Raw genomic sequence first — 144,179 nt, forward strand, 5'->3', positions numbered from 1 at the left:
CAAATGACCTAAAGGATAGATAGATCTTTTAACAAAGAAAAGGAGGGTGGTTCAGAATGTACATAGAGAATACATATGTATGTACATACATATTATATACAATCGACTACAGAAAAATCTTTTAATTATATAAACCAAAATTATAGTTTAAATCAAAAGACAAATGACACATGGGGCAAATATCCATAATGCATATTATAAAGGGAATTATCTGTAGATAATGTAAATTATCCATAATATACACACTGATTTCACAAATTGTTAAAATAAAGAAAAAACATACAACGCAAACAAGGAAATAAGGCAGTTAGCAGCACATATCCAAATGACTACGCATGTATAAAAAGATGTTCACTCCAAGTGGTAGGAAAATGAAAGAAAGTAACAATAAAATAACATTTTCAGTAAGAAGTATTTTGAATATGGTAACATCCTACCAAAGGGGAAGTTGGCAAATAATACCCACACAGACTTCTGCTGAAAATGTACATGGTTGCAGACTTTCTGCAAAGCAGTCTGACAACAGCTATTAAATGAATGTAAAGTAATAAATGTTCTTTATCCCAGGAATCCTACTTCCAGGAATCTAGCTGACAAAAACATAAGCATCAGTAGATTAAAGATTTTTAAATCAATCAAGCAACATTCATTGTAGTCAAAAGAGAGGTAAAAGTATCTATTAAAAGAGAACAATTTGAATAAACTTTCATGAATATGTGCAATGAAAGAGGATAGTCCTTAGGAAGAACGAGTTGCATGACAGCTTTCTATAAAATAGTCCCAAACTGGAAACAGCCTATGTGTTGATCCACAAGAGAATGTATATTCATAAAATGGAACATTGCTCAGAAAAAATAGTCAGGAGGGTGGACATACTCCTGCTATTGTAACAACCTGGAAGGATTTCAGAAACATCACGCCTCGTGACAGAAGCATTACACAAGAGTACACGCTGTATGATTCCATATACATGAAGTTCTAGATGCAAAAAAATTATCTATGGCGCAGAAAAACCAGAACAGACTGGGAAAAGATTTGAGTAGATAGGTGTATGCTTTTGTCAAAACTCATCAAAGGTTAGTACTTTAGACTGTATATAAATTTTACTTCAAAAGAAAATAAATGTTGAACCGTAGGTAATGACATGCATGCAAAGTAATTAAGGGGAAATATACCAATGTCTGCAACTTGCTTTGAAATACATTTTTTAAAAATAAAATAAGATGGAATGATGCATGGCTAGAGGGATAGTAGACGGAAAATCAAGGTTAGCCATTAAAAGATTAGAGGGAGAATCTAGGGAGTGGGTATCAGGGTGTTTTCTAGAAAATTCTTGCCATTTTTCTGGGTGTTAAAAATGTTTCATGATACAATACTGAGTGGGTAGATGGGGAAGAATCAGACCTGTACCAAATAGCTGAAAGGATTTCTACAGGGCAGCAAGCAATTTGTGGCAAAAGTGTACATAATAAGACTCTATTTTAGTAAAACAATGACAAAAATACATTCAAGTATGTGTGTATGGACCCAAATAATCATATAGTTGTGTGAACATGAAGGTAATTGTACAAAGACACAGTCCCTGTGGTTGGAAGTGGAGGAGGGGAGAGGAGGGATGAGGGCAAATAAAAAGAGGACAATAACACTTCACTTTCCCACCGTGCAGACGTAACCACTATGATAAATTGGGCTCTGCGTTCCTATTACACGGCGAGATCAGGATGATCAGCAATGCCCCCTTGTTTGCTAAGGGCAGTAGAATTCCAGATGATTTTAATTCTCTTACTATTTTCTATACTGTTCAAAAATGTTTTTTCTATATTGATCATTTATTTTGTGTGTAATATAAAGGCGATGTTTATTTTTGGAAAATCATAAAACCGAATAAACAAAAAAAAATATTTTACCGTGATTCTTAAAGTGGCCCTGGAATCATTGTAGCCCCCAGTCCCCAGAGCTCCCGGACGCCCCTGCCTACAGGACAAATGCAGAGTCCGCTCTCAGCTTCGCCTGCCAACCTGCCCAATTCTGCCAGGAAACTCGACATCCACCAAGCTTTCCATAGCGCCCCACCAGCTAGGACAGGGCCAACCGGGAGGACCCTGCAGAGCCAGCTGTGCCCGCCTGGCAGAGGGCAGGCCTCTGGGACTCACGGAGGGTCACTGATCCCTCCCTCAGAGGCGCGCCCTGCAGGCCTGGAACCACCTCGGCCCTGCAGGCGTGTCCTACCGCATCCCCATCCCAGGGCCGCTGCAGGCCAGCGGGGCCCAGGGGAGGGCGGGCAGGCAGTCTTTGTCTGAAGGCTGGCCGTGTCTCGGCCGCGTGGAGCATGCTGCCCTCAGGCACAGGGCTCTACCGCCACCCGTGGGCCCAGGGGTAGGACACGCGTGCCTGGCACCTGGCGACCCAGAGTGGGGTCCTCCGAGGAGAGGTTTTCCAGACCCGCGCTCAGCGAAGCAGCCCCACCAGGATCCCTCCCTCACGGAGATCAGGGTCATCAACCTGCCCCCCTGCCTCTTTGCCAGCAGTGGCCCCCGGGCACCGAGCTCGCAAAGGAGGAGCGCCAGGCGGAGCAACGGCCGCGACCAGTATCCCGTCTCCGCCCAAGTTAGACTCCGACTGGCAGAAAGGTGGCCTGAGTCCAGAGTCAGAAGAACGCCCCTAAAGCCTAATACTAAAATTAAATCTATGAATTCGGTCCCCAAATTAAAAGTTTATACATGATTTGTAAATACTTATGTGCTTCTTCACTTTTCCACCATGCAGAAGTAACCACTATGATAAATTGTGCTCTGCATTCCTATTTTATTTAAATTCAAGTGATAAATCAGGGACTTTAGTTAATAACAATGTATTAATTCTTGTGCATCAGTTTTTACATGTACATACCTACCTATGTTGTTAATAATCAGGGAAAGGGAGTACAGGGTATGTGGAATTCTCTGTATTCTCTTTGTAATTTCTCTGTAAATCTAAAATCATTCTAAAAAGTAAATGTTTCTAAAAAGAGGTAGAAAAAAAGAAGTACACCCTTTGCTTGAAAATGTTCGGCCTCTTTGTGAATTCCTAGTTCTTTCACTGACAGGGTTCTGGTGGGGGAAGTGAGGCTCAGAGGAGCAAATTCAAGGAGGCGGGGATCTCAGGGTTGTGTACCTCCCAGACTCACTTTATTTCTGGCCACACATAACCACATCACTCTGGATCTAGGGAAGCATGTAACCTTAACTACATCTACAAGTACTGTTCTTTATGCCCAGGTGACACCCTAAAACACATGCCACTGTGCCAACTGGCCTTGAAATGGCTTTGCTTTGGCATTGCTCTAGAATAGCTATTTCTCCAGGGCAACCTGATCACCATTTTCCTTGGTTGAAGGAGCTCCACATTTAAGACAAGTAACTCAAATGGCACTTACAAAATAGAAGTGAAACATAACCTAATAATGGAATAATTAAGCCGTTCAGCTGCTGTGCTCTGTGGCATAGGTATTAAAGCCTGTTCAGGGGTCAGAGCCTGTTCAGGGGGTCAGGTGGCTAGATCTTGCTAGCTGTGTGGGCAGGTGACTTAACTAAGCTCATCCGCAAAGTAGAGATAAGGACAGAGTTGGCCTCACAGGTTAAGAGGTTTAAATAAGATAGTATAAACTCTGTCTGACACATGGTGAGGAATTAACCAATGTGAGCGATTTTATTGTTGTTATTTATCAGTGTACACATATTTTTTAAAACACTGTTGTCATTTTTCTAAAAAGTAAACTGGCTAACACCATTTCCACCGCTAATTAATTGCTGCCAGGAGAATGATAATGCTGTTTGAAGTACCTTTGGCCCATCAGATGGGTTGTTTTCAGGTATGATAGGAAATATATATAAAACAAACAATATACTCACCCCATTGTATTTTCTGTCTTAAAAAAACACAATTTTCGAATAAGCAAGTGATATTTGTGGCAACTTAGGTTTTTTTTAACTATATTAGTTAAGCAAGAATTAAACAAACATAAACTTCCTAAGCATGACTTTCATGGCCTTGTCCCTAATTAGCTGTTCTCTTGTCTAAACATGAGCTTGTCTTTGAACCTACCCCATGTGTCCCTCGCTATTGAAGGTCTGATCCAAACTGTCTCAGCCAGCTTCCGCTGCAGCTGTGTGCGAAGCTCCATCCCAGCAGGAGCTGGTTTTATTCCATTCTGCATCTCCAAAGCCAATAGGGTTCCTGACACAGTCAGTGCTTACAAATTTTAACTGAAACCCCTGTGTTATTCTCTTGATTTGTTCCCCCCAGCCATCTGGAACTCTAAGCCTCTGAAACCTCCCCCCATGTTTAAGATCCCTCTGTGGTTCCTCACATTTAAGGGGCTGACTTCACCATCTGTCTTCAAAAGGAGCTACCTTAGGGAGCTAAAACTTTTTTCTAATAACATTGACTAATATCTAAGCCACATAACATTCTCTGGTAGGATGTCTTAAGCAAGGATATTGTCATAGCCTACAAAGCAGGGTGGGGAAGGCTTGCAAGGGCCAGGACTTGAAGCAAGTAGGAGTTGGGGGAGGGGTGGCCAGGGAAAGGCACACACCTGTCCGATAGGTAGGTTAGAGGGCTGAACTTCAGGGCCACAATTCTCACATCTGCAAGGGCAACTAGTGAGAGTAAGCCTCAGTCCTGACACCACCTGGGTCCTAGGAAGACTCTAAAGATGGGCTCAGACACCAGGACTGAGACCCAATCTTGTCATAGGACTAGAGTAGAATGGGACCAATGAATAGAGCTGCTTATCAGAACTGGCATATAAGATCATATCTGCCACCTTAAGTATGATTTGACCACAAGGAACAGAGTGCTGACCTCAGCATATATTTTAAGTCAGAAATCCTAAACATACCCTTTATATTTGATGAAAATCTACCTAACCATTTGTGCATGATGCGGTAACAGAAAAAGTAGTAATTTTTATTGAAAAGATTTATGATATGCAAATATACATTGTATTGGACAATTTGTAATGTAGCTTTATTCAATCTTTGCAAACACTCAGAGAAACATTATCATCCCAATAAAGAACTAGAACAGGGTAAAGCTGAAATTCAAACTCAGCTTCTATCTGATTCCAATGTTCATGTTCTTTTTATTACATGACATGGACTCTCAATTCAACTGTTCCTGGGCATGGCACCCCTCTCTTTCTACTTATTTTGTAATCTCCAAAAGAGTAAGACTGTGTCTTTTAACTGATGAGTACTCCTTGAAGTAGTCAGCCTAGTTTTGACTATAAAGTAGATTTAATAAGCATATGTAATTAACTAATGAATGAATCTATGGCCATTAGTTTTCAGGAAAGCAATTACAATGGAAACCATGACTTCACAGAGTCTAGTCCTACTCCCATAAGTGTGAGCTCACAAGTGCAGGGGTGTTCTCCATCTAAGAAACATAATATTGCACGAGTATGGAAGCTGCCACGCAAACTACTTCACTGCTTCAGATACCGAGTGTATGCAATTTCATGCTCTCAAATGCCACTGTGTAGTGATACGTTCACTGGCCGACATCAGCACGGGGGCAGCCTAGGGTGACCACCCAGTGAGAAGCGCAGCTGGTAGCTGGTCAGACGCCAGAATGGGCCGTGTGCATTCCATGCCTCAGCACGAAGAGGGTCTTCGAAGTTGGGTCCAGACTTCCCACCCCACTTCAACCAGAGTAATCCCAGCTAAAAATTAACATGAATCATATTCCAGTGTGCCAGGCACTGAGTCCAGGGCTTCACAAGTGTTTCATTTACCACTTAGAACAATGCTGTGATAGATCCAATTACTCTCATTTCAAAAATGAGAAAATTGAAATGTGCTTTTCAGAACAAGTTATTTAGTAAAGACCTGGGCTTTGAGACCAAGAGAGCTATCTGCACTCTGTATAGCGTTTGTAAATAAAATGTCTTTCAATATCCACTGGGCAAAGCTCTTTCTTTGGTACCACTTAATTCTCTAACCAGAATCTCCAATGAGGGCCTGTCCAAACAATTTCTCCAACTGAGCCTTTTTTAAAAAGTAAATAAATACAGGTAGACAATGCATGCTGAATACTATAAAATTGCCAACAGGACACAATTATTTGGAAAGACATTAGTAACATACTTTAGAATTAAATAGTATGTATTTTCAATCCTTTTATGGAATTTATGGAACAATGTTGGAAACACGACATTTTTTATGGCACAGTGTGGAGGTAGGGAAGAGCAGCAACTATCACAGGTGAGAGGGAGGAAGATCTAGCTCAGGGGACATTTAGTGATGTCTTGAGACATTTTTGGTTGTCACAACTAAGGAGCAGGTATGCTACTGGCATCCAGTGGGTAAAAGCCAGGGATGCTGCTAAATGCTCTGCAGTGTACAGGACAGTTGGCTACAACAGAGGATTACCCAGTTCAAAATGTCAATAATGCCAAGGCTGAGGAATCCAGAGAGACAGAGAGGGAGGTGGGTCAGTTCATAGTCAAGAGTGCAGGTTGGTAAGTAGGTGGATAGATGGATGGATGCATGCATGGATGCATGCATGGATGCATGGATGGATAGGACTGAGCCCTAGAAGTTAATTTTGAGTGAAAACACTGACTCAAAATAACATGATTATCCTCTCAGTTTTGGTGTGTTCCTGTCCTGTGGCTACTGGTAAAATCATTCAAATTCAAATGCCTTTCTAGACAGCTAATAATGTTATCAGTCATATTTAGATATAACTTACTCAGATTAAGGAGTAATGTGGAATCTTATAGAAATCACAAGAACTTGTCATCATCCAGATGTAGTTATGTCAGAAGAGAGAGAAAAGGAAACATAAAAGATTATTTCAAGATTCTGAAACTACTTAATTAGAAATGGAAAGACACCATTCATGGAAATAAAGGAGTTAGAAAAGGAAACCAACTGTGTTATTATGGCTTTGGACATATTGAGTTTGAGACGTCCATGCAAAAAAGCTTGAAAAACACTCAAAAGCAGAGGGCTGGAAACAGAATAGATTTGGAGATGAGAGTGCTTTGAAATAATAGCTGAAGTCACAAGACAAAGATTGTTCATTAGTAGCAAGAAACTGGCTTTGGAGGGCACCCCAGGGCAGAGCCAAGAGAAAGCAGAGTCAGAGTAGAGATAGAGGACCAGGAAATCCTGATGTCCCTAAGGCTGATGAAGAAAGAGTTTAAAGTACAGGGTGTAGTATTCAGTATCACATGCTATGAGAAGATCAACAGAAAGAAGGTGGAGGAAAGATCAGATATTTTGAGAAGTGACTGATAGCCTTTAGAAGTACAACAGGTACAAATAATTAAGGTTTGTTCTAGGTAGACCAATTGTTTGAGAAGTAGAACATGAAGGGAAGCCAGTTTGAGTTATACCTAGGCATGGGCTGGTTGAGCAAAAACATTTTTCTCTAAAATGAGAGCTATTCAAAAATGTTCTAAAAGAGGGTGGCGGAGGGAGTAGTTGATAAAAAGTGATCTCAATTGAATCAATTGCTCCTCTTCTATGCGTAGAAGACAAAAAAAAAGGATAATTATAACTCTTTGAAATGTTAAAGTAACAAGGAACATTTTAACAATACACGCAAGTCAAGGAGGATCAAATACCTAAATGTATTTCCTAATCTGCCTGAAACAATCAGAATCTTTGGGGTCTATTTGCAATTACAACAAAAATCCTACAAAGATAACTGGCCAGCAGCAAAGAAAGCTATCTCCGTGCATATTATACTGACATCTGTAAAAGTTGTTCCTACTTTTCTATTCAGATTAGATTTTACAGCTTCCAGGAGAAACTTACGTAAGATGTTTGCCAATCAATGCTTATATTTTAAAAGCAAGAGTAATGTATTAGCTTAGTAAATTTGCTTTAATGCCAAGGAGGAAAATTGTAACACTGACATGAAATGGTTGCAGTGACTGATAATCTATATAAAAGAAAAGTGATGTAATTCAGAGTTGTAATGACTATTGGTGATAAGAGTAACAGAGTAACTTGTTTGCTGTTTTGGCAAGACTTGGCCTTGAATTGAATTACATAAACATTCTTTGTAAAACTTGTTACAGAGTCAGGAAACCCAAAGCCAACCACTGTAATTGCAAAAGTATTTTCCACATTCTTCACAAAATCCAGAAATCTGGGTTGAGAATAATCATTATCCAAATGTTTCTGTTTACTTGGAATACAACTTTGTGTCTACTCACTTTTTATATCCACCATGTTCCAAAGAGGACCTAATGTTAAATTAAATTTCTTCATAAATATATAGACTGTCCTAAAATTCATGATATAAAATACGACTAAAACATGGGTACACGTGGCATAAATAAAGAATGCTTAAATTTTCAAAGGCACAGTTGCTTTTAGAAAGAACATGCATAGAAGGGAGAATCCATGTTTGAAAGCAAGATGAGAATTTAGAAGTCATCTAACTCAGTCCCGCCTCCCCACAGTTTGTATGAAATTAGCAATCTTAGGCCAACGTCAGTGAGGTAAATTGCCTAAAACATTCTTTTAACTCTGATTTGAAAAAGAACCAGGACTAGAGTCATAGTTATTTTATCTTCATTCCCCTTCCTCAGAGTTATCCCTAAGTGTGCCATAGATTTTGTCAATAATAACAAAAAGTGAATAATAACAATAATAATAATAAATCTTAGGTCTGTTGTTTGCCTCAAATCATTTTTGGGAAAAGTAATAATAATTTTCAAAATTCTTGATTACTTTTGTGAGCTCTTCATCATAAGAATAAGCTCATGTCCCTTACTTGCTCCCACATTAATGGAGATAGGGCAAAGAGCGCTCTGGTGGAAATCAGGTAGAGAGGAAGGACAGAGGCAGTAAAGTTCCTTTGCAACCTCAGACCCCAAAGCATACTGAGCCAGCTGGAGGGAATACAGGGTGGTGGGGCTCAATTTGGTGAAATCCCAGCCCAACAGAAAGGCAGTCAGGCCAGCAGTGGCACCAACTGCAGCGTCCACACAGGCACAGCAAGGACATCTCTCTGTTTTCCTTGGTCCTTAAGCTGAACCTCAATATCCGGCAGTTCAGGGAAGATTTAGGGCAGAGGGAGTGGCACCATCTTGTTCACCTTCTCTTTAAAAAGGCCTGGTAGTTTTCCATTTTGCAGTGGAGGAGCCATCAGATAGCAAGTGCTTCATGCCAAGCAAAGCTACTAGAATTGGTTACATAACAAACCTCAACTTGAACCCCAACAAGACACCAAAATGACATCACCATGGAATAATCCTCTAAAGCCACAGACGTTTTATTTCCTTTCACCCAGGTGTCTCCTCTTTGGGGCTTGAATGCCAAATGGCAGTGACTTCTAACATATGGTATGACCTTCTCTCTTTTTTCAATCAAGTAATGAAAAAATAAATGGTATTCTCCAATGTATTCAAATGATCTTAACAGCTTAAAAAATTTTTTTTAATCTTTTGTTGAACTGAGTTATCCCTAAGTGTGGCATAGTGATTGCTCATAGTGAAGCACTAGTGATTGTTCTAAAACTGACCTTTATACAGGAATTATATGATGCTGGGTCTGCCATGCAGAAAATTGTTCTTGAACAGACAGACAAAAACAAAAGAAAATCTACAAAATATGCAAATCACACTGGATTTAACTTTTAAACTTCTGATGTTTATTAAACACAGAAATAAGTCTCATCTTTTCAATCTGACTCACCTCATCAATTGATTTGTTTTCCTTAACATAGATCTATTATCAATGAAGAAAGGGAACGTTGAGAGGAAAGAGGCAGGAATATGCTGAAATAGCAACTACACTTGATGGGACTTTTGCTACATTAGACATGGGTGGTGAGAAAAGAAAGGGGTCAAGGATCAATCATGTCAGGGGCAAGTGGTACTAATCCCTGAGCTAGAGAGGAACGGGGATGGAAGCTAGGCAGCAGGTGACAGCAGTGCAGAGTTCCACTTCAGGCACTTTAAAATTTGAGGTGTTTCATACAGCATGTAAGTAGAGAGATCATACAGTCAGTTTGATACACATGTCTGGGAATCAGGGGAGAGAAGCCAGTGTGGGCATTAGCAGAGGGCATTTAATTTAATAATAGCATTTAGGGCTCCAAGTTAGACTGGCCAGGAAAAAGAGGAAGGCAGAGAAGAGACCATGCCTCAGTCCTGCAGTACACTAAGATTAATAGATTGAGAGAAGAAGGGTCACCAGCCAAGGAGAGGGACAGAAAGCTATCTACAAGACAAAACAATACAATCAAAACACTTAAACAACAAACCACATTCATATGTTCCAGAAGCCAAGGAAGGAAGAGGGAGTGATTGATACCAATTACATCAACTTCTATTGAGTGACAGAATAAGATCAGGACTGGGAATCAACCATTGGGTCAGGCAATATGGAATTCACTGATTCACTGACCCAGCTGAAGATGTTAAGAGCGGAAGGCATGGAAGTGATCCAGACAACGGTTTGTAGAGTTCTGTTGCAAAAGGGAAGAGAGAAATAAGGTGGTATAGGCTGTGAGGTAGTGGGCCAAGGAAGGACTTTTTTAAGTGGAGAAGAGTCTGGAATGTTTGTGTGCTGTTTGGAATTATCCAACAGGGAGAGGGAATTAATGATGCAGAAGAAAGAGGGCTTAACTGTAGGCAACAACTCCTTTCAGTGGTGGGAGCAGAGGGGACCCAGCCCAAGAGGCAGGATCATTGGGAGGTAGGGGCAGAGACACTCACGCATCAGCTGAGGGAAGCATTGCACACAGACACAGTTGCAGGCATCCAGCTACTTTTAAATAAATTGCTTTTATTTTCTCAAACAAGAAGCCAGATCATTAGCTGGAGGAAGGATGAGGAGGGACACTGTAATTCAGAAGAGAGGGAAGGTGTGAAGCAGACACCTTTGGAAGCATGGACTCCAGCACTCACTTGAAAGCTTTGGACCAAAGGCAAGCAGAGCTGTTCTCCTGGGTGGACACAGGAGTAGAGCAGAGCAAGCTGGGGGTTAAGCAGAGCTGGGGCTTTGCCAGCAGCACTGAGAAGCACACAAAGAAGGAGAAACACGCCCCTGGGATCTAAGCCATGGTGGCAGTTTGGGGTCATGGACCTCAGAACCCAGGAGTCAGGAGAGGGACCTGACTGCAGTAGAATGACAGAGAGGTGGCAAGGCAGTGGGGTCGCAGGGCCAGGGAGCTGCAGTGACAGAGTGACTGGTGGTGACGAGTCTAAGGGGTTGCGTGCACATAGATGGCTGGAAGGCACTGGCTGGAAATGTCTCTGCAAATACCCAAGTATGGAGAGGCCAGCGTTAGAGTATCGCGCACGGACGTGAGGGAGCCACGTGAAGCAGGAGGAGAGGGGAGGTAGCTGCCACGCCAGTCACCTGCCAACGTGCAGGGGTTCAGCTAAATCCAGCTCGGAGAAGCACAGAGATCAGTGCTGTCTGACAGGCTTGCAATTCAAAAGAACTAGGAATTTTCAGGGTGAACAGGAAAAATAGTGGGGAAGCAGCAAGGAGCAAGGCTAGCCCTAAACTCCAGACCTACTATTCTATGAGATCTGGGAGAAAAAAACAGCTACTACTAGGGTGTTATAGGGTAAGTCATGTGCCTGTGGGCCTGCAGGCTTCAGGTACAGTGAAGAGTGAATTAAAAATAGAGCCTGTGGTTTTAGGAAGCAGAGGGAAATGTCTCAAAGTCAGTCATAGATCCCAGGGTTCCTAAACCAATTCCCCTGGGACCTTTTGGGCTGATTGTTCTATGCTATGGGGGCTGTTGTGTGTGTGGTAGGGTGTTTAGCAGCCTCACAAGTCCTCTGCCCACTGGAAGCCACACAGCACCCACTCCCCCACAATTCTGACAACAAAAAAATGTCTCCAGGTATTGCCAAATGCCCCCTGGAGGGAGGGGGTCACAGTTAACCAACTGGGGAACCTCTGACAAACAAAACCTAGCAGCTCTGTTGCCATTCCTCTTTGGTCCTAGGACACGCCTAAGCTGAGCCATGGAACATATGCCCACTTGCTCTGGGATCCAGTATTCTACCTATTTTAGAAACAACCTAACGAAGGTTGCCTAAACCCCTATTCGTCCCACATTTTCCATTGGCCCTAAGTCCAGGGGTCACATTGCAGATCTCATATTCTGTTATATTGCAACTAAAACTTCCAGGATGCAAAACAGAAGCCACAGAAGCTAACATACAGGTTTCAGCAAGGCCATATGGACTCCTGCCCCTGGATTTCCTAGAGAGGACTGGCCTTATCCCCCAAATCACCCTGCAGATTTGGCATGGAGCAGTGTGTGCCTCACCTCCACCCTCAGGAGACCTGGGTGAACAAACGACAATAGGAAAAACACACAGCCCTTTGCAAACAGTCTGCTCCCAGGCTGCAGGCTGGCAGGGCGCCCAGGGGTTGCTCCGCTGCTGCACCGGCATTGTGTAACTCGGCCCCTCCGTCAGCGCACTGGTCCAAACTGGAATCACCGATTTCCAAATAACAATGTAATCACCCTGTAATCTGTACATTTAAAAAAGGAGAAGCCACACATGTACAAACACAATCACACACCATTTCCTTGAAGTAACCAGAAGGGCAACACCTAAAACAAATAGGCTCCTCTGGGAAGCTCATTTCACCAAGGTTAAGCATTGATGGGCCGGGCCGACCCCTTCATACACTGGATTACTCACACTCAAAGCTGAGAATGGAAACCTAGCCAGAATTGTCTCAGTCAGTACTCCCTGGAACTGCTCAAAAAGAACAGCTCGGCTATAATGCCGCAGTCTAGAGATGGAATCTTAGCAGCAAGTGAAACCCACTTTCGGAAGCCATGCTTCCTCCCTTCTCATGCCCAGAGCTCATTGCACTCTGGGATTTTGTTTAAGCCCATTCTTCTGCTGCTGAGGAGCAAAGCCCACAAAGACGATTACCAAGTGGACTTACCTAGACTTACGTAATTCAGCAAACTGCATCCTTTCCCTGCCTCACACCTTTATCTGCTACTTAGTAGGATGGTCATTGGAAACCCAAGTCTTTCAAAGGTTGGGCAAGAGAAAAAGCCCACAGAGATCTCCCACACTGTTACTGAGCTGCTCTTCAAAGCTGTGCGTGGGGGCCCCCCTGCTGCCGATGCAATGCCAGAGGCCCTGTGGCTTTACATGGCTCCTGCCCTCCGTATTGCAGCTGGCTGATGGCTTCCACGATCTTTTCCCACCTGAAATCTTCAACTTTTTCAAGTAAGGCAGAACCCCATAGGCAACAGCTGGAGGGTACTGAGCAGGGTCTTTTGCATGTCTGCCTTTTCAAGAGGCACACTTTCCAGATGAGCTCCACTAGGATGCTTCTCCACACCCTTTCCACCCTTTGGAGAGGCCGAAGGGCAGGACCACGCCCAGGGGATGTTTCTCCTTACTGAGCAGCCCAGCATACCCTGCCCTTTCTTCCTTCCCTTCCCTGTGTGGGAACTGGGAGGGGAGAAAGGAGAAAATGTTTTCTATGCAAAACAATTCTGAGCAGAAGAGGAACTTTTTAATCTGAAACTGGGATTGGCCTGAAGGGAGCTAATTTGCTCAGAGTGTACTAGTGCAGAATTTCCAACAGGGCACTTGACAAGATAACCAGGTTTCCTGAGGGAGGTTTGTCACCAGATTAAGAGCAAGGGCATTTCTTCACCCACTCATTCTTCAGTTAAACACTGTATCGAGTGTTTATTGACACCTGCTATGAATCTGCCTCTGTGCTGTGGTCTTCTGAGAGGAGACAAAATAAATGGAAAACACTCATTCTTTTAATAAAACTTGAGTGCCTACTGTGCATCAACCCTAAATATAGGGCTGATGAGGAACTCAGCTTAGAGGACAGGCATATGTGGAGGTCAGAGTTTCTCAACCTCAACTCTACTGGCTTTTGGGGCCAAATCCTCCTTTGCACTGGGACTGTGCATGTGTTGTAAGACGACTGCAGGACCCCTGACCTCCACCCAAAGAGCTGTATCACTTCCCTACAAAGTTGTGACAACCAAAAATGCCTCCAGATATTGCTAAATGTTTTCTGGAGAACAAAATCGCTGCCCCTGCCCACCCCACCTCCGTTGAGAACCACTGGCATAGACAAATATTTGTAGTATAGTATAATAAATTTAGTAGTAGACTTACATACAAACTGTGGCTGTCACACAAAAGAGAGTCAAAACATTGTTACCCACAAAGGAACTCAGAGGAGCTAATGCTGGAACAGAGCCTTGAGAAGAAAGTAGACAAGAAAGACAAGAGGTGTGATGTGCCATCCAGGCAAAGAAACAGTGTGCATAGAAACAAGAAGGCAAAAAGCTGCAAGAACCGGCAAGCACCCGTGAGGACGAGGTACCGAGTGCGCGAGGGAAGCTCCCGCCAGATCACAGCAGACCTTGGCAGCCACAGAAAAGAGCCTGGCCTCCTTTCATGGGGAGAAGAGGGGTACAGATGGAATGTTTTAAACATGGATGGGACATCAATAAAGTTTTTAAATGTTTTTTTGCTTCTGACAGAAAGACATTGCCACTGTTTGAGGAAAACAGAAATCTAGTATGGAGAAAGGACACACAGGAAACGTTACTCACCATGCAGCCATATCTAGTTCAGATCCAATAAAGAGAATGGATTAATCATTATTGGTGTGTTTTAAAAAGAGCTGTCTTCTCATGAACACTATTATTATTGTTTGTATTATCACTTTTGTTTTGAATGAGGCAGCCTCCGGTTCTTACATCAACAGGCTGTGAATTTTTCAAAGTCAGGGACAGTGTCTGGTTACTCTCTGTGCCTAACAACTAGCAAAGAGCCTGGCATGTCATAGCCTTGGTGAGTATAACTGGATGAATGGTGTTCAAGAGTAGGCGTCAGCAAACATTTTTCGTAAAGGGCCAGATAGTAAATATTTTGTGCTTTGCAGGCCAGACACTCTCTGTCCCAACCACTCAGCACTGCCATTGTTGTGCAGAGGAAGCCATGAAATGTGTGTAAAGGAATGAGTGAGGTTGTGTTCCAATAAAACTTTATAAAAACAGGCAGCAGGCTGGATTTAGCCCAGAAACTTCTGTTGCAAAGGTGTTCTCAGTGTGTTGAAGAGGGGCAGTTACTCAAGAATATTTTTCCCAAAGTAAACATCCCCCCACATACGGAGAAGTCACCCCCTGGCCTGAGTTCCCACAGTTGGTCTGTTCTCACACACGTACCCACTTGCTTTGGTAAAGTGATAGCGCTCTAGAGGGAGAAGAATGCTGCATTGTTGCCCTCCCTTCACTGTGAACGTAGGTCATCCTCACACTCCAGAGTGCCCACCTGAAGCTCCTGAGCCACTTTGCTCTGGCACCATGTATGTGCTGGAGAAAACACATGCCCAGTAACTTGCAGGTGCAGAATTCCCCACACATCTGCTGCCTCACTCTTGTGGGAAGTGAGCCGGCTCTTCAGCACTGAAGGAAGATACTCTGGGATTAGAAATAAAGTGTTTGAGCCAGGCTAAGGTGGGATGTTTGGCAATACCACACACCAGAGAGCCAGAGGTGTCTGCATTTGACACCAGAGCCAGGGCTACTCTGGGGTTCTAAGAGATGCCAAGGGAAAGGCATGCCTAGCACCTGACTTAGCCATGCCTGACACAAAGCAGGCAATAATCCCCTGAACTGGGACCTATTGATAAGGAAGACACCTTCCACTGTGAGAATGGCATTACTTTTAGGAATATTGCATCACAAGACCCAACCAGGAGCTCTTTAAGGAGCCCCTGCCTTTTGAGCTGGGAATGAGATGTCCCAAAGTGCTCTAAGCTGGTTTCCAGCAGAGAGTAAATTTTCTAACTCAATACAAGTTACAAAGTTGTCTGAATCTCTGAAGTCCTTAAAGCATGTCACAGGCTGGCTTCTCCTCCCAGTGTGCCCACAAGAACAGAACAGGCCCCGTATTTCTTCTGCCTTACAATTGGAAAAGCAAGGCAAGGCAAGGCAGCTAACCCGGACAAGAGTCCTTCACAGTTCGTGTGAGGGCACCGTGTGTCTCTCTGCTTCCTGGGCCTCTTCTGGGCATGATTTAGGGACCTTCTGTGGTTGCAGAAATGCATGTTACCTTTTGATTTTGCTTTTGTTGTAATGTTTAGGGTGGATCCTATTCAAAGGTGGCAAAGTAAGTAGACAGACAACTTGCAGACAGGGCATTTCAAGTGGGAAATACAATAGGAATATGGGAATCCAGTGTCAACATTTCCTTGAAACAGTTGAGTAAGAAAGGGAGAGTTAGAAAGTTCCGTCAAGGTAAACGCCCAGGTTTGCTCCACACCAGGACAACAGTATAAGGTGATATTTCCCCATCTCCTGTTAACACCTCCTGATTTGTTGAGGGAGCCACCCCCTTTCTTAATGCCTTGGTGAATCTGGCTTTACAAACTGACACACCCATCTTACATAAACTGCTTTACTTAAGCCTACACAGCCCACACCTACACTTGAGACAGATCATCATTAGAACTTTAGAACAAGTCAACATGATTATCCACATTTGGAACCAAAAGATTTTTTCAGATCCAAAAGGTTGCTCAGAAGACATCCTCAAAATAGGAAGGAAGTAATGCCACACGAGGCCCCTGATGCACGCGCTTATGGCATGTGAATTTGGGAGGCTTCTTAGGTCCGTTAGGACAGATAGACTCATTATTTTGAAACTGCTAAATTATTAATTGATTTGACCTCAAATGATTCACACCTATATTTTCCTTTTAAGAACTACCTGAAAACATGAATACTGGGGGGTACATTTTTTCCTCTTATACAATTTTAGAAATAAATCTCCATGGATGCATCATATAAAATGTTACCATGTAGGTGTCTTGTCTATGTATTGCCCCCATCCCCAAAACACCCTTAATTGTTTTATTTGTAACAGTGATTCTTAAGAGGGGGTAATATTCCTCCCCGAGAAGACCCAACTATGAGGACATTTGGCAATGTCTAGAGCTACTTTTTTTTGCCAGAATTAGGGAAGCTGTTGCTGGCATCTAGTGGGCAGATACCAGAGATGTTGGTGGCCATCCTACCGAGTACCAGTGCTCCCCCCACAACAAAGAATTACCCTGCCCCAAAGCTAATAATGCTGAGGACGGGGAACCTGGGTTTATTTACGTAGTTATGATTACTATGCACCACTTTACTTAAAACTGGAGGGCCACTTCAGGCTGAATTCTCAGCAACCGCACTAAGAGTGTTAGCGACCTTCATGCACACAGTGCTACCCTCCCACCTTCAGGGGCTCCTGGGATGCAGAGGGATGAGAGGCAGGGAAGGCTCTCTGGGCAGAGAGCCTTCTCTGCTCCTGGCCTTCCTTTTGCCTCCATCTTTGGGGAGGTGTCCTTGTCCACATGTATACATTCCTTTCCTACCAAAACCTTTCAGAAAGCTCCCGGTCTGTGTCCCTGAGGGGAGAGCACACATCGCTGGCCATTGAACCAGGGGGCAGGACGCACAGTTGCTGAGCTCCTTTCCAGCTCTCTGTGCCCCACCCCTTGTCATCCCCTTGAGGGCCTGTCAAAATATACGCCTGGTGAGCTGTGCCCACTCATCTGAGTCCATCCCCAAAGCCACCTCATCCATCCATCTGCAGTATCTACTCAGAAGTACCAGGAATCTCAGCACCAGAAATGAAGAAGAATCCTGGTAGAAAGACATGCAGAAATATGCAGAGCTGGGGCCAGACCCAGGCCCAGATGGCACCTGGACACAGGTCACACCAGCATCAATGCCAGGGGCCTGCCTGGGCAGGTATACATGGAACATAACACGGCTGCCGTCCCAGTCAGCTTGAGGGAGGACCTCAGGACGCAACCGAGAAACCGCTCCATGCCCTGTAGAGAGAAACCAACAAATTCAACAAAGTGAGTGTGTGTGTGTGTGTGTGTGTGTGTGTGTGTGTGTGTGTGTGTGTGTGAGTGTGTGTGTAGGTGTGTATGGCAAGGCAGCCGAGTAGGTCCAGATCAGAGTTACAACTGACACAAATGGGGAGTTACTAAAATCATCAGGATGGGGGAAGGGGAAATCTCTCTGCCACCACAAATTTAAGTCAAATTGCCTCAATCAGCCCACAGTGTGGCAGTAAAAAGCGTTCCCAACATCCTTCCGTAAATCTTTGATTTCCTGGGGAAATCATGCCCCACAGTGGCCTTGGGTTCTAGTCCCTTCCTGTCCTCAAAGGAGACTCAGCCACTCACCCCAGCCTCAAGAGAAAGGCAGTGCCTGCCTCCATCCCCACGCAAACAGTTCTCACATTAGGGACTCATGGGTAGTCAAACCTTACAGCTCTGTGGAGTTTCCCACAGCTGCATGAACCAGTCCCAGCTCCGGGCCGCCTCCGGCTCCCTGTCCACTTCCAACCCTCAGCCTCTCCCATCTCCTCAGGGCTGTCTGGGACGTGCCAGATTCTTCTCTCACCCAGGGCAGCTTCAAGAGAGACTTCCTCACACTGAGTCCTGGCACCAGCCAGCATCGGCTGTGACATTGGCCTAAACATCCCCCTCTCGGCTTCAGCTTCCCAACCTTGAGCTGGGAATTTTCATAATACACACTCTGCAGTTCAAATGAGAAAAGCCAGAGGAAATGCTAGCACAGCCCCAGCTGGCACATACTAAGTCAGGAAATGTTATCCAGTATTGCCCTTGTATTATTCCCTAAAGCCATGGATTTCTGGATAGCCTCTGTCCACCCCAGAGGCTGAGCTAATTACTTTTCCAAACAAGACAGCAAAGTATTTTTCTACCTGTTACCTGGAGAATGAGGGACTCTCACAGAACCTGACAAGGCACTGAAAGTTTTTAAACAATTACCTCTGTCCATCTTGCCAATCTGTCACACTCTTTCACTCTTACTCTTTGTACAACTCTCTCTCTCTCTCTCTCTGTGTATCTTTCTGTGTCTCTCATTCTCTTTATCTGTCTTTCTCTTTTTGTTTTTCTCTGTGTGTGTATGTGTGTGTGTGTGTGTGTGTGTCTTTCTCTGGCTGATCATTCTCCTACCTGGGCAGGACTCCTCGTCCCCACAACGCACAACAGTGACTCCCCCAGGTCCGCAGTACCTGGCCCTCTGGACCCAGCTCTGTGCACCTTGCAGTCTCCTTCCCAACACAGCCTGATGCAGACCCCAGGCCTCTTCTTCAAATCCTCAAGGCAAGGACTTGATGGCTCAGCTGAGATGAGGTGTGGACTTCGTTGGCGTAGCTGTGGCCAAAGGAGCAGGGACACAACAATCTGGAACAACATGGCCCTGAGCCAGGCAGAGAAACGGAAGCACGTGTAAGCAAAACATGTGCTGACTGACACCTGCACATTCACTCTCAGCCAAAGCCGGCGTGTGCAGGGGGCGCACAGAGCTGTCCCTGCTGTAGCCTCCAGCTTACACCCTGCATCAGCCTCTGGGCTTCATCCACCAGTGGTTCTCATCTACGCAGATCCCCCGGCTGCGGCCAGGGCTAGACCAGGCACTGAGGAATCAAAGTCTAGAGACTAGGGAGGCATGCGTGCCAAAGGAGGAGGGTGCTGGCCTCTAAACCAACGTGGTATCTCCCCTTAGACTCCCACTCAGTGTTTCACAGACAGTGTCTGAAGAAGCACAGGTATCCAGGAGACCTTAGCAGATGTTCCTCACCTCACCCCTTTAGAGGGCCTCTCTACAGGAAGCCTTCAAATCCCTACAGGGTCTGTTTCCCTGGGAGGTTTGGGAATTAACACACCCAAAACTCTGAAAGGTTCTTCAGAACCAAACTCAGCATTTCCCAAACTTGTTTGACAAAAGAACCATTCTTAAGTAAAATACCTGTGAACATCACATAGGTACTCCTTGGAATACAGTTTGGGGACCTGGCATTCTGTTGTTTTCCCCTGCGGCCCCTTCAGGGCTGGCCGTGCTCCCCTGCTCCCCTCCTTCTCCCTGTGAGCTCACTGGGGACAGGAGGCTGCACTTCACCTGTCCCTGCCCCAGTGCACTGCCTGCACCTGAACCCACACTGTTCCCTAGCAAGGCCCACCAGGCAACGTCTCCCCTTTAAACCCTGTTCCCCATGGTCACCCACATGTTGCCTTCAGGGTCTTCATTTCTCACCTTATTCTCTAGTGTCCTGTTCCCCAGCTAACCCCTCCTCATCTCCTCTAAGATCAGGAAATGGGGTGCCCACATGTCTTCCGCCAGCAGCCAGCCTCTGTTGCCCTGGCCCTTCCTCCTCTGTTCATTCATCAGGCAGGAGCCCTGCTCCATCAGGAAGACGTGGGCTTGGTAACAGGAGGAACCAGCAGCCTTCCCTACCAGTCTCCAGTTGGACTGGGTGCTGCGCCATAAACCAGAAAGAGCACAGACCAGTGGGCATGGCAGGTAAAGGATGGAGAACCAGCTACGGGGCACAGAAGAGGGAAGCTTGCACCGCTACAGGGCCAGGGGAGGGCCACCCTGCAGAGAGGCCTAAGGGCAGGGGGAGCTTCTCAGGAGTTGGAGACAGGGAAGAGCAGGGTGGGTCTTGTCAGCCCCCAGAACCCGGCACTTCCCAGTGTAGACTGTGCCGTCAGTGGCGGGCTTGTTCATGGTGCTGATGGGATCCAGTGGGCATCTTAGAAAGACCACTCCAGCAGCAGGGCAGAGCCCCGTGGTGCCCCGGCAAGGGCTGCCCAGCCCCTGCTGTGGTCTGGGGTCCTGATGGGGGAGATCAGCCACACATCCCCAGGTCTCTCCAGCTGCCCCTCAGGCCTTGTGCTTTGTGTGCAGCCATCATATTTTCGCCCAATCATCTTTCCCACTCTTTCTATTTACCACCATGATTTTTCAAGTGTCCTGGCCAAGACCCTTAGGACCCTCACCAAATCCATTAGCACTTCCTCCATCCATAAAATGCCTTGCCTCTGTCCCTCCCTCTCCAGCCTTGTGGCCTCTCCCTGCCCAGCCCCAGCACAGCCTCCTGCCCAGGCCCCTGGTCGGCATTTCCAGCAGCTCACTCACAAAGTGATGACACTTTTTCCTTCTGCCTTACGTGCTGTGGTCCTTGGCCATGTGCCCACTGGGTACATCTTTGACTCCTCCAATCGATCTCCTCTCCCCACACCTCCAGTCATGCTGTCCTACCCAACAGCTGGCTCTCTCTCACACCCAGCTCAGCGCTGCCCCTTGGTAGGACTTTTCCCTGAAGCAGCTCTCAGTTGCTCTACTCCTTGGACCCTGAGCAGATGCTTTCCTGGACTGACATTTATCTTTTTACATTTAGGTCCTATTCTACCAGCTAGACAGTGAGCCCCTCAGAGCAGAGACTTCATTCTGCATTTGGCCCCTCCTCCCCTGATAGGTGCAGAAAGGGCATAGTCATGTCGTTGATCAGGAGCTTTGGGCCCCCATTTGCTCTGTGCATCTCTGTGGCCGATCTTGGTCTCCCGTGGGCAGATGTGACTTTCTGAGCATCCACCTCACTATTGAGAAGTAATTCAGGCAATTCTCCTGGGAAAAAGCTGGTTCATTAGATTTTTCCATGGCTAATCTCTGATAAGTACTCAGGTTTCTGGTTCTCTAATTTGCTAAAAAAACAAGCCAAACCTGATCCATCAAATAGCATCTCCTAGGAGGTTACATATAATGCAGTGCGGTGTTCTTAGCTTGTTGTAAAATTATAATAACAGTAAAGGATTATCATAGACTTTTGTACCTTTTAATATTTTCTCATCACACTGAATTTAAAAATTTATTCATCCTTATAAATTTTTTAAAATATTCATCCTTCTTTTCTTTACAAGGATCTAATTCAAGTAGCAGTCACTAAGTGAATACAATAGTCTAAGCATTATTCTAGGTGTTTTTGCATTCATTATATCACTTTATGATCAGATATAGTCACAGTTTTAGCAAAACTGACCTGAGTACATTTTATTCACTTGTGCTTGTAGATTTAATTGAAGTCAGCCAAAGTGATAATATAAATTATATAAATCAGACAATGGGAGCTTCTGAGCTATATTTAAACAGGTAACTAATGAATATTCATTGACTTGAATAAACTTTGCCGTAGCCTCGCAAGGTTGGTATTATTACCCATGCTGAAAATGAAAAAACTGAAAATACTAGACAGGACATACTTTGCCCAGGGTTTCACAGCTGGTAAATGGAGCCAGATTAGAACCCTTCTCAGCCTGGCTTCTAGCTTGTTCTTAACTGTCTTCCCATAGATAACCACCCAGATGCTCCACTCCTAAACCCAAATCTGCCCTACATGCCAATGAGCCCAGTGGACAGACCTGGAATGTGTCTCCCCACAGAGCACATGAAACCATACAGGCCCTAAGTGGTAGGAAGTGACTGGCTGTGTGGGCTTCTTTTCCTGAACTGAACTGACGAGTTTGCATTTATAATGCAACATTTGGGTACTGCTACTTTACAAGAGGGGCTGACAGCCCTTCTGAAAGGAAACCCAAATCCTGATGGAGGTCAACTAATTAGGTCAGGGATTTGTGAGAAGTCCTCTCTACCTCATGCCCTGAGAAGATGACTCTGTAGAAGCAGACAAAACTCAAGCCTGTCTCCTGGGGACTTCTGGTCTACCCCCTCTGACCTTGTCACATACCACATGCAATCTTCAATTTATAAATAGACATAATCTTAACATTATCCATAAAATAGAAGTACTATAAATAGTACAAGAAATGACCATATCCATTCTGCACTACACCCCAAACCCCAGTATGGCACGCCTTCCAGATGAGAAAGAGGCCACATATGCAAACAACTGAACAGCTAATAGCTATAGCCTTCAGAACTTTATCTTAAAACATAAGTAATTTCTATAAGGTAGCAAATTTTTTTATTAGGGTATCATTGATACACAATCTTATGAAGGGTTCACATGAGCAGCATTGTGGTTACAACATTGGCCCATAATAAATATCCCCACCACACCCCACTGCAGTCACTGTCCATCAGCGTAGTACGATGCTACCGAGTCACTACCTGTTTTCTCCATGCTATACTGCCTCAAGGTAGCAATTGTTTTAAATAAAGTCCTTAGAGATATACATATTTAGTGAATATATAGATTCATTGTAAAAAGTCTCATTATTTTCAAAGTGAATGTTTCATGTGAAGAAAATAGCAAATGCTGAGTTTGAAGCTAGAATCCTCATTGGGAAAATCTGAATGCACATATGAAGAAAGCTATTCTCTTTATGTGAGTGATTCACTTATTAAGAAGCAGGAAGCTTGTTTTTAAGAGAACATCTATTCATTGCTCACTGACTTAATATTCAGAGTATTACTCCCTGTGGTTCTACAATTAGTGTTTAGTCATACCATTTTTCTTACATAAGAATTACCTAGATTGTATATAAAACTTGCATATATATGCATGGTCTTTGATCTAGAGTGCCCATCAGCATAGGATTAATAACATACGATTGTGAAATTCTAAGGTTGAAAATCTCTGTGATGTTGGAGACATGAAAATCATTAAGTTCTGCTGTTGTTATTCAGAGTGGTAGTGCTTTCAATTTAATTACTGTTGGTAAGTCTCTTAGCTGAGTGATTCTTTTAAGGATGACTGTTACATTAAGACAAATGGATCTATTCCTAGGCCTGGTAAGTACAGTCTGTTAAAGGTCTGAACATTTGATCATATTGTATGGTTAATCCTCTAATTGCCCATTGAGAAACTATTTCAAGAATAATTATAGTACTTGGTACTATTCATATGCATTACTAATCCTTTTTCAAATCTTATGAAGCTATTTGGCTCAACAATATCCTCAGGCTGAAGTTGCCATAGATTTGGGCCAGACATTCCTTTAAAATACTGCCCTGGACACACACAAAAACCAAATATATTTGCTTTCAGAGTGCATTTAAAGTAGTTTACTCATGCATTCTTGCCTGAGCTCTTTATAAGTGTGAACAAGCCCTTTTTCTCAGGGGTGGATTCATTAAAATCACATAGACTGAGGAAAATGTCCAATCTTCCCTTATTCAGTCTGGCTAACTTCTATTTGCCCCCAAAACTTATGCAGAGATGTCAGCTCCTCCCAGAAGTGGTTTCTAAAGACCTAAATGGAGGCCGGCAGCCTGCTTTCTGCTCCCCTTGTATCTTGGACCTCTTTCCTCCACTCAAGTACTAGATGCTGGTGTTTCATAGAAGCGAGTAAGGCACATTGCTGCTCTCAAAGGAGCAGAAGGTAAATAACTACAAACTGGTGAGGCTTCTTTTGATCTTGGCACAGTGGAGGCCACAGAAGGAGCTGGGCTTGGAGAAATCTGGGAAGCCTTCAGGGAAAGGGTGAGCAAAAGCAGGAATAACTTAGGTCACTTTCCAAAGAATGTTCCATGGGCTGCCTACCAGGATAGGCAAAAACAAGAGCAGCCCACAGTGACTATTGTAGTAAATCAGGTGGATCCAGCCCTAGAGCAAATAAGTACAGAGTGTGACATACATGAACCTTTAACAGAAAAAAAGGCAGGCACGTCAACTCTAGTAAAAAGCTGTGGCATTTTCTTGGGACCACCCTTCTCCATTTCTCTTTTTTGGTTCTTAGCACCAGTAGTCCCTCCTCTACCAAAGTGTGCAATCAGATGGATGACTGTGGACTATCTCATTTTGAGCTGATATTTACTAGTATCCCCCAGAGGAGGCTCTTGGTGGATCAGAAAGAATCAAAGAAGGAGTTAGAGGGCTTCAGGCAGAGTGGACATGGACATTTGTCATTCTGGTTTGGCCACTCACCAACTTAGCTTCTCTCAGTGTAGGAATATTGTGCAGGTTGTGGTGGAGGCCAAGGCTGTTTGCACTGCGGGAAGCTGACTTTTGCAGCTGAACACAAGCAGGGCACATGTATAGGCTCTGCCCACTGATGTCCCACACTGGCTCTAACTCAGGAGCTGCCAATGCAAAGAGGCAGGGGATGCTTGGAACCCCTCCTGGCCATAGCTTCCTTGAGTTTGCAGAGGTGGCATCTAGTGGCCACTGCAGAGGGCAACCTGGGTGATACCAGCATTACAGGCACCATGGTATGGTAAGATGATCTTGCCTCCAGTCTGTGATGTCATTGTAGGAAATTCTCAGCTATGTAACCTGCAAGACTGTTTGCCCAGCCCTCCCAGAGAGTCTTGTACACTTTATTTTTTTTAACACATTCTTTTTCTTCTGAAATTAGTCTGAGTTGGTTTCTGTTGAGACAGAATTTGACTGGAGAAGGAGAATGGGGCCTTAAAGAGTGGACTGGGACCAGTTCTCTCAGGTAATCTCAGGTGTAGGAGGGCCTTTGCATTCATCTAGTCAAACTGTCCTCTGCTTCCCAGTAGGACACAGTCCCAGAGAGGAGAAAGCACTTGTGTCTGCCCTTGCCTGCGAAAAACCAAGATAGAGAGAACAATGGCTGGAGAGAGAGATTTCTGACCTGGTGGCTGGGAGGAGGGGTACACACATGCTCCCTGCTACCCCTGGGAATTCACTTACAAGGCATCTAGCCCATCCTGCAGGTGAGGGGCAGATCTTCCCAATGCGCTTCCCACACCCCGCGCCTAATACATAGGGGTTCCCAGCAAACGTCAGTGCTTCAGCTTTGCTGGGTCACATTAGTGCTGACGCATGTCACAGCCAGGTCAGCCGGATGCCTGTGGCCTGGCTGGCTCTCCTTCCTAGCTCTTTGCAGCTCCCTGTCCTCTCCTCCTTATTCCCAAAGGCTGCTAGATGTCCATTTGTCCAGAGTCCTAGGCCCATCCCTCCAGGAATCAGAAGGCTATGACTGTCCATCAAGCTTTGAGAAGCCGAGACCTGTTTCAATGGCAGAAGCATCAGAAATGGGGAGCCAAGAGGGCAGCAAGCCACCACTACACAGGGAACAAAGAGCCTGGATGTTGGCCTTTAATGACTGAAAGTCAGTGTGTCCATGAGAAAGAAGCTGTGGTTATATATAGAACAGTGTAGAAGGCATCCAGGAAAAGTCATTCTTTCTCCTGTTGACACAGGCAATAAAGGGAAGAGAACTATAATCTTGTACTATAATTCTATAAAGTGCATATTAACTGCAATCTTGTGGGAGAATTGATTGTCCTTTGTGGATAATCATCCTAAGCACAATAACCATTAGGTATGACAGTATACATCACATTAAATTTGTTGTAAGTTTTATTTTGTTACAATACTAAGCCTGTTCTTGTTTGTTCAACATCCTTTTGTCCTGTTAACATGCTTACCTCTTCATAATCCTGAAAATTTAGAGGTAGTGTCACTTCAGTACAACCAGATTGTCCCACCACCTCCCAAATATGTTCTCTCTCTCTCCTCCTCTCGCCTTATGTCATACTATCCCCACATCGAACTGTTTGGAGAATGACAATATATGCAATTATTAGGCTAAATTAAAAGAAGATACTAAAGTATAATATTAAATCATTTATAAATATTAAGGAAACTTGATTAGGAAGTAGGCAACAGGAGAAGCCTAATCCTGATAAATGACCCTTTCATCACTTCTCATGATATCAACAGAAGTCCACAGAATTACAACTCCCCTAACTGACAAGCTAATCCTGGAGCAGGATGGTGGGGCGGGGAATTAAAAGAAGAAACTGAAAAAGGGGGGTTCCCAGACGCTGCCGGACCCCATGGTGTGTCTGCTGCGGATGCTCATACAGTGAATGCCGCCAGATTTTCCCACTTCGCAGCTCAAACAACTTTTGACCCTCACATTTTCTTTTAATCCAGTGCCTTGTGCTGGATGGGGGCTGAGGGCATGCCAGGGGAAGGATGGGGTTCCAGAAGTCTCCAGGAGGGGTGGGGCATGGCCATGTGGAATAGGCACTAGTGTCACACAGTTCTCCAGTTTTCAGCTCGAGAGCCACTTCCCTTGCTACAAAACACCCAATGGCCAAAAGGTCCAAAAGCAACCCTATGAGCACCAAGACACAGTCATGGACATTCAGAGGGAGCAGATGGCCCTGGTTTTAATGAGATACCAGGGAACTGATAACTGACTTTTACTCAGCATCGAACATGAAGTACTAATCCATACTTCAAAAGTGTGGACCTCACCATGTTACCAAATCACTCAAACTGGGATGTTACCTGAAGGGGCTGCCTGCTGCCAACCCACTGCTGCACTTCAATTGCAAATGGGGGCATGGAAGTCATGTGGTTCCGGGAGAAACAGTAGCTGTGGGATGTTTCTGGGCTTAGGTTCTCAGCTCTGCTTACTTACTAACTTCATAACCTTGGGCATGTCGCTCAGCCTCAGCTTACTCATCTGTAAAATGGGAGTAATCGCCATGTACTGCCCTGGCAAGACTGTTGGGAAGATTTACACCTAGAGTGACATGGTGACTGTGCATTTCCTCCTTCCCACTTAATAAAATTCAGGCAAATTGCTCATCCTCTGTTATCTTTTCTTGTTTTTTAAATGAGTATCAGTAACAACTGCTCCCATGTTCTGCCCCTAGGTGTTATGAAAACCCACTGTACAGTTGTTTCTGTGATTATAAATGTTTAACTTCTCAGAATCAGGAGTTATAGAAGCACATGATTTTTTTCCCAGAAAATAATAAGGCCTTCTCATTCTGCCTATAAATATCCAGTTGCAATAGTGTAACATCATTATGGTCATGTTGTTGGATAGAATATTGCTATCTAAAGCTAATAAAATAGAGAAAGCTCTGTTTCTATATTAGGTAGAATTACCAAAGCTCTCAGTCCTTTTGTAGGAACTTACCCATGGTTGCTAATACAAATATGTTACCTGATCAATACACACAACCACACACATACATGTGTACACACACATTCACTAAGAAATCCTTGGCATACTGTTTCAACCTGGAAATTACATTGTATCCTGCAGTTGTGCCCTGGAGCTGTCTGTACGCAGGTGCAATCCTCTCATGGCATCCTTGGGCTTCTCCACTGAGAGACTTTACTCCCTGGTGCCCAAGAGGTATGTGTCTCACATCAAATTCCATCATAAATTAAAGAGTACATTCTAGGTTGAAGAAAAGAGAACTTCTTGGCTTCCATGTATTTATCAAGGAAGAATAAACATAAAAGACAGTATTTTCCCTACTAAAGGGAAAATTCATCTTTAATCTCTTCCCATAGAATGAAAAGAGAATCCCAAACAGTGAATGCTTGGCACATTGTCTTTTGGCTGAAGAACTTCTTCTGCAGCATTTATAATTTATAATTATATAAATTTATAATTTATAATTATTATTAAAGTCAAAGAACCAAAATGAATGCACAACTTATGTATATATTAATTCTTAATGCTTTGAAATATATGGGAAATTTTATAAGAATCCAAAGATATTGCCAATTCAGTATTTATGTACACTGTATATAAGTACATTCATAAAAGTTTTAAAAGATTATGCCTCAGATCTGTCATGACCTATTAAATTCTACATCCATCATTAAGTTAATTACCAAGTTCTTTGCCATCGTCATGAGATGAAACACCTTTGATCCACAAAATGATTTGTTTATTTATATAAAATGAGTCACGAAATAAAGCTCTGTTTCAGGTTAGACTATGAAATCCAATAACTGAGTAAAGCAGTAGTGAAATGCATTGCTCTAAATACTAATACTAGTAATATTAACTAAAAATACAGAAAATGAGTAAAGGAAAAAAAGTAGACAAGAACCAGACTATGTTCATGTGCCAGACTGATTTAATTTTGAAAAGCTGATCTGCAATTTGAGTTACTAAAACTGTTTTCAAACAAGTTTGCAGTGCTTTATTCTGGACTTCAATCTATAATACAGTGAAAATCTCCATCAAAATGCTGTTCAGAAAGTAGAAGGGCTGCCTGTGGAGAAAAGGCTAGTGGACTTGAGGACATGTGGTATTGTTCTTTGGACTCAAAAAAAAACCCAGACTAAATCTTATCAAGTCTACCAAGAACTAGATAATTGATCTTTGAAAAACTTTCTACAATCTACCTCAGTTTAATTCAGACTTGAATACCAGAAATTTCCTGAAGTCTCAGCCCCTTTTCAATTTAGACTTAAATCCTCAGAATGCAATGAGGATAATACATTTACAAACATCCTAAAGGCCAGAAACTCAAACAAACTGAAGTTAAAACCATTAAAACTATGCAATCATTTAAACATATGCACAAAAAGCATTTGGCAAAATGGGAGTCCTACTAATGATTTTTTTTAAAAAGAGCCTCTTAGCTACTCAGCCATAAAAAAATGATGAAATCTTGCTATCTGTGACAAAATGGATAGCTCTAGAGGGTATTACGCTAAGTGAAGTAAGTCAGACAGAAAGACAAAAATCATGTGATTTCCCTTATATGTGGATTCTAAAAACAAAACAAATGAATAAACAAAACTAAAATAGACTCGAACACAGAGGACAGACTGGTGGTTGCCATAAAGAAGGCCTGTATGAGATGGGTGAAATAGATGAAGAGGAAAAAATTAGTGAGAATGTTTGCTATTTTGGCCTGAATAATGGTTAACAAGCTGTACACTAAGATTTGTTCATTTTATTGTATGTATGTAATGGAAATAAAATAAAAAATATGTTTAAAAAAACCTCTTAGCAAACTAGGTATAGAAGGGAACTTCCTTAAACTAATAGAGATTCCATAAACAAAATCTAAAATGAAATGTGGAATGCTTTGCCTTCCCCCATAAGATGGAGAATGAAGCAAAGATGTCTACTCTCACCATTTTATTCAAAACTGTACTCAAAATCCTACCCATTGTGATAAGATAAGAAAAAGAAATAAAAGCTATAAATATTAGAAAAGAGTAAGTAAAATTGTCTCTGCAGATGACACCATAGTTTATTCAGAAAATCCTGTGAACTGTATAAGACAACCAGACAACCACTAACATTTATATGGGTATTCATCAATGTCTCATGATTACAAGATTAATATACAAAAGTCTATTGTACTTTTCATACTAACATAAACAATTGAAAAACTGTTTAATTTTGTTTACAATAGCACCAAAAATGTATAATACTTAAGAATAAGTCTAACAAGTGAAAACTATAAAAATATTGCTGAGAAAAATTAAAGAAAAACTAAATAAAGTAAGAAATATATCCCATGCTCATAAGATAAAAGACTCAAGTCTTAGTGTTAAGATGTCAATTGTCCCCAAATTGAGCTAAGATTCAATGCAATAACCCCAGCAGATTTTTGTAGAAATTAACAAGGTGATTCTAAAATTTCTACAGAAATTCAAAGGACCTAGAATAACCAAAGCAATCTTCAAAAAGAAGAATGAAGTTAAAGGTCTCACACTATCTGACTTCAAGATGCACTATACATAAAGCTATAGCAATCAAGAAAGTATGTTACTGACATAAGGACAGACAAGAATGAATGGAACAGCATAGAGAGCCTAAAAATAGACCCACACTTAGAAGATCATTTGACTTTTTCTAAAGGAACCACAGCAATCTAGGGGAAAGAATAGTCTTATAAACAAATAGTACTAAATAACTTGACATTTGTGGGATAAAAAATTTACTTTGACCCCTACCTTACACCATCCACAGAAATTAATTTGAGATGGATCATAAACTAAAATGTAAAAGCTAAAACCATAAAGATTTTAAAGGAATTATAGGAATGTCTGTGTCTGTGGGTTTTTCAGACAAGATATGGAAAACAATACCATACAATAAAAAGATAACCTTACAAAATTCAAAAGATCTGTTCATCAAAAGACACCATTAAGAAAATGAATAAGCTGGTTATAGACTGGGAGAAAATAGTTGCAAAACAAATATTCAAATATTATATAAAGAACTCATAAAACTCATAGAAAGAAAAATAAAAGCAAGCAAGAGATTTCAATATTTCACAAATTTAAAAATGTTCAACATCTCTGGTCATCAGGGAAATGCAATTAAACTATGATCAGATTCTACTGTGCACCAACTAGATGTAAAACTAAGAAATATTGACAATAGTAGATAGTGGTGAAGAGTTGAAGCAGGTAGAGGTATAAAATGGTACAACCACTTTGGAAAAGGACCCTATCATTTCTTAAACTTAACATACACTAAACAATGACCCAGCAATTTTACCTAGCTATTTACTTTAAAAAATATGAAAGCATATTTCTACAAAAAGATCTGAACAAATATTTTTATAAGGGCTTTGTTTAAAATAGCCAAAAGGTGAAAACGGCCCAAGTGTCCACCTGCAGGAGAACAGGTAAACTAACTGGACTGTAGAGAACCAATGGACCACCCTCAGTGATAAAAACAAATTGCTGATATGCTCGATGGTGCACATGAACTGTGGAAGCATTTTGCTGAGTGACAACAAGTTTGAGCAAAGAGTACATGATAAATGACTCTATCTATGCAAAGTTTTATGGGAAAACCTAATCTGAGGATAGTGGAAGCAGAGCTTGGCAGGCACGACAGCACTGTTTTGGTGATGGTAATGTTCTATGTCTCTGAAGGGGTTTAGGTTACACACACACTTTTCTCAAAACCCAGAGAATGGTATACTTAAGGTTTGCATTTAATAACTAAATATTACTTCAAATGAGAAAAGTCTGTAAATAAATATCAAACTCTCTTAAGGCTAAGAATTTATGGGAAAAAAGGACACTCTTGAAATACATTTAAACATAAGGCAGCTTGGCAGATGAATTGAGGAATGAATAGATCATAGGCATGTCTTAAGGCAAATAGAGTAAGCTTGCTTAAGTGGGTAGATAGACTCTGGTAGATAAATGAGTGTCTTCACTGTGAAGTTGATTCAACTTTGTTCTATGTTTTACACTTTCCTAATAATAGATTGGAAAAAAAATTTCCCAAGGCCAACATTTCCTAATAACTACATTTTTTTGGCTTCAAACTCTCATGCAAGGTTTGACTTCTTCTTTCTCTTGCCTGTAGCACTTCCTCCAGTGGTCTGAAAGAGAGTGACAGCCAAGCAGGGCCTAAGCTGTGTGTCTGCAGCAGCTGGACAGCACAGGAAGACCGCCCAGCTTAGGACTGGTGAGACTTAGAATCTCAGAAACCTTTCTAGTACTCTGTTGTGCATGTAGAAACAAGCTGCCAAATTTGACCTAATAACGTATAGCCAGGAGATACTTGAGAGCCGACAGAATTTATCATTTGAAAGTCAAACATAATTAGAAAGCAATCTTAAGTCAGGTTTTGAGATAAAATTATGAATATTTGAGGTAACCAACAAAACTTTACATTATCATAAATCTGAGTAAACTAGTAAATAAAAAATTTATAACAAATATTTTTAAATGACTTCTAAGTGTGCTAGCTCACTCAGTAAGGTCTGATTTCCTCTGCAAAGAATATACAATTTTCTAATAGAACTCAAACTCATGGACAAGGATTAGATAACACTGAGATGTTAATCTATGAGAAGAGATTCACAGGTCTCTAAGACAGGAAGCCTCATATAGGCTGAAACAGACAGGTGGTAAATAAGACATAGGCCTAATGATAATGCTTACTTACATTATACAGCACTTTACAGCTTTAGATGTTTTCTCTTGACATAAAATTGTAGTGAGATGAATAGGGCTTAATATAATAGTCATTTTATGAAAGGGCCCAAGATCCTATAGCTGGAAGGTTGGTGGTGGGCAGGGGGCAGTGGGGGGATGCAGGTGGAGGGTGTGGGTAGGACCATAACCTAGGTCCTCTGGCAGAAGCCAGAATGCTATCTCCCAAATTGGTTTGGTGAATTCTACTCTACTCAGAGGATAAACCAGCCATTTAACTAGAACTAGCAACAGCTGTTCTCAGGATGCGGTTCTGCTCATAGCAATGGTAATCATTCAAAGGAACTCAGCTTTCTTGAAGCTACAGGGTCAACACTTCATACACAGAGCTCCACAGTGATACTGAATGCTGGGTACTATTACTTTCTCCTTTTCACATTTCAGGAAACTGACGCTTCGAAAGGTTGAGAGCTTTGAACGTGGCACACGGCAACCTAGTAACGAGCAGAGCTGGGATGTGAATCCAAGCATCCACCCTCGCATCCAAGCTACATCCTCTACATGGGATAGGATCATAAATTATGAGAGCCAAGGTGATGTTGAGCACTCATATGACCTGGGATACTAATTTTGAAATTTATATAAAATAGAAGATGGAAGGTAAAATAAGAGATTAATGATGGCAGCGTGAGAGGTGAGACAGAGGCTTCCTCCTAAAACCACATATAATATGAAAATATAATATATACAACTAATCCTGAAAGAGCAACAGGAAAGAGGACCTCATGGAACAGGGTAATGTACCAGTGTTGCAGCCTGGCAGGACCCAAGCCCTTGCCACACCCCAGCTCACTGGCAGGAGGAAGAGAAATGGAGCGGGGAGGGAGTGGAGGCTGGGGACTGCTGAAAACTTAGCTCCGGAGATCTGCTCTGGGAGCACAAACCTACATTTCATGGTGCTTTCATGATACTCTCATGATTAGGGGACTGGAAAGCTAAGACAGGCAGAATTCCTGGAGAGACTGAGATTCCAGTCACTTGTGGAAATCAGGGATCCATATCCAGCTGCTCTGGGACAAAAGAAAGGTGGGCAGTCTGAGAGACTTCCTAACAAGGAAGCCCTTAGCAAGAGGGCTGCTAAAGGGGCAAGGATTGCACAGAGCTTACTGATCAGGAGAAAGGACAGGTAGACAAAATTGTCTGGGTGCATTCTTCCCAGGAGGTTGGGACCTTTCACTATTTAGAGGTGCTCCAGTTCTCTGGCTGGCTACACAGCTCCAAGGACCCCCTCTGTGATAGGCAGCCTACTGCACCTTTCTCCTGGCCAGCCCCACCTAGCTCACAAATCAGCAAACCCTACCCTGGTGTTAGGCCAGCCAGAGGGAAGATCTGTCTACAGCAACTACAAACACAAAGCATAGAGGCTTATACCTGTGTGCTCAGCCTACTGGTTCTGGCAATGGAGGCAGGCATAGCAGCCAGGAAGCAGAAAACAGACATTTCCTCCACCCAGGAACCAATACCACTCCCCTGTGACCCCCCAACATTGCTTCAGGGGCTGAGCAGCTTCAGAGAGTAGAGCTTCTGGACAATAGAGGGCATCATATACAAATATGAAATGCAAAATGTACCAGGTTCAAAGAAAAATTATTAATACGACACCTGAGAAATATGACATCAACTTGATGAATCCTCCTGAAAGGGAGTTCAAAATAAAAATCATTAACGTGCTCATGGAGGTATGGAAAGATATTTAAGAACTCAGGAATGAATTCCGGTCAGAGATCCAATTGTTGAAGAGCACAATGGAGAGTATTCAAAGCAGATTAGATATAGTTGAGGAGACGATAAATGAAATAGAAAGTAGAGAAGTGGAATACAAAGAAGCTGAGGCACAGAGAGAAAAAAGGATCTCTAAGAATGAAAGAATATTGAGAGAACTATGTGACCAATCCAAACAGTACTATATTGCATTATAGGGATACCAGAAGAAGAAGAGAGAGAAAAAGGGATAGAAAGTAACTTTGAGGAGGTAATTGCTGAAAACTTCTCCAATCTGGGGAAGGAGATAGTCTCTCAGGCCATGGAGGTGCACAGATCTCCCAACAGAAGGGACCAAAGGAAGACAACACCAAGACAGACAGTAATTAAAATGGCAAAGATCAAGAATAAGGACAGACTGTTAAAAGCAGCCAGAGAGAGAAATAAAATCCCATACAAAGGAAAGCCCAACAGGCTAACATCAGACTTCTTAGCAGAAACCTTACAGGCCAGAAGGGAGTGGCATGATGTATTTAATGCCATGAAGCAGAAGGGCCTGGAACCAAGATTACTTTATCAGGCAAGATTATCATTTAAATTTGAAGGAGGGATTAAACAATTTCCAAATAAGCAAAAGCTGAGAGAATTTAAGTCCCACAAACTGTATCTACGGTGTATTTTTGAGGGACTGCTATAGATGGAAGTGTTCCAAAGGTTTAATAGCTGTCACCAGAGGTAATAAAACCACAGTAAAGAAAGGAGAACAGCTAATTACTAAGCAAATGCAAAATTAAATTAACTACCCCCAAAGTCAATCAAGGGATAGACAAAGAGTACAGAATATGATACCTAATATACAAAGAATGGAGGAGGAAGAAAAAGGTGGAGAAAAAGAAAAGAACCTTTAGATTGTGTTTGTAAGAGCATATTAGGTGAGTTAAGTTAGACTCTTAGAGTGTAAGGAAGTTAACCTTGAACCTTTGGTAACCACGAATCTAAAGCCTGCAATGGCAATAAGTGTATACCTATCAATAATCACCCAAAATGTAAATGGACTGAATACACCAATCAATAGACATAGAGCCACTGAATGTATAAAAACAAGACCAATTTATATGCTGCCTACAAGACAGTCACTTTAAACCCAAAGAAATACACAGACTAAAAGTGAAGGGATGGAAAAAGATATTTCATGCAACTAATAGGGTTAAAAAAGCAGGAGTTGCAGTACTTGTATCAGACAAAGAGACTTCAAAACAAAGAAAGTCACAAGAGACAAAGAAGGACATTACATAATGATAAAAGGGTCAATCCAACAAGAAAATATAACTGTTATAAATATCTATGCACCCAACACAAGAGCACCTACGTATGTGAAACTAATACTAACAGAATTAAAAGGGGAAATAGAAGGCATTGCATTCTTTCTGGGAGACTTCAATACTCCACTCACTCTGAAGGACAAATCAACCAGACAGAAAATAAGTAAGGACACAGAGGCACTGAACAACACATTAGAACAAATGGAACTAACAGACATCTAAAGAACTCTACACCCAAAAGCAGCTGAATACACATTCTTCTCAAGTGCACATGGAACATTTTCAAGAATAGATCATATACTAGGCCACAAAAGGAGCCTCAGTAAAAATCAAAAAGACTGAAATTGTACCAGCCAGTTTCTCAGACCACAAAGGTATGAAACTAGAAATGAATTCCACAAAGAAAAAGAAAAATTCCACAAACACATGGAGGCTTCACAACATGCTCCTAAATAACCAATGGATCAATGACCAAATAAAAACAGAGATCAAGCAATATATGGAGACAAATGACAACAATAATTCAACACCACAAAATCTGTAGGACGCAGCGAAGGCCGTTCTAAGAGGAAAGTATATTGCAATACAGGCCTACCTCAGGAAAGAAGAACAATCCTATACGAGCAATCTAAATTCACAATTAAGAAAACTAGAAAAAGAAGAACAAATGAGGCCCAAAGTCAGTAGAAGGGACATAATAAAGATTAGAGCAGAAATAAATAAAATCGAGAATAATAAAATAATAGAAAGAATCATAGAGAGCAAGAGTTGTTTCTTCAAGAAAATAAACAAAATAGAAAAACCCTTAGCCAGAATTATCAAGAAAAAAAGAGACTCTACTCACATAAAAATAATCAGAAATGAGAAAGGAAAAATCACTATGGACACCACCAAAATACAAGGAATTATTAGAGAATACTATGAAAAATTAAATGTTAACAAACTGGATAACCTAGAAGAAATGAATAACTTTCTAGAAAAATACAACCCTCCAAGGCTGACACAGAAAGAAACAGAAAATCTGAGCAGACCAATTACCAGCAATGAAATTGAACTGGTAATCAAAAAAATACCTAAGAACAAAATGGCTGGACCAGATGGCTTCAACGCTGAATTTTATCAAACATTTAGTGAAGACCTAATACCCATCCTCCTTAAAGTTTTCCAAACAGTAAAAGAAGAGGGAATACTTCCAAACTCATTCTATGAGGTGAGAATCCCTCTAATACCAAAACCAGGCAGATACCACAAAAAAAGAAAATTACAGACCAATATCCCTGATGTACATAGATGCAAAAATACTCAACAAGATATTACCAAACCAAATTCAAAAATACATCAAAAAGATCATCCATCATGATCAAGTAGGATTTATTCCAGGGATGAAGTACGGTACAACATTCGAAAATCCATCAACATCATCCACCACATCAACAAAAAGAAGGACAAAAACCACATGATCATCTCCATAGATGCTGAAAAAGCATTTGACAAAATTCAATATCCATTCATGATAAAAACTCACTACATCCTCAACATAACAAAGGCCATATATGACAAACCCACAGCCAACATCATACTGAACAGCAAGAAGCTAAAAGCTTTTCCTTTAAGATCGGGAACAAGACAAGGATGCCCACTCTCCCCATTTCTAATAAACATAGTATTGGAGGTCCTAGCCACAGCAATCAGACAACACAAAGAAATAAAAGGCATCCAGATTGGCAAGGAAGAAGTTAAACTGTCCCTGTTTGCAGATGACATCACATTGTTCATAAAAAACCCTAAAGAATCCACTCCAAAACTACTAGATCTCATATCTGAATTCAGCAAAGTTGCAGGATACAAAATTAACATGCATAAATCTGTGACATTCCTATACACTAACACTGAACTAGCAGAAAGAGAAATCAGGAACACAATTCCATTCACAGTTGCATCAGAAAGAATAAAATATCTAGGAATAAACCTAACCAAGGAAGTGAAAGACCTATACTCTGAAAACTACAAGACCCTCATGAGAGAAATTAAAGAAGATACCAATAAATGGAAACACATCCCATGCTCATGGATAAGAAGAATTAATATTGTCAAAATGGTCCATGCCGCCTAAAACAATCTACAGATTCAATGCAATTCCTCTCAAAATACCAACTTCAATGAACTAGAGCTAATCATTCTAAAATTCATATGGAACCACAAAAGATCCCAAATAGCCAAAGCAATCCTGAGAAGGAAGAATAAAGCTGGAGAGATTATGCTCCCCAACTTCAAGCTCTGCTACAGAGCCACAGTAATCAAGACAATTTGGTACTGGCACAAGAACAGACCCATAGACCAATGGAACAGACTAGAGAGCCCTGATATAAACCCAACCATATATGGTCAGTTAATATATAATAAAGGAGCCATGGACATACAATGGGGGAAATGACAGCCTCTTCAACAGCTGGTGTTGGCAAAACTGACTGCTACATGCAAGAGAATGAAACTGGATCATTGTTTAACCCCATACACAAAAGTAAACTCAAAATGGTCAAAGACCTGAATGTGGGTTATGAAACCATAAAACTCTTAGAAGACAACATAGGCAAAAATCTCCTGAATATAAGCATGAGCAACTTCTTCCTGAACGCATGTCCTTCAGCAAGGGAAACAAAAGTAAAAATGAACTCATGGGACTGCATCAAACTACCAAGTTTCTGTACGGCAAAGGACACCATCAACAGAACAAAAAGAGATTCTACAGTATGGGAGAATATATTTGTAAATAACATATCCGATAAGAGGTTAACATCCAAAAAAATATAAAGAACTTACATACCTCAACACCCAAAAAGCAAATAACCCAATTAAAAAATGGGCAGAGGTTATGAAGAGACAGTTCTCCAAAGGAGAAATTCAGATGACCAACAGACACATAAGAAGATGCTCCACAACACTAATCATCAGAGAAATGCAAATTAAAACCACAATGAGATATCACCTCACACCAGTAAGGATGACCAGCTTTGAAAAGACTAAGAACAACAAATGCTGGCAGGGTTGCGGAGAAAGGGGAACCCTCCTACACTGCTGGTGGGAATGTAAGCTAGTTCAATCATTGTGGAAAGCAATATGGAGGTTCCTCAAAAAACTAAAAATAGAAATACCATTTGACCTGGGAATCCCACTCCTTAGAATTTACCCAAAGAATACAACTTCTCAGATTAAAAAAGACAGATGCACTCCTATGTTTATCACAGCACTTTTTACAATAGGCAAGATATGGAAGCAACCTAAGTGTCCATCAGTAGATGAATGGATAAAGAAGAGGTGGTACATATACACAATGGAATACTACTCAGCCACAAGAAAGAAACAAAGCCTACCATTTGCAGCAACATGGATGGGGCTGGAGGACATTATGCTCAGTGAAATAAGCCAGGCAGAGAAAGACAAGTGCCAAAAGATTTCCCTCATTTGTGGAGTATAACAACGAAACAAAACTGAAGGAACAAAATAGCAGCAGACTCAGGGACTCCAAGAAGGAACTAGTGGTTACCAAAAGGGATTGCGGGGGGGAGGGCGGGAGAAGCGGATTGAAGGGTATTATGTTTAGTACACATGGTGTGTGTGGGGTCATGGGGAGAACTGTGTAGCACAGAGAAGGCACATAGTGGATCTGTGGCATCTTGCTGCCCTGATGGACAGTGACTGCATTGGGGTATGGGTGGGGACTTGATAATATGGTCAAATGCAGTAACCATATTGTTTTTTCATGTGAAACCTTCATAAGAGTGTATATAAATAATATGTTAATAAAAATTTTTTTTTAAATAGCAGATTGCAAAAGTACCTCACAGCAGAAAGGGCCCTCCCACCTCTGACTCTCAGACATAAGGGCCTTTGGAATTCTCCCATGGTCTCCACTGCCAGAAAAAGCCTTCCTCGCAGCACATCTGTGCTCTCACAATGGCTGGGGCTGGGCACCACCTCCTGATGCTGTTGGGAAAGCCAGTGCTCCTTCTCTTGACCCAAAGTGATCAAGGGCAGTTTGCTAAGCTCCTGGCTCTTTACAGGGAAAGGTGAGCTGAGTGTAAGAAGTGAATGTTTATGTGGATTTCAGCTTTAGCACAACTTCCGTCAGGCTGACAGCAATATGGCTGAGGAAGGTCAAAACAATAGCAAAATGCCCTTCATTTGAGATCATACCAATGGCTTGATTATATGGTGCGTTGTTATGACATTGCCAGGGTTTCCAGCTGCCTGTAATGCTGCTGAACCTCCAGCTCTCTTTCCCTGGCTGTAGCAGAACCTTACTACTGGCCGAACTGTTCCCATGTGGACTCCAGGTCCTCTGGCCTTGACCTGGCAAACAGAGGCCTGGAGAAGCCTGGCACCCAGAGCTGGTGTGAGAATCAAGAAGCCTTCACTTTAGTGTTAACATCTCTGTCTATATATCATTACTTTCTTTCATGTTTTTTCTAAACAAAAAATGCTTTCTTCTGTGCTGCTTGGTAGCTCAACAAGGAAAAAGGAACTGTTTTATTCTTTATCATTTGCTATTTATTTAGTGTACAGAGGTAGAGTCCATTGCATGTGGGAAATCCTGTGCAAAAACTGGAAATTCTGGCTTCTTAAAGAATCTGTTCCTGTACTTTTATTTTGAGATGTGAAGATTTTTCTTTTCTTTGGTTGTCAATATTGCAGAGGGTCTTAGAGTTTTTTTGTTTGGGGCGAGGTTTCTTTCACTGTTTTTAAAAGAACTGCAAATTTGTATGAGAGCAGTAAGATTAAGGTAAAATTTTTTTCTGTTTCCTTTCTTATTTTAGAAATGAAATATGTTAAGGGAAAACTGAATATAAGAACCTTAAATAAAAATCGTACCAGTGAGGCTAGTTAGTTTTGGACAAAGTCATCAAGTATGTCAGTAGGAAAGGAAAATAAAGAAGAAAGAACATCACTTCAAAAATTTTAATTTGTGAAGTTGATCCTAGACTTTCAATCCATATTCTCTAGAATGCTCACACAGTGCAGAGTAAAAATCCTCTATATTGTTTGTATTCGTGGAAGAAGAATTGAAGAAGGACGTAAAGAAAACACTCAGTAGAAAAAATAGGAACTGTTCAAATTAACATATTTAGAATAGACTAAAGCATTATTCTACTAGAAATTAACCTAGTCTTTGAATGAGTAATTGAGATTTCTGAGACTGCCTAATTCTGAAGTGAGAAGTACAGTATAAACCCAAGAGAATTAGAAAACCCAGCTTCCTAGAGACAGCATGGTATGAAGAATAAAATTCTCCCAAATGATAAAATTAGGACAAATGAGGGTTTTAGAAATAGTATTGGACTAGGAGTGAAGAGACCCTGTTTTCATTTCTCCCACCAACTCCATGTGCAGCTTTGGCTTGAACTGTCTGGACTTGAGCTTTCTACTCTGTAAGAAAGGCAAACCAACTAGATCTCCAAGGCTACCCACAGGAGCATGAAGCTACTGTCTTTTGCACTTTTTATTAGTGTCAGTTTACTTTTTGCTTGCCGTTTATTTAAAGCTTCACTGTGTAAGAGTATGTCTGACTGAGGTACAAATATATATGCTATTCCCTTGTTCCTTCAACCACATTTTTTACAAACCACATTTTTAATAATCTCAACAAACATTGCGTTTTCTAGCTTCTGCAAACTTCTGAGGAGGTCACATGCTACAGGGCCCTGAAACCTTCCCTGTACATATGGGGGCCTGGCAGCTTTTTCCTTCCCTTCAAGATCCCTCCCTGCTAGAAAACATCTTGTTCATCTTAATATCCTGACAGCTTTTTCAACAAATGTTTTAGGCTTGTAGAAGAAACTACCCTGCAGCAGGTGCCCAAAGGCAGATGCAAAGTTCTCCCAGGTTATGGGAGGTGCAGACAACACATATACTAGTCCTTTCCTGAAGGGGTTTCTGCTGGCCCGCAGAATGGCCCGGCTCTCTGCTCATCAGACACAATCTGTGTCGCACTCCTCCACCTCATCTAGACCCCTTTGTCAGGGTAGGTCCCTCCTGGGTTCACAGTATGACCCTTTGTCCCATGAAGTGTGTCTCTCTCGGTTTAGGCCCCACCCAGTGCCAGAATCAGCAATCAAATTGGCACAGGTAAGCTGAGGACAGGGAGATGGGGCTGGGCAAGGGAGGCCTCGAAGATTAGCTGAGTCAACAAGCAGTGTGACAGGCAAAATAACAATTTTATGGCTGGAATTTTTACTTATTATGGTAAGCTGAATTGTGCCCACCCCTCAAATTCATGCACTGAAGTCTTAACCCCTACTTTCTCCAATTGTGTTATTTAGAGATGGGGGTCTTTAAAAAGGTGATTATTCTTTAAAATGAGGTTTTAGGATGGACCCTAATTCAATGTGACTGGTGTTCTTATAAGAAGAGATCAGGACACAGACACACATAGAGAGACGACCACTTGAGGACACAGGGAGAAGGTGGCATCTACATGCCAAGGAGTGGGGCCTCAGAGGGACCAACCCTGCCAACAGCTTGTTCTCAGATTCCATCTGTGATAAACTGTCTTCTGTTGTTTAAGCCCTTGTACTTTTTTACAGCAGCCCGAGCACGTTAATACACTTATTTCATAGTCGCCTGAGTGGCACCTGCCACGTACATTACAGGCAGGTGCTTTGAAGGGCCCGGGAGAGTCAGTGTAGGAGGTGTCACTGCTTACCTATCCATTCACTTGTCTGGTGCTTTCCCAAAGCCCAGAGGGATGCTGCCAGGAATTAGCCTCCAGGAGCCCAAGCCCTGATGGAAACTAAACTACTGTTCAGTGGACAGCCTGCTGAATCAGTCAGAGCAAAGACAGTGGGATTGTTTCTAAGTTGGCTTCTCATGACTAGACTGGAGAGGTGACTGGCACATAATAGGTGCTCAGGGAATATTTGTTCAATGAGCAAGGGAAGCCTTTGAGTCCCTGATGAACTCCCTCCTCCAGGATGGCATCTTTCTACCCAAAGAATCTTCTATGTCAGCACTGCCTTTTTGAGAGCTGCAACACTCCCATCTTCTTGCAACTTCTAAAACTGTGCTACAGTTTTCTCCGAGCACCCTTTCTGGGGTATGTTCCCCTTCTCCTTTCAGTAACAAAATCTGCAAGGACATAGTTTGACCTCTAGGGAATCCTGGCAGGTGGTGCTTGTCCTGGAACATGCTGGCCAGTGCTTCGGTGACAGCCGTCTTCCTCAGCTGTTTCTCCTTTTTCCCAAGGCCAATTTCCTCTTTAAGGTAGCTGGTGTTGTGCGTGCAATGTACAAAGCCTACTAACATATATTACCTGACCTAATCTTCACACCCACCCAGGAAGGCAAGTTTTATTAGTCAAGATATGTGTTGGGAAAGTAATGGAATCTCAATGTCCCAGTGTAGTATCTTTTGACTTGTTTACATGGCCCCTATCACCATTCTGCTTATGAAACAGGCCAAATTTACAAGGATGAATTCTAACAAAAGGCATTTCAAGGATCTCACAGAGTTGGTGAGAAAATCTGATTTTTTCTTTATCCTCTGGGAACAGGAATGGCACATGGGTTGCATGACTCTGACAGGCTCCCCTGTCCTAATCATGCATGCTTTTCCAGCTGGGCTGGACACTGCCTACCCTGCACGAACTTTGCAATGTGTTAGGCTGTTTCTGTGTCCAAGTAATGTTCGTGAGAGAGCCTGACTGGCTCTGATCAGCTGTTAAGATATTTATTTGTACATTTTGATGCTGCAGATAACTGATGACTAGATTTAAAGTGTGTCCAGGAATGCCCTTTCTGATATTTCACCATTGTTTTTTTATTCTTTCTGGGGATTCAGGGCTGGTGAATAACGTTCTCTTCATAAATGTCCAAAAGAATTCTGACCAAGCCAAGCCTGAGCCAGCAGCTGCTGCACTGGACGAAACAGAGTCCCCAGATGGATTCGGCCATGACAGCGGAAGCAGCAAAGCAGCAGCTCCAGCCTCTCGTCGGCAGCGCTTCAGCTTCCTATGAAACCCACGTGTCCAGGTCCTAACAAGAGTGCCAGTTACACATGTCTTAGGGAAAGGATGGTATTTTTATCCATTTCTGAGCATGAATCATGGAATACAAAAAGCACTACCAGTTGAGATACCATTACGCGAGCCCTCGGCCAGGGTTCCGTGCTGAGCGGGAAGTTCCCTGTTTCCTCTTGTCGCCTTCGGCAGGGCCCAGAGGGGCTGAGCGCTGCTATCATCTCGGAAGGGCTCTTCTGTTGGGACAACAATTTTGGAAAGATGGCTTTCATGGAACATTGAGGACCAGGACGGAGGACAGTTTCGCAGGCAAAGAATGTAAATTTATAAGGCTGCATTTGGTCCTGAGGTCAGCATCCAAAAAGACAGATATTTGACTTCCAAACCAAGAAAACTTTCAGTTCTGTTACCAGTTTCATCAGCTTTTATAGTCTTTTGTCTTTGCTTTGCAATTGGTCGAGGCAGCAGTCTTGCTCTGCCACCTGTGCAAGTTGGTTCTGAGCTGTTTGGCCTGCCTGGGGCGGAGACATAAGCTGCCTCGCATGCACGTGACGGGATGCGCAGGGCTGCAGTGCGCATCTTCAGCCCCTTCTGAACCACACCCTTCCCAGCAAAGCCACACCCATGGAAGGGTCGGGCCTGGGCTGGTGTCTTCAGGTGGACACAGCCAATGGAAGCAATGCTTTGCGCATTCATAAAACTGTTGCAGGAGTACCACTCCCAACACACACCACACATGCATGTACACGCTCACACACACAGACATGCACAAGCAGACCACCTCCCCTTTGCCCATCCTAATGGGCTCTTTCTCAATCCAAATCATGCTTATTCTTTGTCTCCCACTGGGTGTTAAATTACTTGGACATTTGAACAGATTGCTTTTACTAGACTTATATTTCTGTCTCAATTCTGAGCCATCAGAAGGAAGCTGGAACTGACAAGTCAGGTCTAGTTACAGCCAGCTTGCCTGTCAGAGGATGAGAGCAGCCAGCATAAGGAACAGGCTGGACTCACGTGTGGAAATAACCCACAAGACAGAGTAAAAACTACTGCCCCTTCACATCAATGATGGCCAGTGACCCCAGAGGGAAGAAAAACTGCAAGAGAAAAGAAAGCCTCAACCCCCAAACTAGGTAGGCATCTGCTCCAAACACCCTGAGAGTTATTTCCACTTAGTTTCCTGTTGACATAAGTCTCCCCAGAAGCCTTGTGAAACCACAGTCTTTCCACCATAGTAGAAGGTTATTTCCAATTCAATTGTTCTTCTGGTCTGCTGAAATGGATCTCAAAATACAGGACAAGGGAAATCCAAATAAGAAGGAGCCAAGGTTCAGGGAAAACAGCAAGATAACGGGTGTACCTCCCACGATGGCAACCAGATACGATTTCCTACAGCCTTTCCTTGGTGTCTTTGAGAGAAGGAGATCCCGAACCATCAGTCCCTGGTGGTAACAGGAACAGAATAATAAGTGACTAAGCGAAACCTTGGAAGTACTCCTGTCCAACTTCCTAATTTAGCAAAGGAGAAAAGTGGGATCCAGAGGACTGAAGCAACTTGCTTAAGGTCGCTAGGGCAGTTTGTGGCAAAGTTGGGGGTAGACCCCTGGTTTCCTGACTCCTTAGCACCAGCTCGCAGGACCCCAGAGCTGGAGGAACTGCGAGTCCAAGCAGCTCCTTACGCCTGTGCACTACATATGCACCCAGCCTGTGCCTGAGTGCTGGAGGGTGATGGCCATCTCCCCTCTTCCCAGGCAGCCTGTCCTGCCTTTGGACATCTCTGAAAGTAAAAATTTTTCTGCTTCTGCCTTTGGAGGCTACACACAAGTTTGACCTTGCTTCCCTAGGCCAGGCCTTTAGAGTGAAAGGTGGCCGAGTGTTTCTCAGTCACTCCTTTGAGGCATGGTGTCAGGCCCTTTTGCAAGCTGATCTCTGTGCTCTGTGATATTTTGTCCTTGTTTTAAATGCACCACCCGAAACTGAATGCCAACACTCCAGAAGTGGTTACACTAGCCCAGAGAAGAGAGGGGCAGTTCATCATGACAGGAGGAAACGTCCTACCCTAGGCTGAATCAGACAGGTATTTTAAAAACCAAAGATGGACTGAGCCCATAGACGAAGTCGACCTTCTACCAGAGGCCCTAGGTAGGGCCTCTTCACACTTGACACTGCTGCTGAGACACAGTGCACCCTGGGAATGCTGGAGAAGAAAATTCTTTGAACCCAAGTGAAGAGACTTTATACTCATGCCTTTCTTTCTAGCCTTTCCTTCTACCTGTGTTGCAGAGTCCCTTCTGATCTTGATCTGTACTTGTCTTTCAAATGTGTGATTATGCTGGGGCAGGACAGAGCTGAGTCCTGTGGTTCAGCACAAGAATGTCTCTCCACGTTGCTGCTGGCTCTCACCTAGACCAGCGGGGTGTAGTCACTGAGACTGTCAGGAAACTGCCATCATTCTGACCTCTAGTCCCATGCTTTTGTTTTGTACACAAGGATATTATCAGGAGAAACTATGCCAAATGCCCTGCTGAATACCCCACATGGCAGCATTTCCTTGACCTACCAGTCTAGTGGCCCTGTGAAAAGAAACAAAGAATTTGCTTTAACACAACTCCTAGACTTGAGCCCTGCCACTCCAGCAAATAACGGGGTCCGCCCATGCCCTGATGGTCAATTTTACCACATCTAAGTCTGAAGAGCACTTGAGAGAAGGGGACTGACTGTGAAAATATTGGGAACCGCTGAGGTCTCGGCACTCTGCCTGCCCTGCAGCCCAGCTGGGAGTGTTTCCAGTGAGCTGGCCTGCCATTTCCTTTGTGAGGTGACGGGGAGGGTGGGGAATGGTTCTGTGCTATTGTGCATACAAGGTCTGAAAGAAGGCAGGAGGTGCCACTCCTCCAGAGAGAGGTCCTAAGACCCTCCTCCTCCTCAGAATTCCTTAGCTGCTCCCCTGAAACAAGCCTTGGCTGCCGCCTGCCTCTAGCTTGGCTCCTGGCCCCCTGCAGGCCTGTGTCTACCTCTCACCCAAATCTCCACTGATGCATTTGCTCTCAGGCTGTCTGGATAGGTTTTATGAATTTATGGTGAAAAAGGACCCATCACAGTAATAGAATAAAGCATTCCAATCAAGTTAAAGATAAAAATTTATGGAGCCTGTAATCCTGCCTTAGACTAACTAATGTACCCCTTGTCAGTTTGGATTCCAGAAAAAAACAGCTCTCCCGGTAAGAGTGATGTAAGAACCCTCTGTGTTTGTGAAGCCACAAATCTCCCTGATCAGAATCCCACTGAAAATCATTACAAATAGGTTAGTAATCTCTGCCTTCAACACAGAGGGGCTCCTTTCACATTTCTCAGAGGTTTATTGCATAAATATTATGTTTGCCATCATTCTTCAGTGTGTAGGTGGGATCCCCAGAGGCAGGGACCATGATGAACGAGCCTCCAGGTGTTACTGCTCTAAAAATATTCCTTTAACCTAGTTATGAGGATTGAAGTCATTTCAGAGGCAGTATTACAGAAGGCTCCTCCTAAAGGGATTCTTAAAGAAACACTGACCTGTGTGGGAGCTACAGGAATACACTCAAGGAGGCAGAACCTAATGTCCACATGTTGCATCCAGTTGAAGCCCATACCATCAATTTTCTGCTGTATCCCAGCAAATAGTATTTGATGCTTAGAATGGAGATAGCACCTTACATACTGTGGGCTTTGTGAAGCAGAACATATGCTACTTAATCTGATCCTTACAACATATGGTAAGCATGGAAGTTTACTCTTTTAACTGTTTAAAGACTCAAAATCAAGAATTTGAGGGACTTAGTCAAGACTAAGGCCAGGACAATAACTCAGGTCTCTTTGACTCAGGACAGACTTCTCAGGAGAGGACAGCAAAGGGAAATGGAACAAATACAGAGCTGGACCCAAACAAGGTTGGATTCCAATCCTGGCCCTGCTTCCTCCTCGACATGTGGCCTTGGGCTGCCCATTTAAACTGTCTGACTTCTGGTCATCTTCTCTATAAAATGAAAATGTTTCTGACTCTCAGGGTGGTGGTGCGAACTGGCAGTAGCTCATGTAGAAACATGCTGTGCTCTTGATGTGTGTCCACTTACCTTGGTCTTCCTCCCTATACAGCAGTGTTTTCTAAAGTGTGTCCCACAAAACATGTGTGCCAGGAAATGTTCTCTGTGGAGGGTCTCTTTGTTCGGTATGTTCGGGGACCATGCCCGTGTCATCTCCCTCTTTGAAATTAACATTTTAAGAGCTCCACCAGACTTTACTCTCTCTGAGGGCAGAGAACACACCTGTCCTGCTTTGTACTGTCTTCCAAGGGCCTAATACAAAGCCTGACACATGGCAAGCATCCAGTGAGGGTGGTAAACAAGCTAGTGAGTGAGTGGTAGGCAGAATCCTGCTTCAGGAAAGAAGTTGATTTAACTTTGTGGAGTCCAGCATTTCCAAAACTTGTGTCAGAGTCCATTTTTCTCTGAACACCTATGAACTGCCTTCCTGAGAAATGCTATTCCAGAGGAGGGAGTGGTTTCTGGCCCCTCCCTGGGTGTGGGGAGCCTGCTGCCAGGGAGCCAAGGTTGGACAGAATCCAAGGTGTTTACCATTCTATCTGTTGCCAGCTGATAAAAAGTGAGGATGACTTTTCCCAAACCTAAAGATGTACCTGACTGCCTTTCTCCTCCACCAATTAACTTAGAAAACACAAATGCTAATTACACTGTTAATCTCTGGGAAAAAATAATTAGGAAGGTTACTACAATGCAAATCTGCAGCATATCCCAGGAGGAAATCAGAATTTCCTCTTACAGGCACTAATGAATTAACTGAGTCCCACTCTTACCTATTAGCCTGATGTCAAGACTTAAAACAATAAATTTCTCCCTAAGAGATTGTATTTCTATAATCGTGAAGACATTCCAGAGGCAGCCCATTTATTTGCACAGAAGCCTTTGTGAATGTGGTTTTGACAAGGGAATGCTCTCAGCAATGCAGAAAAGCGGGATGGCCAGGGCAGAGAATTTCCCTGGGGGAGCCTCAGAGCTCCCCGACACACCAAGTTCCTCCTGTGGTAGGTTACCAACCATCTTCCACTTGATCTGTTCAGGCTCCACAACAGAACCCATAGAGCGGGGTGCCAAATGACAGCATTTGCTTCCTCCCCATTGCAGAGGCTGGCAACCCCAGACAAAGGTGCCGCAGCACCGGCTCCACCAGCCCTCCCGGGAGCTGTGCCCCCTCACCATGCTCAAAGGGTGTAGGGCCACTCAGTTCTCCCCTGCCTGTAGGCACCATCCTGCTGGATGGAGGCCCTGGAATCATGGCCTCACTGCACCCTTATCTTCCCTTCCCAGGCCCCAACTCCAAACAGTCACACTGTAGGTCCCGCATCCACGTAGGGATTTGGTGGGGGACGCAAGCATTCAGTCCAAAATCCAAGTAACCTCACGCTGGAACAAGCGCCACCAGCAAAGACCCACAGTGCCATTGCCTCACAGTTACGAGAGAGTGGAAGTTGAGCAGACTTGACACACACAAGAGTGTTATTCCCGAAGGCAGTGCTGTCCAGGCACAGCTGAGCTCAGCAGAGTCACAAGAGTATCTCGCGCTGATGCCCATACCTGGCTCCCTGGTCCCTTAAACCTGAGAAAAACACAGGAATGAAAATGCTTCCCCAACAACCCGAGTGTCAGTCAATAGCTGAGCAGACAAACAAAATGTGGTGTATCCACACAGTGAACATTATTCAGTCTTTAAAAGGAAGGGAATTCTGACATAGGCTACAACATGGACAGACTTTGAGGACATCATGCCAGTGAACTAAGCCAGCTGCAAAAGGACAAATACTGCACAATCATGCGGATATGAGGTCCTTGGAGTAGTAGAATTCACAGAGATGGAGAGTAGAATGGGGGTTGCCAGTGGCTGGGGGAGGGGGAAAGGGTGTTTGTGTTTAATGGGAACAGAGAGTTTGAGTTTTGCAAGATAAAAAAGTTCTAGACATAGATGGTGGTGACGGTTGCACAACGCATGAATATATTTAACAGCATTCACCTGTACAATTAAAAAGGGCTAAGATGACACATTTTATATTCTGTGTGTTTTACCATAATTTTTTTAAATAGTGTCATCTATTATTTTTTTTAAAAAATAAAAGCTTTCCCCCAAGAAGCCCTGGACCCCTTTCTACAGCCTCCTCAGGATTCTGAAGCGCATTTCCTTCCCCTGGCCACCCAAGAACAGATAACCATTAGAAATGCTGTCTGTCCTCACAAACCTGGAGGTGCCGGCTCCTGCAGGAAGCAGGGATATCTCCTGAGTCGTGGTTCCCGTTTCGGCCTTGAGAGCCTCCTGAGGGGTGAGGGCTGTGTCGAGGCAGTGGGGGGCTGGATAGCTCTCGGGCACCTCCTGGCACACCTTCTACTTTGAGCGGTAGCCTCCACATTGTCTCCAGCTGTAAAAACATCACATCTTGGCAGAGGTTTTCAATGACTAGCATTCTTTCACAACTCCTGCTCCACAAAACGTCTTTTTAAAACATCTCTGCCCATAAATACAACACAAACAAGTTGCCCCGTGAGTCATAGGACTAAAACACAAACTAAGTCAATGTAATCATCTTTATGTAATTTGCTCCTTAGTCATTATCTGGCCCATTAGATAAATATGCAGCATGTATTTCTTTAAAATAAAGACCTCTATAAAAACTACCATTGTAAATACTCTGAGCCATAAAGAGTTCTACAAGTTTCACCAAAAGGAATTTTTAAAAGATAAAAGGAGATTTGTTTTGAAGACATTCAGGGTGAAATGTCCAACAGGATTTCTCAAGTCAACCCTAGGCATTGACTGCTTTTAAAATTACATAGGAAGAAAGTTGTGATGATCTATCTGAGCAGTAGGGTCAAATGCTGACATCTCTCAACTTTGCACAGGGAAAACGGCAGTAAGATCCAATAGGTGGAACATAGAACTCAACCAGCTGGCTTCCTTCCCAAGCCTGCCGTCCTCCTGTCATTTCTACATGGAAAGCACTTCCCAGCACTGCCCTGAAGGGAAAGAGCCTGGGCACACACAGTAAGTCAGAACAGTATTTTGCTTGCAAGGAATGGGGACAGAAGTTAACGTTCTCCCATACCTAGCATGATTGTTCTGAGTTCTTTCCCTTAAAAGTTAAAAATTGGTGCATTGAACCTCATAGAGCAAGTGGGATACTATTACAACAGACCATGAAGAGCTTGAGAGAAACAGGCAAACATGATGCACACACACAGTCATGCACATTCACACATGCTCACACACATACACACTCACACAATATGTTCACACATTCACACATGTTCACGCACACATCCTCACTCTCAGTACCCTGCCCAGGGCTGGTAAGCACAGACATAAGGCCAGCTGGAAATGACCTCCACAATACCTTTCCTTAAAGTGAAGACTAGTGAAAGATGGCAGTGTGAGAGGTGGGACAGAGGCTTCCAACTAAAACCACACATAATACAAAAATATAATTAATACAACTAATATCCTGAAAGAGCAAAAAAGAAAAGGGCTGCACCAGACTTCATAAACCTGGAGAAAAGAATAAACATCACAGAACAGGGTAAAATTCCAAAGCCATGGTTCAGCAGGACCGAAGCCCATCCCCACCCCAGGTCACTGGCTGGAGGAAGAGAAACAGAGGGGGATGGAATGGAGGCCTGGGACTGCTGAATACCTAGCTCTGGAGATCTGCTCTGGGAGCATAAACCTACATTGCATGGTGCTCTCGTGCCAAGAACTCGGGAATGAATTCCAGTCAGAGATTCAATCATTATAGAACACAGTATCAGAAATGAAACATAAAATGGAAGGTTGTAAAAGCAGATTAGATATGGTGGAGGAGATGATAAATGAAACAGAAATTAGAGAACAGAGATACAAAGAAGGTGAAGCACAGAAAGAAAAAAGGATCTCAAGAATGAAAGAATATTGAGAGAACTGTGTGACCAATCCAAACGGAACAATATCCACATTATAGGGGTACCAGAAGAAGAGAGAGAAAAAGGGATAGAAAGTGTTTTTGAGGAGGTAATTGCTGGAAACTTCCCCAATCTGGGGAAGGAGATAGTCTCTCACGCCATGGAGGTGCACAGATCTCCCAACACAAGGGACACAAGAAGACAACACCAAGACATATAGTAACTAAAATGGCAAAGATGAAGGATCAGGATAGACTATTAAAAGAAGCCAAAGAGAGAAATAAGATCGCATACAAAGGAAAGCCCATCAGGCTAACATCAGACTTCTCAGCAGAAACCTAACAGGCCAGAAGGGAGTGGCATGATGTATTTAATGCCATGAAGCAGAAGGGCCTGGAACCAAGATTACTTTATCCAAAAAGATTATCATTTAAATTTTAAAGATAGATCAAACAATTTCCAGATAAGGAAAAGCTGAGAGAATTTACCTCCCACAAACCATCTCTACAGTGTATTTTGGAGGGACTGTTATAGATGGAAGTGTTCCTAAGGTTTAATAGCTGTCACCAGAGGTAATAAAACCACAGTAAAGAAAGGAGAATAGTTAATTACTAAGCAAATGCAAAATAAAATTAACTACCCCCAAAGTCAATTAAGGGACAGACAAAGAGTACAAAATATGATACCTAACATATAAAGAATGGAGGAGGAAGAAAAAGGACAAGAAAAAAAGAACCTTTATATTGTGTTTGTAAGAGCATATTAAGTGAGTTAAGTTAGACTCTTAGATAGTAAGGAAGTTAACCTTGAACCTTTGGTAACCACGAATCTAAGGCCTGCAATGGCAATAAGTACATACCTATCAATAATCACCCTAAATGCACCAATCAAAAGACATAGAGTCACTGAACAGATAAAAAAATAAGACCCATATATATGCTGCCTACAAGAGAGTCACTTTAAACCCAAAGAAATACACAGACTAAAAGTGAAGGGATGGAAAAAGGTATTTCATGCAACTGATAGGGAGAAAAAAGGCAGGAGTTGCAGTACTTCTTTCAGACAAAATAGACTTCAAAACAAAGAAAGTCAAAAGAGACAAAGAAGGACATTACATAATGATAAAGGTGTCAATCCAAGAAGAAGATATCATCACTATCATAAATATATATGCGCCCAACACAGGAGCACCTACATATGTGAAACAAATACAAACAGAATTAAAAGGGGAAATAGAATGCAATGCATCCATTCTAAGAGACTTCAACACTCCACTCACTCTGAAGGACAGATCAACCGGACAGAAAATAAGCAAAGACACAGAGGCACTGAACAACACATTAGAATAGATGGACCTAACAGACATCTACAAAGGTCTATACCCAAAAGCAGCAGAATACACATTCTTCTCAAGTGCACATGGAACATTTTCAAGAATAGATCATATACTAGGCCACCAAAAGGAGCCTTGGTAAATTCAAAAAGATTGAAATTGTACCAATCAGTTTCTCAGACCACAGACATATGAAACTAGACATAAATTACACAAAGAAAAAGAAAAATCCCACAAACACATGGAGGCTTCACAACATGTTCCTAAATAACCAATGAATCTATGACCAAATAAAAATAGAGAACAAGCAATATATGGAGACAAATGACAACAATAATTCAACAACGCAAAAAACTGTGGGATGGAGTGAAGGCTGTGCTAAGAGGAAAGTATATTGCAATAGAGGCCTACCTCAGGAAAGAACAATCCCATATGAACAGTCTAAACTCACAATTAACAAAAGTAGAAAAAGAAGAACAAAGGAAGCCCAAAGTCAGTAGAAGGAGGGACATAATAAAGATTAAAGCAGAAATAAGTAAAATCAAGAATAATAAAATAGAAACAATCAATGAAAGCAAGAGCTGGTTATTCGATAAAATTTAAAAAAAATAAGATAAACCCCTAGCCAGACTTATCAAGAAAAAAATAGTCTACACACATAAACAGAATCAGAAATGAGAAAGGAAAAATCACTATGTACACCACAGAAAAACAAAGAATTATTAGAGAATACTATAAAAAATTACACGCTAACAAACAGGATAACCTAGAAGAAATGGACAACTTTTTAGAAAAATACAACCCTCCAAGGCTGACCCAGAAAGAAACAGAAAATGTTAACAGACCAATTACCAGCAATGAAATTGAATCAGTAATCAAAAAACTACCGAAGAACAAAACTCCTGGACAAGATGGCTTCACCACTGTATTTTATCAAACATTTAGTGAAGACCTAATACCCATTGTCCTTAAAGTTTTCCAAAAAGTGGAAGAAGAGGGAATACTTCCAAACTCATTCTATGAGGCCAGCATCCTTCTAATACCAAAACCAGGCAAAGACACCACAAAAAAAGAAAATTACAGAACAATATCGCTGATGAACATAGATGCAAAATACTCAACAAAAAATTAGCAAACCAAATTCAAAAATACATCAAAAAGATCATTGATCATGATCAAGTAAGATTTATTCAAGGGATGCAAGGATGGTAAAGCATTCAAAAATCTATCAACATTATCCACCACATCAGCAAAAAGACAAAAACCACATGATCATCTCTATAGATGCTGAAAAAGCATTTGATAAAATTCAACATCCATTTATGACAAAAACTCTCAACAAAATGGATATAAAGGACAAATACCTCAACATAATAAAGGTCATATATAACAAACCCATAGCCAACAATATAATTAACAGTGAGAAGCTGAAAGCTTTTCCTTTAAGATTGGGAACAAGACAAGGATGCCCACTCTCCCCACTTTTATTCAACATATTTCAGGAGGTCCTAGCCAAGGTAATCAGACAACACGAAATAAAAGGCATCCAGATTGGCAAGTAAGAAGTTAAACTGTCCCTGTGTGCAAATGACATGATATTGTCTATAAAAAACCCTAAAAAATCCGCTCCAAAACTACTGGAACTGACATCTGAATTCAGCAAAATTGCAGGATACAAAATTAATGCACAGAAATCTGCTGCATTACTATACACTAATGATGAACAAGCATAAAGAGAAATCAGGAAAACAATTCCATTCACAATTGCATCAAAAAGAATAAAATACCTAGGAATAAACCTGACCAAGGAAGTGAAAGACCTATACTCTGAAAACAACAAAACTCTCATGAGAGAAGTTAAAGAAGATACTAATAAATGGAAACACATCCCATGCTCATGGATAGGAAGAATTAATATTGTCAAAATGGCCATGCTGCCTAAAGCAATCTACAGATTCAATGCAATCCCCATCAAAATACCTATAGCATTCTTCAGTGAACTAGAGAAAATCGTTCTAAAATTCATATGGAACCACAAAAGACCCCAAATAGACAAAGCAATCCTGAGAAGGAAGAATAAAGCTGGGGGGATTTATGCTCCCCAACTTCAAGCTCTACTACAAAGCCACAGTAATCAAGACCATTTGGTATTGGACAAGAACAGAACCATAGACCAATGAAACAGACTAGAGAGCCCAGAAATAAACTCAACCATATATGATCAATTAATATACAATAAAGGAGCCATGGACATACAATGGGGAAATGATAGCCTCTTCAACAACTGGTGTTGGCAAAACTGGACAACTATATGCAAGAGAATGAAACTGGATTATTTTTGAACCCCATACACAAAAGTAAACTCAAAATGGATCAAAGACCTGAATGTAAGTCATGAAACCATAAAACTCTTAGAAGACAACATAGGCAAAAAGCTCCTGAATATAAACATGATCAACTTCTTCCTGAATGCATCTCCTCAAGCAAGGGAAATAAAAGCAAAAATGAACACATGGGACTACATCAAACTAAAAAACTTCTGTATAGCAAAGGATACCATCAACAGAACAAAAAGGCATCCTACAGTATGGGAGAATATATTCATAAATTACATGTCTGTTAAGGGGTTAACATCCAAAATATATAAAGAACTCACACAACTAAACATCCTAAAAGTAAACACATCTGATTAAAAAATGGGTGGAGGATATGAAGAGACAATTCTCCAAAGAAGAAATTCAGATGGCCACAGACACATGAAAAACTGCTCCACATCACTAATCATCAGGGAAATGCAAATTAAAACCACAATGAGTAACACCTCACACCAGTAAGGATGACCAGCTTCGAAAAGACTAAGAACAACAAATGCTGGCGAGGTTACGGAGAAAGGGGAACCCTCCTACACTGCTGGTGGGAATGTAAACTAGTTCAACCACTGTGGAAAGCAATATGAAAGTTCCTCAAAAATCTAAAAATAGAAATACCATTTGACCCAGGAATCCCACTTCTTGGAATTTACCCAGAGAATACAACTTGTCAGACTCAAAAAGACACATGCACCCCTATGTTTATTGCAGCAGTATTTACAATAGCCAAGGCATGGGAGCAACCTAAGTGTCCATCAGGAGATGAATGGATAAAGAAAGTAGAGTACTATTCAGCCATAAGAAAGAAAGAAATCCTACCATTTGCAACAATGTGGATGGAGCTGGAGGATATTATGCTCAGTGAAATAAGCCAGGCAGAGAAAGACAAGTCCCTCCTTTGTGGAGTATAACAACAAAGCAAAACTGAAGGAACAAAACAGCATCAGACTCACAGACTTCAAGAAGGGACTAGCAGTTACCAAAGGGGAGGGGTGTGGGAAGGCAGTCGGGAGGGAGGGAGGGAAATGGAGATTGACAGGTATTATGTTTAGAACACAAGGTGTGAGGGGTCATGGGGAAAGCAGTGTAGAACAGAGAAGGCAAACAGTGAATCTGTGGCATCTTACTACACTGATAGTCAGTGACTGCAATGGGGTGTAGGTGGGGACCTGATAACACTGGTAAATGTAGTAACCACATTGTTTTCTCATGTGAAACCATCATAAGAGTGTATACCAATAATACCATAATAAAAAATAAAATATAGATTTAAAAAAAGTGCAGACTAGCTTCAGCCCCAGCCCCTCCCACAGCCTCTGCTCAACAATGTAATTAACACTTAAACTGCAGCCTGTGTGCCCTCCCCAGTCTAAGCTTCTTCATTCTGGAAACCAGAAATTGTAAAAGATCAAATCAAGCACAAGTGGAATTTCATATTCATAGGATATAATTAAATTTTTGCATATCTGGCAGGGAAAAGATGTTTTACTGTACATGTTAGCTTATAGTCTTCTTAAATGTCAACCTGGTTTTTCAAAGGCTTATTATTTAATGATGGCATCACCCTAAATGTGTCTAAAAGTGGACATGGTAGAGGAATGTTTTGGGGTATTGACTTGTATGGACCAATCCAGACTTCTCCCTTGTCCCTGGAATTTGATGAGTTGCATAGATGCATGGTCTGAATCCTGAATGCACAGAGATGAAATGGGACGTCTTTGACACTGTAGTCTGCCCAGCCTCCTAAATCTCTCTCCTTCCTTCAGGAAGAAAGGAAACCATATTATTTCTATTCAAATACGTTCATTGGATACAATTAAGTTCAAGCTATTGAGTTAAGCTTAAAATATTTGAGCAGCTCTCCTTCCTTTTCCCTACTCTGTGTTTGTGTGTGTGCACATGTGCATGTGCGTGTGTCTGCATATCTGTGGGCAGACGCTAGATGGGCATAGATGGAATTTTCAAGGAAAGAGAGGGGAGGACAGGAATTTTCTGGTTGAGTCAGCTTCACAGAAATAAAAAGCATAGGTATAATTTATCTAGCTTCCACCACTATCTTCCTCAAGTCCTGGGAGCCACAAGGTCCTTCTGTCCAGTATTTGGTGGCTTTAAGCTGTGGTTACCAATGCTAAGGGCCCAGGTAAAACAAAGCCAAATGAGAGGAAATTCAGACTTTCTGATAAAGCATTCTATATCACACATTTTCAGAAGTATCTCCCACAAGCCCCTTTCCACTGAGTCCCAGAACCAAGACACACCCCAAAGTGATCCTTGCTTGGGGACAGTGTACCAGGATGTCTTGCCCCAGGAATAGAAAGGGTGGATGAACACAGGGCCAAGGAAAGAGGGGCATGACCCCTGGCCATATCTGCGTGGTTCAGTGCACCAGAGGCAGGAGGGATTGTGGGACTACAGGAGAGAAGGCAGGCCCTCTGTTCCCACAATGGGATCCCCAAACCCTACCCTTCTTACTTCAGAGCAGCAGACAAAGTCACCGCCACCACCTGCAGTGGCCACCAGTCATAGCATACTTGGTTTAGGGCCAATAGTCCCTACACCTCCATGAATATAACATAAAGAAAACAGGTATGTATCAGATGTAATTGAAATACACTAGTTGAAAGTCAAATAGAGGGGAGCTTGGTCAAATACACTAGGTCGTTGGGTTTCATGACACGCATAGTGTGCAGGGCCTGGGCCCTTCTACCCTCTTGCAGCTGAGCTCTGGGTTCATCCTTCGGAACTGAGCTGACCAGGAGTGACATTACAGTGAGTTCTCCAGAGAATTCTCCTCACCTGGGTCCCCCAGAACCTTACTTTCATAGGACCCATCACACAACCCTATACCTATTGATTAGCCAGCCTGCTCCCTGGAATTTGGGGTTGTGCCAAAATGGGAATGTCTGTGCTCTTTAGATAACAGTTCAGTGCCTGGTGCTGGAGACACTAGGTACACAGTGCTGAGTGCAGACCTGCCTCAGTCTGTCATCACATGTGCAGTATTTGTCTACAGGCCCCAAACTGGAGGTACACCATGGGAATGAAGAATGGGGAGAAGACATACATTTGTGGAAAGGATGCCCTTGGATGGAAGAGCGTATACCACAAATCTCTACAGTAACTGGGAGGGCAGGGATGGCAGCTAGACCCGTTAGGGCAGCTCCGTGGAAGACAGACAAAGGTCGTCAGCACCAGCATTGCAGGAGGCCTGGCTAAATGGCGAGCGCACGTCGGGGAGAAGGAGCCACAGGCAGTGGGGCCGGGCTGTGCGCAGAACTCTGGAGCAGTCGTCCTGCGCTGGACACCTGCTGCCCCCTTCACTAACTGTGTGACTGGGTAAATTCTCTCCAGTGCTCTCCGCTTCGGTTTTTTCTGTAAAACGGGGAAGTGATAGTGACCTCAAATCATTTGCACCAGGATTGAGTGGACAATGCACGGGAAGCCTATCATGATCCATAAAGAGTGCTCCTTGGCGCTGTCTCTGCACAACACTGCACGGGAGGGAGCCACTCTTGTTCACAGCATTTGGCAGAGCTGTGTGCGTGGTGTGCAGACCTATGTCTGCCTGGAGAAGCACAACGGGCCTGGGTGATGGAGGGCTTGGGAAACCAGCAGATGAACCTAAACATAATGTGGGAAGAAACCGGACGCCCACAGGGGTATCCCTGGCTCTCCTGAACATATGGGGCTGGTCTCATTCCTAGAGTTGACTGTGGGCCCTCTCAGCACATCAACTATATAATGGGCATAATACCAAATTAAATCTTCTTAGCGCTTTGATTAAAACCAACCCAAACCAAGCTGCATGAGGTTTGGTTCCATTAATGAGGAGTGCCTAAAATAGGCAATTAAAATCTTTTCTAAGCACCTTGTAACCTCAACTCAGTTAACACAACACTGTGCTTCTCAATTTTCACATGTTCAAAATACAGATGAAGCCAGTAACTCCCCAGGGAGAATGAACATCCATTCAACATACTGGAAACCTTGGGGCCAATGCCTGAAAAGGGCTGAACCTTGCTGCCTCTTGCTACCCCTGAGGTCCATGCCGCTCTGGACTTTTCCTCTTTTTTGTTTTCATATATCTGATTATCCTTTACAGAGGGGAGTGGTTCTCCCTCCAAACAGCATTGTGCATGATGCTATTTTCTCCCAGAACTCCCTACAATATCTTTTATTTGTTCCAGGTCTCCATGCTTCTTTCAAATAATGGAAACAGAGAGACTGTTGGTTACTAGCTCCCAAAAAGTTTTGTTTATGTTTTCCCAACACCAGTGGTATCCTGGAACCAGCTCATGTCAGCTCACTACAGCCAACTGTTAAATTTTCAAACCTATGAACTGTTTTCAAAACAACTAGTAATTTGAAATTACCTGCCGCGGGAGTCTTTACACCATGGAAATCAGTATACACTGTAAGTCAGGGCTTGATTTATTGTTTTGTGGATTCAAAGTGATAGAAAGAATGTTAATACTGCAGATTAAACTCTAAAAAGTGCCTTGTCTGTAGATATTACATTGTGAATAGCACAAAATAATGGAGGAAATATTTCCCCCAGTATTTGAAAACTACTGTTTGAGTCGATAAAGAAGTTTCTCACATCATGTCCTCATTGTTTTACTTTTGTCTGCCTTGCTAACAGTAAACAAAGCAGCCACCAGCATTCGTGCTGGAACCACATTCCAAGAGCTAGCCCTGCCCCCCCACCACCCACAACATAGAATTCCTTGGGCAGGGATGGAATTCGGTCATTACGTTCCAGCTGACCAGTCCCCTCAGCTGCAGACCCTGCTCCAGTCCTACCATCTGTCCTTCAACCTGGCGCTTCACAAAGCAAAAAGGGTCCCTGAAGATTCCCAATTGTAGGTACCACCTACTACCGCCTTCTTTGCTCACAGCTTTGGAGTTTGAGAATTTCCCAACAGTGAGATGCCCCAGAGATTGTGAAGTAACTAGGAGTCCATCTTAAGTCATCGTAAGTGACAGGAAGGGAAGTAACATCCCCACAGGCTGGGCATTATCAAATATTTAGGACAAACTTTAATGCACTCCATTCGGCCTCATTTTTCACACATTGTGTTTTGCAAATTTGCACCTGGATACAAAAGTGTTCTTGCAGACTACTTTTACCTGCTGTCAGCTAACTGGAAGGGCAAGGACCCAGCTGTGCTGGTTATCACCATGTGATTCCTTGCCCAGGAACAATGATCATTGTTAGAGAGCACTTAGAGGTTATAAGCATCATGTGGTCATTCTTCCCAGTCACCTGGCACACCGCACTCACTTTAGGATGGTGAATCAAGCAGGGATGACTGGGGGGTTGCCAAGGCAAAGGCTGTCTGGGTATTACAGAGAGAAACTGTGCAACCTCAGACATGAAAATAGCACATATCACTTCTGGATTTAAAACTAGTAACAGCCCACTAGATAAAGTCCAAATTCTTTAGCAAGACACACAGGACTTTCCTCATTGGATGGCCCAGACAATTTCACCTGTCTCGTCCCCACTCTTCCTACTTTCCTAAAAGTGCCCTATGTCCTGCTACACAACTCCATGCACAATGCACCCAAAGGGACCACCAGGTATTTGCAAGTGGCCCTCTGCCAGGTACCTGTCTCCTTCTTTCTCACCTGGAAAACATCCACCTAACAGAGCTCAGCTGTCAGCACTCCTGAATAGCCTCCCACTGCCCCAGACAAAGTTGTTCCCTGCAGCTTGCGCACTCCAAGGCGGAGGATGATATAGTTGAATTATTCCTTATATGTTTTTCTGTGCAATTAGACTATAAACTTGTCCAGGATAGGAACGGTTTCTAATTCATCTTCCTATCTTTCCCTGCCAGTGGGAACCAGGTATGTGCTCAATAATGCCCATAGTATAAAAAAAATTAAGTCAGCCTGTCCAAAAAAGGCTGTGGGCATAGAGTTCGGATCCCTTCAACAATATGGCCAGAAAAACTGAGAAGTTCTCAGGTTTCATGGTTGCAGGGGATGGGGTCTGATGAGGACATGGGATGGGTCTGTAGTTTAGCCCAGCACCGCTGCACAGACTCAACAGCTAGGATAAGCCAACTGGGGGAAGCCCCCGCTGTGAGAGACAGGGGGATCCCTCCCTGTCCACATGGGGAGACCCAGGCGTGATTTCACGTCTCTAATGGCCTTCTTATGCTGCCTATGTTACCTTTGGTAATAAAATGTCTGCCAACTTAAAGATGAGATTCCTTTCCAAAAATGGCTTGATATATTTTCCTACAAAATCAGTTTACATTTTGAAATTTTCTTTCCTGACTTAAAGCACCATCACTATTGGCCCAATTGCCTGAGCCTGGTGGGCCTCCCTGAGCTGGACCCATGTCACTCTCCCATGTCATCTCCTCTTCCTCCCCCTTGGTGCTGCCTCAGTGCAGGTCATCCTCATGGCTCACCTGGGTCACCGCCACCACCACCTCCAACTCTTCTCCCTGGCACCACTTCAGCTCCCTGAACTTCCTCCAAAAGCCTCAGCTTGCTCCCCACTTCATAGAAAATAAAGTCCAAAGCCCTAGGCCTGGCACCCAAGACTCTGTGACCTGCTTTTGTCTAAGTCTACACTGTCTGATATGGCTTAGCCATATTGTCACTAGCCAGATGGGGCTACTTAAATTTAAGTTTCAACTAAGTAACATGACATGAAAATAAAAATTCTCAGTTGCACTAGCTACATTTCAAGGGCTCAAGAGCCATCTATGGCTTTTAGCTACCATACTGAACAGCAGAGTTCTACAACATTCTGTGACCACAGGAGATTCTATGGACATCACTGCTCTAGCTCTGCCCAGAGGGAAAGCACCAAGAAGCTATTAGAGGTTCTTCTTCAGAGGCACATTTACACTGAGAGAAGGACCCAGACTTAACCACTGCTCCAGGCAGGCTTATAAATGGTGCATCAGAACAAGAGCTCCTGAGTGACCCTTTCCTGAGGATACAAGGCATGATCCATCCACAGCAGTTTAGGGACAAAGCAGACTATGCCTGAGGAACTCCTAGGCAGATGAGGTACCACTGTACAGAAGGACTAGAGAATGAGGGCTCTCAACCTATCCTGCAATGAAGTTGGGGAATCAGTGGGGCTCACTCAACAAGTGACCCTCAGTGGCTTTGGGTGAACGAAGTGGTGACATAACGATTCATCCTAGTGGCTCTCCATCCTGGCTACCCATGAAAATCCTTTAGGGATGTCCAGGCTCCTTCTCAGATGGACAGACTCAAAATAGTAGAGGTGGAGCTCTGACACCGACAGACTCAGAGCTCCCTCGTGATTCAACTGTGCACTTTGGGCTGTGAAACACTGCTTTAACCCATCGGGGCTATGCTCTTCTGGTCTTCTCTTTCCTTCCATTTTTCTCCATAGGCACACATGCATAATAAAATGAATAGGAAATCAGAATTCCTTTCTACTAATTTGTAATGAATTCTTTTTCAAGTCCACTGATATAAAATTGGTGCTGTTGAATATTATTAAATTACTCTTAGAGACATTTCATTGGTATTTGTACAGCAGTTTTCTCCTGGAAGTCATAGAGCTCCAGGTGGAGGTCACTCAGCACAGACCTCCTCCAACTCCTAAGTCCATCTCTAGCCATGCAACTTTTGAATGTGACGTTGCTCTTTCATCAGCCGTCCATTGTGTATATTTGATGTGCAGTTTGCACACATGATTTTGTCACCAAAATTTACCTGTGAACATTCATCATTATTTACTGATGCCTAAAAAGCAAATAAAAAACACCTTGTTTTCTGTCTGCTTGTGGAAGCTATTTTAGGAATAATTGAATTTTGTAAACTCAAAAAAAAATAGCCTTGTGACACAATATTGGGCTGACCAGCATTAAGTTGAAGAATCATAGAATTTTGGAGCTTGAAGGGACCTTGAAAATCATAAGGCTACAGCCACATTTTTCAGGAGGGGCCATAATGCCAGGGGGGGTTGTTCCAAGCCAGCTGATTAATGCAAGAGCAGAGGCCCAAGTTTTCTGCCTCCCAGCTCAGAGCTTCCACAGTGGAAAACAAGGGTTTGCACTGTTCTCTTAACAATTTACTTTTAAGACTGAAATTATGAAGCTTTGCACTGAGCCATTCAAACATCTTCTTTTAATGCAAACGGCCAAATTAGGACAGAGATGTGCATGTGTGTGTTATCCTTTCAAATGAACCAATGCTAACAGGTTTTAGCCTCAATAGCCCTTTCTTATCCCCTGCTCAGCTCAGTGCAGGTTAATGACAGGGGACTCCTTCGTATTTATTAGGCACCTGTGAGCACTTCACTCATACTCATTTACTCCTCACCATAATGCTCCAAGATCGTTAGGATTCTTAGCTCCATTGTGCAGATTAGGAAACTGAGGCTAAGACCTTGCATCAATGTGCCTAAGGTCACCCAGCCTGCAGGTGGCAGAGCTGACATTTGCACCTCAATCCACCTGAGTTGAGCCCACAGTGGACTGCCACAGTGGACTGCCCGAGAGTCAATCAGCGATGGAATTTTAACCCTAATTCTTTGGCTCAGAAGGCCTCTACTCCACCATAGGTCTGGACAATTTCCTTAAAATGCTTATGTATACAATTCACAGCCCCCTTTGCCAACAGCAGGGAACCTTGGCTTCTGGCTATAGACTGTACCTCGCAACAATACCCCATGAGCCTGTTTCAGATTTTTCAGAGCTTTTTAAGTAATTGATTTCGATATCACCCAGAAAACCCACTGCCCTGATTCGGAGCCAGCTTCCCTAGTCAGTCCATTAACTAGCATGTCACACATCCACCCAGTCAACTATTACCCACGGCACAGGTCCCTGCTTGCTGAGACTACTTGAACCTCACCATAATTAGGGGCTGCACAGAAATAATCTTTGCTAGTTTAACCAGAGGACTCCACTCCCCTCTGTGCAGCAGAAGGGTCCCATTTATGCCCTCCAGGAACTCACCTCAGCAATTAACTTGCAGAAGTTCCCCTCTCCCTCCTCTGCTCCTTATGTTCAACTCCAAATGTAGTCACCAGCAACCACTAGTTTTATTCTGACAGAACTGGTTTAGCACATTCTCCAGAAGTGTGAAGGTTATTCTTTTAATCATTACATGGTTGTTCTTAACATTAGACAGATATTGCACTGCATATTTTCCTCACAACAAGGAAATAAGATCCTTCAACAACAAGATCAGAAGGAGCTATGCTCTTCTGGTCTTCTCTTTCCTTCTATTTTTCTCCATAGGCACACATGCATAATAAAATGAATAGGAAATCAGAATTCCTTTCTACTAATTTGAAATGAATTCTTTTTCAAGTCCACTGATATAAAATTGGTGCTGTTGAATATTATTAAATTACTCTTAGAGACATTTCATTGGTTCTTTAGAATTAGAGACATTAAATTGAGTTCTTTTATAGATGTGGAAACCCTCTCCCCTTTGGACCCCTTACAACTAAATAATGTGTTGTGCCTTTAAGGATGCTCCCTAATGACTTTGTATTTCAGGTCATAAAAATGCAAAGTGAACCATGCTCTAAGGATCTTGCTAGGCTGTGTGGGTAGATGAACTTCCATAACACCTCTCATTCATTCATTCATTCATCTATTCATTTATTCATTTAATAACATTTTGTTGAGTCAGCCACTGTGCTAGGTACTGAAGATATACACACACACACATACACAGTCATCACACACATACATACATACATACATACACAAAACAAATATATACACATATACACACATGCATACATATACATCCATATACACATACACACACATGCACATATACACACCCATACATGAATACACACATACACACACCCCTACATACATATGCACACACACATTCTCACACAAACACAAGTGCCCCAGTTTATCCTTAAAGAGGTCACTGTCTACTAAGGAAAGCAGGCAAATACTTGACAGTACAGTGTAACAAGCAGATAATAACACAGTTCCTACAGGAGCACAGGTCCAAACCAAGAGAACTGGGGGCAATATGAGCTGTACACAGGTAGGAAAAGCTGACAAAGAAGGAATGGATCGATGAATCTGTGAATGAAGGATCCACAACCAGCTGGATGGATGTATTGGTGAATGAAGGAATCCACAGCAGGTGATGGGGCAGCCATGCAGACAGCAGCAGTAACAGGCGCCATGGGTGTGAAGGAGACCACCTCTGGGCTCTGCTGGATGCAGAGAGGGTCTTGGCAGGGAAGCACCTGGATGCATACCAGAAGCCCTTAAGCAGAGAAAGGGCTTTTGGGGCTGCAGGAAGTGTCTGCTCAGTGGCACCAAAGAGAGAGACCTTAGCACATGTTTGATTTATCTAAAGCAGGGAATGAGTTGGCGTGAGGCACCAGGGGGAGGCTGACCAAGTACCAAAGTCACAAAACATAGAGAGCAGCAGAGGGATTTGGATTTTGTCCCAGAGATGACAGGGGGCCATAGAAGGATGGCCAGGTAGATGGCTGTGGTTCAGAACTGGTTGTAGTGATGATCTGGCAGGTGGCCTGGAGAAGTGGTCAGAATTCTGAACCTACTGAAATAATTCCAAGAGCAATTCTGAGGATCTGAAGTAGGACTGCTACAGTAGACAAGGGGAGAAGGGGTTGGATATTTTTTTAAATACATATTTATGGGACTGTAACTTGTGCATGAGTGTTGGGGGAGAGTCAAGGATAGCAGCACAGAGATCTTTCCACGTCAAGCACCCCAGAACGAGCAGGTAACAGAACAGACAAACAACAGGTGCTGCTGTGGTCACTGCCAGGGTGGCCCCAAACAGCTGCCCCAGGGGGCATCTCTGGCTACACTACCCCATCTGTGCTCCTTGAACACCTACGTCTTGCCATATCCTGGACTAAACACTTTACACACACCACACCACCCACCCCTGCCCAAAATATTAATCTTCCATTGTGTTGATGAGGACATGGAAGCATCTAGAGATCAAGTGACTTGCCCAAGATCACACAGAAGATCTAGGATTTAAGTCCAAGTTTAGGGTCACCCCAAAGCCTGTACTTAAGCACCACAAAGGACTGTTTCCCCAAATCTTCCGGGAGTTCTGTCTACCAGACTGACTGCTCTCATTCAGCCTAGGTCTGCACAGAGCAAAGGCTGTGACCCAGCCTACTAGCCAGTCATCCCGTATTTCAGAGAAGAGTCTAAGTTACTGAAATCTACCTTCCCAGGATTTCACATGGGACCCTGCAAACCCCACTCCTGCTGTGCAATCAAGTGTGGCAAAAACTGATGCCAGATTCCCAACACAATTCTTCTCTATTCCTTAGTGGTAAAACTCTCTTTTCCTAATCAGCCTCCTGCCACCCTGAATAGACTATTTCCCACCCTCTAGTGTCTATGTATGGCTTAATGAGTATATCTGCTCAAAGGAGTTCAAGCAGAAGCATTAAATACATCTCTTGGGAAGTATTGCATACAAAGAAAAGAGCTCCCCTTCGTTGCCCCTTCCTCCTCCCTGCTGGCTGGAATGTGGATGTGATGGCAGGAGCTCCAGCACTCAGTATGGATTCTGAAGCCTTGAAAGTAACCACATATAGACAGGGAAGGATGTGGGTCTCTGAGGACTTAGTGTAATAGCCATTCTATCCCTGGGCTGCCCCCTTTCCAACCTTTTTGGAGTTACATCATTTTGTGTTTGAGCTACTGTTAATTTAAGTTTTCTAGCACTAATAATTAGTCTTATTCTAACAAATACAGGCAAAAAATTGTGGGTAAGCTATTGTATTTCCCCTATTTTCTCTAAACCAAACACTTGTCACCTACTGAGTGATTCAGGCCATCTCTCTTCAAAAAGATAAAGCTGACTATTCATTAGGGCATTTATATTCTTTCTTATGCCACATTTTGCTATACGATAAGGGGAAATGACCAGGACAGGAAACAGCACATTCTGCAGCTGAATAAGCAATCTGTCCAGTCACAATCATTTGTGCTCTGATTTCTCATGGCCTGTTCATTATTTTTGTTCTATATCATTAAATACTAACCAAAACTTAAACAATCTTATGAGCGTCAAAGTCCAGAACCCTTAATCAGCCATGACATCTGTCTCCCCATAGAAGCAATGGAAGCCTTCACATTTCAGAGATTTCACGGTGAATCTGGTAGTGATCTAGAACCTTCTTTCATTCAATGCACTGACAGTCTTGGTTAGCTTTTTCCTTCCTGCTGACTATTCCCAAAGCCCATAATCTCTTAGGCCAGAAGAGAGGCAGTATTCTGGAAAGACACTGGATGAACAGAGCCCCAGCTTGCCCTTCAAGGCCCTGTCTGTGACTCAACTATTGGGAAGCTAGACTCTTTGGCCATGTTATACCGTCTTTTTACTTCATGCATTCTTCTCATGGCTGCTATTTTATATAATCTGGGAGCTGATCATTTTGTAAGTGCCCTTCAGCATCGAGTGTCTGCTATGTGTTGTAAGCTGTCCTAGCATCTTAGAAGACATGGAAGGAAAATAAAAAGTGATTCCTAATTCCAAGTGCCCAGACAACAGCTGTGTAATGTTTTTCTTATGACTCTATTAAAAGTGAATAATTTTTTATTCAAAATATGGATTTTTTGCTTGATATCAGAAATTATCAATCTGTTTAAATGTAATTAATATATAACAAAAAATAGTCTAGAGATGTCCTTGTATATCAAAGGAACTTTTTTACTCATTGCAACAGAAAATATGGCTATTAGAGAACATTTCAACAATGATGTTGAAGAAGTCCAAATTCACTGTGAGTGCTCAGTAAGACTCAAATAAAATTATAGGGTTTATACCAAATTGTACTTTTTCTGAAAGTGGAGCTCAAAGCAGTTTAGTGGTGGAGTATTAGGGGCACTAGATTCGACATGAGACTCAGAGCTAAATCTCACGTCTACCACTTGGCTGGCCAGCAGCCATGGTCAAGCTACTATGTTCTGAACATTCTCATTGTAGGCATGGAGTTGGTAAAGCTTACCTCTGCGGCTGTCCTGAGCATGCAGGACACAGCACGTGTGGAAATGCCTGGCATACAGTGCTCAACATGGGGGGATCACTCCATAAATAGCCCTGGAATTTGAGTCTAGACCTGTAGTTAAACATGTATAAATAGGTTCTGCAAAACTGCAACATCAATAGTTAGCCTGTGTTTTAGAATTCTAAATGAAGGGGTATTTCCTGATGCAGACTGCAGATGAGATAATATAGTTTACACAGTCTCAGAATGAAGACAGTAGCTCATAATAATGAGAACAATCATAACAATAGACATTTATTGAATACTTACTCTGTCCTAGAATGGTGCTACATACTTTATATAAATGATCTCATTTAACCCTCCCAATAACTTTATGGGAATGTGTCCTTACCCCATTTCATAATATGGATACAGATCTAGAATAAACGGTGGAAGAATAAGCAAAAAATGAAGAAAAGGCCAAAGTCCTGGAGTCCAGGAGGCTGCAAGACCCAGCTCTTAGACCAAGAACAGAGTTAGCCAGCCCCAGGAAGCCCCCATGACAGGCAGCGGTGCCCTAACATGGCTCAGTCCTTCCATTACATAATCAGGAGTCCAGATAAGTTATAAACCGCATTAGGTTAGGAGGAAAACTTGCAAGACATTGAGGGGAGAATATGGGAAGCTTCCTTTGGGAAGGTTTTTTTGTGAAGCTGATTTTGTGAATCCAAAAGCAAACTGATAATGAGATTTATTAGGTAGATAAAAGTGAGTGGGCGCTAAAGAGTTTTTCCTTATGAATTCACTTTCTAGTATCACCTTTGAATTTCAGCCTTTAGGATCCTCTAGATCAACACCCGACTTCAGGCTTTGGACAAGACATTGACTTCAGGATCTTTGAAGCCTGAGAAATTTTATGCAATTTTTTTATGCATGTGCTTTTGTCTGTTTTAATAAGGAAAGGATTCACAGTGTTCATATCCCTCAAAGGGATGATCTATGACCTTAAAAATGTTAAGAACCCTGCTCTAGACCTCACCGGCCAAGAGCAGGTCATGCTTCTGTGGAAATGCAGCAACTGGACACCAACCTGCGGCCTGTTGAAGGTGCTTTTCCCACTACAGGAAGCCCTGAGGCCAGTGACCCTGGGAACATGGCCCACAGGGCACACCCTCAACTGCTGGTTACAAGGGACGTGATGTGCCTTGAGAGAGCAGTGGGACCAGGGAGCTGCGCTTCCTCCCACAGACCCTCCCAAACTGGCCTGGAAGCTGTGAGGGACTTCAGGCCTCCCAGCAGAGCCACCCCCACCTTCACGCTACTGGTGAAACCCTCACTGCAAAAGAAAGATGAGAAGCCATAAAAATGAGGCAAATCTTTTGGCCCATTGCCTTGAGATATGCCACCCACACCCACCCATCTCAGTGTGCACCCCGTGTGGCTCCTGCACCCTGTCCTTTCTGCAGAGAATACTAACAGCAAAACTCAGTCTCTTCACTCTGTCCCACTCCCCATGCCAGGCTAAGTAGCTTGTCTCTTCCAAGGTGCACTCGGGCTTCTGAAGTACCTCTGCTGTACACAGGTGCAGCAGGTAGCAGTGCCATGAAATTGAGGTATTGAGTCATGGACAACCTCCCCCTGAACCTCTTTTATTTTGAAAAAGAATAGAATGAATGGAAAAAAAAGAATGGAATGAAAAAAAAATAGAAAATACCTGAATCATTGAGTGTATTGTGCAGTAAGGTTAGGCTTTGCTTCTTGTAACTTATGTTTCTGTGTGTGGGCTCACAGTTTAAAACTGTGTCTGTTAGAAAACAGACAGATCCTGGAAGTGCGTGGAGCTGGTATGTGATGGCAATGGCCTTCTGAAGAGCTGGGAAGTCACAGAGGAAAAAACAAAACCAAATGCTCCAGGAGGACCTGGGGTCGGGTCCTGGCTGTGCTGTGTGTCCCCAGATAAGTCCCAGCACCTCTTGGAGCCCTTTCTCATTTGTAAACTGAAGGTGCTGAGTCCTGCTCTACCTACCTTGCAGGACTGCTATACAGTTCATGTGGACAATGTTTGCCAAACATTCTGCACATTAAAGGGCAAGGCTGACATTAGGCATTTTAAGATTCTGGTTTGTAATAAGAAATTCAAGTAAAGAAGGGAGATGAATGACAGAGCTACTGGAGGACCAGCGAGTGTGATAGGTCCCCTAATCCTTGCAAGTGATAGCCTTGTGGCTCCGCTATATGTCCAATCAGGTGACAGGAATCCTTCAACTATAATAATTCTAAGCAAGACAAGCAAAGGAGGTTCAAGTTTGCTTTGTTAAGTGTCATTGGCCCTATGAGTAGTATTTGATGTCACCTGCATGTCCAGTGATGACCAGTTCTTTCTGGCTCACCCAGCTCCGGCAGAGTGGAAGGAAATCCATGCAACCTCATCATTATTGATGAAGCAAGACAACCTTAATTCCATGCCTTTTCCTGGAGCTAACATTGATGTTCTCTCCATTTCATGGAAAAGTCTTGCAAAACATTGGTTCTAATGGCTTCTTGCATGAGTCATAGACTGAAGAATGAAGAAACACTTCTGAATGACAAACAAGGAAAAAAAAGGAAGAAAGCTCTGATGTTGTGTTCTTGGAACACAACTCAAGTCAGTTTATGTAAGCAAAATCAACATGCAGATCCCTATTTAAGGAATGCTACTAAAGGACAAAAAAGAAGTCCATTCCTTTTCTTTTTTCTATTAAAAAGATAATAGACACTCACATAAAAATCAGATAATAAAGCTAGTTCTCAAGAAGAAAGGAGTGTTAGCATTTAAAGTGCATCTTTCCAAACCTGTTTCTTTACTGAACTAACAGGCAGATAGACCCAAGCGGAGACACTGTAGAGATGCTACTTTGCAACCTACTTTTGTTGTCCATTAGTCCGGCAGAGGCCTTTATCCATGACAGTGAATGAAGGTGCCGAACACTACTGTTAGCAGTTTTACAGTATTACATCAACAGAGGACGCATTATTGATGAAAAAGTCTCATGGAAGGGCATTTAAGTTGCTTCTGAATTTTTTATTGGGATATAATTGACATACATATTGTATAAGTTTAGGTGCACAACATGTTGACTTGACACATTTATAGTTGCTTCTCAACTGTTGCTTGTATAAACAGTGCCGGAATGAGCATTCTTATACATTTATCATTGTGCACTTGTCCAGTTATCTACCTGGGATAAGCTTTTAGGAGAAGAATGAACCAAAATCTATCTGCATTTTCAACGTTAATACATATTGCCAAATTGCTCTGTGGAAATGGAGTGCCAAGTCCTGACGCCCCAGCAGTGTACGAGAGAACCTGTTTCTTCACCCGTCACCAACAGCCAGTATCATCAATTCTTTTAGCTTTTCTCCAGTCTGACAGGTAACAGATAAAATTTCACTGTTGTTTTAATTGCATTTCTTTGACTTTGGTGAGGTGTTAAATTATCACATTTCTGTTATCAACGCACACATACTATTCGTGGGACAATAGCTCCTGTGCATTGAAAGCATACTATGCACCAAAAACTGTGCTGAGCACCTTACAGAATTATTTCTTTAATTTTCATGATAACTTCTTCAGGTAAGTACTATTATTATCCCTATTTCGCAGATAAAAACAAAGACTTGGGGAGAGTAATTTGCTGAAAATCATGGCTACTAAATAGTTAACCCTGCAAGTCCAGATAGATCCTCCCCCAAAACCATGTTGTTGAGCAGGGCTTTTTATTTCCATTTATTTCCATACACAAGTGTACTAATTCTGTGTTTCTGCTATGGATCTTTTGAGTTTTATGTGTTTTGGTCCTTTGCCCATTTTTCATCTTTTTCTTATTAATTAGCAATAACTGTCTGAATAATAAGAATATTGATTCACTGTCACTTTTCACTAGCAACTTTTTTTTCTCTATGGAATGTATTTATACCCAATTTACAACTTTTACTCCTGTTTGTAATCGGGGTAAGGACTTGAGTAAGATGTCAGACCCCTGACACATAAATGAACACCGAAGCCGATGGCGTTCGGCTTACTGGTAGCCCAGTCATGGATGCAAAGGGACTGGATAACAGAGGGCATGGCAGTGGAGAAGGGGCAGAAGTGAAAGAGAAAAGAGGCCCATTGAGTCAGAAAGTGGTGATTTTTCCTTTAATGTGTCTCTTTCTGAGTCTCTTCTCCTTGCAGGACTTTTTCTGCCACTTCTGCCACTCCTCATAAAGTGGGGTTTTTCACTTGGTATTGCTTACAGGGACCTAAATCTCTTCTTTTCATTCCCAAATTAAATCAGCCTTTATTGAAACAAAGACTAAGCTTCAGCCGCAGACCATTTTCCAGGAAGCATGGCAAGTACAGAGCAGAGGGTGTGGGGTCAGGGGCCCGGCCCCGAGGCCCCCTGGCCTGACTTACTGAGGCACAGCCAGTTGTTTCATTCCCTCGGCTTTGGCTCTGCGTTAACATTAAGTGGGGATGATGATAATTATGTCACAGAGTAGCTAAGATATTATCCAAGAAAACATGCATCACATGTCAGTGCCTTGCAGGGCTCAGAGTGCTCAGCAGGTGACCCTGGGTCCCTACCCATGTTCTTAGAGGTCGTGCGAGGAAAAGAGACACGGGAGGAATGTGAAGGCTTGCTATGGCTTGGCTGCCCTGCTCTTAAACTAGAACTTCAGTTTATGTGTCTCCGCAGTTGTCCCATGAGCCACTGGCACAGCTGAACAGAAAGACAGCTAACGACCAGACAACCCAGCCCCAGTCTCTTCCTCCCACCCCTGTGCAGCCAGCTTGGACACTGCCCTGCTGCCCACATCTGTCTCTGGCAGTCATTTCCCCAGTGATTATTCCAGAACTATCACAGGGTCCCAGAGCTGCCCTCCATCTTTGCCTGTGATTACACAGGATAATGAGTTATAACTCAATGAAATAATACTAGTATTCATTTGGAGAAAATTCCCAAATACATCAGAACTCCTTGGAGGATAGATGAGAAAGGTGATCCACTCACTATAAGGACCAAACCAATCCCTCTTTTGCTGATACCTACTATTTGCAGGCCATCCCTCCCAACCTGGCACCAAATCTGTCCTTTGGCCTCAAGTTATTTTTATTATAATAATATTTTTCCTTGCAAAGCAGTTCAGACTTACAAAAATGTTCCTACCATATGTTGAGCCCTACTCTTTGGCAAACACTTCACAAAAGAGAAAACAGATTGGGAGGATGGAGCAGCTCCCAAAGTCACATGAGACGAACACAGTGCCACCAAACCCAGGCACATCTGCCCTGAAGCCTGCCCACCTCACCCGCACACCCTACCCTCTGGGCTTTACAGACCACTGACAAGCCCATGCTGTCTCCGTTTACTGATGACAGAGAGAGCTGCAGAATGTATGCACTCCCACCATCCCCAAGGGGAACCAGAACCCCAAAGGTTGGCTTGTACCCCACCAGGCAGCCTCCCCCAGGCAAGCTCTGGGGGCACCTGCTAGAGAGCTCATGGTCTCCTGAGCTGTCCTCTGTTGAAGGAAGACACAGATTTCACATTTCAGCAGGTTGAAGTCAAGTGAACCAATCCACTGGGGGAACCTGAATTCAGAGGCTCTACCCCTCCTCTCCTCTCTTGGCTTCAGCAAGTCAGCGCAGTTCACACAGTCCTTCAGCCTGTTCCATAGGTCATTTCTCTAGTTCACTTCACTTGTAAAAGTTGATGGATGCAACCAGCCCCCGAAGGTCCCATAATAAGAGGTTAAAACCATATACAGCTCTTAAGGAGGAAGTTCAGAAATGCAGCTAACACAAATGTTGCCTAGATGAAGGATTAGAATAAAACTATCAGAATAGATGGCACAATGAAGCACACATGCCCTGCATTACCCAAGGACACGAGAGCAAGGACAGCTCATCTGCGAGAGAAGGCACCAGCTTGGTCACCCTGCAGCCCTTCTAAGCTGCTTTCACAAGGAGTCCTTAAGGCTTTAGAGCATTCATATTGAAATCCTAGACTTTTCAGGTTGAAAGATTCTTTGGGAATACAGACCAGTCACTCTATTTAACAATTAATAGATCTAATATCAAAATAGCTTAAGTGACTTGATCAGTTATATGGTTGGTCAGAGGCAGAAAGATGAGCAGAAATCAGCTTGCAGACTCCAATAATGTCCTCACATACATCCTTAGGCACTTGAACTTTCCTCCAACTCTCTTTCCACCATACATAAGCAATATGTGTGTGTATGCATGCACACACATGCACCAGCACACACACATGCACATAGGTGAGTACACATGTGCACCTGCACACATGCACAGTTCACCTGCATATATGTGCACACATGTGCACACATGCACTCATGCACATGTATGCACACAATGCACCAGCACACATAACACATGTCCACATACACACACACACACACACACATGCATGCACTTATGCACAAACTTCACTCTGTGCCTCAGACTCCATATCCATGTCCTTATCAAGACCTTCTGGAAATAAAAGCAGGAATATAACTCAGGTAACAAGGTTGACCATGAAGCTTACTGAGAGAACCACTGTGCACCAGAAGGGACCTGGGTTACTTCCAACTTTAAATTTGTACCTATTGTTCAATTGACAGGCCAATTATAGTACTGAGCTACAGGGCTGCTAAATGAGTGAGAGCAAAAATGTTCACAAAGAGCTCAGTACAGTACCTGGCATACAACTGACCCCAAACATGTCCTAGCTGGGAATGTGTCAGGCAAGATACCATGCTGCAAAGAGAGAGAGGTCTTTGTGGTCAGAAAACCTGGGCCAAGACCCCTACTCTGCTCTTGACTTTGAGCAGCTCCCCTGGCCTCATTCAGCTCTGGAGTTCATATAAGTGGGCCGTTGCAAGGAGTAAAGGAGAGAATGAATGTTGGCTGCCTGTGTGGGTGCCAACAAACAGCAAGTGCTAAACAAACAGGAAGGCCAGCAGGTTTGTGATTTGCATGTGGTGAAGAAATGCACCGTTCTGCCCTTTCCTTTCTAAAACTTCCAGCTCTGCTGTTTCCGCCTCCTCGAGGGCGAATTCAGTCATCCCAGGGCGTCAAAGCATTGGCTGTGGCATGCAATCAGCACACAGCCCACTTCTGCAAGAGGAAACGTTCTCCAAACCCTTTCCAAACTCACTCAACCAGGAAGCCATTGCCTGGAGAGTCTGACCTAACTTGGGTGAGTCCTTTCCTAGTGGATACTCAGTACTTAATCTCTACAATATTACCTTCTACATGTCACTAAATTGCTTTCCGACTAATCTCAAGTCCTTCCCTCTGGGTTTATTCTTTCCAATTAGATCAAAATGCCCCCATAGGACAATAATTACCCATATTAGTTGAGAGAACAATTTGACCCCCTAGAAACTCAAGGGTCTGATGCTGGAATATCTTTCCTTCCACCTTTGTTAAAGCTTGAGGGAAGGCCCCTGAAATCTTTTAAGAGACCCTGCTGGAGTCACTGTTTCCCAGAAACTCAATTCAGTGTGTGGGAAAAGGTCCAGGAATATCCTGACTCTCCCCCTTCACACAATCTGAGCACCAGTGCTCAGGGGTCACAGGGGCCTGGTCTCAAAACAGACCAACACCCCGGGGGCCTTACACCTCAGAATTGGCTTGGTAAAGTAGATTGATTCTCCAATCGGTTTCCAGCCCATAAATCTGGAAATATTAGAAGCAAGAGCAGTAAGAGACAGGAGAAAAGGGCCGTGTGTTGGGAGAGTCTCCTGTGAGAAGTCGCTGCTGGCAACGGCTCCCTTCCATCCTCTACCCCAATGTTCACATACACTTCCACGGCTGATGTGAAAGGTCTGGACCGGACATTTGGCCCAGCCTGAGCATCTTCAAGTTCAGACGATGAACGTCACAGAAGAGGCCTCACTCAGGTATGCAGGTCACAGCTCAGGGACCCACTGAACTCCCCAGGGAAAACATGTAAGAAACTGTCCAGGATTCAGAACCAGACAGTGGAGGGCCCCCATAAACTGATCTCCTATCTTCCAAAATCCTCATCATTTACTGAGCCATTCTTCTAGGCTGATTGTCTCAATAACATTATTGTGTTTAACTTAATCTTCACCATAACTCTTTTTCCCCAGCTACTGAGAGATCAAGCCACTTGAGAAGATTACACTGCTAGAAAGAAGTAGAAGCCTGTGCTTGGCATCAGCCAGACTGAACCATCCTGGACAAGCTTTGAGTTTCTTCTCATCCTTCATAAACTGAGACATAATAATATCATCTTTGTGGGGTATTTTGAGGATTAAATATATTAAAACAGAGACTTAACATGCTGACCGGCACATAGTAAGTGCTCAGTAGAAGGCAGCTTCCTTGAGAGCAGCTGCGGCCACGTTGTTTGCTGACGCCCCCATGCTGCCTGTGCCAGCTCATCCCTTTGTCCCTCATCCCCCAGCAGGAATTTGGAGAAAACAGGAGGCAGCTCCCAGTTAACACAGCCTTTATACCCACTCCGTTCTGGGTAATAACAAGCTGGTTTTCCACTGCCAAGTTAAATTGCAGTCCTATATGAATAAAAAGCCCTCCGTGGCCTTTCGCTCTGACACAGCCTTGAATGCTCATAAGCAATTGTGTACAACAAACTGCAGATATTTTAATTTGTACAAATCCCTCCACATAAATCCAGTAATCCTTAAATGACCTTTGAAAATAATAAAAGGTGAAGAGAATATTGAAAAGGACCCGCACTTGGCTTGAATTGACGTGGGTCCTGGGGAGAACCACACAGCTCTAACTGTTACCATGGAAATGAGCATCCACCTGTGCACCTGTGCTTCTCCCTGAGTCAGCACCAGCTGCACCCCCAAATGCAACCCAGAAGGAAAGCTTGCCAGGGGGTCCTTAGCTGCTTTGTAAATGCAGACACTCTCTTTCAGCTTCATTTACGTGTTAACGTGAATTGAAATCTGGTAAAAATGTAAGAAGATGCTTTCATTTAAAGATACATCTGCTGGCATTTGTTTGCCTCTGCTGCCAGTAAAGTACCTGAGCCCACTCACGGATGCCACTGACATCCCACCTGGCCCACCTCATCTTCTAAGCCCTTTCTGTCACCAGCTCTGAGAAGACATGGTTCAACCTCCCCAATGCCTGCTGTGACCTCCGGGCAGTAACACAGGAAGTCCGTGGGCTTGGCACCCACTAGGCACCCTTGAACATTGGGAGATGGAGATGGAGCATGAATAAATATTCCAAAATGTTGGGGGAAAAGCAGACATTTCCCAGCTACTGTTCTGAAGGCCCGGAGGCAGTCTCCTCTCCACAGTGCATCTTGTAGAACCCTCCTTCCCAGCTCTCCATCCCTGCTCCTCGCTCCTGCTTGGCCTCCTTCCGCAAATCAACTACCTGCATGCTAGCTTTCTTTCAGGCTCTGTCTCAGAGTAATCCAGGCTAAGGCAAATCATTTTCTGCAGTAAAATTCAATGACCACAGTTTTAAATTCAACAAACAGGACATGAGACTTTACAAAAGATGTTTCTGCACCACTTCTACTTCCAAGGATGCAGGTGGGAAGATGTGGAGTGAGCACTGAAATACACAAATTCCAGAGCATCTCAGTAGTTTGTGTAGAAACTTTGAAATAATATTAGTCCCCAGACTAGATGTAAGGCTGCTGTAGCTCTGTAAGAATGACAAAAATAAAGTTTAACTTTACTTCCCTCAAAAGGGTGAGACAAAGAGGCAAAGAATATCAGGTCTTGTTTGGCAATAAGCCAATGACAGACCACATCAATGCTAAGAGGCTGTCGCCACACCTGAGTTGAGATGGCTCAAGTAGCTTTTAAAGCATACTTTCCAGAAAGTTAAGACGAAAAATCTCACACTAAACAAATATTTTAACTTAGAGAGAAGGAGGTTACCCTCTTAGGTATACCTGTTGTGTGGTGGAGGAAGGAATACTAATATCGCAGTACTCCAAAATAAACAGCATTGAGTTTGAGAAACCAATACTGTGCCTCACCAAATACACAAAATATCTTGGGAGCATTCCAGAAGGGTTAGCTATAGGTTAGTATGAGCAACCAGACCAACCGCCTGCATGGCTCAGACCACTTTTGGGAGTGCGCCTACATGCATGACTCATTGAGTATACTAGCGAAGACTGACCAACACACTAGAAAGACATTCCACAGTTTCCCACACATTGCAGAGAAATGAAGTTCAAAGCAAGACACACAAGAAGGCTTGCCCTGTAATAACTATCCTAAGAACTACTTGGAAAATACTGATATTGATTCTTCTTCACAGGTGTAGTGAGTAGGCAGCTTAAAGAGAACTCTCGCCCTGTGTCCTAGGCATGGAGTGCAGGTGGGGAGTTGCCAGGAGACTGGAACCAGGAAGCCCTGAATAAATGAGTTTCTCCAAGTCCCTGAATCTTCTGTGTCCCAGTATCCAAGTCTTACAAAATTAGGCTGATGACATCAGAGAAAAATGAGGAAGAAGAAATGAGAGTATAGTAGAAAGTGCTTCATAAAAACATAATTTCATGTCTACTAGTGTGAGAGCTAGCACAAATATCTTTGCTTAAAATATCCTATGTTCATAGCTAATATAAGCCACATAAAGTAGCATGAAAGGAAACATTTGAACAAAAAAGACTATAAACATCTTTGACATAACCTTAAGCACTACAGAAGCATCCTTGTCTTATGGCTGATATTTAAACCCACTTTTGCCTCTCACTGAAGAGCCTAAGGGTGCCTTTCTTCCTGGTAGTACCATGTGAGCCCTGCTTTAGTTAGAGCATAACATTGAAGATAACATATAGGAATTGATATAATTCAGGTTGGACTCCTTCCAGTTTGTAAAAATGGGTCCACTTTTCCTAGAGCAAGCTGGAAAAATATTCCACTTTTTACTGGAGCTCTGATTTTCCATTGTGGTTGATATTTTGAAAACAAGTACATGGCTAGAAATAATAGTCCCATTTGCATAATCCAGAAATGCAACCTAGCCAAGGTTCAGTCTCTGTGTTAAATAACAATTATGAGAAGTGTTTTGATCTAGTTATTGAGCATCAATGGCTGCTAACATTACAAAAAGAGAGACATCTGCTTCTTGACAGAAAAGCAAACCAACACCTTTAAAGCAGTTTTTTGGGGAAAAAAAAGCTAATCTGAATCTGATTGAGTCTCTAAATTCAATTACCAATTACCAAGAAATGTATAAGGAGAAACACATTAAAAGACACCATGGGGATGCAATCAGTAAAATCCAGAATGAGGGAGACTTACTGGCATACAAAGGCAGAGGATTTTTTTCAAAAAAAAAAAAAAACTGGGAGGAAAAAGAGTGCAGAAGGTGAAGGATACACTTAATCATTAAATAAAGGTAAAAAGACACCAACCAAACAAATTATAGGAACTTTTTAGAGTTCTGATTCGAGTATATAAACTGTTTCTAAAAATTATGACACTGTTTCCTGGCCATGAATGAGAAACTGGAACAGAAAATGTTTCCTCCCTGAAACAAACAAAAAATTGTACAAAATACATTTAAAAAGTTTTCAGATATAGGATATCAAGCAACATGTCTGTGCTCCCTCAGAAAAGGAAACAGAGGAGCTGAGTTTTACAATAATCCTGGATTTTTGCCTGGAATCAATTTAAAACATCAGCAAAAGCACAGAAGAAGCCAAAAGGAGCTCCAAAATCTCACTGAGTTGAGGCCTCAGAGTTCAGAGAAGCCAAGCCAGTTAGAATTTGAGGGGCAAAGAACTACAGAGAACTGAAGAAAAACTAAATCAGAATAGTTCCCAGAGCTTTCTCAGGGCTGGAGGCACACAGATCTGAACCAGCCAGTATGGACACACCTCCCTAAACACATAGGGCCATATATAGAGATGCCAGAAGGAGCACCTTAGTAATGGAAATAATTCAGTCGTAAAGGACATATTCATATTATTCTAGAACTGTCCTGAAGAGGCTTAAAGAATAGTCTAGCAATGATCAATCAGAAACGTGCAATTTAATTGCTAAAACAAATTTCAGAACTCTTTAAGGAAGACAACAAGGTCTAAATGTTCAACAACATAAACATAACAATGTCCTGCATCCAACTAAAAATTAGTAGACAAGCAAAAAACCAGCAAATTATGATCTATAACAAGAAGGAAAATCAGTCAAAAGAAATAGACCTATAAACAGAGATGTTAGAAATAGCAGACTTCTAACAAGCTATTATAAATATGTTTAAGATTTTAAAGGAAAAAAAGAATGTAATGAAGATAAAGATGAAAAATATGAAAAAAGGAATAAGATAGAACTTCCAAAGACAAAAAAATACAATAACTGTAGAGAAAATTTCATAGGGACAATCATAACAACAAATCAGATGCTACAAAAGAAAGACCAGTGAATATGGAGACATTGCAGTAGAAAATATTTAAGTAATAAAGAAAAAAGGCAACATACACACACACAGAAACTCAGAGACTTGTGGGACAATATCAAGCAGTCAAACATACATGCAATTGGAGTCCAAGAAGAAGAAGAAGACAGAGAGGAGGTGGCAAAAACAAATAATTTGAAGAAATAATGACTGAAAATTTTCCATCTCTAATGCAAACAATAAATCCATGGACCCAAGATGCTCAATGATACAAAAGACGGATAAACATAAAGCATAGCAAGAAACATCATAATCAAATTGCTGAAAACCCGTTATAAGCAGGAAATGTTTTAAGTGACCAGAAAAAATAGAGATATATATGTAAATTCCTATAATTCATATAAATGTGACAGGAAACAATTAGCTGTTGCCTGGGGCTGAGCTGAGTATGAGGAAGAGGAGTGGAATTGACTGCAAGGGGCAAGATTGTGCTGATGAGAATATTCTATCTATTGATTATGATGGTAGCTACAGGAGTTTATACACTGGGCAAGACTCATTTAATCATGTCCTTAAAATAGGTACATTTTATTATATGTAAAACATACCTCAATACAATTAATTTTAATTCAGTATGACTTCTTTTTAAATAATTGAAAATTTGAACACCTACCAAGTATTTAATGATATTAAAAAATTACTGTTAATTTTGTAGGTATGATAACTATATTGTGGGTATGGTTTTAAAAAGAGTTCTTATCTGTAGAAATATACAGTGAAATATTTACAGATGAAATTACATAATGTCTGAGATTTGTCTTTAAAAAAATGCAGAGGAATGGGAATAAGTACAGATAAAATAATACTGGCGATTAAAGATGGCGGCGTGAGAGGAGAGACAGAGGCTTCCTCCTAAAACTGGATACAATTAGCAAATTTAATTGGTGCAACTAATCCTGAGAGAGCAACAGGAAAGAGGACAGTCAGACTGCACACACCTGGAGAAAAGAGCAGACCTCATGGAACAGGGTAACGTACCAGAGCTGTGGCTCCCGGGACCCGAGCCCCTCCCCCACCCCAGCTCACCCGCAGGAGGAAGAGAAACGGAGCAGGGAGGGAGTGGAAGCCTGGGACTGCTGAATACCCAGCTCCAGAGATCTGCGCTGGGAGCACAAACCTACATTTCATGGTGCTTTCATGAGACTCGCATGACTACTGGGCTGGAAAGTTAATACAGGCAGAGTTCCTGGGGACACTGGGATTCCGGCTGCTTGTGGAAAGCAGGGATCCATATCCGGCTGCTCTGGGACAAAAACATACCTGTGTGACCGGCCCACTGGCTCAGGCGGTGGAGACAGGCATAGCAGCCGGGAGGCGGGGAACAGCTCTTTCCTCCCCCAGTACCGCTCCCCTGCGACCCCCGACATTGCTTCAGGGGCTGTGCAGCTCCAGAATAGAGCTTCTGGACACTAGAGGGCGCCATATACAAACATGAAACTCCAAAGGAACCTGGTCCAGAGTAAAATTATTAATACAACTCCCGAGAAAGATTTAAATGATACGGACCTTGTGACTCTTCATGAAAGGGAGTTCAAAATAAAAATCATCAACATTCTAATGAAGGTACGGAAAGACATCCAAGAACTCAGGAATGAATTCAGGTAGGAGATCCAATCATTGAAGAGCACAATGGAGGGTATTAAAAGCAGGTTGGATATGGTGGAGGACACAATAAATGAAATAGAAACCAGAGAAGAGGAATACAAAGAAGCTGAGGCACGGAGAGAAAGAAGCATCTCTAAAAATGAAAGAATATTGAGAGAACTATGGGACCAATCCAAGCGGAGCAATATTCACATTATAGGGATACCAGAAGAAGAAGAGAGAGAGAAAGGGATAGAAAGTGTCTTTGAGGAGGTAGTTGCTGAAAACTTCCCCAATCTGGGGAAGGAGATAGTCTCTCAGGCCATGGAGGTGCACAGGTCTCTCAACACAAGGGACCCAAGGAAGACAACAGCAAGACACATAGTAATTAAAATGAGAAAGATCAAGGATAAGGACAGACTGTTAAAAGCAGCCAGAGGCAGAAATAAGATCACATACAAAGGAAAGCCCCTCAGGCTAACATCAGACTTCTCAGCAGAAACCTTACAGGCCAGAAGGGAGTGGCATGATGTATTTAATGCCATGAAGCAGAAGGGCCTGGAACCAAGATTACTTTATCCGGCAAGATTATCATTTAACTTTGAAGGAGGGATTAAACAATCTCCAGATAAGCAAAAGCTGAGAGAGTTTACCTCCCACAAACCATCTCTGCTGTCTATTTTGGAGGGACTGCTATAGATGGAAGTGTTCCTAGGGTTGGATAGCTGTCACCAGAGGTAGTAAAATCATGGTAGGGAGGGTGGAGCAGCTGATTGTGAGGCAAATGCAAAATTAAATAGACTATTCCGAAAGTCAATCAAGGGATAGACAAAAAGTACAGAATTTGATACCTAATACATAAAGAATGAAGGAGGAAGAAAAAAGGAGGAGAAATAGAAAAGAACCTTTAGATTGTGTTTATAACAGCATACTGAGTGAGTTAAGTTAGACTCTTTGATAGAAAGGAAAGTTACCTGGAACCTTTGGTAACCAGTAATCTAAAGCCTGAAATGGCAATAAGTACATACCTATCGATAATCACCCTAAATGTAAATGGACTGAATGCACCAATCAAAAGACATAGAGTCACTGAATGGATAAAAAAACAAGACCCATCTATATGCTGCTTACAAGAGACTCACCTCAAACCCAAAGACATGCACAGACTAAAAGTCAAGGGATGGGAAAAGATATTTCATGCAAACAACAGGGAGAAAAAATCAGGTGTTGCAGTACTAGTATCAGACAAAATAGACTTCAAAATAAAGAAAGTAACAAGAGATAAAGAAGGACATTACATAATGATAAAGGGCTCAGTCCAACAAGAGGATATAACCATTATAAATATATATGCACCCAACACAGGAGCACCAGCATATGTGAAACAAATACTAACAGAACTAAAGGAGGAGATAGAATGCAAAGCATTCATTTTAGGAGACTTCAACACACCATTCACTCCAAAGGACAGATCTACCAGACAGAAAATAAGTAAGGACACAGAGACACTGAACAACACACTAGAACAGATGGACCTAATAGACATCTATGGAACTCTACACCCAAAAGCAACAGGATACACATTCTTCTCAAGTGCACATGGAACATTCTCCAGAATAGACCACATACTAGGCCACAAAAAGAGCGTCAGTAAATTCCAAAAATTGAAATTCTACCAACCAACTTTTTAGATCACAAAGGGATAAAACTAGAAATAAATTGTACAAAGAAAGCAAAAAGGCTCACAAACACATGGAGGCTTAACAACATGCTCCTAAATAATCAATGGATCAAAAACCAAATTAAAATAGAGATCAAGCAATATATGGAAACAAATAACAACAACACAAAGCCCCAACTTCTGTGGGATGCAGCGAAAGCAGTCTTAAGAGGAAAGTATATAGCAATCCAGGCATATTTAACAAAGGAAGAACAAACCCAAATGAATAGTCTAACGTCACAATTATCAAAATTGGAAAAAGAAGAACAAATGAGGCCTAAAGTCAGCAGAAGGAGGGACATAATAAAGATCAGAGAAGAAATAAATAAAATTGAGAAGAATAAAACAATAGAAAAAATAAATGAAACCAAGAGCTGGTTCTTTGAGAAAACAAAATAGATAAGAAAGCTTTTCCTCTAAGATTGGGAAAAGACAAGGATGCCCACTCTCCCCACTGTTATTCAACATAGTACTGGAGGTCCTAGCCATGGCAATTAGACAAAACAAAGAAATACAAGGAATCCAGATTGGTAAAGAAAAAGTCAAACTGTCACTATTTGCAGATGACATGATATTGTACATAAAAAACCCTAAAGACTCCACTCCAAAACTACTAGAACCAATGTCAGAATACAGCAAAGTTGCAGGATACAAAATTAATACACAGAAATATGAGGCTTTCCTATACAGTAACAATGAACTAATAGAAAGATAAATCAGAAAAAATTTCCATCCACAACCACATCAAAAAGAATAAAATACCTAGGAATAAACCTAACCAAGGAAGTGAAAGACCTATACCCCAAAAACTACAAGACACTCTTAAGAGAAATTAAAAAGGACACTAACAAATGGAAACTCATCCCATGCTCTTGGCTAGGAAAAATTAATATAGTCAAAATGGCCATCCTGCCCAAAGCAATATACACATTTGATGCAATCCCTATCAAATTACCAACAACATTCTTCAATGAACTGGAACAAATAGTTCAAAAATTCATATGGAAACACCAAAGACCCCAAATAGCCAAAGCAATCCTGAGAAAGAAGAATAAAGTGGCGGGGATCTCACTCCCCAAGTTCAAGCTCTACTAGAAAGCCATAGTAATCAAGACAATTTGGTACTGGCACAAGAACAGAGACACAGACCAGTGGAACAGATTAGAGACTCCAGACATTAACCCAAACATATATGGTCAATTCATATTCAATAAAGGAGCCATGGACATACAGTGGGGAAATGACAGTCTCTTCAACAGATGGTGCTGGCAAAACTGGACAGCTATATGTAAGAGAATGAAACTGGATCACTGTCTAACCCCATACATAAAAGTAAATTCAAAATGGATCAAAGACCTGAATGTAAGTCGTGAAACCATGAAACTCTTAGAAAACAACATAGGCAAAAATCTCTTGGACATAAACATTAGCGACTTTTTCATGAACATAACTCCCAGGCAAGGAAAACAAAAGCAAAAATGAACAAGTGGGACTATACCAAGCTGAAAAGCTTCTGTACAGCAAAGGACACCATCAATAGAACAAAAGGTACCCTACAGTATGGGAGAATATACTCATAAATGACAGATCCAATAAAGTCTTGACATCCAAAATATATAAAGGGCTCACGCACCTCAACAAACAAAAGGCAAATAATCCAATTTAAAAATGGGCAGAGGAGCTGAACAGACAGTTCTCCAAAGAAGAAATTCAGATGGCCAACAGACACATGAAAAGATGCTCCACATCACTTGTCATCAGAGAAATGCAAATTAAAACCACAGTGAGATATCACCTCACACCAGTAAGGATGGCTACCATCCAAAAGACAAACAACAAATGTTGGCGAGGTTGTGGAGAAAGAGGAACCCTCCTACACTGCTGGTGGGAGTGTAAATTGGTTCAACCATTGTGGAAAGCAGTATGGTGGTTCCTCAAAATGCTCAAAATAGACTTACCATTTGACCCAGGAATTCCGCTTCTAGGAATTTACCCTAAGAATGCAGCACTCCAGTTTGAAAAAGACGGATGCACCCCTATGTTTCTCGCAGCACTATTTACAATAGCCAAGAAATGGAAGCAACCTAAGTGTCCATCAGTAGATAAATGGATTAAGAAGATGTGGTATATATACACAATAGAATATTATTCAGCCATAAGAAGAAAACAAATCCTACCATTTGCAACAACATGGATGGAGCTAGAGGGTATTATGCTCAGTGAAATAAGCCAAGCGGAGAAAGACAAATACCAAATGATTTCACTCATTCGTGGAGTATAAGAACAAAGGAAAAACTGAAGGAACAAAACAGCAGCAGAATCACAGAACCCAAGAATGGACTAACAGTTACCAAAGGGAAAGAGACTGGGGAGAATGGGAGGGTAGGGAGGGATAAGGGTGGGGAAAAAATGGGGGTATTATGATTAGCATGTATAATGTGGGGGGGCATAGGGAGGGCTATGCAACACAGAGAAGACAGGTAGTGATTCTACAACATCTTACTATGCTGATGGACAGTGACTGTAATGGGGTTTGTGGGGGGTACTTGGGGTAGGGGAGAGCCTAGTAAGCATAATGTTCTTCATGTAATTGTAGATTAATGATAACAAAATAATAAATAAATGAATGAATGAATGAATAAATAGATTTAAAAAAACAATACTGGCCTGGGTGGGAGGTTGTTTTAACTGGACATTGAGTACATAGAGGATCATTACACTATCTTCTCTACGTTTCTATAGCTACCCGGAACTTCCCATAATAAAATTTTCAAGTGCTTTAAACATATGATGACATAAATTATTCACTTAAAAATTATAAACTGAGCAACTATTTGGAGATCTTATGGGGCATAAAAATTGAAAAACAATATTGATTCACTATCAATACCCAGTTTACTTTTAGTCAAGTTAGGGAATCAGACAGAAGCTTTGTGGAAATTTTGAAAGGAATTTTTAACACTCTTAAAGATATCAGTGTTCTTCCTTAAGTCCTGTTGCCAATCATAACTTATACATTCTTCTCTGTTAATGCAGTGTCACCAGCACATGTCTGATATTTATTAACCATGATTTGATAATTTTTCAATTCACAGATTACAGTTTAAATGAGAAGAAAGGGGGAAGAGAAATAAATCAAACTTCCTGATAAGAATTAAAAATGGTAAAGCTATATATTGGTTACAGTTGTTCCCCCAGAAGGCACTATTAGTTCAACTGAGAGCAGCTTGATTATGGTCTGACCTGAGAACCAGTTCCTGATAGACTTTAAGTGAATGGTGTAGTCAGTGTGTAAAACAGGGACACGTAAAGAGCTTTGAAAGTTCAGAATATGAGCTTGAGGTACATTCTACCTGATATATTGAAAACACCAGTAATGTGGATAGATGTCTCCATTTCTATAACTTAGGAAAAACTTGGTAAACGAGTTACAAAAATTTCACTAAGTTCAAAAGGGAAAACTAGAGCAAATCATTATCAGTATTATGCAAGAAAGGTTACTTTTATTTTTGGAAGCAAATATGCTAATTAATTCAGTCTGCATTGCCAGCATGGTTTCTGAACATTACATCCAGTGTTTAAGTTCTGCATAACATTTCATGAGGCAGCCTTACATAATTCTTTCAGTCCTTTCCAGGTGATCAGAGTATTCCAGCAGGCTACTTTAGGTAATGGCACGATCTCCATCCTGGGAGGAATTAGTGAGTTATAAAGTAGCTGACAGCTTCGTGAAGGTACAGGTCTAGGCTCAGAAAAATCAGGACAAGTATTTTCCCAGCTAAAGTTGAACCCAAATTCCAAGGCTCATGGGATCATTTATAAAAGGGATAAAGGAGTCCTCAGAACAGGATAATTCTGGGTTTGCCGCCAGAATCTGCCCAAAGAACCAACTGGGAATAATGTAGAACTCAGACTCAGCCATGCTTACACAGTGACATCCCTGCTCTTTTTAACACAGAGACCATACATTTATTGTTATTTATTGGATCTTTAAAACAAAGCTGCCAATAGAATTTATTGTCCAAAACTGGGATACTTCTAAAGGCAGAAGTAGACCCTATTAATGACATGGGCACCGCAAACAGAAACTGGAACTGTTCTGAGTAATTGAGATACATGATCAGACCATATAAAACCTAAGTATGTTCTAATAAACAATTGATCACATCATTTTATAAGGACTCTCTACATACTATGTAACATGTACCACCAATTACAAAGCTTCCGTTTTCACTTGCCAAGTTTAGAATGCTCTGATGGCCTGACAGCATCCCTGTCTCCCAGTAATCTCAGAATACTGTTATACTTCACATATGTGTGTGTCCCTGGGCCATGCTGTTTTTACATATGTCCTGGCCTTGATTTTATATTGAAAATAGACTGTGTAACAAGAAAAGTCACGCTAAAGTCACAGAGTCAGAGATCAGTACACACAAGAATCTCAAGGCCATTCCAGCCACACATGGTCACCCATTTTTATGGCTCAAATATCCTCCTACCATCTTTGAAGTCTTAAAGTCAACTACATTGAAAATTCAATATATTTCCTTCAATGTCAGAAAATTCTGAGATCAGTGGACAGTCAAAATATTATCTTCCAAATAGGAGTATTTTTATATACTGCCATGGAGTGTTCTCCAAGATATTTTGCCAAGTTAAGAAGATAAAAATAGACAGAAACCAACCATCTATAACATGTTAAAACTATCTATATGGAAGGAAGTATGAATACACATGTGTTGACTTAGTTATTTTAAATGGAAGTGCTTTACGGGTTAAGTTCTAACTCGCCAAAACTCATATGTTAAAGTCCTAACCCAGTACCTCACAAAATAACTATATTTGGAGATAGATTCTTTACAGAGTTGATGGAATTAAAATGAGGTCTTTAGGTTGGCCCCTAATCACATTTGACTGGTATCCTTATAAGAAGAGGAAATTTGGACACACAGAGACACCAGAGAGGCAGGCATACACAGAGGGAAGACCATGTGGGGACACGGAGACGGCGGCATCTGCAAGCCCAGGAGGGGCCTCAGGGGGACCAGCCCTGCCGACACCTTGATCGTGGGCTTCAGCCTCCAGAGCCATGAGCGAATAAATGTCTGTTATTCAAGATGCCTAGTTTGTGATATTGTCTTATGGCAGCCCTAGCAAATTAATATAAAGAGCAATTTTTAAAACTTTTATTAAACGATTATCTATAGAAGAAAGGAGGGAACAAGGTAGGAGAAAAGGTATAAAAACTAAATTTCCCTGAAACTTAGCTTTGACTTTGGAACCAGTAAATATTATATAATTACAAAGAAAAAAACTAAAAGCAATGAAGGAAATAAAAAGCAAAATGCACCAAATGAAACTAACCTAATATCAAACTAAAGGTTTAATCATTACAGTTCAATTATCTCAAGTTACTTTAAAAATTGGGAATTTGTGTAGTTAGTAAGAAACATCATCTAGAGGCCAAAAAAAAAGAAAAACAAGTAAGACTCAAACTCTTTTCAGTCATTACATTGTTAGTAATAAAATTGGAATTAAGATTCTGAAATAAGAATAGAGATGCACATACAAAAACACAGACAGGAATGATAAAGCAAATAAGGTAATTGTATTGATGTGATATTCAGCTCAAAAGAAAAGATACACAAATATGAAATGGAAAGACAAAAAAAAAACCTTGTAAACCTACAGCTGAATTGGAAATATCATGGATTTTCTTTAAGAAATTTTTTCCTTCCTAGCACTGTCCACTGTAAAGTCCTAGAAATAATGACAAACCCAGGAGAACGAACACTTCTAGAACTCAGATTTTGGTCTCTCAATGTTATTTTTATCTATAAAGAACCAGAGCTACTTGGATAAATATACAATTCCAGGTATGAGGCAGCAAATATAAAATGAGTCCAGAATATCTTCTCATACTAGAAATCTAGGAAGCTATGAATGGATTTAAACATGTCCTATATGTTTAAAAACCTATTCGTTATGATACATAAATGTGTGTGTGTATATATGTGTATCCTTTGCAGGATTCTAGAACCATCAAATTATTTGAAAGCAGGTAAAAGGAATTAAGCATTTAGCCTCCTTTTCTGCACTAACTATATTTCCAAGTAACAAGTGATTGATGAGAAAAGTCTTTCTTTAGATATGCATTCCAGTTCTAAAGAAAGAAAAAGCAATGGAATGATTAAGTCTCCATCTTGCAACCTCTGATGGCAATAGGCAATTCTCATCATGCCTCTGAAATGAAAAGCTGATGGGAAGTTTTATAATAGATCAAGCTTAGACTCAAATTCACTGGCTAGCATTAATTCACAAAAAGAGCAACAACCAGTCTTTATGAGCCTCCTTACAGAAATTCACAACATCAGTATTCTTAAAAAACAGAAAATGAAGGTTGTCAAGTCTCTAGATCTAACTGCAAAGTTATTAGAAATACAGGGGACAGAAAAACATGTTAACGGACACTATGTAATCTGCAAAGTCCAAATTACAGGAAAAATCTACAGGACAAACAAGCTGACTTATTTAACAATTAAACTGCAATGGTAAATCAAAATCAGGGGAGGAAGATCTTTAGGTTCAAAATACTTAGAAGACTTATCCACCAAACACAATTGGTCAACCTCTGGATTCTGGATCAATCAAACTAATTGTTTATTAAAAATGAGACCACTGGGGTGGAGGGGGAGACATGACAATATGGGTGAATGTTGAAACCACAATGCTGATCATGAGAAACCTTCATAAGATTATATATCAATGATACCTTAATTTTTTAAATTAATTAATTAATTAAATAAGACCATTGGGGAAATTAAAACATTGACTAGATATTTAGTAAATATGGGAATACTGGCAAGTTTTTGAGGTTTGATAATAGTACTGTGGTTCTATTTTTACTTTACAAAAAAGAAGTCCATATCTTTTAGAGATATTGAAGTAATTACAGAAGAAGTAGTACAATGTCTGGGATTTGTTTTATAGAAACCTAGTGCAAGGTGGGACGTAGGGGTGGCAGAGATGTAGATGAAGCAAGAGTGGCCATAAATTTATAACTATTGATCATGGTGATGGTTACCTGAGACTTCACTATACTATTGTCTTCACTTCCCATGATAAAAAAGACTGACAGATATGCTCTTAACAGGCCTTCTTATATGATTTGCTAACATGAGTTTCACCCTCCTGGGCATCCCAGCTGTGTTCACTTTTCTGGAAGAACATGGACTTCCAATTATTCCCTCTCTCTAGAACACTGACTAAGGGATCGGCCACATACTAGGTCTAAATGGCCTCAGGAAGTTTCTTGTCCACTCAGGGACTTCCTTTCACTTTTCTAGTTTTCACCTGGAAACTTTGCTCAGTTGATTGGTGCCAGGAAATTCACCCATCTGGGTTTATGAAGACAGTGTATCCCTGTAAGATGACCTCCCCAAGGATGAAAGGGAATGAGAAGGACAAAGAACATTTAATAAGGGTCTAGAATTCAGCTGTTAAAATTCTGACAAGAATTCTTTAATAGTTTGAAACAAGGAAAAGGGAGGGCCAGTAACTAACCTAGTAGAGTAGGAATCCAAACCTAAGGTTATCAGTCCCCAAAGTCCACACCTATCCAGTGACAACATCTTCTCCAGAGTTAACAGGGAGAACTCACCACCTCCACCCACATACACAAACCTAGATGATGGGTCCAGGAGCTAGGGATTGCTGGACAAGGTGGGAGTGACACAAGACCCTTCCATGGCCCCATGAGAAGAGCAAAATGGGAGCCTGTAAGGACTCTTTTGTTTCATTTGCTTGTACACCCTGGTATTGGTATATCCAAGGACACTAACTAGATCTCTTTTGCCACCTGCCTCTCTCTTGCTGGGATTTGCATGACACAGAACAGTGGAGCAGTGCTTAAGGGTACCAGCATCAGACACACCATTCAGTTCTCCTTGTGGGAAGACAGTCTCCTTCCCTTGACAAATATCGAGGAAAGGGCTGATTTTTTATTTACTATGAAAAATGACAGCTCAAAGTTAAAAAGAGAGGCTGGACAATTTGTACCAAAGGGAAACTCAATATTTCTTGCTCTGTTTTAAAAACTTGGTATTTAAAGAACTTCAGGTAGTGGGCTGACACTGGGTGAGGAGGGTTCCTCAGACTTGGTCAGCTCTGAAGGGATGACACCTGACCCCAGGACAAAGGCTGTCATCTCATTGCAATAACTCAGCCTGGGACTTTCTTTCATGCTTTGATAATATTTCATATCCGCTGCAGGATCTTTTCTCTGACCAAACTAGGTAGCTTTCTCAGGGATCTCTAACGCCTGTCATACTGCGGCTGGCCTCTTACATGCCTTCACATCTTCTCTCCCAGTTTTTGCCCTTTCCCCCATTGTCTTTTGTCCCTTTCCCCACAATTATTAGGCCAGCCTCCCTGCCATTCCCTACTTCCCAGGACCCACTGCCCAGAGGTGGCACATAACCCGCAGTTCCTCGGTTCAATTGAAGCCCAAGAGGTTTCTTGCTGCTTGTGACCCCTGGACTCTCAAAAGGAACTTCAAGTGCAGCCCTCGGGTTTGCACCTGGTCAATAATGCCCAGCCAAATCCTGGGGTTCTTTGATTATATCCTTGTACAGGAGTACCGAAAGGAGATGTCTAGAACAAATAAGCAAATATACAAATAAGCCCTTTTCTATTATATAGATATGAAAGATTACCTGGGTTGTATCTACAAAATCTACAAGCCCACTCTAAATCACTGCAGGATTCTTCCCAGGAGTTCAGCATCTACTAAAGCATTGGCCAGACCATGGAGGTGTGGGTTGCAACAGACTATAAAATAGTCTTTCCCACATGTTTGTACTAAAAGGAAGAGGTGGAGAGGAAAGTGGGCTTAACCTTTCAGGGGGACCTTCCCAGCCACCTGACTTCCAATCCCACAATCCAGAGCCCTTCTGTTCCCCAAAAAGAGACTTCACTGAGATGCAAAGTCATGAATTTTGTTCTGGGGCTATCAATATTAGCCTGGTGTCTGTGCCTACACTCTTCAGTTCTTAACAGCATTATAATACAGAGTTATCCAGAGGCCTAAGTTTGGAGGGAATAGCAATTTCAAGTTCACCTTCTCTTCAGACCCAGAGGCCAAGGCCACGAGAATGGCTACTGACAGAAGTGAAGAAATCAAGAAACTCAATGCTATTTCCAGGCTCCCCAGGAGGGAGTCTCATCAAGGTGATGACATAGTTCCCACTGTCCTAGGAGGCTGTGTCCCCTTCTAATACATGGAGCAAGTCATATTTCCAGCAGGAGTCAACTTCAGTCTACCAAGTTACCTTAGGTATTTCAGGAATTAACTTCTTTCCTTCCCACATCACAGTTCAGGAATTGGGGAAAGCCTTGAATGTGTGGATGGTTTCCACAGTTAATTTTGTTCTTGGTGTCCAGAGACAGATGATTATCTTCCTTTGCCTAAAACCACTTCAGAGAGGCCAGGAGATCTTGGAAATGGGACCTTATGCTTGGCCACACTTTATTCACTTATCTCCATGGAAATTAAAGGGCAAAGGATAAATAAGCTAATGGGTCTTTCAGACCTACAAGTGTTTGGTTAGGCTCTACCTACAGGCATTTATTATAACCCCATCCACAGCAGACCCCCAAACAGTTGAGAATTTAGGGAGCAGAAATCTCTAAGTATTTCTGGGTAACTTCAGAACTAACAAAACATTGTGTGTGGGTTTTTTTTGCAGTGTCTTATCTCTTATACTGTGCCGGCCTTGAGGATGCCATGGATAGAGATGCAGAGAATGGACACCCTTCTCCATCCATTCCCATTTTTTTCATTTATCTGCAAAAGGTGAAAAATTTTCCAGCTGTAAAGAACAGTTGAATATACCAGGTTAACCACAGAAGGAAAGAGTTTTATTTGATCTTAATTTCAGACAAATGCAGCATGTCCTCAGCAAATGGCACAATGTGACAGTCATTCCAGAGGCAAGGACGAGGAATTCAGCAGTGAAGGAAAAAGACAAAAACCTTGCCATAGTGGGGCTTACATTCTGGTTCCTGGGGATTTTTTGTCTTTTCCAGGTGGCTCACTTCCTGCCATTCCCACCAGGCATTCCTCTCCAAAGTCGACTGCCATATTGCTGGAAGTCCCTCTGAAAGGAGAAAAGGATTTTCTGTTGAGAATTCTCCTGCCACCATCCCACTCACTTCCCTATGAACCGTTTTAGGCTCCAAACTTGACCACAGCAGTTCACACTGGCCCAGCCCTGAGGCAAGGGGAAGACCTACCCTATAGGAGTTCCTGGCAGGTCTTTTCCCACCTGGGATGGTGGAAGGGGGGAAAGAAAAGGGTCTGCAACTGCTGGGAATGAGGGGAAGGGCTGGGGAAGGAAAGTGGCTCCTGGACAGGGAGGCGTCTGCCTTCCTTGGCTGTGAGTGATGTTCCTTTTGTCCACAGCCCCATCCTTGGGGTGTCCCCCAGGAAGAGCCACAACCCCTGTCCCTGCCACCAGGCCAGGACACCACCTCCTGGGCCCAGAGTATAAAGCACCACTGCAGCCCCAGGCCCTGGGCACCTGCTATGTATTCAATGCAAGAAACCCGAGTGCACAGGATCTGCACAGAAGCTGAGAGAAAACGTGTAGTCCATTCTGAGGGGCTTCTATGACAGGTGAGGAAGGGCAAAACAACAAGGCCATTACAGTCAAGTGTGAGCGCCAGAAGGGCCACCGTTCTGGAGATTTTCTTTCCTCCTCTCTAAACAGTATCTCTGTCAACAGGCTGCAGCTCACTGGAACTTCTCACACTAACTGGAAGACCCCTGGAGCAGGCAGGGGAATGGAGATAGGGGGTGTGCAGGACGGGATGAAGGAGGCTATGGGGGTTTGTGCAGGGACCACCTCCAAGGGAGTGTCTATGCAAATACCTGGAGGTATTTGGGTTGCATGAGGACAAGGATGTGGCGATAGCTGCTTGCTCTGTGGCTTCAGGCCTTCAGAGTAGCTCACCTGTGAGGTCTCTAAGTTAGAATTGGGTGTCTCCAGGACCCTGTGGCCCTAGAGTCTCTCAGGCCCCTTAGACTCTGTAGTCAACACATCTCAACCCTCTCTGAGCTTATCTCCCCCATAAAACAGTCCTTCGCCCTCCTGCCCTGCTCACCTCCAGAGTTCAAACAAGGAGAGCATTCACTGTGACGTCCCTAGCCAAATTGATGCCTTTACCTGGCTGCGTTCTTGTCCCGGTCCCCTCTCCTCTCCTGGTCCAGGGGTCCATAAACTCCCAGGGCTAGAGTTGAGCGAATCCCCTCTGGGGCAGCTAGTCTCTGGAAAGGAAGCCATCTTCCCCCTTCCCCACACCACCCCGTCGGGCTCCCAAATCGCACTTGCAATAAACTTCAGCCTAATCTCCGAATATGATCATTTCTTCAAACACAAAAATAACAGAGATGTCCATGGATCTGTAATTTTGCCCTCCCCGTTCCGAATGCCTTTAAAGCTGCTACACAAATGTTGGAAAGCAATAAAGTAAACATCGAAGGTGAGCTGCCACGTACTCGCAGCTCCGTCGCTATCTGCAACAAAGGCAGGAAAGGAAGAAGAAGGAAACCGCGTAGAAGGGCAACGGGTAAGAAGCGCGCCCTTCCGGGAGGTCAAGGCACCCCTTCCTTGAAGCATCGACACCGACTACGCGGAATGTCCGGGAAGGGAGAAATGTCTCCCCTTTCCCGAATGTCCGACACCGGTGCCACTGAAACCACGACACAAGTCCCCAAGGAGAACTGGAAAGCAATGGCCGTAACACGTCGCTCTCTCCGCCCTCCCCCGGGAGCACGCCCTGCCTCTGGCTCCAGAGGACTGTTGGAACCTGGCAACAGCGCGGCGGGGTCCGCGGCTCCTCCGTCCCGAGGCTTCCGGGGGCGCTCGCGCGCACAGACCGTCGCACTCCTCAACAGCACAGCTGCCCCGGGCGAAGAGGCGGACACCATAGCACTTCCCACCAGCCAGGTAAAGAAAAAGATAAGGAAGACAAAAGAAAAGTGAAAGTCGGAGGGCTTTTAGCGAGCAAGAGTCAAGGTCATCCAAAGAAGGCGTCATTTCAGGTCCAGTATTTCACTCATTCAAAAATGAAAAAAGACACAGTCCTCAAAAGAAAATCATAGGAAGGGGCACAGCACAGGGCTTCCGTAAGAGATCACTGCACAATGTGCCCCATGGGTATCTGTTCAGCACCACATCAGTGACGGGAAGGGGTTGCCTTCCGAAGAAGCACCATTTTCACTAACAGAGCAGCACACCCGCACCGCGCGCAACTTAGGAGCCCGGCAGGCCTGAGCAAAGCCTCTGCTGCCGCGGGGCCAGCCCTTCCAGGTGCCGCCTAGAGGTGGCCCCGCCGTGCCCACGAGCCCAGATCGCCCTTGAGAGCCGGTTCCCTTCCGGGGTGGCCGAGGCTCTCACCTGAGCTAAGGAGCCTGCGGACGGGGCGGGCGCACTCCCACCCGCAGCCGCGCGCCCTCCCCATTGGCGGGAGGCGGAGGGCGGAGCTGGGCGCACCCAAAACAAACAACCGGCGCCCAGAGACTCTGCGGCCCCGTAGCCGCACGGCCTCGGCCTGGTGCGCGCCCGCCGTGGAGCCGAGGCCACCTTGGCCACCTCGTTTCCCACCCTTTGCCGTCGGCACCCAGGCCCCGCCCAGCGGAGCCGCCGCAGGGTTATATTGGGCCGGGCAGAAGGTGGAGAGAATACGTAGCCACGGCCGGCCAGCGCCAAGATGCTGCTCCAGAGGCCCGGGGCAGAGAGGCCGCTGCAGGCGCCACGGCCTCAGGGACTCGGCTCCGCGGGCGTTCAAGGCTGAAGGCGCCGGACCCTCCCGAAGAGTGGCACGCACAGCAGCCAGCGTCGTCTCCGGGCCTCCAGGGCGCCTGGCCCGCACCTGCGACCTCCAGGGAGGGGCCCTTCCCGGTCTCTTGGACGGAGAACAGATGCGTACACTTGTTGCGTCCAGCAAGAAATCCCGAGCCCGGCGCGCTTTGGGGCACCAGAGGGGGTAACCGCACCTCTGCCCGCCTTCACCCCGAAGTTTCTAATTCTAGAACTGAAGATAGTACCCACCCAACTCGTTCCTCTCCGCCCCTCTTAGTTCAACCAATAAACACAACATCTCCCGAGAAAAATAACAGCGGAAGAGAACTCTTCTACGGAAAAGAGACTGTCTCAAAAGGAGGGCGAGCTCCCGGGATAGAAAAGAAAGGACTCCCGGCCCCGGAATCGCCACCCCCGCCCTCGGTACCAGCTTCCCAAGACCCCGCGAAGGAAAAGCGTACGCCGCCGGGCAGGGACAGAGGGCGTGGGCATGAAGTTGGAGGTATTCGGCCCCCACGCGGCCCTCCGGGACAAACCGGGTAGTGACCTGGAGGGCGCAGGCGGCAGCGACGTGCCATCTCCGCCGTCTACAGCCGGCGATGAGTCCCTGGGCTCGGACGGGGACTGCGCGGCTAACAGCCCGGCGACAGGCGGCAGCGCGGGGGAGCTGGCGGGCCGCGGCGAGAGGAGCGCGAGCGGCGGGCCGGGCGCCGCGGAGGGTGCGGCGGCGGCGGCGGCAGCGGGGGGGCAAGAGCAGGCCGGCGCGGGGGGCACCGAGGGCGCGCGCAGCAAGCCGTACACGCGGCGGCCCAAGCCCCCGTACTCCTACATTGCGCTCATCGCCATGGCCATCCGCGACTCGGCGGGCGGGCGCCTGACGCTGGCCGAGATCAACGAGTACCTCATGAGCAAGTTCCCGTTCTTCCGCGGCAGCTACACGGGCTGGCGCAACTCGGTGCGCCACAACCTCTCGCTCAACGACTGCTTCGTCAAGGTGCTGCGCGACCCGTCGCGGCCCTGGGGCAAGGACAACTACTGGATGCTCAACCCCAACAGCGAGTACACCTTCGCCGACGGGGTCTTCCGCCGCCGCCGCAAGCGCCTCAGCCACCGGGCGGCAGCTCCCGCTCCCGGGCTTCGGCCTGAGGAAGCCGGGTCCCCGCCTGCCGCTGCGCCCCCGCCGCCCGCGCCCGCCGCCCCGGCCTCGCCCCGAGCGCGTTCGCCAGCCCGCCAGGAAAGGCGCGCCAGCCCTGCAGGCAAGTTCTCCAGTTCCTTCGCCATAGACAGCATCCTCAGCAAGCCCTTCCGCAGCCGTCGCGACGCGGACAGCCCCGGGGCGCGGCTGCCGTGGGGCGCTGCGCCCTGCCCGCCTCTGACCCCGTACCCCGCGCTCCTCCCGGGGGCGCCCGGCGGGGCCCTGTTACCGCTCTGCGCCTACGGCGCGGCCGAGCCGGCGCTGCTGGGCGCGCGCGGAGCCGAGACGCCGCCAGAGCCGCACCTCCTGCTCGCGCCCCTTTCCGCCCCGGCCCCTGCCAAGCAGCTCCGAGGCCAGGCGGCGTGCGGCGGCGCGCACCTGTACTGCCCCCTGAGGCTGCCCGCGGCCCTGCAGGCGGCGACGGCCTGCGGGCCGGGCCCGCACCTGCCCTACCCGATGGAGACGCTCCTGGCCTGAGCCGCACCGCCCAGCGGGCAGGGTCGGGCGCTGTCCGGGAGGCTAGAACGTAGGTCAGGGCTTTGCACTTTCTGCCCAGGGGAAGGGGAGACTCTAAAGAAAAAAAAAAATCCATCAAACGTGCCTTAAAGGTAAAGCATTTTTGACAGAATGTTTTAACTTAGTTCAGACTGCTTATTTTCCTTGTCTTTTTAAACCTTTCCGAGGACCAAAGCAATTCTTCATAATTGTCTTAGATTCTTGACCAACCCTGTCCCTCTCTCACTTGAAAAAGACTTCTCTCTTCTGAATGCCCAGGTTCCCCCCATACCTGTTATTTCTGTTGCTCCTTCCACTGATTTGTCCCTAGAAAGAAAGAGCGGAGGCTCATCAGGGAACCATTCCATATGATAAATGACATGACTACTGTTTGGGGTTTATGGGGCCCCGCTCCGTGTGCGTATGTGGTATTTACAGGTGTGACTGTATGAGAGAGAGGTGTCAGAGAATCTGCAGTCATTTCTCTGCTATTGACCAAATGCTTCACTGGGCCAAAAGATAATATATATATATATATATATATATATATAGGAATATATATATATACATATATATATATATATATATATACAGTTGGGTTTTGTAATTAAATTATTTATATATTTTTGAAATCTGAATTGAAAATGTTGCAGGCAACGGGCTACAGCTTTATTAGTGGTTCAGTGATCTCTAACTGTGGTCTCTTTGGGCCAAGCAATGTCTTTAAAGGAGAAGGTAGCATTATGTATATGGGGTGCCAGGACCGCTGCCACGTGAAAGCGAGTGTGATTTTTATTTTTAATATTATTTTATTTGTGTTTGTGTACATATTCATGTATAAATTCTATGAAACCCAGGTATAATGCTTATTTTTTAATAAAACTCACAACTGACTTTGCACTTTGTGGTGATGGATTGAACATGGATCGTTTTTTACTCCCCCCTCCAAAAAGGATTCAGGTTTGACTCTCACAAAACTTCCTGTAGGGGTTGAAATATTCTCCTGGATAATTCAATAAAGGTAGAGGCAGACGGAAGGTTTCCTTACTTGAAAAATTGCTTGACTGATCAGCAGGATGGGACTTCCATCGGTGGGATTCCTTAAACTTCAAATCAGTGACCTCTGTAAGAATTTGTTCACTTAAAGGTTACCAGAACAAATGATGAGGTGTTTATGTCCCTCTCCCCCAAGAATCCATCAGCAGACAAACTGAGTTATTAATAAGCTTATAGTCAAGCAGGCATTTTCAAGTAAATTGATTCTGATTTGGAGTTCAAAAAGCTGTAAAAAATCTTGGCATAAGACTTAATATACCCAAGATTTCTTCAGAGCAATTGTAATTGCAACTCAAATTTCAAGAGTTTTGTGAAAGCTAAACCATCCACTTTTTTAAGAATGCAAAAGTTCCTTTGGGTGTGGGGCTTTTTTTCACCCTCCCCTTTCGTATGAGGATACCTGTGGTTGAGGTGGGCTGCCTGGCCTGCTTCAGCTGTGCTCTGAAGAGAAAATGTCACCTCAGGTGGGGTAAAGATGATTTCCCACATTAAAAATGGAAGGTTTTGATCACAGGAAGTACCAGAAAATAGTGTGAACATCTGTTTCTCAGTAAATTCAGAGGCAGTGGGGCTCCAACAAATTTATGGTTTGTAATATTCTAAAACGTATTGAAGACAATGAGAAATTCAGAGATTGGAAATTTAGGCCCCATTGTTGTCCTGCCATTCTTGGCTAGATCTCACCTAATCCTAGACAAGAGGATGATTTGGGATATATATATATATATATTGTGAAGTGGGGAAAAAAAGTAGGTTTATTTCAAGACACTGTCTTTGGCAGGAATGGGAGAGAAAAGCCCATGCCTAGCTCCAGTTAACAAGAAACAAGTCTTGACTGATTTGGGTTGTTTCTCCTTAGTAGTCATGAAGAGTGATAATAATAGGGTTGAATTATGACAAATGGTAGACATTTAAGTGGAGATTTGCACCCACAAGGCCAGTAATTAAACTGGATTAAAAAAAAACTGAAACAGACTACAGGGTTTGCTGGTGGAATGAGTGGACACCTTAGCTCAATTCTTCACTTTTTTCTTTAAAACACATTCTCAGATTGACGGAGAGCAGGGTGTAGGCAACACAGGGACTTCCCGTCTCCGATTCCAGAAGACTGCTTCTCTCCAGCTCTGTGCTTTGCCTCCAGAGGCACGGTGCTGCCTACCTTCAATTCAGCTTTGTAAAGCCACTATTTTCATTCCTGCACTGATACATGACTGCAGTTCTGCAAATGGAAATTTTAAATTGCTCTTTGTTAACACAGAAACAGCACTGTAAAAGAGGAAAATGGAAAGGTGATGTGTTTAAAATTACTACTGTTCTGCCCTACCTCAAAAAAAAAATCCTTTCTTTCCTAGTGAACACTCTGGAGTGCGGCTGACTGGACTCCCCTCCTAGCTTCTGCCCCCCACTTCTCTGTGTCCCCAGGCACTGTAAGGTTTTCTAGACGATGGTCAGTACCATGCCCTTTGGGTCCTGACCTCCCCTTACCAACTCCAAGCTCCTTGCCCTACGGCCACTGGCCAGTCACGCTCCGTGGGCCGGGGCTTTGGGGGGAAGAGGGGAGGGCGATGGAGCGTCTCGGACCCTGTCGCCGCTCCTTGCCTCCTTCACACCCCAGCCCTGGAGGTGTAGGCCTCTCCCTGAAGGGCAGAAAAGGCCCCATGGAAGTGAACAATACCAGCTCTGGTATTCTAAATAAAAGCAGAAGATCGCACGCATGCTTTCAGTTCGGAAAATGCTCCAGTTCCGCGGGGACCTTCAACCCGGAGGCTCGTGGTTCTCGAAAGACCCCGACAAGCCGCAGCCTCGACGCTGTGCCCTCACCAAGACTGTCCCTTCCGCATCCGCCCGGAGAGTGACTCCCAGGCGGCGCCAAGGGACCGCTTGGAGCCGCGCTCGAGACGGGCCAAGGGCAACCATCCCCACAAGTCCCCTGACCATCCTCTCCAGCAGCCAGGCCCTCCGCGGTGCAGGGGTCTCCGCCCACCCGTGCAAACACCCGGCTGGGACTGCAGAGCTGAACTAGACCGCGGTGGGGGTGGGGGCGGGTCTGTTTGGTTTGGGAAACGCCCTTTGATACCTGTCGGACAACCTGGAACCTGGGTGTGGGCACTGCCTGGGTCAGTTTTCAAAGCACCCCACTCCCACCCCCGCGTGGGGCTGTGCAGTTCCCTTTCTTCTGGACTCCCTGGCCCCTCGGGACCGCGGTGGACATACGCGTGGAGAGGAATGCTCTGCAGCTGGGCCTGCACCTACAGCGACTGTCTGCCTGCCCCGCAGCCAGGATCAAGTCTGCACCTCGGGGGTGGGGGGCTGAAAATTCTGGGAAGCTACACACAGATTTAGATTTAGATTCTGACCAGTCTAAAATCCTCTTTCTACTGTAGAAGACGTTCCCAAAAATACCAGAAGCATGGGACTGGATGATGAATGTGTCCTGGTCAGTAGCCCAAGGTCCACTCTCCCCCCCACCCCCACCCCGCACCCTTCTGCTGCCTGAGTGTGTGAACCAGGGCAGTGAATAACTTCATCCACCACTGAGGACTGCTTACTACAAGGCCCTTAGCTTATGGATAAGCAACCTAAGATCCTTCTGCAATTGTGAGTCAGATTCTTGGTTCCACATGAATTCTCAAAAAGAAAAAGAAATCAGAGAAAGTTTTACCCCAAGAGATGAAGATGGGCTCCTCTGGAGGCACCCCAGGGCTGACCTTATTGAGTTGGAAGCATTCTTAGAATTACTTAAGGCCACCCAGGTTCCACTATTGTCTGATCTCACAAACTTGACATTTATGTGCCTCAGTGAATGTGTGTTGTTGACACACAAATACTAAGTTAAATTCATTGACTCTCCTGGATAGACTCTAATCTTACAGATAAGACAACAAGCACACCGAGTAGTTTCGACACTCCCTTGTAGCAGACCCAGGTAGAATCAAGATCTAACAAATCTTCCCAACACAATTAGCTAGATAATTCAGACCAAAACATACTTGGACCTAAACTTAGTTGAACTATTCAGGTAATTGTCTCAACTCACTTTTATTACAATGGTAGGCAGATTTCCCAAACTGGTAAGTGGTTTCTTTCATTACTAAGAACTTATCTCCCCCACTTCCATAATTGTCCTTTTCTAGAAGAGGCCATGTAAACCCCTCACCTGAGACCTAGAAATGGGGTGTCTTAGACCCTCCTTTAGTTTCAATTTTTAGGCAGGGCTCATGCTACCACAGTGGAATCTGGCAGCACTTTCTCACCCTTCTTCAGAGCACCAAATATATATCCGTGTGGAAGGTAGCTGGCAGAGTTCCGTGCCGAGAAAGAAGAATCTGTTAGAAGATGGGGCGTGACTAAGCAGTCCCTGCGCTCTGCTGACGAGCACTAAGAGGTGGGCCTTAACCCACACACCTCTCCTACTTTCCCACACCAGTCTGAAACAAAATAAGGCCCCTTTCCCACATTTGAAATAAACTAGAACTTCTTATAATAATTTGCCTTACATTTTTTAGCTTAAAAAAATGCCAGTGCAATGCACTCACATGACCAACAACTTTCTTAGGTATTCAGGGACTTTGTTGACATCAAACATGTAAAGATGCTTCTCCTCTGTTTAACTATTTTTTTAATTCTTTAGGTCATTGCAGCAGAGCTTTGCTTCAGTTCTAGAAATCAGACTCCAAAGAATCCTTTGCTAAATATTTCCTGCTTTCAAACACCACCACCACCATATTTCTCTCTTAAGTAACAGTTTGTAATTTTCTAATGAAATCATTAAACTTTTGTTATGCTTTAACAACATAATTTGTTAATTCTTAATGCTGTCAACAAATAGCCCTAAACAAGTATCTTCTAAGAAGATCATGATCAAAAACATAAATATGTAACTCTCCCTGGATTCGAGGCCCTCTTTGAAACTGGCAGAGATTCCAATGTCATGAAATGCTGGTCGTTGTGCAACAGTTTCTGGGCTGTATCTGTTCGGCATTATTAAGATGGATGGGTGATTAGAAGCAAATGTTGTTCCTATCATTTGCCAACTTATACACAGACTGGAAGAGAGAACTGTATTAACCTTCGTTTTTGGTGAAGTACAGCCAAACATAAACATTAACATAATGCCACATTTCTCTTACCACTCCTAGACCCTCTTTGCTGTTCTTTTCAGGAAAAGTTTAACTTAGAAGACTTACCATAACTGAGCCTTTTTATCACATCTGTTTGGAGCCCAAAATAATACACATATTCAACATCCTTGACATGTATTTGTTGTTTCTGATCACCAATTTCTAACCATTCAGGGAAAAGGTAGAAAAATTTCCCAGCCTTTGGCTGGCTGTGCTTACTGTAGTTTAAATGTCTGGCAATGCTCAAAATCACAGAAGTGGTCCATTCAAAAGAAAAAAAAAAGCTCAAAGAAGGACTGACTCAAAATTCTGGCTTTGTCTCTCACAGCTGGGTAACCTTAGGGTAGTGGGTCATCCCTCTAAGACTCCACAGAACAAGGGGATTGAGCCAGAACACCCCTCACAGTTCACAGCCACAAAAACTCACATAAAATGTCAAAGATGTCATGCAAATGGATGTTTTTTCTTTCCCCTAAACTCAATCAACATGGGATCAAATGTGTATTTCAGGGACAAGTTTGATGCCATTATTCAACATGATTAAAACTCTTACAGACACAACAGAACATATTGGAGACCATTAGGGTACACTACACATATACAACTTGTCATTCTAATGGATCATAACATGTATTTCCAATAACATTTTCCCCCAGTGTGTTTTCAACAACTTAAATTTTGCACCAAGTCTCAGCTTTCAGAATTAGGTGTAAAATACTAGTATGCTTATTCCACAGACAAGAAACAGAGGCTGAGGGAGGTCGGACTATTTTTGAGAGATTTCATCATAAGCAAGGCATCCAGAGCTGCTTTCCTGGTCAGTGGCTCCCAGGCCAGCACTCAGATCCTGGGATGAGAGGCTCAGACCAGCTCTTCATTTGTTTATTTAAGAACAAAGTCCAAAGATGCCAAAGACAATTCTCAGGATAGCAGAGTCGATACAGCCTAAAAATGCAACTAGCACCAAGGGACTCAAGGCGTGGAAATGAACATATGCATGTGTGTACAAATGTACCATGAAAACACTCATGTTAAATACTAAAATAAAATAAATGTGGGAACACTAAAGGAGGGCAAATCTGGAAACTAAAGAAAAACCCCAAAAAGACTAGCCCAAATAATAATAAATATTTTTATTTAAATAAATGTGTCCAGACACATTCCCAGGACTAGGGAAAGCATGAAGGATGGGGGCTGCCCGATCTCTGCAGGTAGACCCTCCTGCATTCCGGAGGACTGGCATTTTCCCGGGGTGTGGGGGCACATTTGTATCCACCCCACTGGCCCTGGCTTTCTTGGTGGCGTCCCCTCTCACTGCAGCTCTGCAGGCTGCCCTCCGCAGCCTGAGGCCAGCCAATAGGCTTTCTCTTCCTCAGGCCTCTGAACCTGGGGCAGTGGGACGCAAGGGCCAAACATGAGTTGTGTTTATTTGTTCCTGGAGCCCCAGTGAAGGGGTCCATTGGGTCCTGCCACAGGCCCTGGGTCTTCTCCTTTCTGGGAAAAGCCTTCCAGTCAAGCCCTACCTTGCTGCCTTAGTCAGGTTTCTGTGGCTGGTAACGCCCGCACCAGGCTGAACAGGATGGAGGGCGCCAGGATGGCGGTACTGCTCGCGTCTCCTTTCCACTGTGAACTCCTCTCCTCTTACAGGCCCTGCCTGGACACACAATGCCCCCAGCTGGGGGTATGAAATGTGAAGGGGGGTCAGGTGGCCAGTGCCATCAGCTCCCTCCTCTTTGAAGGACAAAGAACAAGCAAGGGAGCCCTCACACTATGGAAGCTACTCAGCCCCGTGGGACCCTCCAAAACATCAGGCTGAGTGAAAGGAGCCAGTCCCCAAAGTTAACATCCGTACAATTCCATGTACCTGCATAATACTCTGAAGGGACAGAAATCAGGTCACTGATTACGAGGGGCTGGGATGGAGGAACTCTGAGGGACACAATCTCTTGGGGTGATGAAGTAACCTACATCTTGATTGCAAAGGTGGTTTCATGACTGAACACTCTGGTCAGAACCCCATAATGGATGCCTAAAAATAATGTGTGATGTATGTGCATCATACTTCAGTTACTCCACCTCACCACATAAACTCACAAGGAATAATGCTGACCTATTGTATGGCCTAAACCGAGGATATTTCCCAATAATGGCTATACTTGAAGGAAATAAAGCTTTCTTCATGGGGTTTGGCTAACTGAAATTCACTTATGGGAGTGTTTAGGGGATAAAGGTAAGCTTCCCAGGGCCTCTTAAGTCAGACAGTGATCAGCTGTTCCCTTCCCATTCTGGGCAAAATGGCCTATGGCAATGGTGCCAGTCCCACTTCTGCATGGGAGTTGTCTCAGGGACCACCATCAAAAAGGAACCTCATGCTAGGACTTAGCCACATGTAGATACACTGTTTAATTCATCTGATGGACTGGCTGAGAAACGCCTAGGGGCTAAGAGCTGACTGCAGCCCCACCTGCTCCCTGGAGCCTGGATTCATTCACAAAGCAACTCCTGGGGAATACTGCCAACTCTAAGATTTGTATGAACACTCCGCAACCCTGCAAGGAAAGGTTACCAAAAGAGGGACCCAAGATGAACTACCAGGGCTTTGTGACCCCACCCAGGCCTATCAAACATATTCACCGACCAACACCAGATTTCAGAAAGCAGCCCCAAAATGAAAGCAATCACAAGAACACAATTCATTCTCTCTGCTCCCTGACTCCTACCTGCACCCCAATTCCACAGTCATGAAAGTCAGAATGATGGGAAAATGTTGAGCAAACTTGGACACCTCTGACCCACCACAGCAGTTACACAAATCAGCAATCTGAAACAAGATAATTATTAGTTTTCGTATTTATTAGATTAACCCTTTTGAGTAATAGCCTCTGGAGACATTTAAAAATGCAATAAAAGACCTCATCATGTTAAGTGATTATGTGGCTCATTCTGTATTTGGGCTGAAGCAAGCCCGTATACTCTGTTGCAGTGCCTCTGCCTGGATCTGAGAAAGGTAAGAACTGAGACTTAGCACAACTCTAGCATCTGCTACATAAATGCTTGTTGAACTTACTCAGGGGTTCAGTCAGAGAGAGATGTCAGCCAATTTGCATCCAGTAAAGATAAATGTAAGCCCATAGTTTCCAATATGTAACCCCAGAATGACTTGTGATTGAAAAGAGATGTCTGGTGGCCCAAGTCACCTCTTCAAACTGTGCCCATGAGCAGAGTTAAAGTTCTTGAGCTAACAGATTAGGCCTTTGAAACAAAGTTTGCCCAACAGAGCTTTCTAATGAGTCACAGGAAATTAAGACTAGCACATCTTTTAGTCACAGTTGATTCAAAAGAGTCAAGGTCCAGCCCACAACTGGGGCCAGTGCCGGGTGCTTGCAGAGTGATTCACAAAGGGAACCAAAATGCTCTTCCAGATAAACTCCCTCCCCAACACTTCTCTGTTTGCCCACCACCCCCACACCCCAGCTCATTCTGTTCCTGAAATATCACCATTTGAGTCATTCTGTTGAGTTATGTAATGAACATGGGGCCTAAGTACCACTAAAAGAAAAAAAAATGGGGGAAAGGGGACCAGACAGAGGTAATCATTGGTCCATTACGAACACAATGTCCCCCTCCTCACACCTTTGATGACTGTAATTGCAGGGCCTGAGGGGACCAGCTTGCATGCCTGGGAGTAAGCACAGTCTACATGCAACACACATAGGTCCACAGACAAACACAAATGGCAGAGTCTTCAAGAAAATTCCTGGTGCTCATCTTCGTTCTTTTCTTCTACACTTCGCTAATGGAGGTTTTCGGTAAAAAGGAAACACTTCTGGTAAACGGCAGGGAATTCAATCCCTGTAGTAAATGTGATGCTACATTCTGCTGCCTGTAGGCCATGGTCACTTTTCCCTCCTGGTGGCCACTTTTCCTTTGTCCCAGGATGTGAAATAATACTACCTTGTGTACATTAAAAAATTTGCCTTTAAATTTCTTCAACAGAGCATTTTGCTCCTGCCTACATCTTTTATCAAAGTCAGAAAGCAAATGCAGGCCTTAACAAAATAAACTATCTTTATTTAGAGCTCAGGCTCCAGGGAAATGGGAGGGATGCAGGACAGACAGAACAGGATGCGGGTGACGGGAGGAGCCACAGCCCTGCCCACCTCCTGCCTGGCGTGTGGGTCAGCTGCTGCTCAGGCTCTGGCTCCTCAGGTCTTCCAGAGCACTTCCTCTCTTCATCTTTGCAGAATGAAACTGTTGGCGAGAGCTGGGCATCCCTAGTAGCCAAAGCAGGCTTTCGTTCTAAGTCAGAAGCAACGGGGTCACTGTAATCACACATATCAACTCAAAATCTGTGCTCCCTGCCAGGCCCAGGAACAGACCAGTTCAAACAAATTGTTTTCCCCAAGTACTCTGCTAGAGATTCGGTTACTGTTGCACCCAAGTGAGTTGGTGTATCCCCCCAACAAAGGTCACATTGGCCTCCTGGAGGGAACCCCAGACAATGTCTACTCTGAGCCGGGGGGACCCTCTCAGGGAGTCAGAATGACGGTGATGAGCTCATGTCATTCCTTTCTTGGGTGGAGGGCAGCTCCCTTGGATGCTGCAAGGTCTTCCCTAGAAAAATGGGTACTTCCTGGGGAGCAGGCTGGCCAGTCAGCGATGCACAGTCACCCCCAGGAGCTGGCTGGGCAGGCAGGGCACACGCCACAAAGCGGGCAGCAGGGCCAGCAGAGCCCTGGAATAGAATCTCTGAAATTCAGAGCAAGAGGCCAGGGCAGGTCCAGCCCTAGAGGGAATGCTGAGGCAGCCCAGCCACATGGCCAGGACTCCCTGTCTTTGCATGCCAAGCACCAGGACCACCCCCCTCCCCACGCAGCCCCTCTTAGTTAGGTGTCCCCAGAAGCACACTCAGAAAAGACCTGGAGGACAGGTTTACTTAGTAGGTACAAGGAACACCAGGAGGGGGACAGGGAATAGAGGCAGTGAACTGGGGCAGGAAATAAAGAGTGAGTTATCAAGTCAACTCTGACTGTGAGAAGCTAGAGCTAAGGCTCTGAGGAAGTTCTGGGAACCCTGTGAAATGCCTACCTCAAAAGCCACCCACCAGTGACCACAGGGCCTGAGGAGTAACTGGTGAAGAGCTGTGGGGTTAGTTGGGACGGGAAGGTTGATTCCTGAGCCTTTCTGGACTGCCATTCATCAGGCTGAGTGGTGTTCCAGGCCTTCAAAGAGGCCTTCATGCAGATACCAGCCATTGAAGTATCTCATAGATGGAACACCTAAGCTAGGCCAGCCTGGCCAGCCCTGGGAAAGTGGATAAAACAAGTTCTGGGCCCACAGTGGGCTCTTTCAATCAAAAGTGGGGCCCCCCAGCAGGGGCACTGTTTGAGGACATGATCTCTGATGTGAACAGTTTGCCTGATGCCATGGCGTGAATACTCCTTCCATGGCTGATTCCAAACCATCAACGTCTAACACTGGACACCATGTTCCTGAATAGTCAGCCACTGGCTGTTGTGACCAGAGCTGGTAGGAACCTCTCTAGCACACCTCACACTGGGATGACTCCCCAAGCCTTGGGGTCAGGTGTTGAGTCATTGGCCTTCACTTCATCATTTGCTGTCATCTGGAGACAGGGTCTCTTGGTCACAGTGGCCCCTACAATGGGATCCTAAACCCAGTGGCAACTCTTGTGTGTAGAGCTGTTTTTTTAAGTTCAAGAGTTGACTTCAGGGTTAAAAGTCAATGCAGTACAGTAATTAAGAGCATGGACTCTGAAGCCAGACTGCCCAAGTTTGAATTCCAGCTCAACCATGTATCATCTGTTGTAATCTAGGGCAAGTTACTTAACCTGTCTGTGTCTGCTTCCCACTCAAAAACAAAAAAGAAAAGAAAAAAGGGAAAAATAATGTTCTTGCGAGGCTAAACAAGTTATTACATGCACAATGCTTAGTACAGGGCCTGGCACATAATAAGCATGACTTAGAATTAGCTGATATTATTCAGGGATAGAAATGAGCAGTTGATAAGTCAGAACCCTAAGTGCATAATGAAGCAGTCTTGCTCCTACTGAATATGCTGCATTTGCATCAGTTAGACTTATACCCACAATTAATCCTGGGGGACACAGACAGACAGACAGATGATGTCTGGATGACAGAAACTTTCTAATGCCATGATCCATGAAGCAGTCCTTTTAACCTAGGGTTTTTGAAGAGCAGGCCTGCCTTGTTTCCAGGATTGCACAGCACCAAGGGTTAAAGCTATTTTAATAATGAATACCTAACCTTTCTTTTATATCCATGGCTTTTTGGTCTGTTACATACTTTCAATAAAATAAGGAGGCTCCAGGTGAGTTATATAAATGGGAAATCCAAGAGTGAGATGAAGTTCTTCCATATTCAAACATTTGTGAACACCTTCCTGTGCACCAGGCACCCAGCGCTGACGAGGCAGCAAGGGCAGGACGCAGCCCCCCACCAGGCTGCACCACGAGCCCATGAGCACTCTTGTATGGTAGTGCTCTGCCAGCAGGGATGCCAAGTAATCTTGTAAGAGATGCACTTAGAAAAGGATGCCTAGCAGCAGTGGTATCTCCACTGAAGCCTGAACCATGAATGAGCCTCAAGTAAAGAGCCAAGTTGTGAAAGGGAAGGTCTCTACGTGGCAGGAACAGCATGAACAACGGCAGGGAGCTGAGAGAGAGCACAGCACATTCAGAAAAAGACAAGCTGTCTGCACAGGTGAGCCACAGAATGTGTGCCGGGTGCAAAAAGGAGCCCAGGAAGAGAAGCGGATGTAAGCCAGATCATGAAGGACCTCAGTCATCATTCTAAGGATAATGAGGAGTAACTGGAATGTTTTTAGCAAAAGATTGATGTTGTCTCCTACAAAAATGACTCTGATCACTCTGTAGAGAACAAAATGGGGGAGATACAACCAGGAGAAAGCTGGCTGTTGCAACAGTGCAAGTGAGACAAGGCGGAGTGATCGAGGTGCCCCAGGGACCAAAGAGGGTAAGCAGGTTCCCACAAGCTCTGAGGTGGGTTGTGAGACTTGGAGGCTGACTACAGTGGAAGGGCAGGGGAAGGATGCAGCAGGTGTGAGGCCGCCCGTGCAGCAAGGAGTCAAGAGGGAGACCACCCTACTTATAGAGGGGAGGGGCAGGCAATGGTCCAGTTCTCAATATAGTGCACAAATAAAGGGGTCATCGTTCCTATCACACTGATAATTGTGTACCTCAACTACAACCATTTTTACCCAATGGAAGCACAGTGTTTTGAGAAAAGGATCTTTTTCTAATATGCTCAAAGTCACCATAGGAGCTAGCTATAGCCCCAAGTGCAGTTTGGAGTTAGGATCTGGAGATACTGAGTTTAAGTGCCCTGTAGGACATCAAAGGTAAGCAGTTAAATGCACATGTCTGAATTTCAGGAAGGATTTAGGCTGGAGATGGTAATCAGGAAACATCAACATATAGATAGTTTTACAACCACAGAAACAGATTACATCATCCAGGACAGTGAGCTGAGTGAGGTTCCTAATTTGGGGGTGTAATGGACTTCTTCAGAAATCAGTGGAAAGAAATACACAAAAATACTAAATTAAGCATATTTTACTATATATATATATATATACATACATATATATATATAGCAGGAGGGCAAGGCTGATGCTAAAATGCCCCGAGCAGAGAGAGAAAACATGAGAGCCAGGACAATAGTTATATTTAAGGCAAGAGGTAGAAGCCTGAAGAGGAAGGAGCTGGGAGAATGTGGAATCATGAAAACTCAGCAAGATCATGTTTTTATAAAGAAAGGTGGTGTCCAATAAGGCCAAATGCAGCAGGGGGGTCAAGGACAGTGAGGTGTGACTTCCCAGCAAGACCAAGAATGACCCTGGGAAGCCCACTGCAGAGGAGTGGGGGCAGGCAGCGGGTGACAATGACTGTGAGCTCCTCTCTGGAACACTGACTGTGCAGGGAGAAGACAGAGTAGAGAAAGCTGCAACGAGGTGGTCTAGAGGAGGTTATTCCTCCTTTTAAGGAAAAAATAGTTTGAACATTGGTGATTGTTAACTGGAAAAGAGTTAAGAGAAAGGAGAGGCCACAGACCCTTGCAGTGAGGGCTAGATTGGGAGGCAGTCCTAATCAAGACCATAAGACACCAGAGCGGCTGATCAAAGATACCTGGCCAGTGGGTGGAGGTCTGAGAACCACCAGCAGACCTCTCCCACTACCCCCACTTCAGTCTGGAGCCAAAGGTGGCCAGGCTGGGAGAGGTCCCCTACCCTGGCCAGGGCTCCATATCTTGGGATAGTTGAAATACTGGGGACAAACATGGGGGCTCCTTGGAGCCTTAGAGGTAAGGCTTCCCCAGCAACATGTAAATGGCAGAACAGATGATGGCATGGCAGGCAGAGAAGTAGAATAGTTTTGATTCCATATGCTAATATGGAATTAAACTTCCACTGGAAATTGTCCTGCCTCTCATTGTGTCTGCGCCTCTCTGGGGGAAGGGATTGTATGAAATCCTGGGAAGGGCACAGAATTTGGGGTCCAGTAATCTTGGGTTAGATCCCAACTCTGCACTCAACAGTTGTGTGATCTTATACTAGATGCTTAGCCAGCCAGAGCCACTGGTTCTTCACCTGCAGAGTGGACATAATGGCACTGGCCTTGTAAGCCTCATAGAAGGCACTGGGATTAAACTAGAATGCACACACACACACACACACACACACACACATCTATTTGTTGAGTATACTACATATACACTATACAGCACAAAGGTAATCAGTATTCATAATAGTGGTAGTACATACCCTAGCTTTTCATGAAGAAATCAAATACTCATCAATCAACTTAGAATTATTATACAAATTACACAATTATTTGTGAGGTAGACAGTTGCAGGGAAAACTTTTAACTAAACTACTAAATTCAGTAACTTTTAACTAAATTACCTAGAATTTGATCTATAGGATTACATGATTTATTTTATAAATTTAAGCCATGTAGGTCTTTGTCAACTTGAATATCATATCACTCATGCCAAGAAAAAGAAACTTGTAATGTAACTGAGTGTGCAGTTAACTGATTTAGTCATTAAAGGAAAAATATCACACACATTTAGGAACTATGAGGAACCTGAAAACGTAGTGCATATAGGAGACATAAGCATTTTCATCTGTTAAACCAAGAACATTCACTGCAAAGATATTGTTAAAATGAGAGTAACATAAAAATTGTGTATTCCTTCTTTCCTTGTTAAACAGAGGTAGACTAACAAAAGATAAACAGAATTCATCTAGTAAATTGTTTTTCCAGCCCAATGAGTCTCTGCCTTCATTGTTCACATTGTTAAATTAGGAGACCCTCCTGTCTCTATGGTTCGTACACATAAGCAACTAATCTCATTTTAAATGTGTGTCTTTCTCTTTGCATCAGAATCACTCAATTTTCAATTTTGTTCTGGTCTCCTTGCCATCTTCTCTTTTACTCTTTGAGCCCTCCTTCAAAGTACAGCCAAGCATTCTCCTGACTGGAAAAGGATGCAATCTTTGATTCAAGAAGAAAAGAGAATGAGGCAGGTTACCGCCTGGCTCCAGAGAGAGCCTGTCCAAATCCTTTCATTTCCAAAGGAGCCTAAAGCATCCACTTGGCAATATGTCACTGTAGCTAATAGGCTGATTTGCAAAGTTATGTAGAGCCAATAGAATCTCCTCAACCTGAACCCTCACCTCTCTCCATACACCAAAATAAATGTCTGAAATAGCAGAGATTTACATGTATAACGCAAACCCACAAGAGTTCTAGCCGAAAGCATGGAAGAGTTGTACGTCTCCCTTTTACACAGGAAGGGCTCATCAAAAAAGCATGGGTGGAGACCCTAAATGCTGCCCCAGAAAAGGCAGGTCAACTTGACTCCATAAATAATGTAAACTTCTGTTTGTTTTAAGAACAAACAGAGAATGTATTTGTGCCCTGTCTAACAAATCGAGGCTAATGATAAAAGCTTTTACAAATCAATTTTCTAAATCACTAAAAACCCAATAGAATGGACAGTGGTCGAGACTAGATCGTTTCCACAAAATAGAAATCAAATAGTTCAAAAGCATGTGAAAAATATTCAATCTTTCATAATTAAATTACAAATTAAAACAATAAGGACTTGACATTTACTGTCAATTGGCAAAGAATTAAAAGTTTGCTACAACACGGAGCTGGGGAGGTTTTGAGGAAATAAGCTGCTCCTACAAATGTTAATGGGATTGGAAATTGGCGCAACCTTTTTGCAGGGCACTTTGGCCATATCTATTAAAAATGTAAAATACACATACCCTTTGACCCAGAAATTTCCTTGCTAGGAATTTATCCTAAGGGAACTCTAGCTCACCTGTGCAGAAAGTGCCTGTGTCCTGGAGGGGCGGGGGTGCTGCAGCATTGCTTGTAATCTTCCCCTCCACCCCCCAAAACATGAAAAACCTTTAATACCAATTTAAAGAATTGGTTACACTAATTAGGACAAAGCCACACAGTGGACTGTGGATGATGCACTACGGAGTGAATGGGCTCCTCTCTGTGTTGTCGGAAAGGTGTCTGTTGGAAGAGAAACTGCAGAACCACATGTAGACTAAGGCCTATTCACGTTAAAGCTCTTTAATAATAGATTCACAGGTATGAAGGCTTGGGAAATGTTCAGAAAGATTTTAAGAAATGCTTAAACTGAAGAGTCACCTCTGGGTAACTGACAGGGCTAGAGGGACTGGGGGTGTGAGGAAGTGTGTTACCTCTCACTTTTACACTTTTATTCTATTTGGAAGAAATATATATTTTTTTTAAATAATTATTTTTTATTGAAGGGTAGTTGACGCACAGTATTACATTACATTAGTTTCAAGTGTACAACACAGTGGTAGAACATTTATATACATAATTCTAGGTTCCAGCTATCACCCTACCAAGCTGTTACAATATCTTGATTATATTCCTTATGCTATACATTACATCCTGGTTACTTATTTATTTTACCATTGGAAGTCTGTCCTTTTTTTTGTTTTTGTTTTTTGTTTTTTTTTTTGTGAGGGCATCTCTCATATTTATTGATCAAATAGTTGTTAACGACAATAAAATTCTGTATAGGGGAGTCAATGCTCAATGCACAATCATTAATCCACCCCAAGCCTAATTTTCGTCAGTCTCCAATCTTCTGAGGCATAACAAACAAGTTCTTACATGTAGGACAAATTCTTACATAATGAATAAGTTACATAGTGAACAGTACAAGGGCAGTCATCACAGAAACTTTTGGTTTTGCTCATGCATTATGAACTCTAAACAGTCAGTTCAAATATGAATACTCATTTGGTTTTTATACTTGATTTATATGTGGATATCACATTTCTCTCTTTATTATTATTATTTTTAATAAAATGCTGAAGTGGTAGGTAGATACAAGATAAAGGTAGAAAACATAGTTTAGTGTTGTAAGAGAGCACATGTAGATGATCAGGTGTGTGCCTGTAGACTATGTGTTAATCCAAGCTAGACCAGGGCAATAAAACATCCACGTATGCAGAAGATTTCTCTCAGAATGGGGGGGGGAGGTTCTAAGCCTCACCTCTGTTGATCCCCCTTTTTCTCACCTGATGGCCCCCCTGTGACTGTGCCTGTCTTAGGTTGTTCCTCCCTTGAGGAATCTTACCCGTCTCTGGCTAACCAGTCATCTTCCGGGGCCATATAGGGAGATGTAAAGTTGGTAAGTGAGAGAGAAGCCTAATTGTTTGAAAAGGTTAGCTTTTTACTTCCTTGCAGATTTATGCCCTGTGGCTTCTATGCCCAGCATTTGTCTTGAGGTATCTTTACCACTTGGAAGAATTATGATACTCGGTAAATTTGATATGAGGCACGAATTCTATTTAAGGGTTGTAATTAGGAAGGAAGAAGAAAAGCTATAGAAGTAGCAGGCAGAAGAAAACATGGGAAGATTGATTATTTCTTTGACATATCTTCTTGTAGAGTAACTTCAGCATGGATAGGTTTTAAGCTACTACTTAAATTGCGCACACACATTAACATAATAGGAGTATAGTTACATAACCGAAGCATACCTGTAATTACCAGCCATCTCCAGTGAAACCAAGAAAACCAGTTAGGCACCTTAGGCATTTGTGAAAACTTATCTATGATATGGTGGATATTGTCCAACTGAACTTGAACAGTCTGAGAGAAATCAGACAAATTAAAACAACCCATTCCTGGGGACTGTTCACATGCCATATGTTCTTTTAACAGTAAATAGTCTGTAGTTGTAAGAGTTTGGAGCGCTACAATTTGCACTTCTCCAAATTCTTGGTTGAGTTCCAACAGTATAGATCCAGTCAAATTTGTTGTTTTACTGTATGCACAGGCCAGCTTAGATATCTCCTTCCTCATTCCCGTGGCAAGTCCAGGAGCTGGTGGGATGAGTGCACCTACAGCTGTAGCAGTGCGTGGATCTTTGTTGGGGTTTTTTGATGATCATCTTCTGGCATGAGTCTTCCAGAGAGTGCAGATGTTGGAAGTTCTTTTTCATATCGTATCTTAGTTCATTTTCGGGGTAGCCCAATTTGGCTTTGATCCTCTGTATAAACACAAACAGACCCTTTGCCTACACTTTTATTTGCCCTTTATACCCTTGTGTAGAACTCGTTGGAGGTTACCACACAGGAACTGCCCTTTTTTTTTTTTGCTTTGTTTTTGGTATCACTAATCTACACTTACATGACGAATATTATGTTTTCTAGGCTCTCCCCTATACCAGGTCTCCCCTATAAACCCCTTTACAGTTACTGTCCATCAGCATAGCAAAATGTTGTAGAATCACTACTTGCCTTCTCTGTGTTGTACAGCCCTCCCTTTTCTCCTACCCCCCCATGCATGTTAATCTTAATACCCCCCTACTTCTCCCACCCCCTTATCCCTCCCTACCCACCCATCCTCCCCAGTCCCTTTCCCTTTGGTACCTGTTAGTCCATTCTTGAGTTCTGTGATTCTGCTGCTGTTTTGTTCCTTCAGTTTTTCCTTTGTTCTTATATTCCACAGATAAGTGAAATCATTTGGTATTTCTCTTTCTCTGCTTGGCTTGTTTCACTGAGCATAATACCCTCCAGCTCCATCCATGTTGCTGCAAATGATTGGATTTGCCCTTTTCTTATGGCTGAGTAGTATTCCATTGTGTATATGTACCACATCTTCTTTATCCATTCATCTATTGATGGACATTTAGGTTGCTTCCAATTCTTGGCTATTGTAAATAGTGCTGCGATAAACATAGGGGTGCATCTGTCTTTCTCAAACTTGATTGCTGCGTTCTTAGGGTAAATTCCTAGGAATGGAATTCCTGGGTCAAATGGTAAGTCTGTTTTGAGCATTTTGATGTACCTCCATACTGCTTTCCACAATGGCTGAACTAATTTACATTCCCACCAGCAGTGTAGGAGGGTTCCCCTTTCTCCACAGCCTCGCCAACATTTGTTGTTGTTTGTCTTTTGGATGGCAGCCATCCTTACTGGTGTGAGGTGATACCTCATTGTAGTTTTAATTTGCATTTCTCTGATAATTAGCGATGTGGAGCATCTTTTCATGTGTCTGTTGGCCATCTGTATTTCTTTTTTGGAGAACTGTCTGTTCAGTTCCTCTGCCCATTTTTTAATTGGGTTCTTTGTTTCTTGTTTGTTGAGGCGTGTGAGCTCCTTATATATTCTGGACGTCAAGCCTTTATCGGATGTGTCATTTTCAAATATATTCTCCCATACTGTAGGGATCCTTCTTGTTCTATTGATGGTGTCTTTTGCTGTACAGAAGCTTTTCAGCTTAATATAGTCCCACTTACTCATTTTTGCTGTTGTTTTCCTTGCCCGGGGGGATATGTTCAAGAAGAGGTCACTCATGTTTATGTCTAAGAGGTTCTTGCCTATGTTTTCTTCCAAGAGTTTAATGGTTTCATGGCTTACATTCAGGTCTTTGATCCATTTTGAGTTTACTTTTGTATATGGGGTTAGACAATGGTCCAGTTTCATTCTCCTACATGTAGCTGTCCAGTTTTGCCAGCACCACCTGTTGAAGAGACTGTCATTTCCCCATTGTACGTCCATGGCTCCTTTATCAAATATTAATTGACCATATATGTCTGGGTTAATGTCTGGGTTCTCTAGTCTGTTCCATTGGTCTGTGGCTCTGCTCTTGTGCCAGTACCAAATTGTCTTGATGAATATGGCTTTATAGTAGAGCTTGAAGTTGGGGAGTGAGATCCCCCCTACTTTATTCTTCTTTCTCAGGATTGCTTTGGCTATTCGGGGTCTTTGGTGTTTCCATATGAATTTTTGAATTATTTGTTCCAGTTCATTGAAGAATGTTGCTGGTAGTTTCATAGGGATTGCATCAAATCTGTATATTGCTTTGGGCAGGATGGCCATTTTGACGATATTAATTCTTCCTAGCCACGAGCATGGGATGAGTTTCCATCTGTTAGTGTCCCCTTTAATTTCTCTTAAGAGTGACTTGTAGTTTTCAGAGTATAAGTCTTTCACTTCTTTGGTTAGGTTTATTCCTAGGTATTTAATTTTTTTTGATGCAATTGTGAATGGAGTTGTTTTCCTGATTTCTCTTTCTGTTGGTTCATTGTTAGTATATAGGAAAGCCACAGATTTCTGTGTGTTGATTTTGTATCCTGCAACTTTGCTGTATTCCGATATCAGTTCTAGTAGTTTTGGGGTGGAGTCTTTAGGGTTTTTTATGTACAGTATCATGTCATCTGCAAATAGTGACAGTTTAACTTCTTCTTTACCAATCTGGATTCCTCGTATTTCTTTATTTTGTCTGATTGCCGTGGCTAGGACCTCCAGTACTATGTTAAATAACAGTGGGGAGAGTGGGCATCCCTGTCTAGTTCCCGATCTCAGAGGAAATGCTTTCAGCTTCTCGCTGTTCAATATAATGTTGGCTGTGGGTTTATCATAGATGGCCTTTATTATGTTGAGGTACTTGCCCTCTATTCCCATTTTGCTGAGAGTTTTTAACATGAATGGATGTTGAACTTTGTCAAATGCTTTTTCAGCATCTATGGAGATGATCATGTGGTTTTTGTCTTTCTTTTTGTTGATGTGGTGGATGATGTTGATGGACTTTCGAATGTTGTACCATCCTTGCATCCCTGGAATGAATCCCACTTGGTCATGGTGTATGATCCTTTTGATGTATTTTTGAATTCGGTTTGCTAATATTTTGTTGAGTATTTTTGCATCTACGTTCATCAGGGATATTGGTCTGTAGTTTTCTTTTTTGGTGGGGTCTTTGCCTGGTTTTGGTATTAGGGTGATGTTAGCTTCATAGAATGAGTTTGGGAGTATCCCCTCCTCCTCTATTTTTTGGAAAACTTTAAGGAGAATGGGTATTATGTCTTCCCTGTATGTCTGATAAAATTCCGAGGTAAATTCATCTGGCCCGGGGGTTTTGTTCTTTGGTAGTTTTTTGATTACCGCTTCAATTTCGTTGCTGGTAATTGGTCTGTTTAGATTTTCTGTTTCTTCCTGGGTCAATCTTGGAAGGTTATATTTTTCTAGGAAGTTGTCCATTTCTCCTAGGTTTCCCAGCTTGTTAGCATATAGGTTTTCATAGTATTCTCCAATAATTCTTTGCATTTCCGTGGGGTCCGTCGTGATTTTTCCTTTCTCGTTTCTGATACTGTTGATTTGTGTTGACTCTCCTTTCTTCTTAATAAGTCTGGCTAGAGGCTTATCTATTTTGTTTATTTTCTCGAAGAACCAGCTCTTGGTTTCATTGATTTTTGCTATTGTTTTATTCTTCTCAATTTTATTTATTTCTTCTCTGATCTTTATTATGTCCCTCCTTCTGCTGACCTTAGGCCTCATCTGTTCTTCTTTTTCCAATTTCGATAATTGTGACATTAGACCATTCATTTGGGATTGCTCTTCCTTTTTTAAATATGCTTGGATTGCTATATACTTTCCTCTTAAGACTGCTTTTGCTGTGTCCCACAGAAGTTGGGGCTTAGTGTTGTTGTTGTCATTTGTTTCCATATATTGCTGGATCTCCATTTTGATTTGGTCATTGATCCATTGATTATTTAGGAGCGTGTTGTTAAGCCTCCATGTGTTTGTGAGCCTCTTTGCTTTCTTTGTACAGTTTATTTCTAGTTTTATGCCTTTGTGGTCTGAAAAGTTGGTTGGTAGGATTTCAATCTTTTGGAATTTTCTGAGGCTGTTTTTGTGGCCTAGTATGTGGTCTATTCTGGAGAATGTTCCATGTGCACTTGAGAAGAATGTATATCCCGCTGCTTTTGGATGTAGAGTTCTATAGATGTCTATTAGGTCCATCTGCTCTACTGTGTTGTTCAGTGCTTCCGTGCCCTTACTTATTTTCTGCCCAGTGGATCTATCCTTTGGGGTGAGTGGTGTGTTGAAGTCTCCTAGAATGAATGCATTGCAGTCTATATCCCCCTTTAGTTCTGTTAGTATTTGTTTCACATATGCTGGTGCTCCTGTGTTGGGTGCATATATATTTAGAATGGTTATATCCTCTTGTTGGACTGAGCCCTTTATCATTATGTAGTGTCCTTCTTTATCTCTTGTTACTTTCTTTGTTTTGAAGTCTATTTTGTCTGATATTAGTACTGCAACCCCTGCTTTCTTCTCACTGTTGTTTGCTTGAAATATGTTTTTCCATCCCTTGACTTTTGGTCTGTACATATCTTTGGGTTTGAGGTGAGTTTCTTGTAAGCAGCATATAGATGGGTCTTGCTTTTTTATCCATTCTGTTACTCTGTGTCTTTTGATTGGTGCATTCAACCCATTAACATTTAGGGTGACTATTGAAAGATATGTACTTATTGCCATTGCAGGCTTTAAATTCGTGGTTACCAAAGGTTCAAGGTTAGCCTCTTTAGTATCTTACTGCCTAACTTAGCTCGCTTATTGAGCTGTTATATACACTGTCTGGAGATTCTTTTCTTCTCTCCCTTCTTGTTCCTCCTCCTCGATTCTTCATATGTTGGGTGTTTTGTGCTGTGCTCTTTCTAGGAGTGCTCCCATCTAGAGCAGTCCCTGTAAGATGTTCTGTAGAGGTGGTTTGTGGAAAGCAAATTCCCTCAGCTTTTGTTTGTCTGGGAATTGTTTAATCCCACCGTCATATTTGAATGATAGTCGTGCTCGATACAGTATCCTTGGTTCAAGGCCCTTCTGTTTCATTGTATTAAATATATCATGCCATTCTCTTCTGGCCTGTAGGGTTTCTGTTGAGCAATATGACGTTAGCCTGATGGGTTTCCCTTTATAGGTGACCTTTTTCTCTCTAGCTGCCTTTAACACTCTTTCCTTGTCCTTGATCTTTGCCATTTTAATTATTATGTGTCTTGGTGTTGCCCTTCTCGGATCCTTTCTGTTGGGGGTTCTGTGTATTTCCGTGGTCTGTTCGATTACTTCCTCCCCCAGTGTGGGGAAGTTTTCAGCAATTATTTCTTCTAAGATACTTTCCATCTCTTTTCCTCTCTCTTCTTCTTCTGGGACCCCTATAATACGGATATTGTTCCTTTTGGATTGGTCACACAGTTCTCTTAATATTGTTTCATTCCTGGAGATCCTTTTGTCTCTATGTCAGCTTCTATGCGTTCCTGTTCTCTGGTTTCAATTCCATCCATGGCCTCTTGCATTCTATCCATTCTGCTTATAAACCCTTCCAGAGTTTGTTTCATTTCTGCGATCTCCTTTCTGGCATCTGTGATCTCCTTCTGGACTTCATCCCATTTCTCTTGCATATTTCTCTGCATCTCTGTCAGCATGTTTATGATTCTTATTTTGAATTCTTTGTCAGGAAGACTGGTTAGGTCTGTCTCCTTCTCTGGTGTTGTCTCTGTGATCTTTGTCTGCCTGTAGCTTTGCCTTTTCATGGTGATAGGAATAGTCTGCAGAGCTGGGACGAGTGACGGCTGGAAGAACTTCCCTTCTTGTTGGTTTGTGGCCCTCCTCTCCTGGGAGAACAGCGACCTCTAGTGGCTTGTGCTGGGCAGCTGCGCGCAGACAGGGCTTCTGCTTCCTGCCCGGCTGCTATGGAGTTAATCTCCGCTGTTGCTGTGGGCGTGGCCTGGCTCGGGCAGCTGCTCCAAAATGGTGGAGTCGCGTTGGAGCAGGAGCTGCTGGGAGGCTATTTATCTCCGTAAGGGGCCTCCCTGCTCCCTGCAGCCCAGGGGTTAGGGTGCCCAGAGATCCCCGGATTCCCTACCTCTGGATTAAGTGACCCGCCCTGCCCCTTTAAGACTTCCAAAAAGCACCCGCCAAAACAAAACAACGCCCACCAAAAAAAAAAAAAAAAAAATTTTTAAGTAAAAAAAAAATAATAAGTTTTTAATTTAAAAAAAAAAAAAAGGTGGTCGTTCGTTTTTCTTTATTCTCCGGTGCCAGCCTCAGGCCTCTGCTCACCGGTCTTTCTGCCCTGTTTCCCTAGTATTGGGGGCCCTATCCCTTTAAGACTTCCAAAAAGCGCTCGCCAAAACAAAACAGCAAAAAACAAAAAAAAATGGTTGCGCACTTTTCTTATGTCCTCTGGCACCCGGCCTCCAGTGCCTGCTCACTGTTCTTGCTGCCCTGTTTTCCCAGTATCGAGGGCCCTGCACTCTGGCCCGGATGGCTGGGGCTGGGTGCTCGGCAGCCCTGGGCTCCGTCTCCCTCCCGCTCTGCCTGCTCTTCTCCCGCCGGGAGCTGGGGGGAGGGGCGCTCGGCTCCCGCCGGGCCGGGGCTTGTATCTTACCCCCTTCGCGAGGCGCTGGGTTCTCTCAGGTGCGGATGTGGTCTGGATATTGTCCTGTGTCCTCTGGTCTTTATTCTAGGAAGAGTTGTCTTTGTTATATTTTCATAGATATATGTTGTTTTGGGAGGAGATTTCCGCTGCTCTACTCACGCCGCCATCTTCCGCCCCTCTGGAAGAAATATTTTTTACCATTAATGTGCATTACTTTACAACTTGAACAGAGTTTACTGGAAAGGAAAGAAAACAAAAGGGAAACTGAGAGGAAGAAGACCCAGGGAGGGAGGGTGGGATGGGCAAGGAGGGGAGAGAAGAAGCACGTCCTCACTCCTTTGAGCAGACGAGCCCTTTACCTATTTGATGGAGACAGATATTAGGCACGTTTTAAAACATTAGCCATTTCACCAAACTTCACAGACACTGGCCTGTTACTTCTCTTACAAATGAAAGCAAGGAAGTACCTACCATACTGCTGCATTTGTCCACTTTTCCTTGGTCTTTGCAAACTACCTTGGGATAAAGCCCTTACTGCAGCATAAACCAAGTGTGACTCCAGGGGGCCAGCCGGCATTTCCTCCCATAATACTCAAATTTGTATTTTGCCTGATGTTTTTGTCTCTGTGCCTAGATCCCACAGTGATAGGCGCCACAAAAGTACACAGACAGGCAGAGAACTTGCCCTAATTTTGCAGAGAGGAGACAGACATGTGGAGGTCAAGAGGCTTTCTCTCTAAAGGCCATGGAACCCCCGAGATTCCCGGGAGAGCTTCCTGGCTCTGGAGCAGATTAGAGCAACAGTGTCTCTCACTAGTGCATGAGAGGTTTTACCAGATAAAATATCTCTTTCTTCCCCTTAAAGAGTCTGGTAGCTGAACAGAAGCTACATTAGTTTTTTCACTTACTTTTAAAAGTGAAAATCATATTTGAGTTCTCCTTTGAAAAATACTGACTATTGCAGAGGATATTTTTTTAAGGAGCTTGTTTTTAAAACTGGAGAGATTGTAAGAGGGCTTTTATTTTTCTTAATATTTATGTGGAAAAAGAGGAAAGTTTAGACTTCCCACAGGGCCAACATTTGCAGAAGGACCAAATCATCTAGGAAAATGGATAGGCATTCCTCCTTCAGGCCAGCTCCCCCTGTCCAGCCTGCCCCTAAGCCCCACACTGACCCCTGCAGCTATGACGAGGCTTACAAAATATTCTAGAGCCACTGGACAGTTTAAATATTAACAAGCGTGTAAAGCCACTGGGGTAAGAGCCTGGGGCCTGTAATAAGAAGCAAGCCTCGGCTGGATTTGCTAATTACTCCTTACACAGCCTTGGGCAGCAGCCCCAGCTCTCTGAAGATGACACACTTGCCAGGGTTGCATAAGCCCTCTCACAGCATGATAATTAGTTATGAAGAGGCAGAACAAAGGGCCATTCTGACCATGGTGGCACTCTAACATGTATGTACTGACTTTCCAGAATGGAGACATATGTAGCACATTCTCCCCTGTAAGGGCATCCGTGGTACCCGGAGCTAGAGGTGTGGGGAGCAGGGGATCCGAGGTCTGCTGCAGAGCACAGGGTTCTCCGTTCCTGCTGTTTCATGTCTCCTCGTTGCTATTGGGTTAAGTCTCCCACCAGAACAACACGTTCCATACTGACCAGGTTGGGCTTGGCTCAACAACTGGAACTGTACCTTCTGCTGGGCCCCAGTGCTTCCTGTGTTTCTAAGTCCTATGCCAGGCTTCTCCTTGTTAGCAAAATTGCTTCCCTATGTGCCACGTATTTAATTTTCCATCAAACTAAATATCTGTGAAATCAGGGTTCTAAAGTATTGCTGCCCTAGTTACTTCTAATTAATGAATACATAGAACCTGAATTTTAATGATAGAGAACTAGCTTATGAAATAATCTAGTTTAGCCCACTGATTTTACAGATGAAGAAAAGGAGCGACAGAAGCCCAGAGGTGAGCTTGTTTATAAACATTTTGGGACTCTAATGAAGGCACCTGGCTTATCCTTACTCTTGGAGTTCATCTCTCACTTCACATACTTTCTTTGTCTCCTATATAAAGTCAGTGTCTTCCTGAAACCACCCAACCTGTTTGTATTCTTGGGAAACTCAGCCCTGTGTATGAGCTAGAAGATAATCACGACAACACTGCAGCCTGCAGGTAAGTTTGAAGATAACAGCAGCACACCTGGATTGAGCTACCTGACAGCTCAGGGGTCCAGGCCTTCTGACAGCCTCAACCCCTACAAAAAGAAAGATGTGCCCAAAGAACTTGAGTGAAGAGACAGCATTGAAGAGGCATACTTTGGGTCTGGACTAAAACCATGGAGCCAAAGGAATGGTTTGTTTCTCAGAATTAAATTTGCCAAAGTTTGCTGAGAAAAAAAGTTTAATTTCTCACAATAATGCCAAGAAAATTAAGTCTCTTCACCTGTGCTTTGTAGGTGACATCCATAAGGATGGAGAATGGCCCAAGGATCACCCTGTCCCCTCCCTCTTCCCGCAGAAGCCATCACTACTCAATCATGGGGCCTGCTAAGTGCTATGAGCTACTCCAAGTTGACAAGGAAAGAAATCACCTTTCACTTTAAACTCATTTCCCTCATGTAAGAGTTTGACTAGCCCACATCAGGGAAGTCCCATGGAGGCTGAGTATCCAGGTTTTAATATGTGTCAGAGTTTCTATAAGAACGGCAGAGAAATGCAGACTGGATACCTAAGTTATAGAGGGTTTCAATGGCCTAATCAGTTGTACCTTGAAGGTGCCAGTTAATCAATTAATGTCAATCTATAGGAAGGTCTCTAGTGTCATAGCAAATAATTTTTTTCACATTTTCCAAATGAATTTAAACATCTTCACATCTGTGCTCACATGTCACCTTTTCTGTGAGGTTTCCTCTGGACACCCTATCTAAAATTGTAAAACATCTTCCCCTTTCTTCCTACCTCTCTTACCTGCTTTATTTTTCTCCTTGTCACTTAACATTACCAAACCAGACATGTAACCTATTCATCTGTTTAGTGTCTGCCTTCCCTACTAGAATGAAAGCTGCAGAACAGAGATAGATGTCTTCTGGTGTGTTCACCACTGTATCCCCACAGTGGAGAAGAGTGTCTGGCATATTGTAGGGTCCTCTGTAGATAGTCACTGGATGAATGAATGAATGGAGATAACATGCTTATCAAATGTAAAGATAACATAAGCCCAGGAGAGTTGGGGAAAATATTAGATGACTAGGTAAACAACCAAAATTATCCTGACAGGTGAGAATGACAGGCTGAAGCTGGCAAATGGAATTTAACACGCTATTTAAATCAATCCTACACTTAGATTACAGAAAAACAATTGCACAAGAACAAGATGGGAAAGATAATGTGGCTAAATAATAGCACGTGCAAAAAAAAAATGACAGCATCTTGGATGCCTGCCAGCTCAATCTGAGTCAAAAATAAAACCAGCCTGTCAAAAAAGTATGATCTTTGGTGTTATCACTAACTAAAAGAATCAGACTCTTCAGTATGCAAGTGTGTCTGTATGCATTCCTTCATTTGAACTCACGTCTTTTCATACATACATGCAATGTACATGTGAACAAGGTTGTTCCTTGTGTCCTGGCTTGTAAGAACAAAAGATGAGAAACCACCTAAATGCCCATCAATAGGGAATTCATTAAATAAATTCAGGAAAGCTATGTCATGGAATACAAGCAGTCCTTAAATAAGAAGAAAGGCATTCTTTTTTATTGAAATGTAGTTGATATGCAATATTATATTGGTTTCAGGTGTACAACATAGTCATTCAACAATTATATACATTATGAATACTCACCACAATAAGTGTGGTTACCATCTGTCACCATACAGAGATATTAGAATGTTATTGAATATATTCTCTATACTGTACTTCCATTCCCATGACTTAGCTGTTTTACACTTGGAATTTTATACCTCTTTATCCCCCGCACCTATTTTGCCTACCTCCCATGGCAATCACTAGTTTATCCTCCATATTTATGAGTCTCTTTCTGTTTTGTTTTGCTCTTTGGATCCACATATAAGTGAAATATGTGGTATTTGTTTTTCTCTGACTTATTTCACTTTGCATAATATCCTCTAGATCCATCCATATCACAAATGGCAAGGTTTCATTCTTTTTTATGGCTGCGTAATATTCCAGTCTCTGTGTGTATGTGTGTGTCAGTACACATACAGATACACCCTCTTTATCCATTCATCTATTGATGGGCACTTAGGTTTCTTCCATATCTTGGCTATTGTAAATAATATTACAATAAACAGGGGTATTTATATCTTCTTAAATCAGTGATTTTGTTTTCTTTGGGTAAATTCTCAGAAATGGAATTACTGGGTCATTTTTGGCTTTCTGTTTTTAGTGTTTTGAAAAACCTCTATAATGGTTTCCATAATACCTGAACCAATCTACTTTCCCACTAGAAGTGTATGAGGATTCTCTTTTCTCCACATCCTTACCAACCACATTTCTCTTGTCTTTTTGATAGTAGCCATTTTAACAGGTATGAGATGATATTTCATTGTGGTTTTGATTTTCATTTTCCTGATGATTAATGATATTGAGCATGTGTCTGTTGGCCATCTATATGTCTAAGAATGAAGATATTCTTAATGCACTGATTTGGAGCAGTCTCTAAGGCAGGTAGGTAAGTGGGGAGAGAGAGAGATTTAAGAAAAAGAAGATAAATTCCAGTGTTTGTTTAGATTTCATTTAGAGCCCTGCTACTCAGGGAGACCTCTGACCATTAGCTTGGACATCACCTGGGAGCCTGTTAGAAATTCAGAGTAGCAGGCCAGCTCCCAGACCTACTGCAACAGAATCTGCATGAGATTCCCAAGTGATTCCTGTGCATGTTAACTTTTAAGAAGTGCTGTTTAGAGACCTAAGTTTTAACCCAGCCTGCCTCATATTACCCATGCCCTGAGGAGGACCTGGCCATTCTTCCCCCAACCCTCCCTTCCTGAAGTTCTCTTTGTTCTAGAGGCCAGAAAGCCCTAGTCTGATCATCTATTTTGCAGAGGTTCTCAGGATACTCTCAGGAGCATAGCTTGAAAGTATTATGGCTGAGCTGACAGCAATGTTAGCTGATTTTGCATGGCCAAACTTTGCTTACTGCAGAGACATCTGTGGATGCAAGTAATTTGCTCTTATCCAGGCACACTGCCCAGGTCAGGACACCTGCTGCAGCCATCCCCTACTGGCTGGTGGTAATTTTCACAGTTACAATCTAAGCATGCAATCCCAGACTCAGCTATGCATTTCCTCCAAGCATACACAACAGGGAAGGTTAATTTCAAAATCACCCAGGCATTCTTCCCAAACTCAAAGTTACAAAGCCACAGCATTATATCTCTTTCACCCACCAGAATTAGGATGAACCAGCAGGCAGTACTGAGGTCAGAACGGGAACCCACCCTTTATGAAGCTATCACCATAAGTGGCTCACGTCCTCCTCCCAGCATTGATGATGTCAGGGTTGCCTCTTTCATCCAATCATGTACATAGTCAGTCTCACCCCATCTTCATACTCCGCTACACATCCAATCCAAGCAATGATGTGCAGCTTGTGATCCTTACCCTATCAGTATTTTAGAACCAGTAGCAAAGCATATATGCCAGCATTGTGCAATTTGGGTGGGTTTTGTTCATGCCTTGCAGTCACTAGCAAAGGGATGAGGTTCACATTGACCAGGGGGTTGTTATGGGTCTTAGAGGTCCACTAGCCTGGCAGCATCCTACAGGCTCTGTAGTCCAGTTATCAAACTAAAAGCCACCGCTCTGGAAGACAATCATTCCAAGAAAAAAATGTAAAAATCTTTCTGATTTACTCAGAAATAATCAAGAGCTATTAAAAGTAACTATGAAGAGTTGCTCATTCTAAGATAATACAGGAGTTGTCAAATCACCAGTTTACAAATCTTCAGAAGGCACAGGCAAAATGTCCAACTGGGAGGTGTGTGGAGTGTGAATGATACACAGGTTTGGTGTCAAACCCAACTGAGGATTTTTCAAGTTCATCTTTGTTACTTACTGCATTTCTTAAATCACAAGAATTGCTTTTTTCCCCATACAAATTTTAACTTTCTGGAAGTGGCATGTATCTTACAATTGATGTACATATTTATTATGTAGTGTTTCCTTTCTTTCTGAAAAATGTAATTAAACTCATGACACATCCCACCCCCAATAAAAAAAAATCCCCACTCTGCACCATCTACCCTCTGCAGCCTTCTCAGTACCACTTAGCTCCTTCTTCTGTACAAGATTTACTCTTCAGTGGAAAAGGCAAGATATAGAAGAAGATATCAATACACTAACCATTTTCATAAAAGTGGAGGGATGAGCTTACATATATTATGTGAATACAGGCGTGTGCTGTTATAGACAGAGAATGACCCTGAGAAAACACACAGGTAGCCTGGCTGATTCCAGGGACATGGTGATGGGGACGAGAAGTGGCAAAGAGACATTTCATCACATGCCTTTGTTCTTCTTGAATTTGGCACCAAACAGGCATTACCTAGTCAAAAAATTAAACTTAAATTATAAATAAATATTCTTTCCTATCTTATATGATGCATTTAACTTTCTAAGAAGAGATTATCCTGATTCTCACTCTGTAGAAGTTAAGCCTTTCTTACCTTTAGAATGTTCACATCTGAATGCGTGCTTTCAGAAAGATGTATTCGCTGTTTATATAATAAAGATACTTCCTGTCTTACCTTCTTCAAAATCAGAAGCAGGCCCAGGAAGCTCTCCAGAATCAAATGTTCCTCTTTGGAGGGAGTAATTATTACTTTGCAATCTGTTAGCATGTCTTCAAGTCATTCTTGTCTGTAAACCACACATTTCCGTACACTGCTTCACAGCACCAATACCCTCTTCCTGAGAGAAGACTCTGTACCAGCAAATGACAGTTGAATTCAATAGAATGTTGTAAGTACCAATTCAGATAATAAAACTATCTGTTAGCAACACATTTTGTTTATCCATCTTGTAAAAACTACAGTAATAGGTGGGGACTTTCAGTGTGTGGTCTGGCATACAAAGAGCTTAGAAGTCAAAATACCATCCTCACAACATGAGAAAAGCTGAACAAACTGGAAATCAAACTCTTCTTAGATTCATCAGTCACAGGGCAAACTGCTATACTCCAACTTAGGAAGACAGGACGATACAGAGACTCATAGCCTGCTGGAGCAGAAGCCTAGGAGCAAAATCAGATTCTGGAGCCAGTACGAGGTTATTTTTCCTAGAACATCATGTCAACTTTAAACAAAAAAATTACACAGCATATTAAAAGACAAAAACATAGTTCAAAACCAGACTAAGATATGTCAGAGGTGTTGAAGTTGTCAGACAGGAAATTCAAAGCAACTGTGATGAATATGCTAAGAATTCATATGGAAAAAGTGAACAACATTCAAGAAAAAATGGGTAATGCAAGCAATGAGATAGAAACTCTAAGAATCAAAAGGATATGCTAGAAATCAAAAACACTATACCACAATGAAGCTTTTCAGTAAACTAGACACAGCCAAGGAAAAAGTCGGCAGTCTTGAAGAAATGCTAGTAGAAACTTCCAAATTGAAATGCAAAGATTAAAAAAATGAAAATGATGGAGCGGAATATCCCAGAACTGTAGCACAATTACAAAAATGTAACATACACATAATTTGAATAACAGAAGGACAGGAAAGAAGGAAGGGAGGGAGGGAGGGAGGGAGGGTTGAAGGAGATAAAGAGGGAAGAAGAAAGGAATAAATAAAGAAATGGGAGAAATATATGACGCGATGATGATTGAGAAAATTCCAAAATTAATGTCAAACACTAAACCAAGCACAAAGCCAGAAAGCCTACAGAACACCAAGCAGGGTAAATACCAAAGCTCCACATTTAGGCTTTGCATATTCAAACTGCAGAAAATCAAACACAGAGAGAAAAATTTTGAAAGAAGCCAGAAGGGGAAAAACATCTGACCTATAAAGAAGCTAGGATAAAACATTACATTGGACTTCTTTTCAGAACCATGCAATCAAGAAGAAAGTGAAGTGAAATATTTAAAGTGTTAACAGAAAAAAAGAAACACGGTAAACCAGAATTCTGTGTCCAGCAAAACTGTTCTTCAAAAGTGAAGGGGACATTAACGTTTTCCCCAAACAAAAATTGAGGCAATTTATCTCTAGTAGCCCTGGCAAGAAATATTAAAAAGAACTTTAGAGAAAAAGAAAATGACATAGGTCAGAAATTCAGATCTATATCTGAAGATACAGATATGTATGTATGTATGTATACATATATATATGTGACTTGGGAAGAAAACTGGAGGCCTAAAATCATATGATCATTCACTAGACGCACAAAAGGCATTTGATAAAATCCAACATTCATGATTAAAAACTCAGCCAACTAGGAATAGAAGAAATTCTCTCAACTTGATAAAGAATGTCTACAAAAAAAACTACTGCTAAACTTATACTTAATAGTGAAAACACTAGGTGTTTTCCCCCTAAGATCAATAACAAGACAGAGGTGTCCCATGTCATCACTCCCTTCGAACATGGTACTGGAAGTCCTGGCTATGCAATAAACCAAGAAAAGGAAATTAAAAGTGTATTGATAAAGAAAAAACTTGGGTTTTTTGCAGGTAACATGATTGTCTATGTAGAAAATCCCGAAGAAATAAACAAAAAAGTACTCCTGCAACTAATAAACAATTTACAAGGTCCATATATACCAACAACAAACAAACTGAAATTTTAAATTAAAACACAATATATTTTATATTAGCACAAAGAAAGAATGAAAAGGTATTAATCCAACACATATGTACAAGATTTGCCTGAGGAAAACTACAAAACTCTGATAAAGAAATCAAAGAAGATCCAAATGTAGAGAAATTCCATGTGATGTCTCTGTATTAAAACGTCAATTCTTCCCAACTTGATCTATAGATTCAATGCAATCCCAATCAAAATCACAGCAAGTTACTTCGGATATTGTCAAATTGATTCTAAAGTTTATCTGGAAAGGCAAAAGACAAAGAATAGCCAACACAATATTGAAAGAAAAGAACAGAGTCAAAGGCCTAACACTTCTCAATTTCTTTTTGGCAATTCAATGGAGAAAGAAGAGACTTTTCAACAAATGGCACTAGAACAACTGGAACCCACATGCACAAAAAAATTAATCTAGATACAGACCTCCTACCTTTCACAATAATTAACTCTAAATGGATCGTAGACCTAAATAGTAAAACACAAAAGATAATATAGCAGAAAAATCTTGATGACCTTGGTTTGGCAATGACTTCTTATATGTAACAACAAAAGTATGAGGGAAAAAATTAATAAGTTGGACTTCATTAAAATTAAGAGCTTCTGCTCTGCAAAATACTCTCTAAAAAGAATGAGAATGCAAGCCACAAACTGTGAGAAAAGCTTTGCAAAGCAAATTTCTGAGAAAGAACTGGTATCTGAAATTGACAAAAAACTCTTAAAATTCAACAGCAAGGAAACAAACACCCAATTTAAAAAAATGAGCAGAAGACAACAGACACCTCACCAAAGAAGATGAATTTTGATACTGAGCATGCCCACACAAAAACCTGCACATGAATGTTAATAGCAGCCTTATTCATAATTGTCAAAACTTACCAAGACCAAGATGTCCTTTAATAGGTGAATAGATAAATTAAAAAACTGTGGTACGTGTAGACAGTGTAACTTAACAATAAAAAGAAAGCCACAAAAAGACATAAAGGAAACTTAAATGCATATTGCTAAGTGAAGGAAGCCAATCTGAAAACACTACATCCTGTATGTCCAGCTATATAACATCCTGGAAAAGGTAAAACTATGGAAACAGTAAAAATGATCAGTGGTTGCCAGGGGTTTATGAGGAGGGAAAGAGGGAGAGATGAATAGGTGGAGCACAGGGGATTTTAAGGCAGTGAAATCATACTGTAATGGTACACTATGCACTTTACTTAATAATAATGCATCAATATCATCTCATCAGTTGTAACAAATGTACCACCCTGGTACAAAATGCTAATAATAGGGAAAACTGCGGAAGGGAATGAGCAGGTAACTACTGGGGACTCTGTTCTTTCTAATGAATGTTTCTGTAAACCTAAAACTGCACAAAGTAATAAAAACTATTAAAAAATAACAAGTCCTCAAAAAATTAAAATAGTTAAAATACAATTGAAGTCAAGGTCTCAAAAAGATATTTGCACACCCATGTTTACAGAAGCATTACTTACAATGGCGAAAGGTGGGAGCAACCCAGAAGTCCACCAACAGATGAATGGATAAGCCAAATGTGGTCCATCCACATAGCGGAATAGTATTCAGCCTTAAAAAGGAAGGAAATTCTGACACTGGCTACAACATGGATGGACCTTAAGGACATTATGTTCAGTGAAATAAGCCAGACACAAAAGGACATATGCTGTAAGATTCCACATATACAAGTTCCCTAGAGTAGACAGATCCATGGAGACAAAAGGAGAAGGGGGTTTGCCAGGGATTGGGGGTGGGCATGGGGGACAGTGAGTTGTTTAATGGGCACAGTTTCAATTTTGCAAAATGAGAAACTTCTGGAGATGAGGTGTACAAAAATGTAAATATGCCTAATACTACTGAACTTGTACACTTTAAAATGATTAAAAAATAGTAAATTTAAAAATATTATGCATTTCTTACCACAATTAAAAATAAAAAGAGTCTAAGTGACTATTTGGCATCAATATGCTTATGCACAGTTCATTCCTGGAAGAAAACCTAAAATCTGATGATGTCAATTAATTCTGGGGGAAGAACTAAGGCACTGAACCAGGGAGATTTTGCATACATTTTGAACGCTTAGCCTTTTTTTACCTATACATTTCTCAACTTTCAAGTTAAGAGGAAAAGGTCCAGCCAACAATGCTCATGTCCCTTTCAAACAAAAGCAGGTAGTCCAGACTAGATAGCTGTGGTTTCTTGACCCTACATTTATGGCTTAATTATCTTCATATGTATTTACCACTATAAGTGAAATTTTCTCCAAGTTCAAGGAAATATTTATTTACAGGAGCCCAAATTAGCAGTCTATAGCACATAAAAAGAACAAAATATGTCTATCAATGGTGTTGTTTCTGTTGTTTTCAGTAACAGTGGTGGATTTTTTGCAAATTAACCTATATCCTCTTCCACAGACTTGTGCCCAAAATAATTATGCTTGATATTATTGACGACTTACAATGTGCTCACAATGTTAAATCCTTACCATAGCTCATCTACATTAGTAACCTAATAACCCCAGGTCTCTGTACTGCTATTACCTCCATTTTACATATGAGGAAACTATACAAAGGAAGGTTGAATTACTATCCCAAGGTCTTGCTGCATTAGGAACCAACTTTGTTCTATGAATCCAAAGCTTGAGTATTAAGGCATGCCATCCCCATGCTGCCCATGACAGCATTTTAGGGCAGGCATGGAACTCAGCCTAGTGCTGAGAAACTACAGGGACAGTGGGACTGCATGGGAGCTTCTGTCTTGTTCACTGTGGGATCACCAGAAACTGCACAGCACCTGACACAGAGTGCTTGAATGATTTCCTGAATTAACTGGTCTCACCAGGACCAAGGAGAGCTACTTGCCCACAGTGCAGAGATGTGGATAGTCTTCAGAAGAACTGAGCATACAACTTCCTCTGATGTTCTGAGTAACTAAGACACTACCACAGGAAGCACACCTGGAGGTCTGCTTTTCAACCACAGTTTCTGGTATTACCCAGCAGCACATTCTAACTCTGGAGAGATTTGTGTAACCCAACATATCTGTAAAGCATTCTCTTAACTAACTACTTGTCACCCGTGGGTGTGTAGTTACAAATCATCAATCCCCATACAAAGTGGTAATCTCATGTGCAACGCAAAGGCAGTTAACACTCCAGATGGTGTGAATAACACAGCACATCCACCTAGTGTTCGGAAATAGAGATGAGCAGACAAACTGTCATAAGCACATTCTCATTCTCCTCTCCCTGCCCATCCTCCACACAACCAGTCCCCCAATGTCTTTAACAACCTTTAAAATAAAATCCTCAAAGCAGGAAGTTGAACATGAAAAATGTGTCATTCACACCTTATGGAACTAACCACTTGTTAAAGCCATAAGCTCATAATCAAGTTTTTTAATTGATTACTATTTTAATGAAAGATTTTTCTGTATGATTATCTCCTCTTGTCTTAGGTCTTTTCCCTGACAGAGCCCAACTGGAATTCAGTGACATTTCTAAACAAATTTATTCATTATTATTGATGGATTCCTGCTGTGATTTTTCTAAGAATGTAGGCTTACTCATCATGTCCATTGGCTTATGAAATACCAATGCCATCCTCCCATGCTTATTTTTTTGTCACTTATATTTTTTCCATATATGTGTTTGTGTGTGTGTGTGTGTGCATGTATATTTGACTCTTGAACATGGGTTTCAACTACATAGGCCCAAATTAAAGGTGGATTTTTTTCAAAAAATAGGTAGGTAAATTTTGAAGGTTTGTGACAATTTGAAATAACATTTTCTGTTCTCTGGATTACTTTAGTGTAAGAGCACACTATATAATATAGCATAGAGAATATGTGTTAATTGTTTGCTTGTGTTATCCAAAATAGGCTTATGGCCAAAAGTAAGCTATTAAGTTTTTGCTGAGTCTAAAATTGTATGTAGATTTTTGGGGCATAAAGATGGTAGTTTGAGAGGTGAGACAGAAACCTCCTCCCAAAACCACATATAATATGAAAATAGAGCAAATATATCTAATCCTGAAAGAGCAACAGGAAAGAAGGGTGCAGCAGACTGCGTACACCTGGGGAAAACAGCAAACCCCAAGGAAAATGGCAAAGTACCAAAGCCATGGTCCAGAGGAACCCAAGCCCTTCCCCCACCACAGCTCAACAGAGGGAGGAAGAGAAACGGAGTGGGGAAGGTGTGGAGGCCTAGGACTGTTGAACACCCAGCCCGGGAGAACTACTCTGGGACCATGAACCTACATTACATGGTGCTCTGGAGATTAGCAGGGTTTAAAAGCTAAGACAGGCGGAGTACATGGAGAGACTGAGATTCCAGCCACTGTGGAAAACACATATCCATAACCAGCTGCTCTAGGACAGAAGAAAGGCAGGGAGTATGAGAGACTTCCTAACAGTGAGAGGGCTGCTAAAGGGGCAAGGAATACACAGAGCTTGTTGATCAGGAAAAAGTACAGGTGGACAAAAATGTCTGGGTGCACTCTGCCCAACAGGTTGGGGACATTCAGGGGCTTTAGGTGCTCCATTCCCCTGACTGGCTATGCAGTTATGAGGCCCCCACTTCCATATGCAGCCTGCTGCATCTTTCTCCCACGGGCACCAGCTTGCAAACTGGCTTCCACCGCCATAGCACCAGGCCAGCCAGAGGGAGGCCCTGCCTATGGCAGCAACAAACACAAAGCATAGAAGCTTCCCCCTGCCCACTCATCCCACTGGCCCTGGCAGTGCAGGCAGACACTGCAGCAGGGAAGCAGGAAAGAGCTCTTTCCTCCCAACAGGCACCAGCCCTGCCTGCCTGTGACCTCCACCATCACTCTAGGGACTGAGCAGCTCCAGAGAGTAGAGTTTCTGGGCACTAGAGAGTGCCACCTACAAATATGAAATGTCAAAGGAACCTGGTTCAAACCAAAATCCCACAAATACCAGAAAGAGGGCCAAGTGAAACCAAACTCATAAATCTTCCTGAAATAGATTTCAAAATAAAAATTATAAACATGCTCATGGAGCAACAGAAAAATATCAACAACTTAGAGAGGAACTTAAGAATGAAATACAAACATTGAAGAATACAGTATCTTCAATGAAACATACAATGGAGGGATTTAAAGGCAGATTAGATGAAGTAGAAGAGCCAGTAAATAAAACAGAAATTAGAGAACAGGAACACAAATAAGCTGAGGCACACAGAGAAAAAAGGATCTCTAAGAATGAAAGAATATTGAGAGAACTGTGTGACCAATCCAAGCGGAAAAATACTCAATGATAGGGGTACCAAAACAAGAGGAGAGAGAAAAAGGGATAGAAAGTGTCTTTGAGGAGGTAATTGCTAAGAACTTCCCCAATCTGGGGAAGGAGGGGGCCTCTCAGGCCATGGAGGTGCACAGATGTCCCAACAAAAGGGACCCAAGAAAGACAACACCAAGACATATAATAATTAAAATGGCAAAGATAAAGGATAACGACAGACTATTAAAAGCAGCCAGAGAGAGAAAAAAGATCACATACAAAGGAAAGCCCATCAGGCTAACATCAGACATCTCAACAGAAACATTACAAGCTAGAAAGGAGTGGCATGATGAATTTAATGCAATGAAGCAGAAAGGCCTGGAACCAAGAACATGCTACCTGGCAACATTATCATTTAAATTTGAAGAAAGGATTAAACTATTTCCAGATAAGCAAAAGCTAAGAGAATTTACCCCCTACAAACCATCTCCACAGTGTATTTTGGAGGGACTGCTATAGATGGAAGTGTTCCTAAGGCTAAATAACTGTCACCAGGGGAAATAAAACCACAGTAAGGAAAGCAGAAGAGCTAATTACTAAGCAAATGCAAAATCAAATCAACTACCCCCAAAGTCATTCAAGGAATAGACAAAGAGTACAGAATATGGTATCCAATATATAAAGAATGGAGGAGGAAGAAAAAGGAGGAGAAAAAAAGAACCTTTACATTGTGTTTTTAAGAGCATACTAAGTGAGTTGAGTTAGACTCTTAGATAATAAAGAAGTTAACCTTGAACCTTTGGTAACCATGAATCTACAGCCTGCAATGGCAATTAGTACATACCTATTGATAATCACCCTAAATGTAAATGGACTGAATGCACCAATTTAAAGACATAGAGTCACTGAATGGATACAAAAAACAAGTCCCATCTATATGCTGCCTACAAAAAACTCACTTTAAACCCAAAGACATACACAGACTAAGATATTTCATGTAACTAATAAGGAGAAAAAAGTGAGAGTTACAGTACTTGTATCAGAAAAATAGATTTTAAAAAGAAGAAAGCAACAAGAGGCAAAAAAGGACATTACATAATAATAAAAGGGTCAGTCCAAAAGAGGATAAAATCATTATGAATATCTGTGCTCCCAAAATAGGAGCACCTATGTTATGTGAAACAAATGCTAACAGAAGTAAAGGGAGAAATAGAATGCAGTGCATTTTTTTAGGACACTTCAGTACACCACTCACTCCAAAGGACAGATCAACCAGACAGAAAATACTTAAGGACACAGAGGCACTGAACAACACATTAGAACAGATGGACCTAATAGACATCTACAGAACTCTACACCCAAAAGCAGCTGTATACACATTCTTCTGAAGTGCACATGGAACATTTTCAAGAACAGATCATATACTAGGCCACAAAAAGAGCCTTGGTAAATTCAAAAAGATTGAAATTGTACCTAACGGCTTCTCAGACCACAAAGGTATGAAACTAGAAATAAATTATGCAAAGAAAACAAAATATCCCACAAACACATGGAGGCTTAACAACATGCTAAATAATCAATGGATCAATGACCAAATAAAAACAGAGATCAAGCAATATATGGAGACAAATGACAACAATAATTCAACACCGCAAAATCTGTGTGATGCAGCGAAGGCCATGCTAAGAGGAAAGTATATTGCAATTCAGGCCTACGTCAGGAAAGAATAATCCCATATGAACACTCTAAACAAAATTAATGAAAGAAGAAAAAGAAGAACAAATGAGGCCCAAAGTCAGTAGAAGGATGGATATAATAAATATTAAAGCAGAAATAAATAAAATTGAGAAGAATAGAACAGTAGAAAGTCAATGAAAGCAGTAGATAGCTCTTCAAGAAAATTAACAAAATAGATAAACCCCTAGCCAGACACATCAAGGAAAAAAGGGAGTCTTTACACATAAACAGAATCAGAGATTAGAAAGGAAAAATCACTCAGACAACACAGAAATATAAAGAGTGATTGGAGAATACTACAAAAAATTATATGCTAACAAATGGCATAACCTAGAAGAAATGGACAACTTCCTAGAAAAATACAACCTTCCAAGGCTGACCCAGGAAGACACACAAAAACTGAACAGATCAATTAACAGCAATGAAATTGAATTGGTAATGTAAAAAATGACCTGAGAACAAAATGCCTGGACTAGATGGCTTCACAGCAGAATATTATCAGACATTCAGAGAAGACACAATACCCATCCTCCTTAACGTTTTCCAAAAAGTAGAAGAGGAGAGAATATTCCCAAACTCATTCTATGAGGTTAGCATCACTCTAATCAAAAACAGACAAAGACCCCACAAAAAAGAAAATTACAGAACAATATCCCTGATGAACATAGATGCAAAAATACCCAACAAAATATTAGCAAATCAAATTCAAAAATACATCAACATGATCATCCAACATGATCAAGTAGGATTTATTCCAGGGATGTAAGAATGGTACAATATTCAAAAATCCATCAACATCATCCACTATATCAACAAAAAGAAGGACAAAAACCACATGATCACCTCCACACATGCTGAAAAAGCATTTGACAAAATTCAGCATCCATCCATGATAAAAGTTGTCAAACAAAATGGGTATAGAGGGCAAGTACCTCAACATAATAAAGGCCATATATGACAAACCCACAACTAACATCATACTTAACAGTGAGAAGCTGAAAACTTTTCCTTTAAGATTGGGAACAAGACAAGGATGCCCATTCTCCCCACTTTTATTCAACATAGTTCTAGAGGTCCTAGCCACAGCAATCAGACAACACAAAGAAATAAAAGGTATCCAAACTGGTAATAAAGAAGTTAAACTGTCACTGTTTTCAGATGACATTATATTGTACATAAAAAAACCCTACAGAATCCATCCCAAAACTACTGGAACTAATATCTGAGTTCAGCAAAGTTGCATGATACAAAATCAATACACAGAAATCTGTTGCATTCCTATATACTAATGATGAACTAGCAGAAAAGAGAAATCAGGAAAACAATTCCATTCACAAATGCATCAAAAAGAAAAAAAATACCTAGGAATAAACCTAACCAAGGAAGCGAAAGACCTGTATCGTGAAAACTACAAAACACTCAAGAGAGAAATTAAAGAAGACACCAATAAATGGAAACACATCCCATGCTCATGGATAAGAAGAATTAATATTGTCAAAATGGCCATCCTGCCTAAAGCAATCTACAGATTCAATGCAATCCTATCAAAATACCAACAGCGTTCTTCAACGAACTAGAACAAATAGTTCTAAAATTCATATGGAACCACAAAAAAAACCAAATAGCCAAAGCACCCTGAGAAGGAAGAATAAAGCTGTTGGGAGTTATGACTTCAAGCTCTACTACAAAGCCATTGTAATCAAGACAATTTAGTATTGACATAAGAACAGAGTCATAGATCAATGGAACAGAATAGAGAGCTCAGATATAAACCCAAGCAAATATGGTCAATTAAAATATGATAAAGGAGGCATGGATATACAATGGAGAAATGAGAGCCTTTTCAACAGCTGGTGTTGACAAAACTGGACAGCTTCATGCAAGAGAATGAAACTGGATTATTGTCTAACCCCATACACAAAAGTAAACTCGAAATGGATCAAAGACCTGAATGTAAGTCATGAAACCATAAAACTCTTAGAAGACAACATTGGCAAAAATCTCCTGAATATAAACATGAGCAACTTTTTCCTGAACGCATCTCCTTGGGCAAGGGAAACAAATGCAAAGATGAACAAATGGGACTACATCAAATTAAAAAGCTTCTGTACAGCAAAGAACCCATCAGTAAAATAAAAATGCATCCTACACTATGGGAGAATATATTTGTAAACAACATATCTGACAAGGGGTTAACATCCAAAATATATAAAGAACTCACATGCCTCAACACCCAAAAAGCAAATAACCCGAATAAAAAATGGGCAGAGGATATGAACACACACTTCTCCAAAGAAAAACTTCAGATGGCCAACAGGCACATGAAAAGATGCTCCACATCACTAATTATCAGGTAAATGCAAATCAAAACCACAATGAGATATCACCTCACACCAGTTAGCATGGCCAACATCCAAAAGTCAAGGAACAGCAAGTGTTGGCCAGGATGCTGAGAAAGGGGAACCCTCCTACACTGCTGGTGAGAATGTAAACTAGTTCAACCATTGTGGTAAGCAATATGGAGGTTCCTCAAAAAAGTAAAAATAGAAATACCATTTGACCTGGGAATTTACCCAAGGAAAGCAAGATCTCAGATTCAAAAAGGCATATACAACCCTCTGTTTATTTTAGCACAATTTTCAATAGCCAAGATTTGGAAGAAAGCTAAGTGTCCATCAGTAGATGAATGGATAAAGAAGATGTGGTACATATACACAATGGAATACTACTCAGCCATGAGAAGAAAACAAATCCTTCCATTTTTAACAACATGGACGGAGCTAGAGTGTATTATGCTCAGTGACATAAGCTATGCAGAGAGGGACAAGTACCAAATGATTTCCCTCATTTATGGAGTATAAAGACAAAACAAAACTGAAAGAACAAAACAACAGCAGACTCACAGACTCCAAGAAAGGATTAGTGGTTACTAAAGGGAAGTGGTGGGGGAGGGTGCATGGGGATGGAGGGTGAAGGGAATTGAAGGGTATTTTGATTGGTACACATGGTGTGTGGAGGGTCATGGGGAAGTCAGTGTAGCACAGAGAAGACAAGTAGTGACTCTGGCATCATACTACACTGACGGACAGTGACTACAGTGGGGTATGGGGGGAACTTGATAATATGGTTGAATGTAGTAACCACAGTTTTTTCATTTGAAACCTTCATAAGAGTGTATATCAATGATTCCTTAATGAATATATATATATATATTGCTATCTGTATACCTTCCTAGGAAAAATGTCTATTCAGGTCCTCTAATTTAACCCTAATTGGGTTAAATTGTTTTGGGGTTTTTTTTTTTTTGGTGCTGAGGTGTATGAGTTTTTCATATATTTGGATATTAGCCCCTTATCAGATAAATCATTTGCAAATATATTTTTCCATATACTTTGCCTCTACACTTTGTTACTTTTGTCCTCTAGATTAGTAGTTCTCAAACTCTGGCTTGCATCAGGGTGCCTGGAGGGCTCATGAAATACAGATTTCAGGGACCCTTCTAGAGATTCTAAGTCAGTAGGTCTGGGGCAGGGCCCAAAAACTTGAATTCAAACAGGTTCGAAGTGATGCAGATCACCCATGTTCAGAGATCACATTTTGAAAACAATTGCCTGAGAAGAATTACTTTAAAATTCATCAAAATGGATGACAATTTTGAATACAGAAAATGCAAAGAAACTCAAGAAAATTCAAAACTATGTTTAACTGCAGAGAAAACATTGTCAACAACAACAAAATAACAAAATACTAAAAACACCAAGATAGAAGGGCTTTGTGGTGAACTTCCAAAATCATCTTAATACTGATAATTGCTGGAGCTTTCTAAGTATGACTTTGACTGTGTGTTTGCCAATTTTGCTGAATTTGAATCTTATGAAGGCTGAAGTTTCATATTTTTACGAATAAGGTTGGACCCGAGGCAGTTTTGTTTTCTTCTGAGCCCCATGCTTTCTTCCTTGGGGTCCTGGTTGCTCCACAAAGCTAACTAACTCCCATGTACCCCTATCGCATCTCCACCCACGCCAAGTCTGAGCATTGGAAGCGGCTCTCTCGTCTTTTTGTCACCTAAACCTGCTCTCAGAATAAAACATGATTGATTCATTCACATGGGTTAAGTGGCTGAATTTTATAACATGTGATTATCTTAGAAGAACCTTATGTAAAATTTAGTGTTTTCTCATCTAATAATAAATGTACTAAATGTTCCAAGTAAACTAGGAAAGGGCAGAAAACTGTAAAAAAGAAAACACAAAATTACCCTAACCTCATAGTCAGGTAAAATGCATGCTAACATTCTGGCTATCTCCTTCCAGAGTCCCCCAAAAAATGTGTGTTTGCACAAACACACACATACACATGCACTATGAAACTGGTAGGATGGGTAAAATTTGGAACAAAGCTCAAAAAAAATCCCATCCATGGAACCAACCATATTTTCTGAGTCTCAAAATTAATATATATTTCAACAAGTACAAATATAGTTATAGAAATAACAAAGAAAGTGTTTAAAGTTAACACTGATCAAGAAAGCTGCAACATATGGTTGTCTTGTGCATGGACCCCTAGAATTTTAAGGGCAGCCCTGCTCATAAGGCATGTGCAACTGAATTGCCTGCCAACACTTTATGAAATGCAATCACTGTCATGAGAGAAAATATGACATGGGATATTGATAAGGGGAGGCCAGGGCTGGGGCAGCCATGGCCTGGATGCTGCAGCAGCTCTCGGGGACCAATGGCCACTGCACTGTGGGTCATGCCTAATGCACACCTGCTAGGTACTGAATCTGTAGCGATGCCATGTGCTAGGGAAGTACTCCTGCTCCATTAACCATCTAGAGACTGCTTCTAAGCTTACCAAAGCCTCCCAGCCAGGCACAAGCCCCCAGAGGTGTTCAGAGTAGCCACTGTGACCTCCAGCTGCCCTCCCTTGAATTGCTCCTTCATCCTGCAGTCATCCAGCAGAGACAGTCCTGTACAGTGAAGTGGGAGTAGGAAGCAGAGGACTGTGGGTTTCTGTAACCTCTTCTCAAGAGGGAAGTTCATCTCTAGAGGTCATGGGTGACTGGTGATTTTGGAGTGGTCACCTCAGGACTGAGTGTGCAGGACAAGACAATATCTTCTAGGGAATCAACAAGACTTCCATGAGACAGAGCCAGGCCTGCCTGAAAGCTCTCCTCTCCTTTCATCACATCCTGAAGATTTCAAGTGGTTGGCAGACAGCAATGGCTAAAGGAGGCCCGGCCAATGGTTTTGGCCCTCTCTGCCTTACCGTAAGCACAGCTGGGTATTTTGGCATCAACTGAACTGCTCATCTCTCTTGAGGCTAAAAATTAGTCCAAACAAACATAGAAAGTGTGTTATTTCATGTTTTGAACTATGAAGTCTTTTAGTATACATAAATAAGAATAATACAGTTTTAGCTATGCTGCAACTATAAAAATGCATTGTTATAGAAAGCAGAAAAAAAGAGAAAACTTTCAATGTAAAATTTGTGGGGAAATGGATGAAATAGGTGAAGAGGTTAAAGAGGTACAAACTTCCAATGTAAAATAAATAAGTCATAGGGATGAAAAGAATAGCATAGGGAATATAGTCAACAATATTGTAATAACTTTGGAAATGGATGGTAAGTACACTTACTGTGGTAAGCATTTTGTAATGTATATAATTGTTGAATCACCATGTTGTACACATGAAACTAACATAATACATCACTTATACTTCAATGAAATAAGTAAATAAAATCCTGTAGCGATGTAGAATAATGAATAGTTTCATCCTCATGAATATTTCTTAAGATAATATTATCTTAAGAACGGACAAATGTAGCATGTTCACCACAATCTCTGAAACAATGCAAAGATAATTAA

General features: G+C 42.5%; 2 protein-coding genes across 4 annotated transcripts; one reads left to right on the forward strand and one right to left on the reverse strand.

Annotated features, from left to right (window-relative positions):
* Nucleotides 1-16,704: 16,704 nt before the first annotated feature.
* On the reverse strand, nucleotides 16,705-96,568 carry LOC118914185 (uncharacterized). 3 transcript variants are annotated; one of them, XM_057494199.1, is made up of 3 exons: nucleotides 96,435-96,568; nucleotides 94,029-94,133; nucleotides 16,705-17,861 (listed from the first exon to the last, which is right to left on the reverse strand). In XM_057494199.1, exons 1-3 carry the CDS (start codon nucleotides 96,496-96,498, stop codon nucleotides 17,545-17,547), a joined length of 486 nt encoding a protein of 161 aa, XP_057350182.1. In that variant the 5' UTR covers nucleotides 96,499-96,568; the 3' UTR covers nucleotides 16,705-17,544. The 3 variants fall into 3 exon arrangements, 2 of the variants coding, with proteins under 2 accessions (XP_057350182.1, XP_057350183.1); XM_057494200.1 differs by lacking the exon at nucleotides 96,435-96,568 and adding an exon at nucleotides 95,202-96,428; XR_008994446.1 differs by lacking the exons at nucleotides 16,705-17,861; nucleotides 96,435-96,568 and adding exons at nucleotides 39,428-50,027; nucleotides 95,202-96,427.
* Nucleotides 96,500-99,429, forward strand: FOXQ1 (forkhead box Q1). Its single transcript, XM_036888685.2, has one exon. It carries the CDS (start codon nucleotides 97,330-97,332, stop codon nucleotides 98,509-98,511), a length of 1,182 nt encoding a protein of 393 aa, XP_036744580.2. The 5' UTR covers nucleotides 96,500-97,329; the 3' UTR covers nucleotides 98,512-99,429.
* The last annotated feature ends 44,750 nt before the right edge of the window (nucleotides 99,430-144,179 follow it).

This window comes from Manis pentadactyla, chromosome 16 (assembly GCF_030020395.1).
Source record: "Manis pentadactyla isolate mManPen7 chromosome 16, mManPen7.hap1, whole genome shotgun sequence".
Lineage (NCBI taxonomy): Eukaryota > Metazoa > Chordata > Mammalia > Pholidota > Manidae > Manis > Manis pentadactyla.

Coding starts and splice junctions, on each gene's coding strand:
- LOC118914185 (XM_057494199.1), bottom strand. CDS start 96,498: ATGGGGAGGGCGCGCGGCTGCGGGTGGGAGTGCGCCCGCCCCGTCCGC. Junction 94,134..96,434: donor CCGCAGGCTCCTTAGCTCAG/GTGAGAGCCTCG, acceptor TTCTCCTTTCAG/AGGGACTTCCAGCAATATGG. Junction 17,862..94,028: donor AAATCCCCAGGAACCAGAAT/GTAAGCCCCACT, acceptor TTCTCTCTACAG/GGCATGGAGCGGTTTCTCGG.
- FOXQ1 (XM_036888685.2), top strand. CDS start 97,330: ATGAAGTTGGAGGTATTCGGCCCCCACGCGGCCCTCCGGGACAAACCG.